Raw genomic sequence first — 144179 nt, forward strand, 5'->3', positions numbered from 1 at the left:
TCAATGGTCTCTGTTCATTGTTTTTTTTTTTTTACATGTGGGAGGGAAATCTGGAAAGATTCCTTGCTGTCCTTAGACAACAAATACAGCTCGTTTATAGCCGGGATTCAAACTAGAGCCCTTTGAGATGTCAAGTGGTAGAGGCCCTTCAAACACATATCCCACACATTACAATTTCTTGAACTTGATAGCAACACACCTTCTAGTACATCTCTTCACACACACACGCACACACACACAGGCGCGCGCGCACGAGTTGTAATTACAACCTTACTTTCAAAAGTTTATACACATTCAAACAAACTTTTGATTCTGAATTTTTCAAATGCCAAACTACTAATCAGTCTACGGTTTCAATAGTAGCATTTGGTTCAGGTCCTTTTCTGAAAAGTTAAATCTTTCACTCAAGTATTGATCCAAAGCCAGTGGGAAAACCAAATCTACAAACGACTATAATTATTGTGAACAACATTTTTGTTTCTTTTTAATTTAGAATTCATTTTACATTTCTCAAAGTCTCGAATTAAGAGCTAAATGTTTACCTTCGTGTCACGTGACTTGTGCCACATGACTTCTTATTGACAAGAAACAATAGGACCACAAGCAGTGGGACCGAGTAGTAGAGTCTTGGTCTCCGAACCGAGAGTCGGGCGCCCGCCCATTTCTAATGGGTACCTGACATTAGTTGTGGAAAGTAAAGCGCTTGGTCGTTGTGCTGGCCACATGACACCCTCATTAACTGTTGTCCAAAGAATCAGATGACATTATCATCTACCGGGTAGTCTAAAGAGTACCACAATATATATATATATATCGTTATAGAGGAACTCCGCTTATCAATATCATGTCACTGTGGAAGCATTTAGCGTAAATAGTGGTAGTGGCCTGCCCAAGTCTATCATCAGTCTAAAAATAATGAGCACAGGCATTGCTTGTCTAATGTTTATGTTGGTATTTTATTATAGTTTTATACTAAAAGTGGTAAATGTGTTTTAATTAATTTTTTAAACGAATAGGAAATAAGTACCAGGTGACCGAGCCTCGTTCGGTACAATAATTTGTTCAAGAAAGATATTCACCCGAACTCATTTGTGAAACATTTTTGTAAGGATGAAAAAGAGCAATCAGGTAAAGACTAAACCAATCGGAAGTGTTGCTTTTGTGTTCTGTTAGTTCTCAATGACTTTGTACATAGCGATAAGAATAGAGAGGCTCTTGAAGTCTAGGAAAAAGCAGCTGACGTCGTGTTAATTTACATTTCATCTTTTTCCATAAACATTTTGGCCTATCATTGGCTTGGAAGAAAGTCTTGGCATAGTAACTTCTCAAACGATTACGTTCGGACATTTCATATTGCAATCAGTATAGTCAATATGGCTTTAGTAAGAAACATCAATTGATGCAAAATCTCCACCTTATAGGGTAAAATAGGCACTTTGCAACAAAGTAAATTAACGTATTTTTCCGTTTTTTTTTCAGAGATTTACAGTAAAACCAGAAGAGAAGACTTTGTTTGAGGATTTTAAAGAAAAGCGTTGGAGCCGTTTTGGAAATATATATATATATATATATATATATACATTCAACAATTGCTCGCTTGAAAGTCTAGGATTATGTTTCTATTAATGTTCAATGTTTCTTATGTGTGTTTTTTATTTGTTTATGCTTATTGTAAAAATGAGTTAGTTCCCATTCTCACCATTGAAACTCTAGACGCAATTGTGTCTCATTCTGAACTAACACCTGGTCTGATCACCTTTTTGTTTTCTTTAACCCTCTCCCCCCAAACACAGCTCCCTAATTTTCCCTGGTCTCATGAGTAACTCGTCCAGGGATTAACCTCCAATGAATCCATCCAATCACCGCCATCAGTAGCGCTTGTACCTGATCCTATGTCCTATCGCATCGGTTATTTTGTTTCGTGGTCCGACTGTTTATCTAACCAATCGGCTACCAACTGAAATCGATATCCTCGTTCCAAAGAAGTGGTTTCAATTTAATTGGCTAGTTAGGGGACCTACATCATAACAAAATCATAATAATTCTAAGAGGAGGTACAATGGGAAATGGGGGGGGGGGGTTGTCAGGGGAGAGATGGGGCCCTGGGAGGGTGAAAGAATAGCACACACAAAAAAGATAAAGAAATCAGTAATGCAGAATTTCTATAATGACGGATGTAAGCAATTATTCTAGCAATCAATCGATTAAAAATCAATCGCGGCAAGCAGAAGTCCGTATAGAGGTGAAACCACTAGACGCGTTGGAAGTGAAGCCGATGGGCTGAGTGCCCTAATTACACAACAATAGGACCTGCGTCATTGGAGACTGTAATAGTTTAGCCTTCCCTGCAAGGGGGGGGGGGGGAACCGCTTATCGCATCCGTGAGAACAAGGGAAATCACTCTATGGGTTTACCAGCAGGGGATAGCCCTGAAAATTTTGACCTTGTACTTCGAACCAGAATGGCTGGCTTTTAACAGATGTGCGCCAAGTTTCTTCTGGAGAGTTATGAATATGGAAACTTTGATGTTTGAGCCATTAAAACAGTTTGTTCTCGTCCCCACTGAATCTCGACAATGTTCATACACTCGTAATGCATTGAATAGAAAACCTGCAATAACACGCCGGCAATAATGCACGCCATATACCGAAGAGCTGTTCTGAAACCGCTGCATTTTCGGCATATCAACGAACAGCAAGCTTGCTAATGTGTTTATACACTAGTTAGGATATCAATGTTGCCATAGCTTATCGCAGTGTTAGGATAATCTATTGATTAACAAGTGATTTAATTTGTCATGCAGTTGATGAATTGTATTTTCCACTTTAACATTATTGACAAGTTGTGTAGACAACTGGACATTTTAAAAGACTTTTTTTTTCTCTTCAGCCTTGTATGAAATCACAGAAAAAAAAATCGAAAACAATGAACAACAATAACACCAACACTAAAAGAAGTGAACAACAATAACACCAACACTAAAAGAAGTGAACAACAATAACACCAACACTAAAAGAAGTGAACAACAATAACACCAACACTAAAAGAAGTGAACAACAATAACACCAACACTAAAAGAAGTGAACAACAATAACACCAACACTAAAAGAAGTGAACAACAATAACACCAACACTAAAAGAAGTGAACAACAATAACACCAACACTAAAAGAAGTGAACAACAATAACACCAACACTAAAAGAAGTGAACAACAATAACACCAACACTAAAAGAAGTGAACAACAATAACACCAACACTAAAAGAAGTGAACAACAATAACACCAACACTAAAAGAACACTTTTCTCGTCTGCAGTATCATCGGACCCTTCTTCAAATTCTTGTCTAAAAACATCAGTAGATGTTGACAGGGCTGTCCAACCTTTTTAGGTCTCGGGGCCATTTAAATTTCTGACGTTCGTGGCACGGGCCGCATTACCAAAATGATAACAGTAAAAATAAAACCGTGGAAGTAAATGAAACCGAGCCTTTGCCTCTTTAATATTCACTGTGTGGCACAAGTTTCGAGGAGTTCTCGTTCCTTCTTCAATATTAGAGAAACTAGTTTTAGAGAGGGTGTAGATAGATAGATAGATAAGATTGATAGATAGATAGATAGATAGATAGATAGATAGATAGATAGATAGATAGATAGATAGATAGATACAAGGAATATACAAGGAAGACGTATCCAGATGCAGTCTTTTATGCATCATGCCACTAGACTATCTGATAAAGCTGGCCTCTCCACCAACCGACAAAACATTTAACGTTTTCATCCCCTTCCCCCTTGGTGTCGCCCAACGACCCCAGGCATACACTTGAAACTAGTAGACCCTAATGCCACTAAGCTAAGTCGTTCATCTAATGACCTTCAAATTCTAGCACTGGAGACCATTAACGCCTTCCAGCCCAGTGCCATTTTTGCATACACTGATGGGTCGGCATTGATAGATTCTGGAAGAGCAGGCTATGGGGCCTACATCGACTTTCTTGGCTCTTTCTCAGTAAAAATCTTTGGACCATGTGATAGTGTTTGAAGCTTTGATGCGGAGACCATGGCAGTCTGTGAAGCCTTAAAGGTCATTGACTCTCAACTCGGCCAGGGACATTTGAGGACAACACAGATTGTTGTGGTCACTGACTCAAAATCTGTGCTACAGACTTTGCAAAGCCCTGGACCATGGCACCCCAATATCGACACTGTCATCATGGCTTCACACAAAATAAAGCAGCGCTATGGCACCCCTGTAATAACGCAGTGGGTACCGAGACACATAGGTGTGACTGGCAACACTATTACAGACTCCTTGGCCCACCAGGGAGGGCGAATTCCACCAACTGAACAGGCTGTAAGTTTTCATCATGCTCTGGCTATAATTCAAAAAACAGAAATGGAAAAGTTGTTTGAGTGCTGGGACAAGTCCCAAAAAGCATGTGGAATCTGGGAGTGCATGAGGCGCCCTGGCCGCACTTCCCCGTGGTGGAGGCTGTCCAGGCCTGAGCAAGCTATTAGCCACTGTCCTGTTGGTTCATATTTCTCACGGCTATGGCCAAATTTCGATTCACGGTTCCCCCGCTGCGGTGAAGAAGAGGAAACCGTGCCTCATATTCTGTTTGACTGCCCCAGACTTGCTGATCTCCGCCTCGACAGGTCTGGGAAACCAAAAATTATCGACCTGTATGGCGACATTTATGCACTACGCAAGACAGCAGGGTTTCTGTCCAGGGCTTTTGCAAGAAAGGATTTAAGCCTCTCAAGCCCTCACTCAAATGGAGTTTGATGATGATGATCGAGAAATTGTATATAGATCATGATCAATTACACTGTTCATTGTAATGTACCTGCCGCAGCTCATCAATTATAATCGTTGCAAATACAGGAGCATAAGCGAGTAGTTAGAACGAGATCAGTTTTGAATGTTGATCACAAAGAATCAAAATGTCAGGTTTCTGAATGCACGTAAATCCGAAATTTTTCCTAGTGCATGATTCATAGGTGTACTTGAGGGGTAGTACAACAGCGGTGCGAATATGAAAGGAAAAAATGGAATGGCCTACAAGAATGGATTTAAATCAAAGGGCACTTATGGTACAGTGTCCAGCTCAGTCTTAATGGAATTTTCTTTCTAGAAAAAAAAAGGGATGGGTCGGCATTATTTAATTTCGCACGCAAGCGGCCACAACTCTCACGGCGGCCATGACCACACACATACATACATACATACAGGGGCGGTCCTACAGATTGCGGGGCCCTATGCGAAACGGATTACGCGGGGCCCATTATGGGTTGTGAAAAGGATAACTGAAAATTAAGATTTTGTATTAGAAAATAAATTCGTCTTTGCATTTTATTCATTCATTACTAAGAACAAAATCACTGTCCAATTAACTTTACGAGCCATCTTCAGTAGATGGTAGTTTTTCAACAAAAAGCCGATAAACATTTAGATCGGAAGTTTAGATTTACTATCGACTAGCAAAATATCGCTTTTGTCTTTTACAGAGGTCGAGATAGATTTCGATCTATCTTTATATGCCAGGAACAATAAAAGTAAATTAAGTATTTGAACTTCTTGTTTTGGTCAAAATTTGCCTTATTATTATATTTTTATTAAAGGAAAGCTGAAAATGCCGTTTTTTTTTATCGCGAGTAGGATTAGCGTTGTCTATATTTAATGACACCCTGCAATGACAATTTTGTCTGTTTTTAAGGAGATTTTCATCAGTTTTCAGAAGATTTTAATAATTTCATGACTTTTTTCGTATATTTTAGAATTTCAGGAGAATTCCAAGAACCCTTTAATAACAAGATAAAATAGTCTAATTTAATAATTTACACCTAGAATTCGCGCGGGGCCTATGAAAGTGCTGGTCTATGAAAGTGCGGGGCCCACTGCGGCCGCATAGGTTGCAGTGGCCTAAGACCGGCCCTGCATACATGGTGGGGGGAGAACGGAATTGAGTGACTGATTTTTGCTTTCATTTTGTTTATTTTAGGTGAGATTTTAATACTAAATCATCACTTCTCACAGCACAGCCGAGGGGGTTTTGAGTTAAAAACCCTCTACCCGAGGTTTTGAGTTTAAAACCCTATACCAGGGGCTTTGAGTTTAAACCCCCCTACAGGGGGTTTTGAGTTTTAAATCCCCTACCAGAGCTTTTTGCAGTTAAATCCCTCTCTTCTATAAAACAAAAAAAAATGCAAACAACAATCCCCAAATTCCAACAGCACAGTTAATGAAGATTTTGATTTTAAAACCTCCTCCAAAATTTCCGATAAACCCCCTCTTCAATATAAAAAAAGCAAATTACACACTCAAAATTCTATGAGCGTAGCCAAAGGGGTTTTGACTTTAACCCCCTCCCCCCTCCAGTTGGGGTTTGAAGCTAAAAAGTACCACTTCAATATAAAAAGAAAGCAAATTACACACTATAAAATCTATGAGCGTAGCCAAAGGAGTTTTGAGTTAAATCCCCCTCCTCCAGATGGCTTTTTCTTTAAAGTTTAAAACCCCTCCAGATGGTTTTGAGTTTAAAATTCCCCTACAGAGCGTTTAGAGTTGAAAACCTCTCTCTTCAATATTATTTTAAAGCAAACTGCAGTCACTAAATTCTATGAACGTAGCTAAATGGTGTCTGAATACCTCCTAGTGTATGTATTCTAAATATGAAACTCCACAACTCTCGAGGTCCTGGTTTCAAAAATAAACTGAATTACCGACCTTTTTCTCACTCTCTTTCTCTCTCTCTCTCTTTTTCTTTGGTGTCTTTCTAAGTATTTTATTTCGTTGTGTTTTTGTTGTAAGTTATATATGTTAGTGTATCATTGTTACTATACTCTTTAGTCTTATGTCCTAGAGTGTCATTACGGCCCATGTTATCACTATTTAGTGTTGACAATTCTAGTCCAAGAAGTGGAACAATTTTTTAGCTTTTACATGCCATAATATTATTTTAAATATCTTTCTTGTTAAAAATGCAGAAATTTAGTTTCGAATTATTAATATAGAAAATAAAACTAATGAGGTGTATTGAGAAAGTGTTTTGATAACAGCTTGACATTTCGCTGGTAGCTAGTGCCTCGGTACACTGCCTTGATTAAGGGAAGATTGATAGAAGTAAAATATCAAAAATACAAGTATTTTGAACACTGGTCCAAGCTCGTAGCTTAGTTCCTTGAGTAATTAATCTATCTGGAAATAACGTCAGGTCGTGAGGCTTTATTTGTATGTCAACTAACAGTTTTTGGTTTCCTTTTTCTTGTATATCTTTATTTCCTATGTTTTCCAAATGGTTTAAAATAGGAGCTGAAAATGCTGGGACAAACTATTTATTTATTCACTTTAATTTCATTATCACTTTGCGTTAAGTTATCGTTTCCGTATTATCCTGTTGAGCCAATTATCGCAGATTCAACATAAGACCATAGATTTTTACTAACTTTTATCAACTGTCAGCTAGCCCTAAGATAGATGCATATACATGCACGAACTGTGGCAAACTCTGCCTCTCCAGAATTGGCTTGATCAGTCACTCCGGATTCTGCCCCGTCTCAAGACGAAACCAAAGCCAGTGACTCACCTGGGCGCATCCATTGTCTTCCGAGACATATATCAACTCTGCCTGTTGAATCGAATTTCTATATATCAACTCTGCCTGTTGAATCGAATTTCTATATATCAACTCTGCCTGTTGAATCGAATTTCTATTTATCAACTCTGCCTGTTGAATCGAATTTCTAAGTCCTGCCGCTTGTACTACGAATTGATCAATGAGTGTGGTCCATTTAGCATTTGTTTATTTTGTCTATTTCAAAATCTCAAACTTTCTCTTTTCATTGTCTTACGTTTTTCTTTAAGTTCTTTTCTATAGCACCACATTTCTTCGTATCGCTTTCTTCTCCTTTTCTCTTCCTGTATTTTATTGATTTAAAAAAAACCTGATTAACTTTGACTGTGAACAATCTTTAAATATATTCTTATAGTGTTGTCATTCTTTAAGTGTCTCTAATGCTCTAGCAATCTACGGCCCGGCTTATATTTCACTACCCACGGATAGTCACAGCGACAGGGACGCGCGAGGTGGAGAAAGGGGTGAATACCGATGGCACCCAAACCTACGTTTGATACCTGCAGGTAGCCAGCTTATCGCTATGACTGCCAAGTACGCCCCCCCCCCCTCCTCAGAGCCGCCGTTCTAAACACTGCAATCACAGTTAAGCGAGCAGACGGTCGGAGAGAGGTGGAACTCCTACAAGGTCTGGGAGATTCAATGATGACCGGTGGGTTCAAGTCGGATTTCGTTTCACTAACACGGTGTACTGTTGCTCTGTTTTAAATTCCTAAAGAGTATTTACGTTTTAAACGTGAACTTCGAAAGGCCCTGAGTAATGGACACCCTGAGTAATGGACACCCTGAGTAATGGACACCCTGAGTAATGGACACCCTGAGTAATGGACACCCTGAGTAATGGACACCCTGAGTAATGGACACTATCTGTAAGTTTTAAGTCATGTTTTTTTCTAACATTTTGTGATAGTATTGTCAAGATATAGATATACTGTCTTATTTGTGTCGTTCAGTCCTCGATTTCTATATGATTTCATTCAACATCGATACATGGAATTATTTATAGTAAAATAACACAAAATCGATGTCTTACTAAATAAAAATTAATTAAATGCTTTGACGTACCCCCTCGCCCACACACATGCGCGCCCGCAGACACACATTCATACACAAACACAAAAACAGGCCAACAAATGATTTAGATTGTTAAACGCAGCACTATTTTTCTAACAAATTGAATCAGCGATTCACAGCGACTGACAATTTAATCTTTAATCGAAGTAATTTGACTCGGGATAGAGTGCTTTGATTGATAATTGATTCCTAACGCCTCGTATGTGCTCGTCTCGTTGTTGTTTTATTTACAATAAGCCACAAACTTAGTCTTGGAAACTTAGTCTAGTTTAGAATCTTCTGGGGATACACTGGGAGTGTTTGGGACGCTTATAAAGTCATGAGTCCTTTTGTTTACAAACGTGAGTGAATTGATTGGCGAGTGACTGAATCACGTGAGTAAATTGCGTTTCTTAAACGTTCGTATGTATTCGTATCTATCTATCTATCTATATATCTATCTATCTATCTATCTATCTATCTATCTATCTATCTATCTATCTATCTATCTATCTATCTATCTATCTTATCTATCTATCTATCTATCTATCTATCTATCTATCTATCTATCTATCTATCTATCTATCTATCTATCTGTATTACCTATCTATCTATCTATCTATCTATCTATCTATCTATCTATCTATCTATCTATCTATCTGTATGTATGTCTGTCTGTCTATCTATTTGTCTGTCTGTCTGTGACTGTCTTTCTATCTATTATCAACCCATCTCTGCCAGTCTTGGGCATATTCCACCATCCAGTTTCCTAGGTTGTGAGTCTCTCCAACTGTATCCATGACTTCCATCAGCTTGACATCCAAATCTCGGCGTCATGTATTTCTGGGCCAATACCTTTTTCTCTTTTCTTGGAGATTCCATTTTTTTTATGGTGGGTGCAGACTTGCGAAGAATGTGGCCTATCTATTGTCAACGTCTTTTAAGAATATCTACTTCAATAGTTTGCTGCTGTGCTCTTGGCGTCTGTTAAATCGCATGAAATAGCTATTGTAAAGAGTTACCATATAATTTTAAACTAGTTTGTATACGCATAACCTCTGACCTTTGCTATATCTAGGGCTTAATGTAACTGTCTATTTACACATATGTTTATAAATTTAGAAATATCACAGTCTGCAATTGCAAACATTTTAAAAGTCAAACATAGACAATAGGGCTGCAACAGTTTAATGGTGTATTTAAAAAGTCCTTTAAACCTGCTCACAGCTACACGGGGTAATGATATACACAGACCAGCAAACAAACAGAAATCAATAGATCGAACTAGTGTTAAAGCACACCACACGCACCCTAGCGAATCTTTACCGGTTAAATAGCTTTAGCCTTCATTCGACTCTTTTTGTCACCTATTGTTATATATTTTAAACTTGTTCTGTGTTTCATACCCTCACGATATAACTGTTCAATCGCGGCTGTCGACTTCGTCAGCGTACCATAAGGACCATTCAGCTCTTACACCAGGGTCATCACACCAAGTCACTGGGTGTAATTAGTCTAAAATAGTTGACTACATAATGGCATACTTGAGCCTTTCGCAACGAGTTGTTTGGTTTGGAGACAGCAGTCATTTATTACCTGCTCCGGTGAATGTAGATCCAAGCATATGTCACAGACAATATTAGTACCAGGTAATGCTAACAAAAGTACATACAGCGATATCGGGCTCCTGAATTGCCAATCTGGTTTTGTATCTGCGGAGTATGTTTGTAAACACATTTAGTCGTGTTTAGCGTGTTCGCCTTCTTTCTGTCTTTATTTCTCACAGGCCTGCAGGTCAATGGTTTTTCTAAGACGTGGCATGATATGGGCGCCACAGCGTCATACCTACTGACATTTAATTTGAACCTATAGATCTAGTTTCTCTAATGTCTAGATGGCCTCTTAAATTCTTATGTTCACTGTTTGCTATAAAGGCTGGGAATCTTGTGTGTCCTTCTATGTGGGATTGAAAGAAAAAAGAGGGTGAAAAAAGGAAAGAAAGGTTGAAAAAGAAACAAACAAAACAAAGAAGGAAAGAAAGAAAGAAAAAGAGAGAAAGAAAGAAACAAAACAAAGAAGGAAAGAAGGAAATAAAAAGAGAGAAACAAAAACAAAACAAAGAAGGAAAGAAAAGAGAGAAAGAGTTAGAAAGAAAGAGGAAGAAATAAAGTAAAAAGAATGAGAACGAAAACAAAGGGGGATAAAAGAATAAGTGAGAAAGAGGTAGATATAGAGACATCGAGAAACAGAGAGAGAGATAAAAAGAGGTAGATATAGAGACAGCGAGAAACAGAGAGAGAGATAAAAAAAAAAAGGAAGAAAGAAAAAAAAAGAGAACTTTGTGCGTGTGTGTGTGTTAGTGTGTGGTAAAAGCCTAAGACGACGTCTGTATGTGACGTGTGCTAGTGTGTTCCCTGTCACTGTACTCCGCTGTCATAACAAACTTTGAGAAGTTGTTCCCCTGGTCTACACACTAGCACGCCTAATAATCCGTTAATTAATGTGCACATCGCTTTACAGAGAAACAATTCCAAAGAAAGACTTATTGATTCCAATGTTTCTCAAACTTTCTTTTTCCAAGCACATTTTGAGTTGGCTTCTCAGTGGCAAGCACCAAATACATGTGAATCTAAATGAATACAAACACTCTCTCCTCCACCTTTAGAAGCTCTGACTGTCCAAACATCATTTAACTAACCCTATCCCTAAATCTAATCTATATGCACTCTTTGAAGTACACGACCTCTAGTTTGGCCTTTTTTTTTAGCGTACCCCAAAGGGGAAAAGCCGGCACTACTTTTGTGTGGTCTGCCGTCCGTACCGTTAAGATCTCCAAAAATTGAAAATATTTTGTAATTTGTAAAGTTTTGGTTACTTTTACAACGGCTATTTTTGTTTTCTGAAAGCAAATCGTCTCATTTTTTTAAAGTAAAATATAATACCGTTTTTTTAAATAAAATTACACCATTAAAAAAGATATTTCGGGAAAGGTATTACTTATAACTAGGTCACAGACTACTAACTATAACAATAACATGTTCATAGATAAAATCTCCGGGTCGCGCATTGGTGCAAGCAGAAAAAATGACATTTGTGTCCAAAAACGAAAATATAGTCCCGGTTCATTATTTTATTCCCCTCACTTAACCTAAATAATAAAATTAGGAGTTTTTAATGGTGATTTCTAGATATAGCACCTTTGAATTTGCATCTTTTACTCCTAAAGCAAGCAATGTATGGTATTAGATACCGCAAACATATTTTACACTATCAGTTTTTTAAGCCCAGAGGGGAAAAATGCCTTTTCCGAAGGCCCCAATTGAATACCCTCTTCCCGTTCCCCACACTATATTTATTTTTTGGCATTTGTCTTTTCAATGTAGAGACAAGACAGCGTTACAGAGTATAGTAGTCTTAATACGCACACACGAAAATTATAATAATTCTATTCCTTCTGTAATGATAAAATATAAATAGACTTTAGATTTATCTTTTTTGATTCTATTAGTCTAAGTTTTATTTTAAGAGGAGGCGGAAATAACGAAAGTAATTAAGGTGATTTAGGAAAAATAATAAAGAAAACTATGCTTTGAAAAAAAAAAAGAGTTCTAATTTTTTGGTGCTATTTCCATTTATGCTTTTTACATATAATAATATACAAAGGCTTTATAAAAGGATTGTGTTTTTTCGCGAATTGCCAAAATCGTGTCTTAGTGACAGGGCCGGTCTTGGATTATTGGAGGGCCTAGGTGAAGTGAATTGGTGGTCCTAATTTAAAAAAAAATAAAATAAAAAGGAACAGCGAAAAAATAAAATTACGCAATTTATTCAAAACCTGCCTATGTTTTATTTAAATCGATAAATAACAAATAAATATTGCGATTTCTGTAGTAGAGACAGCGACTAGTAAACAAATCACAGTGCTCTATTATGTTTGAGATCTTTTTTAGTCCGGTGCGAGGCCCTCTTGAACTGCAGGCCCTAGGCGGCTGCCTAGTTTGCGTATGCTCCAGGCCGGCCCTGATAGCGAGCATTTAATGATAGTGTGGCTGCACTAAAAAAAACAGAAACATATAAACGGCACTAAAATATTCGGCAATCTTGGTTTAGGCCGCAAATAAAAGATTGTCAAAATACGCCTATGGCCTTACCAAAAAGAGAGACAAGGAAAAGAGACGGTGGTAAAGCTAGCTCCAAAGTTGCTCCTATTTCAATAAGAGAAATGAAGTCATTTTCTCACAATAACAAAAAAGATTAACTTCAAATACCGCATTAATCAATGTATATATAAGTACTAGATCCACGGGTTTCTAATCAAATAGTTTCAGGCTAATTTCATTTTTGTTTTGCACCTTTTCGTTGTTATGGCCCGCGACACAAGTGCTGGAAATTGGGATGGCCAGCAGAAATGATGTTGGCTATCACTGGTTTAAGATATCTATAGACACATACTTTGGTACATAAGTGAGTGTTAATTTAGGAATGTATAAAAGATAGATCATCTAGTTATAGGTCTAGATTTAGAATAATTTCGTGACAATGTTGTTACGATATTTCTTTTTTCACTCCAAAGTTAGAACTTACTTTCAGAAAAGAAGATTATTGCGTCCTAGCCCAAACCTCATGCAGAACTGTAGAGCAGTGGTTCTCAAACTGTTGTCCGCGGACCCCAGGTGTCAGAGAGACGACCGAAAGGGGTCCATAGAAAGATAAAAATAGTGACAACAAAATCATTTCTTCGCTAAAAGCCAGTTTGTTCAATCGGAGAATTGTAAAAAAAAATCAACTCGCATCTCATTGAGTTTAATGTATCTGTGACGTCATATGGCCTCCTTCAGTCGCGACTATGGATGATCTCATTAGCTGTGGCAGGAACGATGTCGACCACGGCGCTGATGTATCCAAAGGAATGGCAAATGCGGATACAGTTTGGGGTTAGCGGCATTGCTGAGAGACCACAATATTCTAAATTTAGAGTTCTAGTTATTCTCTTCTTCTTCTTCTTCTTCTTAAACTGTCAGGTAGAGTTGAGCCTTATATAAATCTATTTATACAATATCGAAGCGATATTTCTGTCATTAATTGAAACGAGACCGTGGACTTGTATGATTTGCAGTTTCGGACCTTCCATCAGAAAAAAACAACTATAACTATACAATTTTCTCTAGCCATAAGTGTCTCATTAGCAGAGTCGGCCCGTTGAGGCGTGAGGCACAAGTTCAAATTCCGGTCGTTCCCCACCCCCCTTTTTTTTAAAATGCTTTTAAAAAAAACAATTACGGTAAAATCCACCTAGATATCACTTTCTTTCTCCCCCCCCCCCCCCCCCAATTTTTCAAACCTTTCCATATAGGTGATAGGATCCTAGGGTAATGAGAAAGCTAAAAGCATGAAATAGCATGACATGAACAGGACGAAGAACTGTAAAAACAACGAGAGAACTGTAAAAACAACGAGAGAACTGTAAAAACAATGAGAGAACTGTAAAAACAACGAGAGAACTGTAAAAACAATGAGAGAACTGTAAAAACAACGAGAGAACTGTAAAAACAACGAGAGAACTGTAAAAACAACGAGAGAACTCGAGAATCGCATTGGTGAAAACGTATAGAATATCTTTGTTTAAAAAAAAATCAATCTTCTTCTTCAGCTCGGGGGAAAGTCCTGCTTCGAGTAAGACACAACGGAAATAATGTTTTCACTTCATTAATTTACAAATATAGCATTACAACAGTTGAATTTATGTTTGTCCTTGAAAAAAAAATACAGATCATCTTAACGGTTCTCAGTACGGCTCCCCACAGTTTGAGAACCGTTGGTGTAACATATTTACAAAAACTTATTACCATGAGGTAAAGCAGAAGATTATTGTTTTTAATAGCTGAGTTCAATTGAGCAGGCTCTCCTTTCTTCTAGTCCCTTAACAACTAGACAAAAGTTACAGTCAATCGATCTTGTATGTCTGTTATCTGCTGGTGGCCGAGTAACCCAGCAGTCAAACAAAAGGTTGTACACTAGGGTAACACAGTTTTCATAGGTTAAATCTTTTTTTTTTTCTTTGCACCCACTCCAGCCCCACACATTCAAACAAACACACACACACACACAACTCATAGGGAACTATCACGTCTGGAGTTGAGGTCAATGGGAACTGAAAATGACGACTGGCACTAGGGCTAGAGGGTCGGTTTGCCACTTGCTTGTTATCTAAGGTAGTGTTTATTCTATTGCAATAACCACCCCCGCATTCTTAAAACATGTAACAAAGTTCTAGCCCCCCCTCCACATCCACCATTAAGACGCCCCCTACCCCCTGGCCTTTTATTTTTCCTCCTGATCCCCTCTCTTAGATTAGTGGAGACAGTAAGGTACTTGGGAATGTTGAGGAAGGTAAATGTTGGGCCCCTCAACATTTTGTGGTAGCACCAGATTAGATACACACTTGGGGGAGCTAGAGATTTGTCAAAGAGGCGTGGCCTAATCACTCGAGTGGAATTAAACAACTAGATCTAGTCTAGATTTTGGCGTTTCGTTGTTGTTGTTTTTTTTAAACCAAGACAATAGAATGTTTGGTCAAGTTCTTATTGTTGGTTCTCTTAGGAAAACATCATATGCAGTTATACAATTGTGCTTACACGTAAGCTAATAATGTAATAAGTGTGTGTGTGTGTGTGTGTAGGTGGAGAAGGGATGATAAATATCTGTTGGTCAGTTGTCTTAATTGAAGATTAGCTCAGTTATATCTCACATCCTAAAATGTTTTTACTCTTTGCATAGATTCTCTTAAATATTTTAACTATTATTGAAGACTGGTTTATTATTAATTATTATAGTACCAACATTAGATGGCATGAGACCGATCATTTCGGACAACCAAAGCAAAAGTCCAAACGTTATTACAAAATGTCCCAAGTGTATTAAAACTTAACACAGACCTCTCTGTGACTCACAAGTTTGTACAGACCCCTGTATGTGTCTCAAACGTTAGGCAGACAACTAACAGCTGACAGTGGCGTATCTATAGGCAAGCCAGTTCTTTTCTAGGCGTGTGTGTACCAAGATGAGTGTTGCACCAATGTGCAAATAAAATGAAATAGATTAAGAAAACACAATTTTTAGCAGTATCCAATCACACCATTTTATGATATGCACAAGATAAGAAATGGTTACTTACATTTCAAATACAAAATGTCTTTCAGACTACCGGTCACGTGACACGTACTTCAAAATTGTAAAGAGTGGGTTGGAGGGCACTCTTTGTTTGGCACTCTTTGTTTGGCACTTCTTTGCAGACTTCAATTTGGAAAAGAAAGCTGCTCCGTTGACGACACGCATTTTAAACTGAAAGATTTTAGTTAACATAAAAATGTATTTTAAAAAATGAGTTTGGATGTCATCATTTGGTTTGTGTTGGATGTCATCGTTTGGCTTGTGTTGGATGTCATCGTTTGGCTTGTGTTGGATGTCATCATTTGGTTTGTGTTGGATGTCATCGTTTGGCTTGTGTTGGATGTCATCGTTTGGCTTGTGTTGTTCTTAGTTTCTCTAGCAACATCTGTTACCGTCACTCCAGTTCCAACAACAGGACAAAATTGTTGTGCAACACTCGGCAGTATGGCTGAGACTGTCACGTAGAGGAATATTGGATCTATTGACTTAAAGCGTGTTTCTAGGCAGTTGCTTGTGCCAAGGAGTACCAGATCCAGTGCGTCTATGTCAGTGTGAACAGGATCTAGTTACCAGGCGAACAGACATTCATTTGGGTCACTGAAACGTGGGGAAACGTTGCTTTTTTTTTAATTTTTAAGCATTTATTTGTATTTGTTCGTGTAGAAATGAAACGAATCTGAATTATGTCATTAGCTAAGGACTTCATTACAGCTTTAAGGTCTTGCTATAATAATGAAAGTAATGCATCCACCGTCAGTACAATGAAAATAAAGATTTATCAGTTTACGAAGCAATGTCAGAACACATCGTCTGCTACGCTTTATTTTGTTCTCATTCAAACTAATCTGCATGGTCGTACTGTATGCGCTCTGGACTGTCGTTCGGTCGTCTCGATGGTCCCAGGTTCATACCCAGCCCGCTGCCATCCCCCGTCGTCCTGTGGGAGGTTTGTACTAGGAAGTAGAGTATCTTCAACTCTGAAGAAACAACCGAAACATGTCAAACAAACAAACATCTCGTATGGCGAAACATTCCAAAATGTTGTATTTTTAATTTGTTCATTACAAATTTCATAGAAAGATCTACATTTAAATATTACTTTCTTATGGGTGACCATATTTGATGGGTGGCTTGAAATAGTACTAGAATGGTTAATAAATAATGAATTCTTGGTTCAAAAAGACACTATTAGAGAGATACTCTACAGAACTTACGCATTTGTTCAAACCAGAATACAAGTTTCTATCTTATTCATGGTGCTCCAGTCTGGCCTGACTTGGACTACCTAGAAACAATATTACCTCATCGGTATCGTGTATCTCATGTATTATCAGATTCACATTTTGTTAAGCGATAATAGAACGAGGTGTAAATAACTGAATGGTTGTATGCTACATAACTTCATATGATTAATTACCACCCTCTACTTTTACCCACATACCATTCTGATATCTGAAGCCCAATAAAAGAAACAGCTGTCAGAGTTGTAGCCTTTTTTTTTCTTTAACCCTGACAGTATCAGGACCTTGCAAGTAATCACCTTTTTAAAAGTACTCCAGTATACGTTATTTCCCTGTTTCAGAATATGTAAAAACGCTCTCAACAGAAATCAATAAAAAAAAATGTTGTGTCTATATGTCATACATATTTCGGTATGTTCATTTCTTAAAAACAAAATATCTTTTGTCTAGACTTCAGTGTTGGTGACATGGCTCCCTTGTGTCAATATCTCACTTCGCACTGCGCTGAGTAGGACAGTAAATAAACAAAACTACTATTGAATTCATATCATACTCAAACATTGGAACTACCAAAGATATATAGGAAAATCTATTTTAAATTCTATATTACTTTTCTAGCTTGTTTGAACTAGACATTATGCACATACTTATAAACCATTTTTAAAACAAGATGAAATAGGCAATTGTGTTTGTCAGTCTTATCTTGAATATCAATAATGACAGAGGTACGAGTGGGTTTGAGACTACACAGGAATAGTTGGAATTTTAGTTTTCAAACAAATAATAAATAAACAGAATAAGTATTTTTTAATAGCAGCACTAGAGTGCATTAATAATGGATTTAAAAAATGAAATTAATTTAATGAAACATAGGCTCCGACAAGACTCCAACCACGTACTTACGACCTGGAAACATCGCCTTTAAGTGGCATAGATACAAAGCTAACATTTGACTTGACCATCCAGGCTGTCAGAAAACTTTATATTTGTGTCGCTACTAAAGCGCTGTTGCCAGTTTGGGGGTCCGTGCTCTAAAGAAAATCCAATTTTTTCTTCCATCTCCGCATTGTGAAATACGATCAAACAGAAGAGGGAACTTTGGTTGTTCTTAACTATACATAATTTAACTATAAATATGGATAAACATGAAAACCCTTTTAAAACAAAGACAGTGTGGGTTATTTTCAGGATCTGAACGGTACTGTAACATCGCAGCCACTCTTTAGTTCCTACAAGAAGTATCCATAGAGATTTTATTAAGTTACTATAGCTACATACAGCAGAGCCACACATTCTATAGACTTTTAGATATCAAATACACATATATACTTTTGTGAATACCATTTAGTTTGATTTAGTTTTGTTTCTTTAAAATGTAATGTGTATGAACAGTGAGCCATTTGGCGAGTTTACGTAACTGAAACTCCCTTTTTTTTTTGACATTTTGCTCATTTGTATGTAAACTATGGAATTCTAAGGTACTGGTAAATAATTGCTACTGAAACTATTAATAAATTTCGAACTTTTCTCCTATAGAATTTGTGAATGTTGACTAGAGTGAATTTCGTACAATAGTTTTAGCTTCCATTCCTGTAGTCCTGCAGGCTTCACTGCAACATTCTAGAATGTGTGCCAACACTATATTATCTCTTATCAGCACTAACCCTAACAACAACCAATGGTCGTGTGCAGCACTGGCAACGTGAGCAACTCGTTTGAAGACAAGAAAAGAAGAAAATGTAGCTTCTTTGTATTCTCATTTTCAACGCTGATAACAGTGATATTAAGTAGGTCATTAGCTCCCTTTATTACTTCTTTTTTTTTTACTTCCCCTTGTAAAGATTTCTCGTGAGTCATGACGACATTATGTCCTATATAATATATACACATTTTTGTGTATGTCTGCAGACCGCTTACATTGTATTTGTGTCATTAGAGTGTAGTGTCCTAGACCTGTCATTGTTTCCAAATGTATACTATTTGTGTACGTGACTTGCAGTTATTTGGTCTTTCATACAAAAGCCCAGACGTACAAACGAACACAAAGTTTGGCAGATAGAGACCGTTAGAATGTTACATCCTAAGCCTCATAGCCTTTTACAGATATAAATCAACCTTTTACCTTTATTTTTTTTTTTTTTTCAGAACTAATTCAGCTGTTTTTAATCTACATATACACATGGACGAAAGTACAGGTTAAATGTCACTGAGTTGCATAAAACAAATTTGAAACTATTCACTCTATAGCAATGTCATTATTTTCATCTTATCTTTCTAATCTGTAATCTATCAAAGTGTCAATGCGCCATCACGTTTTTGTTCTTACATCTGCATCAAAATGATCAGATCTACCAATCATCGGCTACGCACTTTCCTAGGAGTTCGCCTGACATAATGAAATCCCAGACTAACAATTCAGAAACTTCTAAAGCGTCATCGCTGACCCCAGCAAAGGCGAAGAAGTCCAGCAAGCCCAACTCGGCCACAAAGAGCAAGTCAAAGAGCCCAGGGAGTACAAAGGAGGATTCTATCCTGAACAACAAGTCTCCCGTCTCCTCGGCTGTGGAAAACAATGACACGAAGAGCTCTGAGAATGGAGATGACCAATGGCCGGACGACACGAGCAGCAGTACTGCGGATGTCCAACAGCAAGAGAAAGAGAAGCTCATGCAGGTGCTTAGTGGACGTTTGGACGGCCTGCCACCGCTCAGTTCTAGGATTGTCCGAATATTTACCAGTTCCACTTTCACAGGTTAGTAAACTTTTCTCGTTCAGAACTCCATAGTTGTTTTCTAGGATAGTTCGTGAAAAGACTGCGACTAGGCATGTCATTTTGAACTCTATAAGTTTAGTTAATAAGGAATGTGTGACAAAATGCATGTAGTAATAATGATGATGATTATATATTTATGCTAAGTGTAGAAACATAATCGATATGCTTTGAGTCCAACTAGCCCTTGCACTATGACTTGTCAGTCCTAGATACGTCAGAGTTATTTATCAGGTGAAATGGTGAGATCTAAATGTGACAGTTTTTGTCCTTTTCTTTCTACACTTTCCAACATTCTTTTTTTTCTCGGAATAATTATCCATGTTGAATTATTTCCCTTACATTTCGAAGTTTCTGTTGATCAGTGAATAGTAGATGTATCGACCTATAATCAAGGTTATTGTGATGACATAAATGTAATAGACCATAGATTTGTTTATTTACTGTCACCTGAGACTGTATAGAATTCGGGTGAAGTAATAGAGAGCTCTGGCACAACCCGCCTTTTGATACACACACGCTCTCGTATACATTGAAAGAACAAAAAAAAAAGGGGGGGGGGGCAGAAAGAATGAGAAGTCAGGAGTGCAACCTTAAGGGAGTCCTTAACTGTGCTCCTGGTCTGGTACTGAATGCCCACTTTTTGTCATGACTTTAATGTCTGCATAGTTGTTTCCCTTACCCTTTAGACGAGTCAGATGGTATTGATTCCTTAATGATTGAGTAGCTTTGATCGATTCATCGATTACTAATTGGAGTGTTTATGTTTTATATGCAAGATTTCAATAAATAAAAGAGCACCGAGGCCAAGTAACTGTACCACGAAGTTCTGCACGAGTTGTTTCATCTTGATATTAGACCTTCTTTTTTTATGTACTGTGTCTGTAATCTCTAATTTGTCACCCATTTAGGACAATAGAAAATAATCGTTTTAATAGCATTTTAGGCAAGGAAACAAAGAAACAGTAGAACAGAGCAATCATTGTATTAAGTCACTCATTGAGATAACATGGAAATATATTAGGTAGCTCTTTGGCTAGCACAGACCAAAAATAGCACTGGGAAATTTAAGTTAATTTTTCCAAGTAAACATTTGAGCCTATCAGACTTTAGAAATTTGAAACTATCAGACTTTAGGAGAAATTTGAAACTATCAGACTTTAGGAGAAATTTGAACATATCAGACTTTATGAGAAATTTGAACATATCAGACTTTAGGAGGATATTTTTTTTTTAAGTCCAAAGATTAAGGAAGAATGCAGACCTTTAGGTAGCACCGAAGAACCAGCTGTATTCATCATATTTTGCCTCATTCTGACACACGTCTGCTGTTGTCTTCGACGATTTCTTTGATTTCAAAGTATGGGTCAAGGTCTCAGTTGTTATTTTCGGCGGAATGCAGTCGCTGTACATTGTTCTACATGCCAGTGCGAAGCAGGACGTTTTGGCGCCGCCGTTTTGGCGCCGCCGTTTTGGCCCCGCCGTTTTGGCGCGAAGGTCGTTTTGGCGCGAGCCGTTTTGGCGACGGGACGTTTTGGCGCTAAATACATTATATACGTTTATTGTATTATTTCTTTTAAAAGAATTATTCATATCTATGTATTGCTTGAGTGTTTGTGTTAAGACATATTTTTCACGTACTAAATGTAAATGTGTGTTTGTTTTTCACATCATTTTCTTTAATAAACATTTTGGCTTGTGTATGTGTGTTTATTAAGAGACACACTTTTATTTTCAAAAAAGTTTTTTAAGATATTACTTTAAAATTAAAAACAAAATGAAACGATGATTGACTAAAAATTGATGAAATTATTTGTTTACATTAACATTGGTTTATTTAATGACTGTATGGTATCTCCAGCTATACATACCAAATACTTGCTAATAATAAGTAAAAATATAATACATGTACCATGTTTCTCAAAATACTTTAAGTGAAGTATACATAGACACCATGGTTATTTGCCTAAGTCGCTGGAATTCAAGGGTTCATTAAAAAGTTGTGTGCAAGTCCCTTGAGGTATTCAATGATGTTCCTCTGTTGATAAGTTTGTACAATTACATCAAAGTATCTTAGTGTCGTGAATTTGTTTCTATCTATTGTCGCCCAGAGTGTTTGTTTATATTTGTGGATTCACGTTAGAGTTTGTACTGACCACATTCCGTGTCTTGATCTTTACTATGTGTGGAGTTATTGTCGTCATTCAGCGTAATAGAGCTTTAGATGTTAACATGGTTTTTGTTATATTAAAGTGTGACACTTAGCTAGTTCGTATATTACACTAATGTCAAATAAAAAAAAAATCTTTTGGAAAGAAATCCAAAAATGTCATCCAGTGCGATTAGCAGAACTCATATATAGCATATCATTACCATTCAGGAATCTGACTTATTATAGGCCTATATTCATGAAATAAGCAAAACCTTTATAATTAAAAAAAAACAACAATTCTCTGAACGGTGTTAGAATTCATACTATACATACAATATTATGGTTGAGTGAAATAAACATTGTTATAAAAGCTACGTGCTTATTAAATAATCGTCAAATGATATCTCTCGCCAAAACGTCCCGTCGCCAAAACGGCGGGGCCAAAACGCGGCGCCAAAACGGCGGCGCCAAAACGTCACGCACCGATGCCACTGATTGTAAACTGACATTTGAGCTTTTCGCTGTTTTCAGTATTGCTCTATTCTGCTCTGAGCTCTTTTTAGCATGCAATCTTCCACAACATTCTGGAAAAGTGCATTGCCCACAGCAGACGTCGCGAAAAAAATTGTGTCCCCCGTATTGTATATGAAGCCAATGTGTGTGTATGGTGATAAAGAAGCAAGATGTCTGTTGTCCGCTACTTGTAACCGGACACAAAAGCATGTTTCTCATAAAGGAGTATTTTTACTATGTCTCCTTCAGAGGCCATCCACTCCCAGCTGCATTCCTCTAGGCTAGTGAGAGCAACATAGAGCTCTATTAAGTCTCGCGATACTCATTTGAGACAATGAAAGGCCCTTTCTGAAGACAGGCGCAGGCGACGAAAAGGCAACTTCAGTAGAACTCCCTCTGACAACGGCTTTGTCTGCATGAGATGTAGCGAAAAATGCAGGTCACAACTGGGTTTGCGTGGTCATGCAAAACCTCATCCTTAATCTTCGGACTCGAAGACAATGCCTATATGTCATGTAGAGGGTCACTACTAGATTCACATCACGGCTCAAGTTTAAAGCTATACAACAACGTCTAAATTAATCAGTTATCTGTCCTTGATAGAAAAATGTCTGGGTTTTTTTTCCTGCAAATTAAACATACAATTCAAACCCCAGATTTTACTTTTAACTTAGTAATTCTTGTAGCCTATCCGTTACTTTTTATTCGGTTACTTTTGTAGAAATAGAAGTATAGAAACATTTTTACAACATGAAAAACATTTAAAATGTTTTTTAAAGACAATTCGCCCCTTACAACTTACAGAGCGATTTGTTTGTCTCTTAATAACTAATTACTGTTAGTTTAAAAAACAATGGGAAATAGTTTACCCCGCCCCTTCCTTCCCCCTACCCTCCAAGAAAGAATCCTGGCCAAGCGAATGTATAGATCTATATTCCAATGATAGGCGTTTAGATCTACTTAGAAGACGATGCGCAACATTTTCCTGAACACTCATGTATTAAACGTTTCAATGAATGCGGAAAAACCCAAAGATGTATAGTCTGTTCAAGATAAATATTTCTCGTTCTTTAACCAAATTTAAATTTATTTCTTTGGCCAACGAACTAGTAATTCTTTTTCCTAAGCCAGCAGCTAGAAACAACCGTTTATGATAGGGCCACATTGAGAAACTTAATGTTGGCCGTTATTATTGTTCAAAGTAGAATCAAAATTCATTTCAATTTGACTTGAGGTCCAAACAATCTTTATCTTGAACAGACTACGTCAGCGGGTTTTCCCGCTTGTAAGGACCCAGTCAGTAAAGAATGTAAGAAAGAAACAGACGTCCAGGAACATTTAGCGCACCATCGACAAATTCTTAGGATAAGCCTATTATTAGAATTATATATACTCTGAGTCGATTTATACATTTGCTTAATAGGATTTGTTCGTGTGGAGAGGGCACTGGGGCTGAAAACAAAATGTTTCGTTTGTGTTTCCATCTATCATTCATTAGATATAAGAGTAAACTAATCGTTCTTATAAAGCAGTCACTAGATAAAGGAGGATGTTGTTTTGTTGTTGTAAAAAGTATTTTTAAATATTTCGCTTGTTTACTATGTAGCTAGTAGAAGTAACTATGGACACGTGTTGTCTTTTTGCCTGTATGAATAGAATGAACATAACTTGTAGATTTATATTTAGACGACATGTAAAATCCAGATAAATAATAAAGTCTATATAGACAGAAAATGTGGGTCTAAAACATTTCAGCAGCGTCTCGACGTTTTGTAAAGTCTCTGATAGATATAAGGCTAAAGATCTTTGGCAAGTCTGTAATGAGACAGCACATTTAAAGAAACGTTTTAATAGACTTCATCGGGGCGTTGTTCTCCCCACCACTAAATATGACTTTATCTGTTTTTTTTTTTTGTGTGTGTGCTTTAATAACTAACAAATATTTTAGTTCGACATCGTCACGTGACTTTTGTCTTAAGTTTTAATTCCATCATAATGTAGTCATCGTTTGGTGACTATGTCTGCATTGCAGGACCAATATGTTTACAAACACACATATACACCACCTCTCTCTCTCTCTGTCTCTCTCTCACACACACACACACATGAGAAATGAGGTAAAATGATGTTGGTGCAAGGGGATGTAACTAACAAACAATGAAACATTGTACATAATAAAACTTAAAACGAGGCTATAAACTGAAGGTCACGTTCGGGTCACTTCTGCTGATTGTTTTATTCGCCAAGTTTTCTACGTTTGGCTGGAGATACTTGGAAAGACAATGGCAGGCTTCAGTTCAGCCACCTAGACAATGCAGAGCCAACAACAGAACCAGAACAGCGTCCCGTCTCAATGAACTAGGAGGGGATGATGAATCGCTCGGGGAGGAGATGAAATATTTATTTCAGATGTAGAGATCGCATTCAGATCATGGCAACTGATCAAATATTACTTGACATTTATCAAATATTACTTGATATTTATCAAACAAAAGTTTGCTACGCCCAACCACGCTGGCTGAAGAGCAATTAAAATGTATAATGTATTACAGAAGGTGGCAGGAAAAGAACGAAATTATTCAAAAACATATTGCATGCTTAAGTGGCTATTACAGACTATTGATATGAACATTTCTGGAGAAATTTAATTGAACTTTGTTTAAGAGTAATACACTCAATATTCTGTTTGTTGAGACATATCCTGAAGTAGATTGAACTGCAGGTCAAAGTTCACTTTAGTGGCTATTAAAGACTATTGATATTAACATTTCTGGAGAAATTGAATTGAACGTTGCATAAGAGTAATACACTCAATATTCTGTTTGTTGAGACATATCCTGAAGTAGATTGAACTGCAGGTCAAAGTTCACTTTAGATCCTTCGTACAGCTCAGGTATTTAAAAAAAAAAAGCAAGAAAAAAAAAAACAGCCCAGTTTTAATGATTACTTGATATCGTTTGGTGGGAATAGAGTAACACCTTTAGTAAAATCACTAAATTTAGAAAGCCTTCAGGACAGAAGGCTCAAAAGTAAAGTAGCAATCATACATAAAACACTGAACCATAATCTTCAAATACAAAAACAAAATTTAATAAAATACTCTGAAAGACACAAAGATAAAGGCACATTCCTCGTCCCATATGCTAGGACAAATTTGTACAAATACTCCTTCTTCCCTAGTGCTATTAGAGCATGGAATGGATTGCCTGAGCTAGCCAGGAAAACCAGTGACTTGGCAGAATTTAAGTCATTGGTTAATATGCATGACTAAATGCATGACGCGTAGGACGTAATCATCTTCTTTTTTGAAGTAACGTCTGTATTATATAAGATAAGATAATGCAACGAATCCATATTAAATGTGTTCAATGTTGAGTTAATACTAAAATATATCTAATTAAAAGGAATGTATCTTCGCTGAGTTGACTACTTCATCTATAGAATGAGATAATTGATTAGAAAAGTCATGCCACAGAAACCTTGTAGAAAGAAAGCGGGATGGAGGGAGAAGGTGAAAGATTCTCTGATCCTTTAAAAAAAAGTATTTAATTGAACACGTTTCTTTCAGTACCAGACAGTTTCACCGCATTCAATCGACACCAATCGTTATAGAAAGCCTAAACACTGACCTGCCACGTCAAAGCCTATGGGCATTTTAGACCAATAGCTCGTTGCCACGTCAAAGGTCTGTACAATGTAGCAACACGCTATTGGTTTATATTGCCAAAAGGTTGTGACGTTGCAGGTCATTGATGAGGCCTTCCATAATGAATTGTAGTATCTAGTTTATACTAAGAATGGTATTCTATTGATATATCTAGTAGAACGAGATTCTGAAAGGGTTAGTGGTTATTTGAATTAATAAGTAAAAGAGGGAGTATAAAAATATATGATTTTTTATGAATATTTAAAATAATATAAAAAATTATTGTTATATTACTAAAATTGATTTTTACATTTTAACAATAATCATAGGACGATGATTAATATATTATAAATGTGTAGTGTTGGGAAAAAATGATTATAATCTCTATGTTTATCGTCATTTTGAAGGCCACAATTTTTGTTCCACATACTACATAATGAATGCGACTTTTTCCTTTACAGACACGACGCTAGAACGTAACAATCTAATGGAGAAAGTGTATCCAAGGTTAAAAGATTATTGTCGTGAAAAGCATGGATTAGAATTTCAGGTGAGTAGGTCTACAACTTAGGGTGGGACAAAATGAAACAATTCTTTAATAAAAAAAAAAAGAGGAGAGAAAGAGTATATTAGGGAAAGAACTGCACATTTACAGCCATATCTACCAACACTGTTATTTTTTTCCCTTTTTCTACAATAACAAAATTAATTAATTGCTACTAATTGATTAATTACTTGGTTAACTTTTGTGATCGATTCATGTGTTTTTAGGAGCGATGAGTGATTGAGCAAAGTTTCAACTTGATCCGAGAATGGGAAATGGGAGAAATAACGTGTACTAAATGTGTACCTGACAGAGCTGATAGAAGCTTGGTAAAAAGCAGTGACTAGAACAAGGACTAAAGGGGGCAGAAGTGACGAGACAGAACTGTCACATTGCGGTCTGTAGGGCAGATGATGTAAAGACCATGTTTTTTTAATGGCCGACAGTTGACAAGAGTCTCGTGTGGCAAACATAACGATCAACCGCCTTAACATTCCCCAAAAAATGTCAGGTACCCATACTATAGCTTCTCCATCGTGGTTGAAGATGTGCACAGTTTATTTTCCATGAACTCGAAGATGGCCATAGGGTCCTATCCAAGGCGTTTGTTGGACCTCTTCGCTGTTTTGTGTAGCGGGTTGAATCTTTTGAAGAGGAGGTAACGAATAATTCCAAACAACAAGCAGAACAGGTGAAGGCCAACAATGAAATGATGTCAAGAGTGTTTTTGATGCGGGCCATTTTAATCAGTAATGAAGGGAATCCGCCTATTGTTGTCGCTATCACTTTACTGTAAAATAACTTCTCAATGGACTAAACTTTTCTGTCTAGCAAGAAGCAAATCTATGAACTGCTTTTGTTTCATTTCTAACTCTAGTCTTGTTTTTACTATGACCTCAATATCGCTACGCTATAAAACCTAAACCCAAAATAAAACAAATAATTAACTTTACGAGTCAAATTCCTACTTGCAATCTAACACATTGGAAGATAGGACCTGTTCAGAGTTTAGTTTTAAACTATTGTCATATATCGAGTTTTGAATATAAAACTATACGAAAAATATAATTTAAAGAGTAACGTATTCGCACCTGTATCGCCTCCAACACAAATACATACATTACAGGACCTGGATACGAGACGCATTTCACTGTACACGGCATTGTGTAGCGCATTGTGACCTAGTCAACACTAAGATATTATCCTTTTCCAGGTACAATCAGGTTTTGTTCCACGTTCTCATTGGTCCAAGTCAAACTTTGTATGCAAACAAAATACCTAAAGGAAAAAAAACCACATCCTTGACATGTTACATTTAATGGTTGCTTTAATCCGCTGTGGTAAGCCTGAATGCAGAAATGGTCGCACGCTATTTAAAATGAGTACATTGTGCGTCTTCATACTTATTATAATTTAGAAAGTCGTCTCGGGTTCGAACCCTGCCCGCCTCCATCCGGCCCATCACTCGTCGTCCTTAGGTAGGTTTGTAATAAATTTTTTATTTCGAAGTAATACAACAAAATAAAAGTTGTCTGGCCAGAAGGGTTGTCTGGCAATTACCTAAGTCACTGTAGTGTGTATTCTATGACTTGTTCTAGCTAGGTCACTGTAGTGTGTATTCTATGACTTGTTCTAGCTAGGTCACTGTAGTGTGTATTCTATGACTTGTTCTAGCTAGGTCACTGTAGTGTGTATTCAATGACTTGTTCTAGCTAGGTCACTGTAGTGTGTATTCTATGACTTGTTCTAGCTAGGTCACTATAGTGTGTATTCTATGACTTGTTCTAGCTAGGTCACTGTAGTGTGTATTCAATGACTTGTTCTAGCTAGGTCACTGTAGTGTGTATTCTATGACTTGTTCTAGCTAGGTCACTGTAGTGTGTATTCAATGACTTGTTCTAGCTAGGTCACTGTAGTGTGTATTCTATGACTTGTTCTAGCTAGGTCACTGTAGTGTGTATTCTATGACTTGTTCTAGCTAGGTCACTGTAGTGTGTATTCAATGACTTGTTCTAGCTAGGTCACTGTAGTGTGTATTCTATGACTTGTTCTAGCTAGGTCACTGTGGTGTGTATTCAATGACTTGTTCTAGCTAGGTCACTGTGGTGTGTATTCAATGACTTGTTCTAGCTAGGTCACTGTGGTGTGTATTCAATGACTTGTTCTAGCTAGGTCACTGTGGTGTGTATTCTATGACTTGTTCTAGCTAGGTCACTGTAGTGTGTATTCTATGACTTGTTCTAGCTAGGTCACTGTAGTGTGTATTCTATGACTTGTTCTAGCTAGGTCACTGTGGTGTGTATTCTATGACTTGTTCTAGCTAGGTCACTGTGGTGTGTATTCAATGACTTGTTCTAGCTAGGTCACTGTAGTGTGTATTCTATGACTTGTTCTAGCTAGGTCACTATTGTGTATATTCTAGAACTTTTCTAGCTAGGTCACTGTAGTGTATTTTAGGACTGTTCCAGCAAAGTCACTATTGGAGATATTCTTTGAGATGTTCTAGATAGGTCATGTTGATGTTGTGTATGTATTTGTTAGGGCATGTTTTAGTTAGGTCAATATTGTGTACATGCTCGGGATTGTTGTCTATTAGAACATTCACAGTAAATATTGTATATCAAAAAGAAGTTTCTTTATTAAGATACATTGGCAGTTTTAACGATTAAAAATAAATTTCTAGTGAGACTGTCAGGTTTATGTTATCTTGGTTTCGCCTATCCTGACTGCACAATTTATCGCCAATTCGGTGAAGTCTTTGGGTCGTAAAGTGAGTCTTCTTATGAATACAATGCTATCTAATTAATTGGTGATATTCCGTTTCCGCGAGGCCCCGTTCTCTATCTCTTCTATACAAATTACGTAATCCATAAAGGCTGTCACGTGATACGTTCTTTTAATTGTTTTATCAATATTATCACGTGGCTAAATGTTGTTTGTTTACGATTGGTGAATGAGGTCCATTTTTTTTTCTTCGAGTGAGAGAGAGAGAGAGAGAGAGAGAGAAAGAGAGAGAGAGAGAGCAAGAAATGATATTTTGTAGCACTGTCGTTTCTCTCCATTCCAAAGGAGTCAAATAAACGATGTCATTGAATAAGACGAAATTGATATTTCCTTTTATTAAGCAGACACAATGTAAACATAAATGTAGTTTGGGAAATGAGAATGTTCATTCAATTGGGCTCTTTTTTTTTTTTTCTAGCCCTGAAACTGAAGGTCTAAAGACTATCTAGGCTATCTCTCTAATACCATACATACAACTTTTTTAGATTAGTTTTTTGATTTCTATTGTCGTATTTGTAATGTTATTACAGCGCCTTGAGCCTACATTTTGTTTGTTAACAGCGCTTTATAAATAAAATTATTATTATTATTATTTTTATTGCTTGCCTGTTGATTAAAGAATGCAACACAAGAATACAACTAAAACTAACCAAAGGTGCTGTACATAAAAACATAACTTGAAAAGTCTGTGGTGAAGGGTCATCCAATCGGAGGAGAGTAAAAAAAAAAAAAGGGTTGTCAGTGTAATTTTTTTAAAACTCGAAATTGTGAAAGCAGGGTTTGTTTGTGTGTGTGTGTGGGGGGGGGTTAAGGCCGAAAAGCAAAACAGATGGAAGAGTTAAGAGAAAGTTGTACTAGAATTCACGGATCAAAAACATGTGTGCAAGTGTGTGTATTTGTTAGAGATCATCCGCAGGGTAAATAAAACTAAAAGTAGGTTCCAGAGAGAGAGACAGAGAGAGAGATTGAGAGACAGAGATAGAGAGAGAATGAAAGCGAGACAAAACGGGCCGATACAATAATTGGCAGGCTGAAAAATAGGTAAGGGGGATCACTAAAATGAGGCTCTGTTTATTGACATTTCTTAAAAGGAGGGATGTTACTCACATAATAAACAATTCCAAGTCTGGGAACAAATCAAAGGACGTAGCCGGTGTTTACTGTTAGTAAGACATAAAACACTGAAGCATTATCTTCAAAAACAAAAACAAAACCTAATAAAATACTCTGAAAGACACAAAGATAAAGTCACATTTCTTATTCCATATGTTAGGAAGAGTTAATTCAAGTGCTCCTTCTTTCCAAGTGTCATTAGAGAATGAAGCGGGTTGCCCGAATCAGCCATAAAAACAATTACTTTGTTGTTTTTTAGAAGTATTTTTAAAATATATTTTTCTTGTTTTCCATTCTAGCTGTTCATTTTGTTTCAGGTAGTAGACATGAGATGGGGAGTACGAGACGAGGCTACTGATGATCACATGACCACCAAACTATGCATGCAAGAAATTGAAAACTGCCAACGTGTCTCCATGGGACCTAATTTCATAGTAAGTTGTTGCTTTTTTTATACTTTTGTGTGACCAGGTTGTACATATTTTGTTTTTCTGTGGTTGATAGTTATCAATACTGTTGGCATGACATTTGCTCAAAGTTGCCAGGGCATATATTAAACCTGACCCGCTAGCTCGTTGCTGAGATATGCCGTCTGTCCGTAGTGGTGAATGAACTGACTATCAGTAGTTGGGATTTATCGATAATGTGTCCAATCTTTCTATTTCACCTTCTGTCAACGTAACAAATCATTTGTCCAAGTCTAAGTGTGTTTGAGTGTTCTGGGTTTTATTATAATTAATTGATTTCGTATTGGTGTTTCTCTTGTTTTGTTTTTGTTGTTTTTTTTTTAAAGAACTTTCGTAAAAATTTAAGGTTGTAAAGAATTGGTTATATGTTTTTTAAAAAATGAAAGGGATCTTGGATCTAAAAAGTCTTAAAGTAATTGAAGTACAAAATCCATTACATCCGCAGAATCCACTTTCTTTAATTATTAGGAAAGCTAACAAAATTGTCAACTGTTCATACCATAATCTAACTAGTGCTTAAATTGACTTCTTTTTTTGTTGGTAATTGGATGGGCCGAGGTCAGCTCTTGAACAGACGTGAACATTAGATGACTTGACACAATTTCCATCCATAATAAGCCATATTACCTTGACATTTTGTCAGAAGGGGGTGTGTACTCTGGAAGCAGTACATTCTCTAAATCAGTAGCCCTTACCCCCAGATGCAGTACGTATACCTGCAATTTTAAAATCTTAAAAAATATAGATTCATTCCCATGAGTCTAATGGTACTGATTAGCCTACATTTTTTTTTATTCAAGTTGAGCTTACATTTATTTCTTTGAAGAAAAAGCTGGTCAAAGAGTTCGAGCATCTCAGTTCGTAAGAAGCGGGGTGGGTTCAATAATTATTCCTTACTGACACAACCATTATTCTGTTTTATTCCCTGTTCTGACCAACTACTGGACATTGTAACCCTACTTTTGAGTTTTCCTTAAGTGAAAAAGATTATTTATTTAAAATAAAACAACTAACTAACAGAATGACTCTTTAAAAAAAATATCCTGATTAAAATGACAAAACATCTCGAAAGTTAAACTCTTGTCAAACAATTTTTTAAAAAGTTTGTTAAATAATTGTCTGGTTCTTTTCTGTCAGTAAAACAGAATGTTCAAGATTTAATTTTTAAAAGCCAAACCAAAAAAAAAAAATGTTACCGATGACTAGTAGATTAAACAGTGCATTGATCACGGCTTTAATGGCGATGCCTTGTACCTCTACAGACCTTTTGATGTCATTATCATTATCGCCTCTAATTATTGGGACCATTTGGGACATGTACTCAGAATATGGGGGCTCAATCTTCTGTCACTTCATTTCCGGTGCCAGCATTCAAGATTTTTTTTCTCTTTCGCTTCGCGTCTATTGAATGTGAACAACAAGCTGGATAGTGAGGTCTCGGCTCACTGGTCCTGCTTGACACGAGACCGCTTGGATAGTGAATGGATGGGGGAGGGGGTGGCTCGTAAAATAGGAAATTGGGCTAGAACGGTAGAAATATGTTCCTCCGTTGGGCACCCTGTGTTGACCTGACCTGGAATCAAATCAGAATTTTTTTTTGTATCACGAAAGATGGGATTAGAATCATTGAATATAACCCCAACCAAAGTTGCAGACTATCGATTGTCACTTTAGTTACTGCTTTGTTTATCGTTGACTACCTTGAGCATGTCCGGGCTGGAAAGGTTTCTTTAGTAAGCCATTGAAGCTGAAGTAAGGGGACGTAGAGTTCAGTCCATTCTGGTGTCTAGATGTGGGACAAGAACATCTGTGTCGCCACCACAATGGCCACCACTTCTATTTTTTTCCCCACACTGTCACGTGTTCAAAGCGTTAATCTCAGAAAATTAGTACCGGGCTAAATGTTTTTGTGCCCTAACAGGAGGTGAATTATAAATCTCTTAATAGAACTTAAGACTTCTAGATTAATTCTAGATTAATAATAACCATCATGCTTTTCACTAAATAACTTTTCATACCAGAAAAAGTCTGAAATCTGAAATGTTTCTTAAAACTTGTTTTTATTGGCGAATGAAAGTCAATCTGCTCTGTGTGACGTGTCAGCATCTTGGCATCACTTTCTGCACGTTGGATAATTTTACGAAATAAAAACTTTGTTTTGTAATGAGTCGTGGGATTTTATGAGCTATTGGTTTAGTGAATACTGTTGTAACAGTCGATCTAATCACCGTTCGCTGTGATTAACACCCAACTGGGATTAATGTAAAATAATATAAACGTTTAATTTCAAATACAATTCTGGAACCCTTCAATGAGCGCTATACTTTAATACACTTGATGTTGCTGAATGTATGTTTTCATTTTTAGTTTTGAAGGGGAAAAAAATCTGTTTTTAAAAAAAGTTGGTAAAAAAGAATATTTCTAAAGAAAAAAAATCGATTTTAACGAAACCTGGCAAAATCTGTTGAAATAAATCAAAGTTCCAGTCTCGCAATTCTGTTCTGACATGGCAATGCTGTTCTGACATGGCAATGCTGTTCTGACATGGCAATGCTGTTCTGACATGGCAATGCTGTTCTGACATGGCAATGCTGTTCTGACATGGCAATGCTGTTCTGACATGGCAATGCTGTTCTGACATGGCAATGCTGTTCTGACATGGCAATGCTGTTCTGACATGGCAATGCATTGAACGTTCTTGAAATGTGACTGTCCTATCTCTACGGTTGCCAGTTAAAGATCCGGCACAGTTATCGAATCATATTCAGAACGTAATTGATTCGTGAGTTTTCACTAAGGACTGACTGCCTCCAGCCCTGCAAAGATTCATTTCACTGCTTTGTAAATGGACTGTGAGTGGTTCTAGCCAGTCATTACACAGAGAAACTTTTGTCAAACATTGATTTTATTGGCAGATTGGGTGGCATTGGGACAGACATCTCAATTTCAATAGATTAGTGGTATAGGGTATATATATATATACTATATTTTAGTCAGTCTATCGACTGGTATACGATAAATATACTATATTTTAGTCAGTCTATCGAGTGATATACGGTATATATAATTTTAGTCAGTCTATCGAGTGGTATACGGTATATATAATTTTAGTCAGTCTATCGTGTGGTATACGATAAATATACTATATTTTAGTTAGTCTATCTAGTGGTTTAGGGTATATATACTATAGTTTAGTCAGTTTATAGAGTGGTATACATACTTTATTTTAGTCAGTGTATCTTGTGGTATAATATAATTTTATCCGTCTATCTAGTGGTATACGGTATATATACTATACTTTTGTTAGTTTATCGTAACCAAATCCCTCCATTTTCTTGGTCAGCAGCTCTTCTTAGCAGGATATTAAGAGATAGTCCGGAGATCTTGTTTACGTTGTCCAGCCAGCTTTTCTTTGGACGTCCCTTTCTTCGTGCTTCCTCCAATGTACTTTAAAGAATGACTTTTGACAGCGAGTCATGTCTTACAATAGGACAGAACCAGCTCAGCTTTTGTCTGTTCACGGTATTGAGGAGTTCTTCCTTTTTGCCAGCCAGAGTGTTGACTTGTAAAAGTACTTACTGATTTGTCTTCTTTGCCTGGTACCCAACACCCAACATTTTTTGTCTGTAGCATTTACTCTCATGGGCTTGAATTATTCTATCAGCCTCAGCGTTCAGTGTCCAACTCTCACAACACTATAGGAGTACAGAGATCAGCCTCAGCGTTCAGTGTCCAACTCTCACAACACTATAGGAGTACAGAGATCAGCCTCAGCGTTCAGTGTCCAACTCTCACAACACTATAGGAGTACAAAGATCAGCCTCAGAGTTCAGTGTCCAACTCTCACAACACTATAGGAGTACAGAGATCAGCCTCAGCGTTCAGTGTCCAACTCTCACAACACTATAGGAGTACAGAGATCAGCCTCTGCGTTCAGTGTCCAACTCTCACAACACTATAGGAGTACAGAGATCAGCCTCAGCGTTCAGTGTCCAACTCTCACAACACTATAGGAGTACAGAGATCAGCCTCAGCGTTCAGTGTCCAACTCTCACAACACTATAGGAGTACAGAGATCAGCCTCAGCGTTCAGTGTCCAACTCTCACAACACTATAGGAGTACAGAGACCAGCCTCAGCGTTCAGTGTCCAACTCTCACAACACTATAGGAGTACAGAGACCAGCCTCAGCGTTCAGTGTCCAACTCTCACAACACTATAGGAGTACAGAGAACACTAGAGAAGAATAGAGGGGGGAAAAAGTCGTATTTTCTTTACACAGCAAGAGAGTGTATCACTTGACTGCATGACCTTGTGTTTCAACAAGTAAATTGCTTATTTAATTTATGAATAAATATAGTGTTTAGAGTAAATAATAAGTAGTGAGTAATGAGTGATGAATATATTGAATAGTGAGTTATTTAAACACCTTTCACAAAAATGAAAGAGTGTTTGTTTACTAGCCTTCTTACCAGAGATGCCAAGACTCACCTTTCACCCTGATAATACATTTCATATTAGACTCTGAATTTCTAATTTAAAAAATATATTTTGGTCTCTTAGGAAAACGATTCCTCACTAGACCTGCATACAGTAAACAACAAATAAGTCTAGGTGTATTTGTAATGTTTTTCCAAGACTAAATGTATTTTTTAAAACAATAGTAAATGTGTAGTGAGAAAAATGCTAGAGATATACATTTCTATGTTTCAATGTTTCCATAAATGAAATATATCTATTTTATATTTCAATAATTTATTTAAAAACACTTCACCCTAAAATGGCATGTAATATTTATGAACAAGTGTAAATGCTTTGAACGGATGAGTAGTGATAACCAGCGATTATACTTCTATATTCTTAAATCCTATTTGTGAATGGACTTGAGCTCTATTATTTCAAAACGTCCTAACTACATTAGATTCTTATTTACTTGACTATACTGTATCCCAGGTATTTCTTGGCCAGAAGTACGGGTATCGTCCGATTCCTGCGGAAATTTTAGCTTCAGAATTTGAACTTCTCAGAGAATGCACCAAACAAAACATTGAAGAGCTCCACCTGTTGGACGAATGGTATAAAAGGGACGACAACTATGTTCCAGCCGTCTACGTTCTACAACCCATTAGCTCCATATTTACCAACTTTAATAATAAGGTAAATATCTCCTAATTGTTTCACCGTAACACTTGTGGTTGGTCTTATTTGCCTAATTTTAATTTATAAACACAGTTATTTAGTTCTGAACCTTTATTTCAAGTGAAAAATGACACACCTGTTGAATAATACAAACCCTAATAATTTTATGAAAGCTGTTAGCATGATTATAATATACAGAAAGGAAATAGTTTTAAAACTAGGCTATATTGAAATCAAAATTATTCTCATAATTATTCATTTGCAACAAAAACAATCTTCTGAAGGCTTACTTTTACTTTAGGTATTTTATTCAGAGAAATATGTGAAGTCCAGGGGCGGACTGGCTATATGGGCATTTGGGCAAATGCCCGGTGGGCCGGTACCCAAATGGGCCGGTAGGGCCACCGAAATGCCTGATCGAAGTCACTATGGCACATATCAAGTTGTTAAAGGTTTTATAATATCCTTATTATGTTATTATTATTATTATAAAAGGCCCTCTGAGCGTCGTGTTTAAACAAAAAGTCTTTCCCAGACATTGCAGTGTAATACTATTTTAATCGAACACAATTTCCGAAAATAAAATGTAGAATGTAGACAGTGCTACTAGTAGGCTTCATCTTTTTAGGGCCTACATAATTGCTGATTTTAAAAGACGCTATATTGCTTATTAAGTTATAGAGTTCACTGTATGCATGCATATCCATACATTATCAAACTTAACAATGATTTTTAAGGACCGATACACCTAGACATGGATGCCCATCATATGATAGAGAATTTGTGGGCCGAATTTTATAGAAATGCCCGGGCCGATTTTGACACCCAGTCCGCCCCTGGTGAAGTCTATTATATATTTTTAAAAGGTAATAAAAGTTTTGATCAACTAAGCTAAAAAAAAAAAAATCGCATTCATTACTGATGTACTCTAATGACCCTAAGATTGGCTTCAACCAATCCGTAACGATCTCTTATATTTGTGTCTATCTCAAAAAAAAAAATCTTCTTTTTAACATTGTATTTTCAAACCCAATGTCTCGTGGTTCTAGACTCTAGAGTAAGTGCTTTGAGATCTCACGATATTTAATCTTCGCTTCACTATAACTGTTGTTTCATTGTAGCGTCACCAACGATTAATGGAGAACGACCAGGCCGCGTGGTGGGAGACTTTTGGCAACTTGACGAGAATAGTCAGGAAAGCAGCTCACGTGCTGTTCATCACCAAGAAGATTGACAGGGAACAAATGCACAACTTTTTTATGTCAGGTACAGAGTAGTATTCAGAAAGTTTTCATTGTCCTTAGGATTTGTTTGTTGGAAAAGTGATTATTATCTAGCTCAATTTTATTTAAAGCCTAATGAGTCACAAACATGGAAAGGTCTTTAGGGCTGTTCACGTATTTATGTTTCTGTAATCATCCGTTTTTGAGCCAAAACAACAACCAATGCCCAACAACAGCACACAATGGATACAGCCAAAAAAAACTAACAGCCAATTGATCGAACAAACAACTGAACTACCCACAAAAACAGCACAACAACCAATGACCAACAAAAACCAATGACCAACAAAAACCAATGACCAACAAAAACCAATGACCAACAAAAACCAATGACCAACAACAACCAATGACCAACAAAAACCAATGACCAACAAAAACCAATGACCAACAAAAACCAATGACCAACAACAACCAATGACCAACAACAACCAATGACGAAGAACAGCACGACAAATAATGCCCCCTAAGTTCTTTAACAAGAGTTTAATTAAAGATGTGGGTAAATTCTGAACTGTCATCACATCGCTAAAATTGTATTCTTAGCTTCGAGTTGGCAGTTAAATGTTCTAGACCACATTATCATGTAGGCTGAAGAATACTGGCAGGACATAACATTGTATACACCGTGCACAGTGTGTATCTATAAACTAGTTTTGTAAATGTCCCCTGCATTTTGACATTCCACATCTTGACATCTTGACATGAGATTATGTACTTAATAAATATATAAGTCTAATGTGTGGAATACATGCAACATTATCACTAATTTACAAGACAACATGAATAGCAAGATAACATGGCATTGGCTTAATATTTAATGTAGAAACAATTTTGGAGACTCATTTGGGGACCCTCAGATGGGGGCCCGGGAAGACTTTCAAATTTGGACTCCCTCACCTCACCCTAGCTACGCCAATGTGTTGCTCGTGTGTTTGGATCTGACTATCGACATCGGGGCACTTTGAGCTAAATTTAAAGATAAACTGTTGTTCTCTAATTAGCGGTTGACTAGAGCATAATTTTATAATGTCTACTTTTATAAGATACTTGTTTTTATGACAGGCTGATTTCCTCTCTATTATTAAGACTTGATGTCTTTAATTACTAATTGGTGTTTTAAAAAAAATAGTGTTACTATTAATACTGCGGAGTCACGTGTATGTCTGGGCAACCAATGAAAGGCCTCCACCGACTACATGTGCATTCGTCGCGCTATGACGTCACGCTAGACGATCATTAAAACGTCATAATTGTATCACCCCCCACAGGTTGTTGTGATATTAATGGAGTTATCGTTCATTGATTCAATGTGTTTCGGTCACCCAATATTACGTCTCACCCCAAGATAGTCTAGTTGTTGTTTTGTTTTGTTTTTGTTTTTCTTCCGTTTTGTTTTTGGTCCTCTATTGTGATACTGCAATTAATCTTAGTGCGAGGTTTGAACTTGAAACCCGAAACATAAATATCACGTCCTCTTCTATATTTGATCTACATCTAAAAATATAATTATGTAGGCTTATTGTGTGATTTGAATTAATCTAATCATATCGAATTTGAATATTAATCGATAAAGAGGCGAGGCTGATTTGTTTTAAAGGTTGTAGTAATGTATAAGTGATAAAATAACTAAAGCTGTTCTATTTAATTCCCACTTTAATTAAACCTTAGATCTCGTTCTCTTTCATATAATGTTTGGATGCCACAAAAACTGATGAACTTCTTTGACAAGCTTTGGATCTGCTATAGCAAGTGATTCCCAAAACTTGTTCTATTAAGTAACACTTCCCATTTTTTGGATAATTTAGTAGAAACCTTTGTTTTTGTCGGATTATTTTCCCATTTGTTTTAATTAAAATTAATCAAGAGTTAAACCGTTTCTAAAAATTAATAAATTAAAAAAATATATTTTCAAGTAGAAAACTATAATACAGAGATAAGCATCAGGGGAAGAAGAAGGTTTAATGACTTTGATGGGATTGTGTACTTAAAGAGCTTAACTTCTTGACATCAGAAAGGTTTTTGATCAGCTCAATTCTATTTGTACTATCTCAGTATCTGATGGGGCATCAAGCCGCCTGTTTATAGATTTATACTTGGACTTTGTTGAAAAAAACAATATTTAAAAAAACCTGCTTCTCTAATGATTTTCCTAGACATTAGACAGTCGATGTATATCGTTTGGAAAAGAATGACTAGCTCGTTGGCCACACTGGGAAAACTCGAGCTTGACCTTTATACATTTTCAAAGTATACCGGTAATAAGAAATTAATTGCCTAGAGAACTAGAAAATATTTATCATCGGGTATTTTCTCGTGTAGTCATAATATTATTCAAAACTTTAATAAATTAATGTTAAGGAAAATTTTGCGCACTGTATTTTATGTCAAGATCTAAAGGCCTATCATTAGAATATTATAAAGTGTAGTAGATTTATACATTTGCTTAACCGGGACTTTTTTTTTCTAAAGTGGTGGGGAGGAATGGTAAGCTTTTTATTTATGGATTCGCTCCCGTTTGATAAAAATCTTCAATAGGCTATGAACATTTACATTTTTGATGAGCCATATACTTGGAGCTTGTCAACTAACGATTTCAAAAAAGGAATAGATTTAGATTAGGGGAGAGCTATGCATGCAGAAACAAACAAAAAGTGGGTTTTTTTTTTTAAAACAAATTTGATGAATTCTGTTACCACGTGATAATTGTGAGATTGCTCTAAAAAAATGCATGGCTCAGTTCTGCTTACGACTTGCAGTTGACAGGTAAGTGACTCAGTTCTCTGTTGATATGAAACAATGTATTAAGTTTGATGATAGACCCACTGTCACTAACATTTTGATATAAACTGAATTTGTAGTAATAGATCTATTACAATGGCTAGTCCTACAGATTTTAACACGACTATAGTGTCAATCAACAATGGCAGTAGAACTCTGACCAACGGGTTGCTGGTGTTCACAACTAGCCGTCGTTTCGGCGGGACAATTTTGAAAAATAAAACACTCAGTGTCGAACTGTGCGTAACCAGGCAACCTGCTGTTTGGTCAACGCCCGGGCGAATAATATGACGTCAGACGTTAGGAGACTGCTGCTCCTACTGTGTCAAGTCGGCTAAATGGCTTTGATAACGTCTGCTGGCTTCAATGACGTCTGCTTGCTTCAATGATAACCGAAACAATTCCGCGCTTGCTGCCCTAATAAGTTTTAGTTGATAGCGAATCGATACGTTCGACTAATTGGCAAATCAATGGCACGGATATCTAGTTCTTTCGGCATCCCACCGTCGGTTTTTTTCTTTTTCTTATTTTTTATAGTTTTTTTTTATTTTAGTTTTTATCATGACGTGTACCTTTCCTCTTTTTATCCCCCCATTTTCCCACCTGTTGTAGTAACGGAGCGAGAGGTTGAAAGAGGAATACTGAAGGCTGCCAATGTTGAGGAGCATTGCTTAGCGTACATCAGAGACATCAGCAACATGAACATCACACTGCTCAGAATCGCCAGCAAGTTTGTCGACTTTGCAGCACGAAGGTATTTCGTTCTTTCAGATAGAGAAAAAAAAATGTTCATGGGATTGTCTCATTTAACTCTTTATCTCCGCAATTATTTTTCCATATTGACAGAATTGTTCATTGTTCACATTTGTACATTCTTCCCTGTTAGGATCAAACTTCAATAATATTTTTGCTTGTTATCACAAAACGTTACTTTTGGTGTAGAATTATAGGAGAATGCATGCTCTTTTTATTTAAAAGAAATACTGGTTTTTAAAACCAAAAATGAATTTAATTTATTGGGGTAAAATCAACGTTGTTATCGTTAATAGCAGAGAAAGAGTTAAAATCTTTAGTGACGTACAACGGTCAGCTGGCCAGTCTATAGGTTGTCTTCCTTGATGCACACAGACATATCTCCAAAGTACTTAATTTTGAATTCGTAGGCTTATTCTAGATGGGAACCCAAAACAAGCGTTTTTAACATGACCCAAATAAATGTCAAGATCGAAAATGAAAGCGGAAGTTGGTAACATCTAGGTGTCGTTTATTTCGACAAGTAGAGTATTCACTGTCGGGATTTATCTCGCATCTGAAGCTCATATTTAGAGGCGACCTTTGGGGGTGATAAGGTGTGAAGCCTCCACAGGCTCCGCACCAGACCTGAACCCTGCGATAGAAAAATCATTTGTCATCGCCGTCCCGTCAAATAAAAAATATACTGGGCCTCTAGCACACATTATAATCTACTGTGCCATGTGTTGTAGACCTAATTGCAGTGTGGTAGGTTTCTTTGTAAACAACTCTCATAAACCAGGTCTTGTTACTCAATACATAAAATTACGTATGTCTTACATCAGTAAGAAAGCCTCCAGGTAGGCAACTCTTCATCATTGTGTTACGAATATATTTAACCTACACCTTAGGATCTAATCGACCACGTAGCCAATAAAACACGTCGGGTTTAAAGTAAAAGTGCCCCGCCTACTGCCAAGATTGCATCCGAATGTTATTTGGTATTGAATTTAACCATCTTTTTTAATTCTGTCTCTACACAAATGGCCAAGCATTGCATCTAAAATAACAGATACAGATATTTGTAGGATATATTGCGGTGTTTGGTGTCACCCGGGTCCACCGCGCCCCCATCCAATTTCCTCCCGAAATTTCCCAACACAAATTATTGTTAGTATGTTCTTTTTGTTGAACGTAATAGAGAGAGTTCATTCACTACATTCATTGATTGTTACAAATGAGTGTAGATTATATTTTTAAATTTCCTTGTTTGTGGTATTTTATCTTAAGTTCTAACATATAAGAAGGGACATGACTGCTGAGTGATAAAGCGCTTGACTCCCGGTGTCCAGCATTTCTAGACCTCAGGGCTATTTTTCTGGCACACTGAACTAGTGCACATGTCTGGCTAACTAGCTAGAGTCACTTAGTTTTTGTGTTACTTTTGCCATTTTGTAATTTTTCTCCCACTTGGGTGTCACACGGTGCAACCCGCACCCACCTAGTGACGCCACTGAGATATATACCGTAAATACATTAGCCATATAAATTAAACTTTTTTAAAAAATTATTGTAACAGAATCTCGATTTTTTTTACATCACATTGCACTTGCGAAATAAACAGAAAAATTACGTCAGGGTCCCTAAGAGGCTGTATGTCTTAACCTACTCTCGTTATCACTGCTCTCTAACACCTGGTCTCACATGTTTCTGATGTTCTTGTAGTGTGGACAACGAAGCCCAGAAGTTGCTCAAGATCTTACGAGACGAACGCCTCCCTAAAAAAATTCCCTCCAGCAATGTGGCCAGGTTTACTGTGGAATGGAGTGGCAAGGAAGGCATTGACGAGGACACTCATAAAGTAATGTGTGTGTGTGTGTGTTACATAGTTTAAGTGTATACATGCTATCGCTATGATGAGTAGGACAAGAAGTTGTTCAGTCACCTTCTACTTAACCCAAATTTTTTTTATACTTTTTTTCTGCCACCAGTTGCCAACTGCATACTGTGAAACATTTACTAGATTTTTACCTACCAGCTGCACTCGGTATTTCGAATCCGATTTATTCAAATATAACTCATGTTTAAACGCACAACTGAAACCTTTACATGAAGTCTTTACATGGTCTTCAATTTTAGCACTCACGAAGCTTGCAAACACATTTTAGAAAAAGTAGCTCTAGAAATTCATCGAGTGAAGTTAATATAATCAAATCATGGATAGGCCTACATTGAGTCATACATCTAGACAGTCTTTGCTTGATAAAAATGTTCCTTCATGTGAAATGAGGTTAAAAAGCATTCCTCTTCTGTTTGTACTAAGAGTTGCTCTGGTAACATGTTCTATTGTATTCCAGGAATACTTTGAAAAGTTCTGTGACCATTTTTACACTAGTGTTATTCGCCTGGTGGACAATGCCATGGCCAAGCATGAGCGCCTCGCCAGCGACCCCATCTACCTGGAACCACTCCAACACCTGCATGCCTGCAAGAGGTACTGCCAAGCCTTCCAGGTCAGTCAGTACAGCAGTCAGCGCTTAGAAACGTTCATCGATTTCTGTGTCCTGGAATGCCAACCAAAAGTAGATGTGTTTAAACAGAGTTTTGGTGAAATACAATAATGAATATTAAATTTTAGATGACTAGTCGTTATGACATGACATTTAGCGTAAAAAAAAGGGGGGGGGAGCGGATTTTATAAAAGTAAATAAAGCTTGAAGAGCATTACCCTACAGGCTGCATTAGAAACTGAAGTAATGAGAGTTATTTTGATACGAAGGGTGAAAACTATGTCACGAGTACATATCATTTAAAAAATAAATAATAGGATGATAATAATTGTAAGGAGTATAGTTGGTTTAATTGAACGAAATATTAAGCAAACATATTAGATAATTAGATCAATCATCAAGATTCTTAAAAAGGTCCAGTTATTTCATCTGATCTCAGTTACCGAAATAAAAGTGATGCTTAAAAAGGTCTGTCAATCTAACGTTAAAATACTACCTGCTCAAGTACTTATATCTTGCTGGTCTGTCTTTCTGTCTGGGATAACTAACTCACAACTTGCTGGTCTGTCTTTCTGTCTGGGACAACTAACTCACATCTTGCTGGTCTGTCTTTCTGTCTGGGACAACTAACTCACATCTTGCTGGTCTGTCTTTCTGTCTGGGACAACTAACTCACATCTGTCTTTCTGTCTGGGACAACTAACTCACATCTTGCTGGTCTGTCTTTCTGTCTGGGACAACTAACTCACATCTTGCTGGTCTGTCTTTCTGTCTGGGACAACTAACTCACATCTTGCTGGTCTGTCTTTCTGTCTGGGACAACTAACTCACATCTTGCTGGTCTGTCAATCTAACGTTAAAATACTGCCTGCTCAAGTACTTATATCTTGCTGGTCTGTCTTTCTGTCTGGGACAACTAACTCACATCTTGCTGGTCTGTCTTTCTGTCTGGGACAACTAACTCACATCTTGCTGGTCTGTCTTTCTGTCTGGGACAACTAACTCACATCTTGCTGGTCTGTCTTTCTGTCTGGGACAACTAACTCACATCTTGCTGGTCTGTCTTTCTGTCTGGGACAACTAACTCACATCTTGCTGGTCTGTCTTTCTGTCTGGGACAACTAACTCACATCTTGCTGGTCTGTCAATCTAACGTTAAAATACTGCCTGCTCAAGTACTTATATCTTGCTGGTCTGTCTTTCTGTCTGGGACAACTAACTCACATCTTGCTGGTCTGTCAATCTAACGTTAAAATACTGCCTGCTCAAGTACTTATATCTTGCTGGTCTGTCTTTCTGTCTGGGACAACTAACTCACATCTTGCTGGTCTGTCTTTCTGTCTGGGACAACTTACTCACATCTTGCTGGTCTGTCTTTCTGTCTGGGACAACTAACTCACATCTTGCTGGTCTGTCAATCTAACGTTAAAATACTGCCTGCTCAAGTACTTATATCTTGCTGGTCTGTCTTTCTGTCTAGAACAACTAACTCACATCTTGCTGGTCTATCTTTCTGTCTGGGACAACTAACTCACATCTTGCTGGTCTATCTTTCTGTCTGGGACAACTAACTCACATCTTGCTGGTCTGTCTTTCTGTCTGGGACAACTAACTCACATCTTGCTGGTCTGTCAATCTAACGTTAAAATACTGCCTGCTCAAGTACTTATATCTTGCTGGTCTGTCTTTCTGTCTGGGACAACTAACTCACATCTTGCTGGTCTGTCTTTCTGTCTGGGACAACTAACTCACATCTTGCTGGTCTGTCTTTCTGTCTGGGACAACTAACTCACATCTTGCTGGTCTGTCTTTCTGTCTGGGACAACTAACTCACATCTTGCTGATCTGTCTTTCTGTCTGGGACAACTAACTCACATCTTGCTGGTCTGTCAATCTAACGTTAAAATACTGCCTGCTCAAGTACTTATATCTTGCTGGTCTGTCTTTCTGTCTGGGACAACTAACTCACATCTTGCTGGTCTGTCTTTCTGTCTGGGACAACTAACTCACATCTTGCTGGTCTGTCTTTCTGTCTGGGACAACTAACTCACATCTTGCTGGTCTGTCTTTCTGTCTGGGACAACTAACTCACATCTTGCTGGTCTGTCAATCTAACGTTAAAATACTGCCTGCTCGAGTACTTATATCTTGCTGGTCTGTCTTTCTGTCTGGGACAACTAACTCACATCTTGCTGATCTGTCTTTCTGTCTGGGACAACTAACTCACATCTTGCTGGTCTGTCAATCTAACGTTAAAATACTGCCTGATCAAGTACTTATATCTTGCTGGTCTGTCTTTCTGTCTGGGACAACTAACTCACATCTTGCTGGTCTGTCTTTCTGTCTGGGACAACTAACTCACATCTTGCTGGTCTGTCTTTCTGTCTGGGACAACTAACTCACATCTTGCTGGTCTGTCTTTCTGTCTGGGACAACTAACTCACATCTTGCTGGTCTGTCAATCTAACGTTAAAATACTTCCTGCTCGAGTACTTATATCTTGCTGGTCTGTCTTTCTGTCTGGGACAACTAACTCACATCTTGCTGATCTGTCTTTCTGTCTGGGACAACTAACTCACATCTTGCTGGTCTGTCAATCTAACGTTAAAATACTGCCTGCTCAAGTACTTATATCTTGCTGGTCTGTCTGTCTTTCTGTCTGGGACAACTAACTCACATCTTGCTGGTCTGTCTTTCTGTCTGGGACAACTAACTCACATCTTGCTGGTTTGTCAATCTGACGTTAAAATACTGCCTGCTCAAGTACTTATATCTTGCTGGTCTGTCAATCTAACGTTAAAATACTACCTGCTCAAGTACATATGTCTTGCTGGTCTGTCTTTCTGTCTGGGATAACTAACTCACATCTTGCTGGTCTGTCTTTCTGTCTGGGACAACTAACTCACATCTTGCTGGTCTGTCTTTCTGTCTGGGATAACTAATTCACATTTTGCTGGTCTATCTTTCTGTCTAGAACAACTAACTCACATCTTGCTGGTCTGTCTTTCTGTCTGGGACAACTAACTCACATCTTGCTGGTCTGTCTTTCTGTCTGGGATAACTAACTCACATCTTGCTGGTCTGTCAATCTAACGTTAAAATACTGCCTGCTCAAGTACTTATATCTTGCTGGTCTGTCTTTCTGTCTGGGATAACTAACTCACATCTTGCTGGTCTGTCTTTCTGTCTGGGACAACTAACTCACATCTTGCTGGTCTGTCTTTCTTTCTAGAACAACTAACTCACATCTTGCTGGTCTGTCTTTCTGTCTGGGACAACTAACTCACATCTTGCTGGTCTGTCTTTCTGTCTGGGACAACTAACTCACATCTTGCTGGTCTATCTTTCTGTCTAGAACAACTAACTCACATCTTGCTGGTCTATCTTTCTGTCTGGGACAACTAACTCACATCTTGCTGGTCTGTCTTTCTGTCTGGGACAACTAATTCACATCTTGCTGGTCTGTCTTTCTGTCTGGGACAACTAACTCACATCTTGCTGGTCTATCTTTCTGTCTGGGACAACTAACTCACATCTTGCTGGTCTATCTTTCTGTCTGGGACAACTAACTCACATCTTGCTGGTCTGTCTTTCTGTCTAGAACAACTAACTCACATCTTGCTGGTCTATCTTTCTGTCTGGGACAACTAACTCACATCTTGCTGGTCTATCTTTCTGTCTGGGATAACTAACTCACATCTTGCTGGTCTGTCTTTCTGTCTGGGACAACTAACTCACATCTTGCTGGTCTGTCTTTCTGTCTGGGACAACTAACTCACATCTTGCTGGTCTATCTTTCTGTCTGGGACAACTAACTCACATCTTGCTGGTCTGTCTTTCTGTCTAGAACAACTAACTCACATCTTGCTGGTCTATCTTTCTGTCTAGAATAACTACCTCACATCTTGCTGGTCTATCTTTCTGTCTAGAATAACTAACTCACATCTTGCTGGTCTGTCTTTCTGTCTGGGACAACTAACTCACATCTTGCTGGTCTATCTTTCTGTCTAGAACAACTAACTCACATCTTGCTGGTCTATCTTTCTGTCTGGGACAACTAACTCACATCTTGCTGGTCTGTCTTTCTGTCTGGAACAACTAATTCACATCTTGCTGGTCTGTCTTTCTGTCTGGGACAACTAACTCACATCTTGCTGGTCTATCTTTCTGTCTGGGACAACTAACTCACATCTTGCTGGTCTGTCTTTCTGTCTAGAACAACTAACTCACATCTTGCTGGTCTATCTTTCTGTCTGGGACAACTAACTCACATCTTGCTGGTCTATCTTTCTGTCTGGGATAACTAACTCACATCTTGCTGGTCTGTCTTTCTGTCTGGGACAACTAACTCACATCTTGCTGGTCTGTCTTTCTGTCTGGGACAACTAACTCACATCTTGCTGGTCTATCTTTCTGTCTGGGACAACTAACTCACATCTTGCTGGTCTGTCTTTCTGTCTAGAACAACTAACTCACATCTTGCTGGTCTGTCTTTCTGTCTGGGACAACTAACTCACATCCTGCTGGTCTGTCTTTCTGTCTGGGACAACTAACTCACATCTTGCTGGTCTATCTTTCTGTCTGGGACAACTAACTCACATCTTGCTTATCTGTTTATCTGTCTTATTTCGGTCTGGGTCAATTAATTTACATTTAGCTAACATGTCGATCTGTCTTATCTCTGTCACGCCCAATATTTACAACTTGTTGTTTGACTATGTTATTTCTGTAATGACTAAGTATTGACGTCTTGTTGGTATGACGATCTTATTTCTGTCATGGCCAAGTATTGACGTCTTGTTGGTATGACGATCTTATTTCTGTCATGGCCAAGTATTGACGTCTTGTTGGTCTGACGATCTTATTTCTGTCATGGCCAAGTATTGACGTCTTGTTGGTATGACGATCTTATTTCTGTCATGGCCAAGTATTGACGTCTTGTTGGTATGACGATCTTATTTCTGTCATGGCCAAGTATTGACGTCTTGCTTCATTGTGACAATGTTGATCACGCTATATTATGTCTCTACGTCCATTGGATTAAGTCGAGCATGTCTATAGAAATACATTTGGCTTTTAGACATACACACATGCTTTTGACCATAAATTATCTTGTATCTTTGTGTGCAATTTGTTTCTTTCGAAAGAAACAAATATTTAAATAAGTTGTTACTAGAATAAACTTGTTGATGGTCTCCGATAGAATATAAGGTTAACTTCTCTAGAAAATAACAATGTGCGATACATAATTTTAGACTTCACAAATATTCTTACATCGAAAAATATTGTTGTTGTTTTTTTTAAGGGCAAAAGAGAAACTTTTGAGTCCTGTGCTCATTGTGCTGTAATGGTATTGGAAGATTTTTTTTTAAATTTAATTATAATCCTTCGTTTTACCATTTCACTCTTTCTTTCATTCTTTTTACTCATCTATCCAGGGCCGAGAAGATGTCGTCGACAGAATTCGGGAGTATGTTACTGGGGACAGTAATCTCCCTTTAGTGTTGTTCGGCGAAAGTGGGTGTGGCAAAACGTCCTTGATGGCCAAAGCAGCTAGTCAGGTACATGTGATGGGGTCTTAAACGTATTTCCCTCTGAGATCTAATACACCTCATTTGTCATACACTGCAGAAATAGTAGAATACATTGATAATTTGATAATAAGATCTTAATGTGGATTGATTGATGTATAAATGCAGCTATAGATGTGTGTGTGTGAGAGCGAGAGAGAGAGAGAGAGGAAGTCTTGTATGACGTGTATGAACTAAAAAAAAATACCATGTCGATACCAAGTCGTTGAAGTTGGACATAACTGGACAATTTAAAGGCTATTTTGAGGAAACAAAACTTTCTTTTAGATCAATGATTCAGTGAGCTCTGAGGATCATACTGCGAGCATCATGTTTCTTCCTTTAAGACCCATACGGCATTTCGTTTATGGAATTGATGTAAAAGGCTGACTTCAATGGGACACTTGATACATTCTTCAAGTGTTTTAGTGACAAGCTAACAAGTTTTTTAGACATTTCATGAACATAGCGATACTTCCTCTGGTTGGTTTGTTATACATATAAAATATTTATTTATTTATGAATATTTATGTGAACTTAAGATAATAATTTGTTTTTTTTTTTTTTTATATTTGTTATAATTGATTAATGGTAAGACACGTAGACCTAACCATGATTAATTTCTTTTCTTAAGTAGTAGACTTTCAGAAACTCATTGATAACAAAATGGTAACAGCGTATTTTTTTTTATATTAGGTTGTGACGTCTTGGTTCAAGAAGCCAGTTGTTATGGTGCTAAGATTTTTGGGAACCACACCAGGAAGCTCCTCTATTATCCCACTGCTGACCTCCTACTGTCAACAGCTCAGTGTCATGTACAATCAACCCGTGGAAGACATCCCCAACGACCTGGCGCCCCTCCAGCAGTACTTCAAGAAGCTCACTACTCTAGCCTCAGAGGAGCATCCATTAGTGTTGTTCTTTGACTCCCTAGATCAAATCTCCGGGGCAGACGGAGCACACAACTTGACTTGGATGCCCGTGATCCTGCCTCCGTATGTGAAGGTGATCATTTCCGTTCTGCCCAATTATTTCGGTCTACTGGATTTACTTCGGACAATGATCGACAACGCTGACTCTTTCATCGAGGTGTTACCTTTAGGTGAAAATCTCAGCAGCACCATTATTCAAGCATGGCTGAAAAATGCCAACAAATCGGTGACCAAGGAACAATGGGTATTGGTCAATGAAGCAATCAACAAGTGCAATTTACCCCTTTTTGTAAAATTGACATTTGATGAGATTTGTAGATGGCGGTCTTATACAAAGCCCAATCTAACTACACTCGCTTTCAACATTCATGACTGCATTATGTTATTATTTGAAAGGATAGAGCTTCAGCATGGAAAAACACTTGTCTCACATGCGCTGGGATATATCTCAGCCTCAAAAAGTGGCATCTCTGAACCGGAACTAGAAGATCTTATCTCTCTTGACGACAAAGTCTTGAACGATATCTATCAATATCACCTTCCACCAGTCAGAAGGATCCCGCCTTTACTGTGGACGAGAATCAGGAATGATCTACCTGGATACCTGAGTGAGCGTGAGGCTGATGGCGTGAGTGTGATAGGCTGGTACCACAGACAGTTCATAGACGCTGCTAAAGAGAGGTACTTCAAAAACATTAACTTTGCCAGCATGATTCACTCCAATACTGCCGAGTACTTCCTTGGCACATACGGGGGTGGCATACCCAAACCTTTTGAGTATTCAGATTTACAAAGGCAGCGTTTTCACCTGGACGACAAACAGAGCGCGGCTGACAGAAAGGTTCCTCCTCAGCCTTTAGAGTTCCTAGACGAAAACGGCAAAGTCATTCGTTACAACCTTCGCAAGCTTAGTGAGCTGCCCTTTCACTTGATAAGATCACATCGCTACGAGGACCTGTACGAGAAAGTCATGTTTAATTACAACTGGCTTCACGCCAAATTAGCATCCATGCCACTTCAGTCAGTCATCGCTGACTTTGAGGATTTGCTATCTCATGCCTATGACAAGGACGTCCGACTTATAGCTGACGCTATTGGACTTTCTAGCTCTATTTTAAGCCACTACCCTGACATGCTAGGACCTCAGATAACCGGACGCCTGCTCCCTTACTATAGACACAATCCTCAGATTAGATCTCTCATCCAGCAGTGTGATACCCACGGCTTGCGCCACTGTGCTCTTGTTCCTGCTTACCATTGTCTTCACACACCGAGTGGCCCTCTGCAATATTCACTAGAAGGACATCAGTTTGCCCCGTTTGGAATCGGCGCGCCAACTGATGGGAAAAACTTGGTCTCCGTGTCCAACAGAATCATTATGTGGGACTTATCCACCGGAGAAATTTCCAGAAATATCTCTCCAGGAATCGAAGGCATTATGCAAAATTTAAATATTTCTCCAAACGGGAAATTCTCTGTGAGCTATACCAATAATAACCAGCTTGTTATGTGTTCTCTCAATACAGGAGAATTCAAAATCATCACGCCAAAACTGGGCAGCAAGAGCGATTCCATCATTGGAACCACTTTGTCCAATACACACATAGCTGCGTGGACAGATTCGTATTGGCAGCTCTACACGATTGATGGACTTTTCTTGGATGAATTTAAGTCAGAACTAAAAATGCCCATAATTAGCATTGAGCTGGATGAAAACCCTGAGGGAGTTCATCAAGTGATCGTCAAAAGTGGGACAGAAGCTGACACCGAGATGGCTCTTGAGTCACATGATCAGTCCATAGACGCCTTTGAGTTTCATAGTGCTTTCGCCCTGAACAAAACTAAAAGCATCTTGTACACTTGCATTGAGATCAGTGATAACGATGTTGTGACTTACAGGCGAGAAGGCTCTGTCTGGAAGTACGACAGAACTATAGGCTCAAACACTGACCCCATATTTGCATTTAACTTATCTGGGGATGAGAGCTATCTTATAGGCACCACTGCCCAAGGCTACAAACTTTATGATTTGCGCAATGACCAGATGAGAGAGCTCACCTTGCCGCACGGAACCAGAAACATTCCAACTAAAAACCAGCTCAATAGTTTGGTGGTGTTCACCAAAAATAACCAGTTTGTGGTTGCTGGTGTCAGGAAGAACCTGTATGTCTGGGATGTCAAACAGGGAAACATGGTCAAAGTCCTAGACGCACATTTCGGAAGAATATGTGCACTAACCTCGTCTTCTGTTGGGAGAAACGCTGTGATCTCATCCTCAATGGATAAAACTATCAAAGTCTGGAACTTTGATAAAATTCTTGAAGAAGTTCACCCTATAGATAGGCTAGAGAGACCAATTGAAACTATTCACTTAGCCCAGCAATCACAACTGTGTGCCACTACTACCAGAAACACGGTTGCAATATGGAATTTGGGAACAGGAAGGCTGGTAAAGACATTTGTTGGCAATGCCAGAAGTGCTATAGTTTCTCATGCTGTCATCACCTCCAAAGGGGAGTACGTTGTCAGCGCCGAATCCCCTAAAGTTCTGATATGGGACTTGACGAAAGATACGCCAATAACAGAGCTCTCTGTGGGCGAAGTCCAGCAAGTGATGCTAAGTGAAGAAGACACAAAAGCTATTGTTGTATGCAAAATTCCCGGTGCCAAAGTCCAGATTATATGCATGTCTGTCCCTGACGGACAGGAAGTGTTCAAATTTGATTACACTGTTAAAACATACAGACACCCTGTTATCACCAAGGAGGGATTATATCTAGCTGTCCCAGCTTCTGATAAAAGTGGAGATGTCATTGCTGTTCACCACGCTAAAACTGGGGCTCGACTCTACACCCTTCAGCTGAAATATCAAAACTATTTGGACTACAGCCATATTGTGGCGCTGCCAAATGATCCGAACCTTATAGCGGTCATCGACCCTGAGAAAGGAAATATATTGGATCTAAAGAAAAAGGCGTTGGTGCGCTCAGTTCCCCGCTGGAATGGGCACGCCATGGGCGACGGTAAAATAGGAATGTACGCCCCTGCACGAGGTGGTCTAGAACTTATTAATTTAAAAACCACAAAAACAACGAAAGTGTTGATTCCTAGAGTGGCGGAGGGTGTCTTTCAAGTCACCGTATTCTTCACTGCTAGCGACAAACATGTGGTCTACTATCACTCTAGACATCGGACTCTAAGGCTGTTCAGAACATCAGACGGCAAAATGATTGCCAACTATAAAACCAGCGCTGAAGTTAAAGCCATTGCCGGCAATGATCAAGGCAATTGCATAGTCATAGGCTGTCTAGACGGTAGCCTGACCACATTAGCTATCGCTGACCCAGAGGAACCATCGTGCCAGGAGATGCTGGAGTCTCTACCCAGCAGGAATATAAACAGAAGACTTTCCACGGAAATCCTCTCTGAAGCTGAGCTGACTAACTCTAAGAATCACGTGGGCACAGCATTACAAGTCGCCAGGTTTGTAGCTAAAGCTCAAGGTGTGGAGAAATCGAGGGCGTGTGTCATTTGTTGAGCACCGGTGTAATTATAATGGTGTGATATGGGCTCGATACCCACTCCCCCATCTTAAAGGTTTATGTATCTGCCCTTGTTGAGTAGGACTACACGGTCACCTCAGTTTCGATAACAAAGGTACCGCTTATGTTACACAGCCGTGCATATCTGATCGTGTTAAAACACACAGCTGGTAGGCATAAAGCCACGGTGAATTGGTCTAACCATGCAGCTTTTACATTTAAAGGGTCTTTATAACAACTTTCATGTTTCTATTGTTAAAGTATATACCAGTTACAATTTCAACATGCTTTTTGGGGGTCTCTTTTAACGGACTTTACTGTACGTCCCAACATTATTAAATTATAACATTAATGTTATAAAGGTAGTTAAGATGGTGTAAATTATTGAACATGTTATTCCTTCTAGTGACATCTAGTCTAAAAGTTATATCAAAAATGGTGCACAACTCGTGCTTTATGCGAAAATTTGTTACTACCGAATTATGTCACTTGGTTTCCTTGCATTGGCTACAAAGAAAAATAAACGAAAATTATCTCGTTACAAAAGTGAAGGGAAATAATACACAAGCCATATATTGTACATCATACACTCTACCGCAATCAAAATTTAAATTTAAAGCTTAATTCTGTAATAATTTAGAAACGTGACCTCGTATTAATAATTTAATTTGACCCAAGGGAAGTTGGTTAGTTTTATATGTGGCTGGGTAAAAAATGTTCCATGCTTTTTTTTTTAATCACTCATTATTCATTAGTGATTAATTAAGAGAAAAAAAAATTAAAAATCGTTCTGTAAGGGTTAGGTGTCTCTTTTTTTAAAAGTAATATAGTAAATTTGTATTACTAATACACATGAGTACAGTTTCCCAATGTAAATATTAGTTAAATTGTCTAGTATAATATTTATGTCAAATCATTTTCTTTTAATTTTAACACATACAAATCACACAAGTATCTTGGCTACATGCCAACTTTTACGATGGATCATAATTTGTGTGAAATTAAAACAGATTTAAATATCCTCCTTGATTGGAATCATTGTATAGGATGAGAGAGGTGGACATTGCTCCTCACCTTTACCACATTTGACAAGACTTACAAGTACTTGTCTGAAAAGTACTTTTATAATGTAGGTTACAATAATAACCTTTCTGTGAAAGATGGGGGTGAGACTGGGAATTGTATACCTACAAGAGCCTAACATATTATAAAGTACATAATATATTATGTAAACACATGTTTCTTCAAGTATCTAGTCATCATTTGTTATGAATAATTTCTTGCATATGAATGCTATACTGATTATAATGCTGATATGTGATGTGCTGGTCTCTGTACAGTAGAAACTTATTAGCATGACATTCTCTTATTTTTATACTGCTGCCATTTTGAAGGATGAGCAACTGACCCATAAACTAGTGCAGTGAAAACTTGCATTGATTAGACCACTCTCTAAAGAGTTATTTTTGGTCTATAATCTACTTCAAATAATTGTGTCCTCTCCAATGCTTTGTTATTTGCTTGTTCTTTACCTCAGTTCTGAGGACTGGGATTGGGCATCTCTGATTCTTGATGAAGTGAAAAAGTTCCATTCATAAGCATTGAATGAAGTTTTCATTGGACTAAGTCTTCTTTCATGGTGTTAAACACTCACCTGCTGCCTAGTGAGACTAATTCACAAGACATCCCTTTACTTAACCAGTTCAGTGGAATTTTTCTTACTAAATTGAGATTTATTTGTTTCATTTTGTAATTGCCAATCTGGCAATCTTACAGATTCATTTGCATTTTAACTCTTGTCATTTGAGATTATTTAATAATTGATTTTGGTCTTTCTGTTGTTTTTTTGTTTTTGTTTTTGTAACCATGTACAATGACAATAAACATGGCATTGAGAAAGTTCATGGATATTGTAATTTAATTATTTTTATTTGACAATCATTGCATTTTAAAGTAAATAATTTCTATCACTTTATATATAGGTACCGGTATAAAAAATCTTTTTTCTTTCCCTTGTAGAAAGCTGTGAAGAACAGCAGTTTTTATTTATTTCAGAGATTTCTCCCAACATCCATTCTCTGATCAAGTTGAAACTTAAAACAATTATTTATTGTACATAACAAAAGATGAATTGATTAGAAAATTAACCAATTAGTCAATTAATTATTTTGTTTGATATTTAATGAAGAAAACAACTTCTAAATTGTTGAGAGATATAAGTGTAGAGTTCTTCCCCTTAGATAAGCTTTTTTTTTTTCTAGTCTAAACATTACCAGCCAAATAAATAAATAGTCTTGATTGTGCTTCTTGAGCTGCCTGCACAAATTTGTTAACTTATTTACTAATCCTTTCTGGCCATTGGCTCAAAGAAATGAAAGTAAGATTACAGCACATGACAGTGCGAAAGAAAAAAACAAACATTTAGAAGCAGATAGACCTGTAGGAAAGAATAGATGTAAATTTATAATAGTAATATATCTTAAGTTAACGGTAGATATAGATTCTTATCTTGTATAGTACAGAAGTTCCTTCAGAAGAGAAGAAACAGCATGAATTAAGAAAGAGAAGGCGAGAGAGTATGAAAAAGAGAAAAAAAAGAAAACAAGAAAAAGAGAGAGAAGAAAAGAATTGAAAGAGATTAAAGGAAATGAGTGATAAAAGGAAAATTACAAAACATATTCAAGAACTTATTAAGTTAGAGATAAGAGTTAGTGAGAGAGAAAGAAGAGAAGATGTAGGCCTATAACTTGTGATGTTGAAATATAGAAATATTATTAAAAGCTATTAATGAACAGACAATTAGATAGCATTATTCCAGTAGCTTTAAAACTTGGAATACAATCTTTAAATTCTCTAGATATTAGGAATGACGTAAGCACCTTTCTATACTATGCTCAAGAAAGATGACAAAAGATTTAGGCAATGACAGCAAAAACACATCAAGGCCTTATAAGAAGAAATTAGGCAAATGTCATTGCCAATAGAAAAGTTTGCTTCAAGTTATGTACAGGGTATGTTAACATTTGGACACAGATCCAACTCATATTTTCAGAAAATTCAACAAAAATGATTGTTCAGTTTTGCTTAACAAATGATTTCTAATACCTAATACTTTTCAAAGTGTCCATATCATTTACTGCAGTTGGTATGATTTTTGTGTATGGCTTTCAGTCTTAATTTCACAAGTTTGTGAAGACCTAATAGCTGAAGTTTTTATCAGAACAAGCAGCCTCTAATGAAACAACCTGCATCATTTATAGTCCAATGATCTTGTACCTACAGGACTTGTATTACTTTGTTCCAATATTGGATTCTTTGCTAACATGTAGCTCAACGCAGAAATTGTCATAACCATTTGTTCCCCTTTCACAAGCCACAGACAGCTACTCTGTGCAAGAGATGGGTCTCTCAAAAAAAACAACAGCCCTGAAGTTAAGTATACAGATATATTTTTATTTTCCAAACATGTTAATTTGTCTATACATTTTGCATGAAAATCATTGGGATGGGATGTCTCCTGAGTGTAACAAATGTTGGTGTTCAGCTCAGAATGGTTTTACCATAGATTAAAGTTTTATGAAATACCCCTAAAAAAAGCCTCCCCCCCATCCCCCCAGCATTATACTGATGTGACTAAAGGATAGGGATCTACTAAGCAGTTATGTGTAATTGTCATGAGACTCGAAGCCATTCGTCTTTAAAAAATTATCACTATCTTTACATTTCCTAAAGCTACTTTCGTGTACCCGGTACATGTTAAGTAATTAATGATACAGTAACACATAATACATATTTCATGAGTGATACAAGTTAGCAAAGTTGTTTCTTTATGCTGAGTTATGTCATATTGGCTAGTGTCTCGGCTACTCTAACCCCATTCAATCAGTTGTATTCGAAATTTGTCTAATAATTGGTTTATTTTATTACTTCACCTCAGAACTTGAAAAAATCCATCAGATGTTTGCCTTCTAGCTTAGCTTGGGTTACTTGGAATACTGGTATGTTAAAATGAAATTGCATGCCAAGTTTTTGGATTAAATAAAAAATTGTGTTTAATAAGTAACTAATTTAAACTTAGCACATATTCAAACAATTGAAGATACAAATTTCATTTAAATTTTCTGTTGTCCTAAATATTAAAATTATTTTTTTTTTAAAAAAAGATGGATTCCTAGTTCATCTAAAAAGGAAGCCTTCAATTCAATTTTTACATCATTTCATCTAAATGGGGATGAGAAAGAAATTTGTAAGAAAACAATATTCTGCTTTATTTCAAATACCAGTAACTCCTATAGTATAGGATTATTGACTTATTGTTACAACTGATTATTTAAATTTGATATGACTGACCTAGATGTGCTCATTCTCTAACATCTATAATCTCGCTAACCATTATGACCCATTGCCGACAGGGCTCTAAAAGGGGCATCAGCATTGGAGGTGAAAAGCTGACAAGTGTCAGTAGTTTTATTAAATACCGGTACCTTGGAGTTGTCTCATGAGAAAACCAAACCTGAACTAAGGGCTCCTATCTTTAAGTCCACAGCAGCACTTGCAAAACTCAAAACAATATGCCTTATGGAAAGACAAAGGCATAGCTTTTGACACCAAAATCAGACTTGTCTCCATGGTCATGGCCACATTCTTATAGGTTTGTAAGTCTTGGATGCTGACAGAAGAGCTAGAGCAATGGAAAGGAGATGCTTCAGAAGGATTGTAGATATCACATTTAAAGACTACATGACAAACGAAGGACCTGTTTTGGTATACCAGTACTTTCATAAGCTTTGCTATGTGTTAGAATTAATAAAGCTCTTAGTCATCCTCAGCAGGTATGCATGACATATCTTTTTTTTTTTTAACAATATATTTTAAGCTCACTAAAATGCAAGTTTTAAAATTAACTAATGACAAAAAAGAAAGGCAATGTGCTGTGTGCCTTAGCTCTATTACAATACAGTACCGGTACATATACTTCTTACCATGTATCAAGCAATAAAGAAACCACTGGTAAACATTTCAAAAATATATTTTAATCATTTAACATATCAAAACTGGTGATATTCATTCAAGTTTACAATGAATTGCACAAGTAACAACACATACAACAGGTTGCTGGGTACAAGGAGGGAAGGGGCTTATGTCACATACAACTAAACATATTACACTCACTAATTACTCACATGTCACAGTACATTCACCACTGTCATTGTGTCTTAATATAAAATCAAATAAAAATTTCTAGTTTGGATGGATGAGTTCTAGTAGATGACTTACAATTACATCTAATTCTTAAAAAAAAACTTTATAAAAAAATGAGAACCCTACATCTTTTGTTTTTAAATCACATTTATTATGCAAAGGATTTTCTATTTTTCATCTAACAAAAGAAAAAAACTTTACATAAACTAATATATTAAGAGAGGCTTCCCTGAGAAATATATTCTATTGGCAGAAAAATCATAACATTTCCAAGTCAAAGAAATACATTTCATTATCTGTAGAAATTATTTAATTCAAAATATCTCAACTCATAGTGTGTGTCAGTGAAAAACAATTGAAATGGATAAATTATTTAAACAAATCTGTCACACAATCAAACTAATTTGTTCAAATTTCTACTTTGTTTAATGCTGTCTAGTTCAACTTCTAGCCTAGACTGCAATACCATAGTCATTCAAACCATTCCTTTAGCACACACTTTAAAATAGGGATGGGGAAAGACAATAGAGAGTGGCATGGTGAAAACAGGTAACAAAAATTGACCTACAAAATTAAAAACAAGATCACTTTATAAAGATGTACCTTTACAGCTCAACATATGTGTGGTCAGGTAGCATCCTTTTTGTTTTTCTTATAGAAATATCTTCAGTTTGAGAGCAGCTGTCATGAATTGTACAATCAATACTGGCATAACAGAATAATGTCAGTAATAGAAGACAAAATTGTATTTGTACCTAAAACTCATAGAAATGGGAAGTGTGGCTAACATGAAAGTGTATACAACAGGCACTAGAGCTAAGCACTAGAAATTATTTAGACAGTGATAAAGTGGTTACTGTAAAACTGTTTTGTCATTCAACAATATTCACTCTTTGGTCCAATAACAGAGTGATGGTTATCACATTTAGCTTAATAATCCAATATCTGTAATTATTACTAACAATACTGACAAAATGATGTGGTAGGTTTACAACTTAAGACTAGACACTTTCATACACATCAAAATCAGGCAGGAATGCAATAGACTGAACCATTAGCATGTGTCAGCTAATTGATTAAAAAATCAGATTTGCTGTGACTCGCAAACCTGTGTATCAACAAAACATCACTTCCCCAGTGACAAGACCGTTTCTTCTAGTATTCTCCTAATTAGAAACTGGTAATTTCCACATCTTAGAGTGGCAAGGAGTTTTAGATCCAGAATTGAGCAGCAATCCAGTACATGGAAAGACGGTGATGACAACATATCCTCTTTACCCCACTCCAGGCGCCTTAGAGAGGGGGAGGACTTCAAGCAATTCAGCAACTGGTCAACCAGCAGACTAATTTTCTAAATATGACCTAGGTTAATCCTTACTAGAAAACACATACAAATTGTTAGTGGCAGCTATTGCAACAATGTTCTCCAATGGATGCCATGCCGTATGAAGAATTTTTTTATTGAAGTCTAAACAGTCTACACTAATTTCATCCTTTTTACGTTTTCCACCAGTGGAAACTTTCCTAGGTTTAAGAACAGTTCTTGATTTGGTAATTTCTCTACAAGCTTCATATGTATTGTCTCTTTTATTGTCACGTTCAAACATTCTAAAGAAATTATTGTATGAACCAGTCATTATATGCCTGTGAATAGAAAAACAAAAACAATTGTAAAAAATGTTAACATAGACAAAGAATTTTATACAACCATAAATTAAAGCATTTTTATTTCAAAATGTTTTTAAAACATTAGATTAATTTTGAAAATACTGGTATTATTAATACTCATAAATTTTTGAAAAATTAAAAAACTCTTCATTTGTGTAGATTCTAAAAACAAATTAGGGTTCGTTACTAACATATATCTTTATGGTTGAAATTTTATCAGCTTTACTTAGGCACTTCAATGTTTACTGTTGCCAAAAACAAATCAACAATACCATCAACTATAATTAGGTAAATGTTTAATTCAGGAAATTTCACACAATGGAAATTTACTTCACACTGCAAAGCAATAGGTTTTACTTTATAAAACAAAATCTTTCCCTCTGTTTTACTTTCATTGTCCATTCAAAACGTATTGAACTGCCATGTTTAATTATGTGACCTTCAAAAAATATTGAACTGCCATGTTTAATTATGTAACCTTCAAAAAGTATTGAACAACTATGTTTAATTAAGTGACCTTAAAAAAAACAACAACATTTACTACACATTTTAATCAGCTTATTAAGACATTTCAAAAGATTATTTTTTCCATGTTTCCTAATTTTTTCTTCTTCCGCATTCTCAAAATAAAACAAGGTTACAAAGACTGTGTGGAAACACAAACTGAAAGTCGGCCCCTGAAGTGGTCCACCCAGGCAGGTAAAAAGGCAGGTTTCAATATTTCCATAAGGAAATTCTATCAAAGGCAAATGACAGAGAAGAATGGAAAAAGAAGGTTGACAGATCCTGTGAGGTGCCCCAATGGTCCAGCAGACCAAGGGATAGGTGAAAGTGAAGTTAGATGTGGACCTGGCCTAACTGATGTCATAAAATTATTTAATTGTTTTGTAAAGGTTCAATCTCTTATTCCAAGTCTCAAGAAAAAAAAATTCTTTGGTTTAGTTTCTTTGTAATTGATGGTGCTGCTGCAGTTTATGCCATTATATGAAAAAAAAAAAAAATTTAATTGTTTTAAATTAGGTTCCATTTATATGCATATTAAAGAGTTTTTTTTTCTTAAAAAATGTATAGTTAGTATGACAGAACGAACTTAACAATACATTTTGTAAAAAAAATTTTTTTTTTTTTTTTTACAGAAAATCTAAAACCCTTTGCATAAATGTTAAAAATATGGTAAACAGTCATCTCTCTTACTAAATAGCCTCCCGTGTTTGTTAATATTAATATTGAATAGTTCTAAAATTGGTGTATTTGTATGAAAAAACTGCGTGCATAGTTTATTTTAAAAAAAATTTTCGCTTTAAAAAAATTAAGTAGCAGTTGTATCAGAACTTTGAATGGTCTAAAATATGTCAGATTTTCAATCCTTTCTAGTTTACGAGATCTAAACGGGATGAAAGGACAGACCACACAAAACTAATAGCTTCTTTTCCCTTTCCAGGGCTGCTCTCCTTCCCCCTGGCCAGTCCTAAATTTATAATTGATTAATACAACTATCTAATTTAATTAATTTTATTTAACAAAGGTCAATATATAGACACTATAAATATAATGTGAATCGAATTTACAAATAAAGAATTAAATGAAAATTTATTTAATGTGGTATAAATTTATATTGATTTACCGTGTTTTATCAAAAATTTACTCAGGCATAAATCTTGTGGATGTTTTTTTTAATTAGCACAAAATGATAAAGAAATAAGAAACTAGCAAAACAAAACTATGAATGAATGAGTGCGACTAGAATGGTGTAAAAGTATTTTTTTTTTACAACTTACTTGTCATCACCACTCCAAGAACATTCAAATTTGTCAAAGATACAATCATTTTCATAAAGGGAACACAATTTGTTTCTGAGGTATTCATGAACTTGGTAAGTTTCAACAGGTTTGGATTCCATAGTCAGATCCCAAACTTTGACAGACAAATAGTCTCTAGTAATCATATATTTGCCACTGTGACTAAATTTTACATCTGATATACTAGAAATTATTTCAGAGAAGAAACTTCGATTTGTTGGATCTTCTGGCTCTTCAAACACTGAAACAAGTATGAATTAAATTAGAAAATAAAGTACTATACTTTCAATTTTATTAGCTAAAAGAATACAACAGAATAAACTGCAGATAACCCTTTAAATAAATAGATGCATTAGTTTTGGCAGTTATCTGAACAAATAGCTGAGTGCCAAGTTTTTGGGACTTGAAAATGCCAAGTATAAATGCAAATGATATGAGCTCAGTCTTAAAATGTTTTTTTTTTTTTTTATATTTTGTGTTTTTATTACAAATTTATTAGTTTTGATTCATACTCTGATAAAATCAAAAGACAATGTAAGTAAATATATTACTTACTACAAATTATGTAGAGCTAGTAATTATCTTGGTTTACAAGTAAAGTGACACCATTGAAATAATGCAATGTAAAACTAATTAAACTTTGTAAGTACTTATGAGCTGTAGGAATGCTTACATTTAGCATGTTTGTCACAGAGTGCCTGTTCTCTCATGTCACATAATCTAATGCTACCTTTGCTGCTGCTGTAAACAAACATGTTACATTCTTTAGGGTGAAATTCTGCAGCAGTTATTACTTCTGTAAGTTCCTCCATGTTAGCAGGTTTTATATCGACAATATCTAAAAAAATAAAGCTAAGGACTTTTCTTTCATTTAAACAGTTTTAAATTTATAATTTGTTGAACAATTAATGGTGGTGATCAATATAATAAGTGGCCTCAAGAAATAATAATTGTTCTAATGTCAGTTTATATTTGTATACATTTTCTTAAAGTTAGCTTAAAACTTACTTAGATAAAATTAAATATTAACTTTCAAAACATACAGGCTATCAATTCAAAATTAACAAAGGATACTAAAGCTTTGATCTGTGATTTCCAGATTCCATAAATTTATCCTAAGGTCATCTGCTGATAAATATGTTTCCAAATCACTATTAACCGATATGGAATTGATGTGGTATGTATGAGCATTTGCAAATACTCTCTTTGGGCTAGCTTCTACCATAAGTTCCATAGGTTGGAAGATAGGTACTCTCAAAGATTTAATAGCAGTTTTATTTCGAGTCTGGCCCAGTTCATCTTTCAAATTATAACCTTCAGGTCTTTTGTTCCGTTCGGCAACTTTCCACAATTTGATGGTTTTATCTATAAAGGAAAAAAATGAATTTCTTAATGCCTAGTTTAAAGAACAAATTAAAGTACTTATTAAACAATAATTAAAATAAGCAGAAATTTTTTTCACCATACCATTTGTTGAAAGTAGAAAATGATTTCTATTTGTTTGCTGCAACCATCTTATTTTGTTAATTTTTTCTTCTATTTCCAAACTTTTAAGGTAATCAAATTCTGGTTCATGAGACTGAAATGTGCTATAAACATTATATTCGCCACGACTAGGGACAGCATTTTTGCTCTGTAGAACATCAAAATTAATGATTAGATATTTTTGTTTTGTCAAGATTTCAAAATAGGTAACAAAATAGTTCTAAAATCATTAATGTATAATTTTATTTAGATATCACTAAAGTGTACAGTAGTATTACAAAATATGAATACAATCAAAAGTGCATATTTCATCAAATTAATGTTATTCACTTTTGCTAATTGTTTTACCCATGGAAATTGTAATAGCCATTGACTAGTAAATTTGAAACACTACTGCTTGGCTACTAGCAAGTTTGAAAAGTTGATCGAATAACTGCATTCTTAATAGGAATACTCAACAATAGAAACTAATTTTTCTGCAAATGGCATTGTTCTTTATAGATGTTATATAGAAAAAATTATAGAAACTATGTGGACGTGGCAAAATAATTCAGAATATAAACTGCCCCCTCCCTTTTTAAAATTTTTTTTTTATCACTTTTAATATTTCGCCAACAATACTGCCCTGTCATTTAAATGCCCTTCAACCCATCATCAAGCATTTCTCCACAAACAGTTGGCTTACCGCTTTATCCCTCTGAAAAATGACAACACGACCTCCTTTATCACCTGTTGCTAGGAGGTCTCCATCACTGTTAAATTCAACACATGAAATGATGTCGGCTGCATTTAAAATAAATTAGAACTAGTAACAGGTTAAAGCCTTAGAAAAGATAGCAATGCTGTACACGCCTACATTATGTTTGTTAACAGCACTTTATGAAGTAAATTATTATTATCATTATCAAATTGTAAAACTTTGAACTAAAACAGTCCTTTTAGAAAAATCTAGACGAGTCAGGTAGTTTCAGTCTTAAAAGTATTGCTTTATTAAAAGTTTAGTTTTATACCTAGGCCCTAGAGATCCTCAGGCTAAAAAAAAGTCAAGTAAAATGTAAAAGAAAAAGGTGATGCTGGGTTGTATTTTCATAACAATGTGTTGCAATTATCAGATGTGCATATTTTGATTAGGCTATCTTTCACTTAAAACTAATGATCTAAATCTAGACTATGTGATTAAATTTTGATAAATGGTGCTTAAACATAAATATGGTCTGTTAGTGATAAACTGGAGATACAAGATAAAGCCATAAAAGGATTTACAGCTTGATGTCCAAAATGAAAACGTAGATCTAGAATAGGAGATTTCTGTTTGTTCGCTAATGAATAAGGATATAATGGCTTTAAAGCTGAAAAAAATAATGATGTTGCGAAAATTACATCTTATCCTTAGTGCACGGTGAAGGCCTAATGATCTTATGTTGAGTGAGCTTGATCAGTTTATGTTATGATCATGTATGTAATCCACATGAGTAACAACAGTTTCAACTCTTGGCACATTTTTTCACCTGGGATATTTTGGACCTAAAATATAATTTTAACAAAATCCAAAATAGGTCATGAAATTGGTGAATTGAGAAATTGCTGGAACTACACTATAAGACTTTTAAAAAACAAAACCTAAGATGTTAATTACACAATTTTATGCATAGATTTAGATCTTTGTTTCAAAACTCTTAATTGATAAGTTAAGGATTTGAACAAAAATATATTTCTATTTGATCTTAACAACATTAATTTAAAACACAAGCCAACACTAGAGCTAATTTAAGGTATGACAAAGAAAAATTCTTTAACTGATTGATCACAAATATATTAAAAACATTAAAAAACTTTAATTTAATAGCAAACAGAAATGCAGCTAAATGCAAATTAAACAAGATTACAAAGAGAGTTTGTGTTATCACACAAACTCAAAGGCGGCTCCCGTCTGATTGATCTAGACATTTGGAAATCAAAATCTACACTTTAGGTCTAGAAATTGAAAATCTATATCTTGATCTAGTCTATACCAGCCTAGACTCTACAACAGCAGTTCTCGACCTTTTTAGTGCCGCGACCACCTAATACGAATCTCCATAAGAGCACAATGAATGTCATCTTCAGCATCAAGTCTACTTCTCTATTTAAACTTGATAACTAACATGCTGGAAAACCCTGCTTCACAAAGATATAAGCTTTCTGTTAGAAGTTGACAAAGAAGGAGCAACACAATCTCAAAATGAGATATGACTACAAATACGTGATCCAGAATTGTGTAACTGACATTGAAAAGCAATCATTATGAGCTGCATCGCTTTTGATGAGCGCAATAAGCTCTAATCCTTGCAGTGAAACATTTATTTATTCAAGGCGACATACACCAGGTCTGCTATTTTCAGTATTTTTGCTTTCTGATAAAAAAAAAAACAACTTCTCATGAAGCTTAAAATTAACATTTATGTACGGCCCGTTTAGATCTCATAAATAGAAAAAATAGTGAAAATCTGAAATCATTATATTTTAGTCCATTCACGTTAGAAGAGCAAACAAACATTCGTTGGCATTTTTTTATTTATCACAAAAACATCCGGAACAATGTATTATAGATATTTAAAACTATTGCAATGTTTTGGAAGGAACATTAAAGGTTAATTCAGATTTTCAATAGCGTTTAGTGTTGTTTTTTATATGACGGGACAGACTGACCAACAGACAAAGCGCACAAAAGTAAGTGGCTTTTATCCTGATGGGGGCACTAAACAAAAATAAAATCTGATTATTTAAAATTTTTTAAGGAATTAGTTTAGCACCATATCGTGACACAGCATTACGCTACTGCACGAAAGTCGCTGCATAAAAAGTCCATTTTAAAAAATGTGCATGATATTTACATACAAAGTCTTCTTCTTCTTCTTCATCGTTCTCATTGTTATGTTGGAGTGTTCATATGACTAGACCAATACATGAGATGAACTGCGCAGTGGTTTCCAAATCAGGGAGCTCTCCATATAGTTTTCTTTCTATTGGGGTGATTTGGGGCCAATGTCTTATACGGGCCTCTTGGTAGAGAGAGCAGTTTTGGAGGACGTGGTCGGCATTTTCTGGTGATACTCCACATGGGCAGATTTCACTGGTTCCAATTTTGAGCTTCCGGAACATGTGTTGTCGCATTCTGTTGTGTCCGGTCCTGAGTCGAAAGATTAGACGTTGGTCTTGTCGGGATAGCTTATAGTAAGCATCATCTTTCTTGTGATTTGGATGGGAGCTCGTCCATTTCTCATTTATTTTATCTACAATTAATTTCTTCATTTCTTCTGGATAGAGTGCAGAGTTTACTTGTGAGTTTGTTCTCCCACTCTTGGCAAGTGTGTCAGCCTTCTCATTTCCTGCTAGTTGTATGTGAGCTGGAATCCATTGAATAACAGTTTTTTTGCTGTTGTGGTTGAGCTTTGTGAGTGCTGTTCTGAGGTTTTTAATATAAGGGGAATCAGAGTTTTGCAGGCTTTGGAGGGTTGTTTTTGCGTCTGTTAGAAAGACAATCTGACTGTGAGGGGAACTTGGATGATTTGCTAGCATGGTAGCAGCTAGTGCTTCCCTTTCTGCTCTGTGACTGTCAGAGAGCTCTCCAGTTGCAAAGGATTTTTCTAGTTTTCCTCCATCTGGCCATTCGATATTTCTTATTTAATAAGTAGATTTATCCTCTACGAAATTCAATTCCAATTTTTTAACTTTTTGAGCGGGGGTTGTGTCTCGCTGGCTGAGCGAGCGAGATGCTCTCATCTTACATGCTCCATGTCAATATTGTCAACCAATGCTAGGTCAAAACGCCAGAAAAAAACAACAAATTTCTAACTGTTCAACTTAAAGTTGTAATTTATACACCATTGGAAAGTTCTTTGAAAGTATTTTAATGATGTACTAACGAAAAAATTGATTTTTCAAAGATAAATTTTTTATTTCACATCCCTAAATTAGATATCTAGAATCTAGAGTAAAGGATGGTTGTCGGACACGCTAAGCCATTCTCCCGACATTTTTAAGTTTCAAAATTCATAACTCCGTAATGGTCTAACCTATGAATAAACTGATGGTGTCAATGAATTCGTCATCCTTTTGTCTATAAAAAATAGCTATTTTGTAATGTATCACTACGCATAGTTAAAATTAGATCTGATGTGAAGAGGGGTAGGTTGGGTTTTCGGATGCGTAAAAGTTTTCGTCATGATTTTTGTCTCTGTAAAAGTTGTTGGTCGGTTTGGAGATTTATCGGACACTTCAAAGGAAATAGATGTCTTCTATATATTAAACATATTATTAAGACATTTCATCCTTAATTTTATTATTCTGTACATTAGCGCAACGACATAAGCCATATTATCACTTTTCCCACGCTCCACGCGTTCATTCTCGGCTTGTAACTGACGTCACACCACGGCCACTACTTTGGGCCTAGCCTAGCTGGTCGCGCTAGGGGAAAAAAATTACCTCTGTTTGGGGGGGGGGGGGGGGGGGGGAAGAGGAGGAGTATTCTCTCTAGTCTACTTACGGGGCTTTTTTTTTCCCACTAGCGCAGTGTGTGCCTGTCTCACCTTAGCCTTTTTGGTACCAGTCAGATAATTGCTAGTCTCCTGCTCTCTCTCTCACCTGCTTTTTTTTTTTTTAGAGCGTGTAATGGTATGCTTAAGAGACGTGGAAAAAAGGGAAAGGGGGGGGAGTCTTCATGTAGTATACTCTCTTGATTTTGACAATCTCTTAGAATGTTGATGTTTCACACAATGGCCATTTAGCGCACCTGGTCGATCAATAATTGTAGGCTCGAGGTCTACAATGATATTGCTATTGTGACTTTTTTTTTTCCAGCTGCCCATTGATGCCAATTTATTATTGTATACAGATGTGCACTTAAGTGCTATATCATTGTACATATTTGTTGCATATTAAATGGTTTAAAATAAATGGTTATACGTTTTGCATACACCACATTAACTTTTTTTTTTTATAAATATGTTACAATTTTTTTTTTGTGAAACATGTAACAAACACACACAAGAACACATACATAACTTAAATATACATTTTGTACTATATTATTTTAACAAACAACAAAATTATTCTTGTAAATGTTTAAAAAAAACAATAACAATTTGTTTATTTCCCCATATTTACTGTGTCAAGTTATTTCCCTTTGATGAACTAGCGTCATATGACGATATGTTTTCTTATTCAGAAAAGGTAAAACTTGTTGGCCACCCCCTATTTACATGTTTAAGTGGGAAAGGAGAGTCTAGGTTGTACAATTTATCTGTTTCTAGTGTCTATTTAGAAGCATTATATCTGGGTTTTAATTGGCTAATGCATCTAGGGGCTTAAAAGTCGTCTTAGCTCCAGACCCTATCTCGTTCTTCCCCTTGGGAGAAAAAAAGCTAAGTTTTACAGTAGTCTACTTTGACCCCAGATAAAATTACTTTCAATATAAAAGGGAGCTGTACGTGTCGGAAGTGTGACAAAATAGTCCATGCGCAATATTTATGCTGAAGTTGGGTAGTAAACATTCAAATAAAGAAGATTTAATAATAATACATCGAGGTGGCCGATATGCGAGACGAAACCCGGGTATCCGACAACCATCCTTTACTCTAGATACTATTACACCTAGCTTCTAGATATATATCTAATCTAGAGTCTAACTGTACAAACTAACAAACCAGACTCTAGACCTATAAATTCTTTCATTATGATTCAGGACAATCAGGAAGTCCATTTAACACCCACCCCACTTTAACTTTTTCTTTTAGTGATCTCATCTAAATCTAGATCTATTTCAATATTTGAAAGATGAATGATGGTAGGTTATGACTGTATGTAGATATAGATCTAAGTATTGTATGCAAGATCTGTATCAATACAAATACAGATCGAAGTATTATTAATTTTAAGTCTAGATCTAGATCTAATTAAATTTTAAAAAAAGACTACCGAGCTGACTAGTCTAGACTTTCTAAATGAAAGTCTGAATCTGCAAAGCTTTAATATTTACCTTCAGCTACTTCCTCTTCTATTGAACCTTTCACTTGAGAAAAACACCATGTAATCTCACCACCATTGCCTGTTTTTGTAAAAAAAAAAGTAACGGTTTTGAGAAACTAAAAAAATTGCATGCAAATCATAACAATCTCAATGTCAATGGATAACATCACACAAAAATTCAGCTAGATATTTCACTCACCCGCCATTTCAGTATTTAATACTAAAACATACGTCAAAAAGAATGTGTTAACTATTCACAGTATGGAAATATAAATCCCTAAAACAACTGCTATAGCAGATGTTAAAAGATTTATCTATTCACTCATATTTCCTGTACTAGTCTTTTTCAACATGGCGCACATCACTGTAAAAATTAGTGACGTCACGGTGAGAGGCATTGTGGGATTCGGTTTTCCGCCAGACACAGAAAATCGATTGACCACGAATCAAATATTGTAACAAAATCGTTCTCACTCACTGTAGCGTAATGAACGTTATGCGTCCAGGTCTAGATCTTATGACATTTTAAAATCATGTTCTTATATGCTATATTAAATCATATCAGTGCAATGTGTCTAGAGTTACTCAAGAATATCAAATGATCGAAATGAAATAGGCTAATATTTTTGTTTTAGAGGCCGTGGGAAGACTTTTTATCCTATCCTGGTTGGAAGACTCAATTCACTTTATATTAATAAATATTATAATATAATTGTTACCATAATGAAGTATACATTTTTATTTGAAATTAAGACTTAATATTTACTTTAACAAAATCTATGGAAAAAATAGGTAATTTAGCCTAATAATCAAGTAGGCCTATTGCCTTCTACTAGAAACCTATCAGTACCATGACACCCTTTAAGTGTTAACACGAGTTGACGTGTAAAAGTTGTACATCAAGACCATGTATTTTACAGGACGCCAAAGTCAGTGTAATCGTAAATGCTCATTAGTGTCTTAAAAAAAACTTTCTCAAAGGCTACGAGCTTTGACCACTAATTATATTAAAGTAGTGGTTCTCAGCTTCAATTCATGCTACCTACCTATGTGTCTACAGTAATTAGCTTTGGAAATATATACAGGTAAAAGAGGAATTAGAGTACGGGTAGATAATAAAAGAAAACAAGATTTAGAAAAACTGGGGGCAAAAGGTAGAGAAGACAAGATTCTGCAACTAGAATTGAAATCAACATGCATATCCATTCAAAAGTCTCATTGGGTAGCAACTTCCAAGTGTCGCTAAAACGAAACGCAGAAGAAATAAAGACATAGACTTAAAATATATAGACTGGAAGATGGAATTAATTTTGTGTAACTTGATAACAGGGTAATTCTGTTATCAAGTGCTTTTATGAATTCTGGAAAGTCGCATGATCTTCAGTTTTGAAAATAAAAAAACAAACTACAGTTAAAAACAAGAAATTTATGTTTTGAAACAAATAAAATCGAAATTTAAAAACATCCATATAAAAAAACAAACAAACACGATTCCCCAGCTTCTTTTAACTAAACCTACTCAATGTTGTTTGAGTTTTCGTTGTTAACATTTCTCTCTTCCCCTCCCACTTTCTTCTTCTTCCCATTGCGGTGAGCATCGATGAAGATCTTGGCCGTCTCATCAAAAATGTACATTTTTTTTAGAATCTAAATCAACGCCTTGTGATATTATTTGAAAGTCATCTCTGGTTTTGTCTATCGCCAGTGGCTGAACAAAAGGCTGAAAATCACGATGCCGAATCAATAAATCTTGTGAAAGTCTTGTTTCATACAGACATCCATGTCTGGAACTGTAATTATACATTGCATATGGCGATTAGGTGTTTCCTTTTCAAAGTCAGTCGCGAAACAAGCGGATTGCCCAGAGCACAAAACATTGCAAACTTAAATCATTTCTATCGATCAGTTATTTTTTTTTAAACATTAAACTATTAGTTGGGGGGGGGGCGATAGCACTTTCAGAAATACATGTTAAATCGTCATGTGAAAATGTCAATGTGTTTCAAACACTGCAGCTCAGTTTCTTTAAAAACAAACAAACACAAACAAAACTATTTCTCTGTGTGTGCTTCAAAAAGGCGGGGGGGGGGGGGGAAGGTCGGGGATAGGGTTGAAGTTGGTCTTGAGGTCAGGGGTCGAAACATATCTGTCTTTTATGTAAAAACATTTTAACCATCCCAGTCAGAAGGAGACAGACTCACACACACAGACATATATATATATAATATATATACATACATTTAAAAAAAAGATTAAGTTTGGTCGAGGGCAACAATTTAATTTATAAATATTGACGCTGAGAGTATTCTGTCTGGGACGGCAAAAGCTAAAAATCCCAGTGATAAAACTGAAATCACACCAAATTTAAAGTTTACAAATATAATTAGTTTTTCGATGAAATGTGTATATGACAAAGAGAATTCATGTACGCCTATGGCTATATATAACAGCTAAAAATAAAATGTATTGATTTTGAGTTGGGTGTTGTTTTTATTGCGTAGATAAAAATACATTGAAAGTTAAGCTAGCGCTAAAATTGTTCACATTCATTGCCAATTGCACTAAAATATCAAGAGTCGATGCATAAATGGATGTACTAAGCTAACTATGTAGGCCTACTACTCTTCGCTATACATTTATGTTGACTTACTTTCTTCAAACATTTATCACATATCAAGAAGGACAACTCTGCCTACAAAATCTCTTTTAAAAAGAAGGCAGTTGTTTCCCTTGTGTAAAGCTATACAAGGGTATTGTTGACAAGCCTGGGACAAAAGACCGCACAGAATGTTTGTAACTAATTATCTATTAGGCAATGTAAAAAAATAACTAAATCACAATTTAACATGTAGTCTGTTTTTTTTTTTAATTATACTAATATTTTTTAATAGCGTATCAAATATTTTGAATACGGATTGAATAGCAGAGAATAGTCGGATAAATGTAAATAAGACTCTTTATTAACGCTGAGAATTTGCCATTTATTAGTAAGACAAAAAAAAAAAAAAGAGGCCAATGGCAAAACAATATATAGCCTGGGAAAAAAACGGGCGCAGCGAGTAAGGAGAAAAAAATATCAAAACAAAAGAGAATGATTAACAGGAAATATATTTACATATACTTCTATAGGCTTACACCGTATCGAGATCTACTCTAGTCAGCTAGTCGCTGCAGTACCAAACCTGAACAACAGTTCCTTCTGCCCTCCATCCCATTTCTTTCCAATGTTATGTGGATATGTTGTTAAAATGGGACATCGCCAATCAGCAGTTTATTTCGCATCTATTTATTTCATCATGGTATATTTGTATATCGTCAATATCATCGACATGTCCCCTTAAGGAGTAGAACCTCCACCACACCCTCACCAGCGCTCGTACTAATATCAGATATTGGGAAGATCTAGGTTTCTCACTTCATACATGGCTAGGTTTAGATCTAGACACACACTGTACTCTTTATTCTTAATTTCAGCTTTTTGTGTCTCAATGTCGTCAACAGGTTTACAATCAACGTTAGTTATAAAAGGAATGTAAAAAAAACAACAAAAAACTATAGTAGCGTTGCTAGAAGGACTTAATAAAAGAATGTCAATAAAGTTCTAATTCTTTTCTATAATGTACGCATTTTAGTTCTGGCGCTTTTGTGCTGTGTTTCTGTTTGTCCGTCAAGTTATATGTAAAAGAAAAAAAAAACATCTAAAAGCGCTATGGAAAACTACATTTCACATTCGCCTGTGTTGTGATCAAAGTGTGTGTGTGGTTAACTTTTTGCCTTCTGAAAGAGGACACTTACGTTTTCAATTAAATATGCAAAATGTTCTTCACATGCACCATTGTCAAAGTCTTGTATAATCATGCTACTGTATAACGGTGGCCGAGTGGTATAAAGTGCTTGGCTTCCGAACCTGGGGGTCCCGGCTTCGAATCTAAGGAAGAGTGGGATTTTAAGGGCGCCCCCGAATCCAGCCAACTCTAATGAGTACCTTACTGTAGTTAAGAATGCAGAGCGGTTGGTCGTCATGCTGGCCACATCTGACAACCTAGTTCACGGTCGGCCATAAAAACAGATGACCTTTACATCATCTGCACAATAGATCGCAAGCTCTGAAAGTGGAACTTAACTTTGTAACAAAGAGTTTGAAGCATAAACTTTTTTTATAGTATTGTTATCATAATAATATTAGAAGTGAAGAGGATTAGAGGTATTTTGTATTTGATGGCAGAATAACAGTATCATCATGTTTGCATATATCTATACCAAACATATATCAATATATCAAACATCTATTAAAAAAAAAAAGTTAACAAGATCCTAGAAATAAAGAATCACCCTTTGTATCAGGATTTTGTGATTTTACCATCACAAAAGAGATACAAGACACTGATAGCAAAGACAGACACAAACACTCTTTTGTTCCCCTGGCAATCAAATTAAATAGGAACAATCTGATATAAACTTTGTCACATGTAAATTATGAGTGAGTCTGGTATGAATGTACATTTTGGTTTCTTATAGTTATAATGTTTTTTGTTTGGTGTAATGCACAAATTGTAAGACAAATTTCCATACAGACAATAAAGATAAAAATTATTATTATTATTATTATAAAGAAAATGTCCTTAATTGAATTAAAGTTACAATCGCTACTTGTACTCACGTAGAACTAAACCAAAAAAACAACATATTTTCTTGAGCAACCAATCACTCTGACCTATATATTGACCTAGATATCGTTTGTTTAATTTATCAAAAGTGTGTCCATAAAATTAAAGGTACTCACACACACACAAAAATCAATATGTTAATTTTTGTAATGAATTAACATCTAGCTGCATTTTCTAAAGATCCATGCAATACTTAGAATGTCTATAGCTCAAATACTAATTCTAAATTGATAAAGGTTAGAGGTTGGTTATTAAAACTCTCTCTCTGTAGATGACCCTATACACATTTTAAAAACATTAAGCCCACAAGCAAATACAGATCATAGTTCCCGTGGTTAAACAAAAAATAAACATAAATGACTCAGGCATATACTTTTACAATAAAAAAAACAAAACAAAGGACACATCAATTCACATGCTCGCTAAACAGGATGTTAGTGCATGGTTAGTGTAATATAGACAGCTAGATTACATTAGCATAGCCTGGTTATTTCAAGACATTTTAGTGGATAGGACTATCAAATAGGATTTTTAGTCTTCTCTAGAAAAATAGTTAATGTTAATAGCCTTCACAAAGAATGTATCAACACACAACTGTTCGAAATAAGAGCTTCTCTAATTAATTAGCGGCTCGAATGGGATTTTAACAAATTGAAGTGGCTTGTTTTTGATAGTATTGAAGCGAAACTTCTTTAAAATGAGTAAATTTAACTCTGAATAGTTTGAGCAAGTCTAGACTCACAGGAAACACTAACAATCTTTATGAAGTCTTTTCTGAATGGTTCACTCTATTTCATAGTTCCATTATTGTAGAAGGTGTATGGGAAGAACACATTTGAAGAGTTTTATGCCTGATAATAAAAATGTAAATGTATATATAAAAAAAAAGAATACTTTTAAAATCTCTGAGAAGCTCTGATGTCTTTAAAAATAGTTAAGAAATAAAAGTATTTAGTACTGTAGGTTAACTTGGGAATTAATTAAAACAAAAACTAATACAAAAGGTAAAATAATACACAAAAATAAAGAGGGGTTAGTTGCAAGTACAACAGGATGATATGGCGATGGGTTAGTTGTAAGTACACTAGGGTGATATGGCGATGGGTTAGATATAAGTACAACAGGATGATATTGCGATGGGTTAGTTGTAAGTACACTAGGGTGATATTGGGAGCTAATGTCAAAGCAAACCAGGAAACAGACATCTACCTTTATTGACTTTGTCTTTGTTGTGGTGAGTGGCATTGTGCAACATAACACTCAAGCGGTTCTTCAGCTTTGGGGACGATGCTGTGGGCGAGACCGCTTTGATGATCTCGGTCGTCGTTGTCGGGGACGTCGGTAGTGGAGGTGGTATGTTGCTCTTCGGCATCTTGAGGGCTGTCTGCGTGTTTTCTTAATTCTGTGTTCCCTGGCACTGGCGACACAATTCAATGAAGCTTAAAACTGAAGCTTTGTTTGAAGGGCGGGCCACGTCCATGTGTGATGCTAACAAATCTTTGTCTACACGCCGAAAAAGAATAAACATAAACACTGACACAGACGTTTTGATTTTGCACACGTCGAAGAAATGAAAGAAAACTGAACAAAATAAATGAATAAAGCATTTAAATGATTACTTTAAGAGCGTACACTGCTTCGTAGTAGCAGATTTAGAGGCAAGTAGAATCCAAGGAAATATATTTGGAAAGAACAATTTATTACACATTTCAAGATTAAATAACTTTGTAGTCAATATCTTTAAAAACACCACTCTTACACACAAAACTATGATGTTTTAGATAATAAAGTTTACTTTACGGGTCTAAGAAGCTAAACAGATATACATTTGTTACAAGTGTTCCTTCAAAATGTGAGAGCTAGCACGCGGGTTAGCAGGAAATCTAAAGAACGGTAAGATGTTAGTTTTTAAATGTTAAGTACACATTTCATTGAAATCAAGAGGTCATTGTAACAGTCGACCTGCCAAACCAGGTCATGGCGATAGCAAGTCAAAGTAAACTATCGGCCTCAGCACCGTTCACCACCCTTGAATGCTACCTCAGCAATTATGGACAGGGAGTCCTAATGTGTGTACCAAGTGTGTCACCAATAACTAGTCGTTGTGTGTACCAAGTGTGTCGCCAACAACTAGTCGTGTGTACAGAAGAATCTCTCGATAAGGAAATACTGGCCAAATGACCACCACCTGGTGACCGTGACCTTCAAGCCGGGGAAACGATAACGGTGTGGCTGAAATGACATCTGCTCCTTGGTGAATAGTGAAGGCGAAGGTCATTTAGTAACGTGTGTACATAGGGAGGGGAAGGATTCATTAAAATCGGCTTTCGAATTTCATTACTTAACTGAACATTAAGAAAACTGAATTACCTGAAAAGCTTGTACTTTAGTCTTATAAGTTAGACGTCTTATTGTCCCAAAACGTCAATAGCTGGATGGTAAAAGAAGTCTACTAGAGGGAATCAAACTCGGGAACATCCTTTTGAAACTTTTAAGTTTCAGGATTCAAGGCAGTTTGTTTTATCCACGCTCGACAAGGCCCATGACATATTCCTACCTGGATGGTCACTTGAATAACGTTATGATGTAAGCTTTAGTCATCGCACGTGAGACTTAGGTCTACTTTATCTCACGATATTAGTCATACCCTAGTTGCTGCTAATAGGGTCTGTATAGTTGGCTGTACAAAGTTGTTTGTTTGCTGCAGGGAAAGGTACCATGGGAAGAGGAGAGGCAGACACAAAAGATGCGGGTGGGAAAACAAGGAATAATAAACGAGTGTGAGTCAATAATAAAATAATAAAAGAAACTAGTCCTGGCAAAAAACAACAACATGGGAATGGAGAGAAATAGACGACAGATCATGTGTGGTGTACCAACAGTCTTACATATTAAGTGCCAGATGAAGATGTGAATGTACATGGTCATAGTCGTCACCTTGTTCTATGCGTGTGTAGATGGCATGCGTTTACAAAGCTTTAACCATATTAAGATTGATGTAAAATTTAAAGGCTTTCAGCCGACACGTACGTGTGAATGTTCTGTCATAATTGTGCATTTTTTAATTATTTTTTTTTTGTATATGAACTAGTTTTGTGTTTTGCGCGATTTGTTGTCATGAATTTGGAGTGTGTAAGACGCGTTGCCTTAGTTACTTGTACTTCCTCTTGTGAAGGTCTGGCTGTGGATTCTTTCTGTGCCACGGTGTCCACTAATTCCTCGTTGTAACGAATACGTAAGCATACGGATGTTTTAATATTCTGGTTTGCGCGTCGTGGTTGAGGTTTCTTGGTTTAGAGGTATCGCTAGATCTCTGTTTATTCTATGTTTCAGGGTGCTAGGTATGAGACATGTACTGAGCCAGACTTTGGGGCGTGATTGAGCCAAGTCTTAGGCAGCCTTGGTAAGTACAGAGTCACGTTTCCGCTTATGTATTTGTTGGAGGTCCAGGGCCGTGCAGCCGGAATTAAGTGTGTTCGCGAGGTGTGTTACCAATGCATAGTTTTTATTATATGCATTGACAGTCACATTAGTAAAGTAGCATATTGCCTTTCAATATTCATCATCCATTTATATTTCGTCATTAAATGTTCAATTGTTAAACGAGCGTTGACCGTTGTGTTTGTGCAGTCATGTATTAATGCTTAGCCTGCCGAGTTGGGTAACCCGGTCCATTGAAATCATCCTCTAGCTAAACCTGTGAAACCTTGACATCGGCCACTCCTCTGTTCGAACTAAGCTCTACAAAGAATGAACTCGTATATCCGTATATTGATGAAAATGTTGATATCTATTTACAAGCATGAAAGGTAAATATTGGATTGGGGATTTCATACCATGTCTCCCCCACCCTCACTATGACTAATTAATAATTAAATGATGAAATAAACATTAGTGACAACCATTACACACAGACACACACACACGCCTAGATAGCGACACGACTTATAGCCCTCCCCCGGACACAATCCAAGTTAAGCCGCCCCTTGTCTTGTTTTCCACATCACTTTTGACAACTGAATCTTCATCCCTAACATACGCACTATATGTTTTACCTTGTTGGGTGTATCTGATATGCCCCGTAGAATTAGTCTGTAGATGTAAGTGTTCAATGAATGAATCGGTGAGTGAGCTGGGGCTTTAATTTATTAAATTATTATTAAATAAGCAACAAAAATAGTGATACAATATTTTTTATTTATTTAAAAAAGTGTATAGAATGCACGGCCAGGTACCAGCAAGAGATGATTTAATTAAACAGAGTAATAGAGATATGAACACGTGTCTGCGCTTAAGTGGGACCCACTTCTGTGATTATCTTCCCATTAAGTTAGGCTTTTATAGTCACGTCCGTGACATCCTATGTATTGCCCAGTGACCTTAACCTTCAATAGTCCTTACGAGTTCTCTCCCCTGGATTTCAAAACTTGTTCAGAAATGACCGCATCAAACTTTATTCAGGCCTACTTTACTGGACAGCAAGGGTACACAAATTAGGACAAATAGGTCTATCAAGAACTTGAAAATGTTCTATACCATATAGTCTGGTGGGGGGCGCAAATAATCCTGAATCACTTAAAAAGTTTTTCAAATGCATTTTCTATAGTTATAGTCAGGTACGTAATTATAGGTTCCACAAACCAAAAGTTTCCTACTTATAGTGACACTAAGACGTTACACTTTTAGTGACCTTAATAGTAAATTCGATTCATTTTTTTAGTATAAATGTGTATGACTAAAATATTTTCAAAGAGTTCATAAAACAGAAGTTCTCCGAGAGTAAAAACAAAAGAAGCTGGTATCGATATTACGATAAATATCTGACGCATACAAAATAAAGAGAGCAATTAAAACTGTATTTAATTTTTTTTTCATTGTGGCTAGACTTAATGTTAAACTGAAAAGATATACACTATACCCACCGAAACCTAAGATCTATGGCATGTTGGAAAATAGTTACATTGGTTAAGCATATCTAAATACTAGTAAATCCACTATCAGCACATGAAATATTATTTTTTTAGGTTTCTATGGCCAATATTAGATCTAATAAATGCACATGCTATCCTTATACGAAACAGCACTATAAATCCAGAAGTCTATTATTAGAATATACAGTCTATTTGAAATGTTAAAATCACAATCTAACCTGCATCTTAGAAGTTTTCAAGTTTGAATGAATCCAGACATAAACAAACATTCATGTTTAAAAAAATATCACCAGTTTACAGAATGCCAAATAAATTATAGAACTAGATTTAGATCTGCATTTATAATCCGAGTAACATTGATATATCCTCCTTCTAATTCCCGCGAAAAGTGCCCGCCGATTGTCTAACCATCTTGAAGCAGGTGAACCCGTGCTACGTCTGTTGTCAAGGCAGGCGTGCAAATGTTAGCCTACCTTGCGTTGAGCCACAGGGCCTGAAATTTGAGAGTGACTAGACCACGTGACCAGGGTAATAGATTAAGTACTGTGTCACCACAACTTTATAGACCACGCGATGTGTGACACAATTTGATTTCTGCTCTCTTTCTCTCCCTTTAATTTGTGTGAAGTGCTGTAGCTTGAGACAGACGTAACAAGAAACATGTGTTGTGGCCCCTGCCTGATAAGATAACAAAGTTCGGTAAGCGCAACAGATGTCAACCGAATAACAACAAAGGTGGATCATTGCATTGTAATATAAGGGTATTAATAATACAATTAAACATGTTTAAGCTAAGAAGTTTATGGGCATTGGTTGTGATAGGATAAAGCCTACCTGGCATTTTACCCTACCTGGCAGAGTCATTTGACATGATTTTCTTTCCATTCAAATGGACATTGAAGTTGATCAGATATTACTCCAGAACTAAAAAGTATTAAGTCATAGTCCAAACCAAACCATATTCAGGATGGCAGCGGGCAAGGTTTGAACTCGTGACTGCTATTATGTAGCGAAGGCTAGATACAGTGCTTATATTGAATCTGTAAGGTGAATGGGAAAGTGATCATTGATTCCCCCCTCCCCCCCCCCCTCAAGATCTTCTGCGAAGTGTTTCAAAACAGGGGAGGGGGGTGCTACCAAAATTTGAATGTAAAAAATAAGTGCTTAATCAAAACACACAAAGAGAGAGAGAGAAGCAACACACCACTGAAAAAAAAAAGAAGTTTCTCAAAGCAGTGTGCTAAGGACAGACACCTGACACCAGTAGATGTGCATTGAGAGATCAAATACACTCCGTCATCACCACCGTTGTTGCCTTTGGCAGGAGACAAAAGCTTAGGTTAGGGAAAATCTGAGGCCAGACCGAGGTACGGGTTTGGAAAGGGCGTCCTTGTTAATCAGAGTATAGGTCCTTGGCCCGTGCAAGTTACAGTCTCACCTGTATACTATATTCTAGATTCAAAATCTTGTTTGCAAGCTTGCTGCTTTGGCGTGTGTGTGAGAGTCTATGTTATATTGATGTTTTTGAAAAGTGTTTAAATAGTATTCTACACGTTTGGTCAAGTATGAACTATAGTAGGAGAATGCATACATATGTGCATTGTGATAGGCTTTGGTCTTGTATGTGTGTGATGGCTGTCTGGCTTCAACAGAATACTCAGAAGATGTTTGAGTTTCTTGTACGGGTGTATTCATTGATCTCAATAACTAACAATGATCAAATCCTACCATAATAACAAGATGTAAGAACTAAGTCCAGACCGTTAGATAAATGAATGAAGTTGAATACGTGTCGAAATCTGTCGAGGTAATGATGTTGTCACCCTGAAGTCCTAACACCAACTGCGTAATCTATACTATAAAGTAGAATGTAAGGAGTATGTATGTTCCGAATAGAAAATAAAATCGTTTGACCAATCTTGATGAAACTTTGCGCAAATGTTCATTGGGTGCTAACTGGAACCGTGACGTATGTATAGAAGCCCTAAAACAAACTTAAGACACTCAAAAAAAAAGTTGCCCAACTCTATGAAAGTATTAGTATTTGACGAATCAAGGCCATGTTTACCATGTTTAGATCGAGAGGATATAGATCTAGATGTAATTTTTAAAACTACAGCTTGCACAGATAGTTTTTTACTGTGACACATGAAAATACAAAATATAGTCCATTTATTTCATTACTTAATACAATTAACCTTCAAATTTGTGTTTCAAAAGCATTTTTACATAAATTTAGAAGTCCCGGCGTACATTCTTTCATTAGACAAGACCGAAATGCTACACATCTCTCTATTCCTAGGTCTAAAACTCTAATTCAACTCTAAGATGATAGAACTTCTTATCGCAAAAACAGTTTTATACTTTAATACATAAACATACTAATTATAGTCCATTCATTTAATATTTTAATCAAATTAACATTCAATTTTTTCCTAAAGCATTTTTCATACATTCGTTCGCTATAGCTGCTAAATTGTATTGACATACATTTTAGTAGTTCCATTCATGATTCCGTACATCTAACAAAAAAGGTCACGCATGCCTCCACGCACCCGCAGAAAGAGTTGGGGGGGGGGATTTTTTCTCCCCCCCCCCCCGCGAAATTTTTAAAAAATATGTATTTATGTGTGTGTGCCTACATAATCTTTATTACATTCTGACCCTTCATTCTTTCGGAAGACGATTAATGTGCCCTAGAATAGGTTCTTCCATGAGTTAGTGGAAAAATTTTAGATTTCCCGCCATCACTAGCAATGGGGTCTGGGCGAGCGCTAGGAGCTCCCCCAGCGCGGGGCGAAGCCCCGCCTCCAAGCACTATTTCTGATATTGAAAGCCAACAAAATGCATATTCTGAGGTGTCTACCGTGCATTTTCATGCTATTAAAATTTTCTATTTTAAAATCCTAATGTGCTATTCTTACTGACTTAGATCCTCCCGCGCCGTTCGGCGCATTTGCCGTCAAGCTGTTTCCATAAAATTGTAGACTCCCCGACATTACTAGCAAGGGGGTCTGGGGGAGCGCTAGGAGCTCCCTAGCGCGGGGCAAAGCCCCGCCGCCAAGCACTATTTCTGGTATTGAAAGCCAACAAAATGCATATTTTGAGGTATCTTCACTGCATTTTCCTGCTATTAAAACGTTTTATTTTAAAAACCTAATGTGCTATTCTTACTGACTTAGACCCTCCCGCGCCGTTCGGCGCATTTGCCGTCAAGCTGTTTCCATAAAAATCTGTCACTGGTAATGTCTGAAGCCTCTTCCCACCTGCCATGAGGACCTCCATGAATGAGTGGCGTCAAGTTGTACTAGGATATCATTGCAACTCTTCTTATGCGTAATTCATTTTGTCAGAGAACATGTCCCGCAAACCTCATGCGTCGCTCTCTCACAATCTTACTAAGGGGTCGACTACCAGTTCGGCATAGGATTTCCTTGATTTAGACCCGATCTCTATAACTGACTCCTAAAATCTGTCTTAGCCATCTTTGTTGAGCCACATTTAGTGTTTTTCAATTTCGGCAGATGAGTATTCACTACAGTTTATTAAAGGAGCCCCTGGTAAAATGTGTAACCACTCTTGAATACGCTCTTGGAATTAAGTGACTGTAGTTTGCTTTAGATTTTATATTGAAAAGAGAAGTTTTATCGTCAAAATCTTCTGTTGGGGGTTTTCCACCTCAAAATGCTCTGTAGGGGGATCTTAGACTCAAAACCATCTGGAGGGGTTTTAAACTTTAAAAAAAAGCCATCTGTAGAAGAGAGGTTTAAACTCAAAACCCCCGATTGGATTGGCTACGCTCAAATAATTTTAGCGTGTAATTTGCTTTTTTTTTTATTGAAGAGGTATTTTTAACATCAAACCCCTCTGAATGGGGGTTTAAACTCAAAACCCCTTTTGGCAACGCTCATAGCATTTTGAGTGCGTAATTTGCTTTTTTTCTTACACTGATGTATTTTTTAGCCTCAAACCCCCCTGGCGGGGGGTTTAAACTCAAAACCCCTTTGGCTAAGCTCATAGATTTAAGAGTGAGTAATTCGCTTTTATTTATATTGAAGAGGTACTTTTTAGCTTCAAACTCCACTGGAGGGGAGTTTAAACTCAAAACCCCTTTGACTACACTCATAACATTTTGAGTGTATAATTTGCTTTGTTTTTAATATTAAAGAGATTTTTTTTTACCTTCAAACCCCGCTGAAGTGGGATTTAAACTCAAAACTGAGTCAAAACCCATTTAGCTACGCTCATAACATTTTGAGTGCGTATTTTTTTTTGTTTTGTTTTATAGAAGAGGGGGATTTAACTGCAAAAACCCTAGGTAGGGGGTTTAAAACTCAAAACCCCTGGTAGGGGTTTTTAAACTCGAACCCCTCTGGTAGGGGTTTTAAACTTGAACCCCCCCCCCCGGAATTTGTTTTTTTAACTCGAACCCCCCTGGTAGGGGGTTTTAAACTCAAAACCCCCTGGTAGGGGTTTTAAAACTCAAAATCCCTTTGGTTGAGCTGGGGCAAGTGATGGTTTAGTATTAAAATCTCACCTAAAATAAACAAAATCAAAGCAAAAAATCAATCACTAAATTCCGATTCCCCCCCCCCCAGGGGGGATTTCATTTCGGGGGGGGGGGGGGTTTTGAACCCCAACCCCCCCCCTGACTACGCCCATGGCTAGTACGGTACTAGATTGAACAAGCTAAACCCCACTATCCGTGACTTTACTTATTGTCGCGTTCAATGTCTGTTAACTATGGTGGGTCTTTATAATAACTAAGTGCCTTACAGCATTTAATCAAGCGGGACATGAAAGCAGTGGAAGTTGATGTTGACTACTGGAAAGCATATCCCCAGAGAATGCACTACGTGGAGAGAGATGGTGACCAAGAAAGCAATGGGCAGAGAAAAGGCATTGGCCCCAGCTCTGGAAGAAAGTCGAGCGAAACGAAACATGGCTGGCTTCGTTCAAAGCGAAAGCACCTTAACCCGTGTTGTAGGTGGACGGGAATGAAATAGGGCTCCACAGTCTCATGAAGAAGTGTTAAACAAGACCAATGAGGCCAACAAACAGTATGCATTTAAAAAAAAAAAATGTTTCACCAGAATAACCCTAAATTGTTAACAACCCCCCCCCCGACACACACACACACATTTTGTCCTACTGTAAAGTCAAGTTCAGAGGGTATCTGTTTTTAAGAAATGTCCAGTTGTCTTTTCTTTCCCTAGCCTGTTGGCAAGTGTAGAACGAGTCAATAAAGACTATAAATAAGTTTTCGTTAGTCTCTCTCTTTCTCTCTCCCTTTCTCTCTCTCTCTCTGCAACGCATGTTCTTTGCAGAAGTTGAAGAAAATGAAGAAACATCTACAAATCTCCCAAAGAGCGGAGTGCAATGTCCACCTCAAAACACACACTCCTCACCTTACCTCCAGTAGAGCAGCAAGATGAAGAGAAAAGGCTTAAGGAAGATTCAGGCCAATCCTCCTTGCTTAAGACAATACAAAGGACTAAAGCAAGATTCACTTTTTTTTTTGTATGAGGGTTAGTGGGCTTAAAATAAAAAAAAGAAATGTCGTAATCTCTCCTTCAAATAAAAAACAACGAATGATACAAACTCGTCACAAGAGGCATTTTTAGTTTTAGACGATTTTGAATGAGTTTGGATCAGTCATGTGATTACATTCTTGATAGATCTAGAATAAGAATGAAAAACTGTCATGGAATCCACATATTGATGAAACTACAAAAAAATCAAACAAAGCATTAGGATTTATTAAAAGAAATTTCTATAAATCAAATAAGAACATAAAACTAAAATGTTATTTAACCTTGGTTAGGCCAATAATAGAATATGCATCCTCTGTTTGGGACCCCTCAACTCAAGAAAACATTAAGAAACTAGAACAGACACAAAATAGAGCAGTGCGATTCATAACAAACGAATATTCACATTTGACTAGAGTAACACCTTTAGTAAAATCACTAAATTTAGAAAGCCTTCAGGACAGAAGGCTCAAAAGTAAAGTAGCAATAATACATAAAACACTGAACCATAATCTTCAAATACAAAAACAAAATTTAATAAAATACTCTGAAAGACACAAAGATAAAGGCACATTCCTCGTCCCATATGCTAGGACAAATTTGTACAAGTGCTCCATCTTCCCTAGTGCTATTAGAGCATGGAATGGGTTGCCTGAGCTAGCCAGGAAAACCAGTGACTTGGCAGAATTTAAGTCATTGGTTAATATGCATGACTAAATGCATGACGCGTAGGACGTAATCATCTTCTTTTTTGAAGTAACGTCTGTATTATATAAGATAAGATAAGAATAATAAATCTGTACGAATAGAAATACTTTTACCAATTGTTTTTGTTTAGCCCTATTTCATGCTTTTAGCTTTATCAATGCGCAATAATCCTATCATTTGTTTGGACCAGTTGGGAAGAAGGAAAAAAAAAAGGGGGGGGGGAGAGAATGGTGAATCTGTGAAAAAGGTTACCGTGATCGCTTTATAAATGCATTTTATAAGTGAAAAAAAAAGTGTTACGACTTCAATTCCAACTCAAAGTATAAAGGGGACGAATTCAACTTATGCCACAGCATCTATCAAGTACAGGCTCTTTCCCTTGCTTGATACTAAACAAAATAATTAATTACCAATAGTTAATTTACTAATTGGTGTTTTTTTTCAATTGATTCTTGTTTGGTCAGGTACAAGAAGTACCTATGCGAAATTTCACATTGATCCGAGATTGGGTGTGGGAGAAATAACGAGTACAAACTTTTTACCAGACAGACAGAGTGAGTTGATATGTAAAACTACAAGTAAACTATTTGGACTCTTACATGATCATTAGCATCTAACTAGAGCCTGTGACTTATATTCGATAACAGACACTGCACCGGCCCACCCTTTCGAAACTGTCAATCATACCCTTTTTGAACGCCCCAATTTTATATACCTTAGCAAGACCTGTTTACCCCAACAGACCAGGCTCAACAGCAAAAAGCTATCTAGAAGAAGAAATGTAGCCTTTTGGCCCAACCCACAATATGGTCTTGTCATTTCATATAATACGTATATCAGCGTGTGCCTCGGTCTAGCTGCAAGGAGAGCTCTAGAGCACCATGCTTCTAACAAAGACAACTTTGCCTAGTCTTCCACGGGACACCGAGGCCGCTAGTTTGTTTGACTGATATCGTGACATCTAGTTCAAGGACAAACCATTGACGTCAATGCTGAACTTTCTAAAAAACATCGACACACTTCTATCAAAAGAAAGTCACTCGAGGGGAACACAAATATACCCGCCATCTACCCCTCCCCGCCTCCTAAGATGCTGAGCATTTACATGGTACTTTTCGTTGACCTATCTCAGTGGTTGTAATAGTACGGAGACATTCAAAAAGAAAATAAAAAAATATTTAATTTTACCGCAAGCTATCACCATTAGAGTGTGCACATTTGTCCCACGGGTTTCCTCATTTAAATACACACCCACAGGCAGATAGTCAGACAGACGGACAGATAAACAGACAGACAGATAGATATTGTTAATGGTTACATTTCGTCATAGCATTATTCTTTTATCTAAGAAATTATAATTCTTATTAATTTAAGGGTTGTTTCCATTGCTAGGATAGAACCTATTTGTTAGACCGACTATGAAATGGTCAGCGTAGTCCTTCCCCCCCCTCTCCCTTCTCTCCCAGTAAATCAAGTCTCAATAAAAATTAGTACCAGTAAGTCTAATCTCAGTAAGTATTAGTCTCAGTAAATCTAGTCCTAGTAAGTATTAGTACCAAAAAGTCTAATCTCAGTAAGTATTAGTCTCAGTAAATCAAGTCTCTATAAAAATTAGTACCAGTAAGTCTAATCTCAGTAAGTATTAGTCTCAGTAAATCTTGTCCTAGTAAGTATTAGTACCAGTAAGTCTAATCTCAGTAAGTATTAGTCTCAGTAAATCTTGTCCTAGTAAGTATTAGTACCAGTAAGTCTAATCTCAGTAAGTATTAGTCTCAGTAAATCAAGTCTCTATAAAAATTAGTACCAGTAAGTCTAATCTCAGTAAGTATTAGTCTCAGTAAATCTTGTCCTAGTAAGTATTAGTACCAAGAAGTCTAATCTCAGTAAGTATTAGTCTCAGTAAATCAAGTCTCTATAAAAATTAGTACCAGTAAGTCTAATCTCAGTAAGTATTAGTCTAAGTAAATCTTGTCCTAGTAAGTATTAGTACCAGTAAGTCTAATCTCAGTAAGTATTAACCTCAGTTTTAAGTAGGTAAGTTTTAATGTATCATCCCCCTCTGCTTTTCAACACACCCTCTCGGTCGGATACTCTCTCCCATGTGTGTAACTCGAGTTTAAAAGGCAAACGAGAAAGGCTGTCGGGCCCAACCACTGAAGCATTGTATGTCTGCCTTGTTGGGACACACAACGGATTCTGAAAAGGTAGCCACATCAAGGCAAGTGGGGTTTACCTGGAAGGGCCAAGAAGGGGGTGGTACAATAACCCTATCAATGAAAAAAAAAAGTCAGAGCCAGAGTGTCGGCTTGTGAGAGTTACCGATCTAGTAATAAACCTTGAACCTTTTACATTGGGAACACGAAATGTCTAGCTAGACCAAGCGCATAATTTGCTGTGAATTGTGTGTGACCTCCTAGTGGCTTCAGGTGGAAATGGATCGAAAAAAGGGCTGGAAAGGTTACTTTCAAATATGACCTAAACCTGATTCCAATTGCCTATCCTATATTATAACAGATATTTTTTTTTTAAGTCATCACGCCGTCACATAATCATCCATTATATGTGCACAATAAACTGAGATTAAAACAAAAAGGAACAATACAGTTGGCTGAATTAGACTAAGCATAGCTAGAGGTAAGTTACATCACACTGAGTACATTTTTCTGATGAACTTTTGTGAGAAAACAAAGTGTATCAACATCAACACTTCGTTTCTTGTACACATCGGATACATTAAAAGCTACAAATTCATAGTTTTATCTGCCATGCATGGGCGTAGCCAGGGGGGGGGGTTAAACTTTAGTGACTGATTTTGATGATAAAACTTCTCTTTTCGTTATAAACTAAAGCACCTAATTCAAGAGTGTAGTCAAGAGAGGTTAAAAATTTCTACCAGTGGCTGGGCTCTATCAACAAAGTGCAGTGAATAGTCATCTGCCGAAATTGAAAAAAAAAGACTAAATGTGGTTCAACAAAGATGGCTAAGACGGATTTAAGGAGTCAGTTATAGAAATCGGGTCTCAATCAAGGCAGTCGACCCCTTAGTGAGGTTGTGACAGAGCGTCGCGTGAGGTTTGCGGGACATGTTCTCCGACAAAATGAATTACGCATAATAAGAGTTGCGATGACATGGAGGCCATTACGAGGCGCAAACAGGGACACCATAATACAACATGGCGCCATACTTTCATGGAGGTCCTCAGAGCAGGTGGGAAGAGGCTTCAGATATTGCCGGTGACAGATTTTTGTGGTAGCAGCTTGCTACGGCGCGGAGGATCTAAGTCAGTAAGAATAGCACAGTAGGTTTCTGAAATACAACTTTTTAATAGTAGGATAATGCACTGTAGATACCTCAGAATAAGCATTTTATCGGATTTCAATATCGGAAATAGTGCTTGGCGGCGGAGCTCTTAGCACTCCCCCAGACCCCCTGGCAAGGGCGGGCAGTCTGCAATTTTTTCCACTAACTCCAGGAAAATCTCATTCTAGGGTAAACGTCTTCCGAAAAAAAATGAAGGGTCAGAATGTAATAAAGATTAATTATGTACACACACACATTTTTTTTTTGCCCCGGGGGTGGGAGAAAAATCCGCCATGTATAAAAAACTCAAATATATACTTTGTCCTCTAATTCAAAATTGTGTAAGAAAACAATATAGTAGGTTTACATTTTATTTTATGACCTAATTTTCTTTGGTATTCCGTGGGTCTAGTTATGTTGCACTGAAGACGTTTACTGTCGCGTAGTTTATCTCTAGAGCTCTTCAAGTTACACAATTACTTGGAGAGAACCCTTCTAAACAAAGTCGTAGTCCCGATCGGCTCTGTATGGCTGGCAAGAACAAACAAAAGATTTGTTTTTATGACTTATCTTTTTCTTTATCAACCATTAACTATATTGAAAGAATCGATGTGTGTAGCGTTAAACGTGTGTGTGTGTGAGCATATCTTTTATGTGTAGCGTTGAACGTGTGTGTGTGTGAGCATATCTTTTATGTGTAGCGTTGAACGTGTGTGTGTGTGAGCATATCTTTTATGTGTAGCGTTGAACGTGTGTGCGTGAGAGCATCTCTTTGCGTGTTAAGATATAATAAACGGAAAATTCATGTTCGTAGCCTATACGAGGGGTCGGCAACCTGCGACTCGCGAGCCACATGCGGCTCTTTGGATGTTAAGCTGCGGCTCTTTAGTTCTATGGGCAAATATAATTTTTTTTTATAAAAAAAAAACCATTTAAAAATCGTTCTGATTCGATTCTATCTCTTAGCCACTTGTACTCGCTTTTCAGCGCACCTTGCCCCCATGTCATTTGAATGTAACATATTTGCAGGTGGAAGATCTTCAACTTTCTTCTGCCTTATCACTTGATATATATGTGTCTTGCACTTAAAAGACACGGCACAAGTTGACCTTTGTTGTCAGATATATGTCTTCCCAAGGTCCAAAAGAAGAACTTCTAGGATTGCTACCGCTCTCGTGACAAACTAGAGGAGAAGATACAGCTAATGTCGTGCAAAAATACCTTGAAGACAATAGAATCAATATAAATAACAAGTCAGAAGTAGGGCAGGTACAAAACATAAAGGGGCACAACTACGGATTCTTTGCGCAAAATAAACCACAAAATGTTCACGTTTCACTGAATAATATACCAAGATGCGCTTTGTGTCCAAACATTTCCGGCCGAAATAGATGAGGTCATAAATTTGGTAATCAAGATTTTTAACATCATCTTGTCAAAAACACTCTACCATCGTCAGTTTATAGAATTCTTAACGAAATGGAGACTTGGTATTCCGACCTCCTTCTTTAAAATAAAGTGCTTGATGTTAAAACGTTTTTGCTTTGTGATTGAATGGATTGAATAGATTCCTAAATGTAAAAGGCATTAATCATGTTGAATTAGAAAATTAGACAAATGGTTGCAAGCATTTTACTTTATGGTGTTTATAACAGAAAAGAAAAAAATTAAATGAGCTAAATCTAAAACTGCAAGGGAAACCCAGTCTAGGTTTTGGTAAAAGAATTTGTTTGTTTTGAAGACAAAATTTATTCTTTTTGCAGAAGATATTCAGAGCGGTCAGTTACTTCATTTTCAATTTGTAAATCAATATCGCGATAAAAGCAGTGCAACGGTTGACACGAGTTACTTCAGGAACGTTTTAAAGAAAAATTAAAGATGAATTTGCTAACTGATTTGAGCAATTCAAAACAAACAAAACGATAGTAGCGTTTATAAAAAAAAATCATCTTAACACTAATAGTACCGAAATCCACATTGAGCCATTCGGAATCGATACTGGATCTCTAGACATGCAATTGATCGATTTAAAAAGTAAAGCTATTGTGTAGTGATCAATGTACTGACTTGAAACTCATGTTGGAAGGTCCAGAAGTGTATGTAACACAACACAAGTGGACAGCTTTCAAAGAAATGCTGCGAGTTGCGGGACTTATATTCCACGTATGGAATAGTCTTCCAGACTGCTACAGTCAGGTGAAAAAGTTGGCATTTGAAAGGCTTACTATATTCGGATTGGCATATTCATACAAGCAAGTGTTCTCTTGCATGGATATAATTAAAAATAAAGTAAGAAGCCAAATAACAAATGAAAATTTAGAGTCGTGTTTGAAACTAAAAAAAATCTATGAGCCAAATTTATCCAAGCTTTCTAAATGCCATAATTACCACTGAATTTGTTTGCCCATATGTTTGTTATTGAAGTACAAGTTAGTGTTGTATGTAAATGTTTAATTGTTTAAATTTTATACTTAAATAATAAATAATTATCATATATATAATATATAATAAAATAAATATAATAAGATATAATTTGTTGTGTAAAACACTATTGATATAATGATAAATTGATGTTTTTCTTATGAATAATAGATTCGTTTTTTTAAATAAAAAAAAACTTTATTTATGCGAGTACTATTTATTATTGGTAAGAAAAAAAAATCTTGTGGCTTTTTAAAAACGTTGAAATTTTGTACTTTGTAATTTTTGGATCTTCCGACTCAAAAGGTTGCCGACCCCTGGTCTATACTAATACCATTCATTGATCTGACATTTGGTTGTTTTCAAGATGGATGAAAAGATGAATTGACTATAAAGCTTGGCCTAAAAATCGTGTCATTGAAGTTGCTGGTTACACAATAAGGTTTCAGACAGGTCCATGCGTTTATTTGGACTCGTGAGTGCAAAGGAAATGTAGTGGTAGTGGTCGGACGACATTTTGGCAGAAACGACTTTCAGACTGAAAGCTTTAATTCTCTCTGTGTGTCTCTCTCTCTCTCTCTCTCTTCTCTCTCTCTCTCTTCTTTCTCTCTCGCGATGCGATAAAAATTGAAGACTACTGTTTTGGCTGAGAATAACAACAAAAAGTTCCTCACGAAACTGACCAGCTAACTTTGTTACAATAAATTCTATAATTGAAACAAACACTTTCACAATGTAAACACGTAAACAAGGTTCTTGATTTAGCCATCTTGGCTCCAACTGTGTACAGTATGTACATGTATCACTTTTTATATCATACATTTAAAAGAGGGATAACGCATAATACTGTGTGACTGAATGAAGGAGACCTAGGCCCTAACAGTCCATCAACAAACTTGACAAGAGAAAGTTTTAGAAATTAGATTGATTTGTAATAAAAAGTTTATTTAAATGTCTAATGCATCAGTTAGATGGGGGATTATTTCGGATTGTATAAGGTCGCGGGGCAATAATTAGAAACCCAAATAAAAGACCTTGTTAAGGACAAACGCAGACGACGAACAGAAAACTTAAATAAAACCCCGTACAGACAACGGCTTGGTCGGCATAAGGTTAAACAAAATAAATAGGCCATAAGTTGTAAAGAAGACATTCTCAACATCAGTAGAAACGATCCTCCAAAATGCTTGGTAGCTAAATGTTTTAAGGTCTTAATTGTAAAGGATTTCAACACTTTTCATTACATGGACACTAGGACACTACATGGACACTAGGACACTACATGGACACAAGGGAGACGGATGGACATCTATGTGCTCCACATTTAGAGACGTCATTTCAAAGACAACTTGAGATTCACCTGCACGAGACTTTCTTGACCTGAAATCAATACAGGGGGTATGGGGTGGCGCCCTGACTTATGGACAGAGGCGTACCGCTCATGTCTCCTTCCACAACACTGAGATCCCTCCGCCCGTCGAATAAAACCGTCCATAGACACCCTAGAGCTATTTACAATAAAACTTTTTTTTTAAAGACAGGAGACACATGCACTTTTAGCGAGATTCTTTGTCCTTAAACTTGTCACGAGATTCCCGCTCCTGAAGCACTTTTTTTCTGTTATAAAGTGATTCCGGTAGCATTGTTTCTCTATGTTTTACTAGTTTCTCTAAAAAAAAATGTTTTCATCGGTACCTAAAGAACATGGCAAAGAAATGTGTTGTACAATGCTGAAGAAGCTTTAGCCAAAGAGATTCATAATAATGAAGCCTGGAATTTCAAAGATCTAATAAATGGACACATATTGAAATTCTGAATAAGAAAATGTTTTTCGTATTTTCAAAAATATTACACGCTATTTTGTTATTTTACATTATGTCTAGTTTTTCTATTTGCCTGCTTCAAATTTGTCCTTCATAAATTCTGGTCAATTAGACATAAGGCCCACAACTCCTTGGAATTCAATTTGCCAAATCAGTTACCTCCCTGTACATATTGAAATATCTGAAGCTAAAAATGTCCGGCCTTAAGTTCACTAGATAGTCGTCTATATTTTATTTTTTTAAACAATGTCGTAAAAAAAACAACAACACTGCTCTGACTCAGTGCCAGTATACGACTTGACTCGATGTCAATAGATTTATGGCATGACATGAACGACATATAAGTTGGTCGAAAACAAAAGAAAGAATTTGACTGTCCATAAATGTCTTCAACTTGGGACCACAAAAGAAAAAAAAACAACGTGTCCCTCTTTGTTTTGTTTTTCCATTTAGTTTCAAAGAATCTATTTATGTCTAAGTACCTGCAGTACTGGTGTGTTAAGTTTTAGAACAAAACAAAAAAATTGAGAAAAGATCCACACCACAGTGGACTGGGACTGGTAAGAGGCGGGGGGGGGTATGGCAGCTCGAACGAATAGCTGTACAATTTAACAATGTAGCAATTTTATTTCTTTTGCCACAAAACGCAAGTGATCCAAAGGCATTTAAACTACAAATGCCAACAATGTACAAACAAAACTAACTATGAAGTGGAGTTGAGTGGACGCAACTTATGTACCACGTAGGCTAAGCGTTACCAAATATCAAGGCACCTCGTTAGTAAGTCTCATAAAAGATCTAAGACTTCAGACTCAACTTATTTAAGGACAGACCAATATCTTTTATTACACGCTAAAAGCTAAAACAATGGTCTCCCATCGTTTTGTTTCTTTTAAAGCAGGAATGGATACTAATGCAGGTATGGACATTCACTGCAGGTATGGTCACTAACAGAATAACATGTCTGAAGAAGCTACATTGATATAGATCAGTGCTGTTGTAACCAGTCTGAAATAGCTACATAGATCAGTGCTGTTGTAACCAGTCTGAAAAAGCTACATAAATCAGTGCTGTTGTAACCAGTCTGAAATAGCTACATAGATCAGTGCTGTTGTAACCTGTCTGAAATAGCTACATAGATCAGTGCTGTTGTAAATGAATAACATAGATACATAGATCAGTGCTGTTGTAACCAGTCTGAAATAGCTACATAGATCAGTGCTGTTGTAACCATTCTGAAATAGCTACATAGATCAGTGCTGTTGTAACCTGTCTGAAATAGCTATATAGATCAGTGCTGTTGTAACCATCTGAAATAGCTACATAGATCAGTGCTGTTGTAACCAGTCTGAAATAGCTACATAGATCAGTGCTGTTGTAACCAGTCTGAAATAGCAACATAGATCAGTGCTGTTGTAACCTGTCTGAAATAGCTACATAGATCAGTGCTGTTGTAACTGTCTGAAATAGCTACATAGATCAGTGCTGTTGTAACCAGTCTGAAATAGCTACATAGATCAGTGCTGTTGTAACCAGTCTGAAATAGCTACGTAGATCAGTGCTGTTGTAACCAGTCTGAAATAGCTACATAGATCAGTGCTGTTGTAACCAGTCTGAAATAGCAACATAGATCAGTGCTGTTGTAACCTGTCTGAAATAGCTACATAGATCACTGCTGTTGTAACTGTCTGAAATAGCTACATAGATCAGTGCTGTTGTAACCAGTCTGAAATAGCTACATAGATCAGTGCTGTTGTAACCAGTCTGAAATAGCTACATAGATCAGTGCTGTTGTAACCAGTCTGAAATAGCTACATAGATCAGTGCTGTTATAACATGAAGACAACGTGGCTTGTTACTAACACTCGCTACACTCTTGAAAAGGCGGTAGGATCAAAATCCTAAATATTCTATTTATTGGAAAGCTTTTTTTCCCTATTTTTCAAAGAAATAAAACTTTATTCATCATCAAAGATAAAACTACTTTCTGTCCAGTGACGCTCATACTCACAGGTTTTGTGACAAGACACATTACTTGCAAGATTCATGTACACACATTAACACTCAAACATTTGGTTTCATAAGTTCTCAGCTTTCTGCCATTCTAGGCTTCGTAACTCGTCATGACATGTCACAATTGACACACACAACAACAATAGCAACAATAAGAAAACGAGCGTAGGTTAATCCTAAAGTTTATATAGAGGCTGAGATCCAGACGCACGAATACTAAGAGCGAACCAGCAGCGACAAAAGACTGATATGAATATACAAGTTCCTCAACTTTAATTAGAACAATGCTAGGAGTCTATGACATTTTTGTATTTTTTTTTTTTTTAAATCTTGTTAGAAAGTGAACAAACCCTACTATAATATAAAGTAAAAGTTGGTAAAGTTCCCCTTTCAGACCATGCAGTCTATAGGGCAGATGATGTTAAGGCCATCTATTTCTTTGGCCAACGATTAACAAGCAAGGTGTTATGTGGCCAGCACAAAGACCAACAGCCTTTACTTTCCCCATCTAAAGTCAGGTACCCATTAGAGTTGTGAGGACTCATGGGCGCCCTATAAATCCCGAAAATTCGAAATCCCAGTTTTCACCGAAATTCAAACCCAGGACTAAGGGCTTAACCACTCAGCCACCGCCCCCCCCCCCAATATGCCTTTGCTATATACTTCTTGTTAGAAACTTAACAAACCCTACTGTAAGATGCATGCTTAACAATGCTTCGTCTTCCTGTTACTTGTTGAACACTGATATAACTGATACATGTGTAACAATGTGTTGTGTTGCTGTCAACATCACCAACACCGTGCACCTGTTCTTGTACCTCGCAGCTCATTGAGTAGATGAGAAGGTGCAACACATTTTCCTGCACTCACCTAATGATCCTCTCAGTACAACTAGTCAAAGATAATTGGAGGAGCTCAAGTTATTATTTGTATTATTTATTTTTATTTTTCCGCTCCGGGCATAAAGCCTCATCAGATAGAACTGCATAATCGAACATAGAAACTTGTATCTGTCGTTCAATATATCATCAGCACAATCTGGGTATAGCGTGCAACATGGATATGAAGGAGATTTACTCTAACACAGCATCTACAGATGCACCAGATTTTTTATTTGCTCCTCAAAACCTGATCAAATTAGAGCATACAAAATACAACTGAACATCAAAATGAAAATAAATTAAAACTTAGAAATGTAACAAAAGTTGCAACGCAAATATAGTCTACCATCTGATGACAAACTGTAACAATAATAAAAACACAATTGTAAAATGATGGTAATGAAAACAACCACTGACACGAGCAAATAGATTTAGTGGAAGACATGGCGGCATGGTGGAAGACATGGCGGCATGGTGGAAGACATGGCGGCACTGTTTTCTCACAATGGAATCATTAAATGCAACACATTTCAAGATGATGACAGTTTCTACTCAATTTAAAAAAATAAATTATAGCTTTTATATAGCGCTACTTTCATGTTTATAGCATGCTCAGAGCTCTATGGTCCAATCTCGTTTGTGGACTAGTGGGGGAGAAGGTTTTCTGTGCTGCCTTTAGGCGCTCAGTAAATACAACTCTGCTCGAGTCGGGTGTCGAACCTTGAGCCCCCTTCTTAGGTAGCCAAGCCAAGTTCAAGCGTACTTAGTCTCTCAATTAGATTAGAACCCCCCTTTTAAAATAAACTGAAATGAAACAACAAACTTTCATAAATTAAAATGTAAACAATATTCTTTATTCAGCCATCTTGGCTTCCACACTGTGTCCCATATGTATGGGCATAACTCTTCAAACAATGTATCTAAAAGGGGGATAACACAAAATATTAGCCAAATTAATGTAGGGGAGATAATTTTTCACCCCCCCCCCCCCAATACTTTTCACTTCCTTAAAGTGATTTGTGGATGCGTTAATGCGAAATTCCAGATAAGGCTTAGAGGCAACTTACAATATGAAAGTAAATTACAAGTTCTGCTCAGTATTTTGTTTTGCTAAGCTCCAAAGTCAAAATTTAAAAAGTCATTGCTCTGATTTGAAATATATCCTAAGCTCTTATTCCGTTAGTCTCTATTTCCCTTGTAGGCTCACTACAGAAAGAGTGACTACAACACATCGTCTCCATTATTTAGAAAATATTAAATACTATCTTGCCCTAGAGACGATGTTTTAAAATTCAAACAGGAACAAAAAACGCACTATAATCTAGTCTCTAGGACGAAGAGAAATAATAGACTCCAATAGATTTACAACGTAATAGAGAGAGGATGGGATTGTTTCACACATTTACGATCATCAATCTTCTTGCTTAATGTGAACATAAAGAACTCGAAATAAGGGAGACAGAAGAATCAGAGGTTTGCCTGACCAATAAGGCTTTGTCACTGTACAACTCGTAGAATTTAATGGTGGATATTTAGAATATTCTGCATTCACTTCTGCGAAACGCCAAACAATTAACATGGTTTAAATTAATCTATCTGTATGCGTCTTCCCGATTCCCGCGCTTTTCTACCAGCGCAGCTCATTTCTTCTCAGCTTGACAGCTAGTAGCAACATAGGGCAATTTAGTTGATTTTGTGTTTACTTTGATAGTATCTAAAGAAGGCCTCGTAGTCCAAATGTCTTGTGTTTTTAGTTTAGTCCAACAGTTTTACTATATGTATGTCTGCTGTATTTTTCTATACAGTTGTTCACCTCTGCAGCAGTAAATCTATTTTTAAGTCTGCAAGACGTCAGTATTCATTTACTTCACCTCTGAGCGAAAGAGAAAAGTTTGATAATTTTAAAAAAGTAAAATTCCACTTTCAGATCTTACGATCAAAAGATGTAATGGTTATCTGTTTCTGTGGTTAACGAGGGTGTCATGTGGCCTGCACAACGACCAACCACATTACTTTTCCCAAACTAATGTCAGGTATCCATTAGAGCTGGGTGTTCTCAGAAGCGCCCAAAGATCCCGAAATCCAAGTCTTCGAACTCGCAACCCCCGCTTTACCACTCAGCCACCACTAAAGAGAGAGAAATTTGCTGTTCACATTTTCTGTCTTACCGGTAGGTAGCGAACTACTTTTAGTTCAAAGATTATTTAGACTTACAACAATTTAAAGATTATTTAGACTTACAACAATTAAAAGGTTATTTAGACTTACAACAATTATCCTACATAGAATTATAAGTTTAATTTAGATGTGCCTGGTACGCAAAGATGTGGATTTAGTTTTCTATTTCAGGAAATCCACTCAAAGACAAGATGACGCTTGGTTAATTTAATATCCGAGCAGATCTGTTTTTGATAATCAATAAGTTATCCATCGAATCCAGGCATAACAATTATTTTTTCTTTAGAGAAAAAAAATTATATATATATATGTATAAACTGGTTTTGGCACGAATGTAATACAAAAGATTTATTGCTAAGTAATGAGACGAAATTGTCACGAAGTGATCTATACAAGTGCGATGTTTACATTTACAATACATTTATTTTGGTATTGACATTTTAGCATTTGTTCGTACGACACTAAGCATTGGGAACATTTTGATTATGATATTGCTAGAAATAAACCGGTGATTTTGAATTACGAGGGAAATCTCGAGTTGTATATCTTCTATTGAGGTATGTGAATAATCTTTTAAGTTTTGTTAATGTTTCTACGTTCAGGGTTAAGCCTATGTCCTGAGATATGTGCCTGGATGTTAATGAGAAAAGGTCAGAAGGTTCCAATGCCATTAAATCATCTTTACCCTTTGATTGCGAAATATTTGGGTTATAGGGGAAGTAATACTCTCTAGAATAGCAGTCACGTCTGCTGCATGGAAGACATTTTGATTCCTTCAAGAAATTTACATTATATTAACTCAAATAGTTGAGAAAATCATCGATCAGTACCATTGTTGTGTTGTTTTTTTTATTTATAAGTGTCTGAGAATAAAAAATTGCATGTTTGTGAAGAGTCCTATTGTTGTTTTTTTATCATCCCTAATTAAGAAGGAATAAAGTGTCAGCTAGCTGTATTAATAATTGTATTCATAATTAATGGTTTCAGTTCACTTCCATCCTAGTCCAAACTTCCCGCAGGACGAAGGGGATGGCAGCGGGCAGGGTATGAACCCGGGACAATCGAGGCAAAAGGACAATAGCCTAGCGCGCGCACCGTATACTACTGGTGTCCTTTCGTTATGTGTCCTCAAACCCCTCAGGAGAGAGGAGCGCGAGGTGATGGTACGAAGAGCGCCATCTTGTCTCCACCTATTACGTCATCAGTATCACTAAGAAAACAAGATTAACTACAGACTTCAAGACCGAGAAATCTGAGTGTTTTTTGTTTGGGTACGACACAGTTTGTTCCCATTGAATCTAGGGAAATAGGTTCTATTGGTTTCCTGTTGACAAATTGATAGAGTTTAGTTGCTCTAGTTCTAGCTTTGTTGTTTGCATCCTTTGTCCAGAGGACGATCCAATTTTCGTGATGGAATCTTAGCAATTACCAAGTAACCTTAAATGGAATATTCTTAGTATCAATCAATCAGTCAATCAATCAATCATTCAAAGCCTGGGTGACTGCCTGGTCGTGTGGTATGCACTCTGGACTGTCGTCTCGATGGTACCGAGTCCAGCCGCCTCTCCCCTACGTCAAGCTGGAGGTTTGGATGTTATCATCCTAGCAATTCAAAAGGAACATCCGAATCATGTAAAACAAAATAAACAAAGCATCAATGAAATAATTAATGCCAATCAATCAATTAATAACTGTACCAATGATGTATCTATACATGTGTCTATTGATTTAGAGTGTCAGTACCCTATTGATTGGACGTGTACTGAACAAGTAGCCTCTTACTGCCTGCTAGACAAACCTAAATGTAGACGGACACAACCTTATTTGTCTATCGGAAATTTTAGTCACTCCCCAATGGCGACTTTTCTTTCAAGAACACCAAAAGTGGACGCCAAACTCCCAAGGGGAGCTCCATAATGAGAAACAGTTATAATTTTCCCATGATGAGTTCTCATTTTTCCATGATAAGAAACACAGTTCTAATTTCCTGAAAAACTCCACAAGCAGAGAAAAAGAAAATTATTGAATAAGCTCTCTTATTGTGGAATCCAAGAAATATATATATATATATATATATATATATATATATATATATATATATATATATATATATATATATATATATATATATATATATAATGTAGCAATGGAGACCCGGCCCAGTTGTTGACCAGAGAGACTTATAATTCAGATATTTTTCTCCCGATTTTTACTGTATTACATTGTTTTGTTAAGAGAAAAGAGACGGAAATATGAGGAAGCTAAAAAAAAAAAAGACGAAGAGAGAGAGAGAGAAAGAGAGAGAGAGAGAGAGAGAGAGAGAGAGAGGCCGTCAGGGAGTGATATTTTCCGACGGACTACGCATGAGCACATGCTGATAGCGCAATCCTCCCAAAACAAAATCAATTAATTACGTCTGGAAAACTGATATCGGGCTACTTGAGGCAGCTCCGCCAGGAGACACAAGAGAACAAGGGAGAAAACCCTCGCTTAAGATGTTTGTCTAGTTATTAACATTGATGCATTGTTCTCTCCCCTCTCTATGGCCGGCACTGTGTCACTCACTAAAGGACAGCATCGTCAGCATGGGTCCGGCATGGGACGAGCATAAATAATATTCAAGCCAAATAGATGAGTTTGTTTATAATTTGGAAATAGGTCCACCATTCGCATCTTTCGGAATGTTTTACTTTCAGGAGAATGATTTGCGGATAGATCAGATCAATTGCACAGAAATATTTCTATTCAGGAAATGTTATTCAACTCCGGTGAACTTTGTAACTTTCAGTGTTGTGAAGAACTGTTATCGCGAGAATCAAAATTCAAGACTTCATCTTCGCTGTTATGTCGTGTTTCTGTTGGAGAGCTCTGCTGCACTAGAGCACAGTTAATGAAGAATGCAGTTCATTGAAAGTGGGGTCAGAAAATATATTGTCATCATTGGTTCATTGAAATATGGAATCTAAAACTTCTCTGCATTAGTATTCAACAATTTCATCCTAGGGAAAGTCCTTTATATGAACCAAATCATTTTTTCTTGACTAGATTCAAATTGTAAAGCGATCTTTTTCTGTAACGGGTTAATAAAAGCGCTAGCACGAAAGAATGAGCTTAAACCTGAAAATAATTGTAGAGCCCACAGTTTTATACAATTTGTGGGCTGCCAATTCCTTAGGGTTAAGTAGGTTGCTTTCTTTTATTAATCCAAGCATGCACTTTAGGTTTATTATCACCTTGTTTTCAATCATAGGCTTTTAGCGAACACTTTGTCTCAATTACAGATTCTTAGCTTACACTTTATCTTAATTACAGATTCTTAGCTTACTGTCACGCTTAGTAATGGTTTGATAGAGTTATAAGTTTTGTGATATTAGCGGGTCCATTGATTAAAGTTTTATTAGTTGAAGTAATATTATTAGTTCAAGTTGAAGTTATACTAAGTGAAGTTTCATGTATCTTTAAGTTTTATTTAAGAAGTATCAAGTCAAGTTGTTATTGAATTGAGAAGTCATTTTATGTGAAAGTTGAAGAAGTATTATTAAAGAAGTTTTAAGAGAGATGTTTCTTTCTTCACTTCATTGAATTGTCAAGTTTGATAATATAATCCCCGGCAAATGTGATCGTCACACTTACACTTTTTCTCAATTACAGATTCTTAGCTTACACTTTGTCTTAATCATAGATTTTAAGCATGCACTTTGCCTCAATCATAGCTTACTGTCCTTATGTCTCAAGTCCTTACACAATCAATGTTAGACAATATATATTGAAATACACAGAGAGACTTATGTTATAATAAGTGTTTCATCATATACACAAGTATTAGCATTACACGAGACACACATGTGCACGAGTATTAACATTACACGAGACACACATATACACAAGTATTAACATTACACGAGACACACATATACACAAGTATTAACATTACACGAGACACACATATACACAAGTATTAACATTACACGAGACACACATATACACAAGTATTAACATTACACGAGACACACATATACACAAGTATTAACATTACACGAGACACACATATACACAAGTATTAACATTACACGAGACACACATATACACAAGTATTAACATTACACGAGACACACATATACACAAGTATTAACATTACACGAGACACACATATACACAAGTATTAACATTACACGAGACACACATATACACAAGTATTAACATTACACGAGACACACATATACACAAGTATTAACATTACACGACGGGCTAGTTGAATTTAAGAGGACACGTCTACGAGACAAAAACCTTATGTTTATTTTCGCAGAAACCTGGCAACTCGTATAGAGAGCAGAAGTGTTGGGTTAATTTGCTAGTCACTTTGTCGTTAACTGAAGACCAGATAAATCTATGGACACAGTTTAAAAAAAAACTCTGATTGAATAAATAATCAACATCAATTGGTGCTGAGACATCCTTGACCTTGACAAGTGGCAGAATCTCAGGAAAAAATAACAATGTCAAGGACGCTAAATTGAACTTCAGTTGCCAACTAAGAAAAAAAAAAGTATTGATCTCAATGCTTAACAGTTGACTTTCTTTAGTATCGCTAGTTCATTGACTATTTGTTTTTAAATAAGTCATAGAATGAAAGTCTAATGCTTCATCCAAAGTAAAATTGTTTTGTGCGACAAACTGAAGAGCTTAGAACATTTAATTTAGCAATAACAAAAAATGTACACCAAAATATTCATATAGATCTATACCTTTTAAAAAATTGGAATGTTTCACCGCTATTACATATTTCAAATGTTTTATGCCATATATAACATCTTCATCTCATAAATAGATATAATTTAGTTTCAATATTTTTTTTATTTTCTGTTATTAAAAAACAGTTTCAATATTTCCCCTCTATACACTAAGTTCGAATGTTGGACCGCTATGTAACACACACACACACACACACAGAGAGCTTATCAACACTTTGTACACCGGAGACACCAAAAAGCTGGCTATTTATAGTTTTTTATTTCGCCATATATGAAAATCTCCAATAGTTAAGAGTGTTAGATTTGATATTAGTGCTATATTACTTCCTGAGTACAAGAGGTCATGCATTTAAAAAGAGATATTTTGTTACTTTAAAAAAAAAAAGTTTCTAAGCAAATATCACACCGAGACATAGTTATTATTTGTTGAAATTAACTTTTTTTTTTTTTGTTAGTTAGGGCAGGTTATTGCGAATATAGAACTTTACCAAACATCGGCAGATCATAGATTGGCCTTACATAGCCCATATAATGATCGCACCTAGTCCTTATAGTGGTGGTCTATAACCCATATTGTAACCAGATATAGACTATATGCTCATATTACATAGCCTATATCCTGACTATACAATGTTCATACAGAGTCCATTCATACATAGCCCAAATAATGGTCCTAAATAGCCCTTACATTGCCTTAAACACGAAACATCTTCAACGTGGCCCCAATACTACATTCACCATCTCTCCTTGGTCTCTCTCTCTCCATCTCTCCCTCTCTCTTACACACGGTCTCTCTCTCTCTCACATTGATCGTTTCCGACCTTATCTCAACTTCCCTCCCCCCCCTTCCATTCCCTTCTTGCCCCTCCCTGAAGCAATGAGGTCACCTTATCCGAGTATTTAGCGTACTTACTAGTGTTCTGCCTGGAAATTCTACCCCAGGCTGGTCTCATGGTGTGGACACTAGAGAGCTGGGAGCAAGGGGGATGCCGTGGCTTACTCAGGCCGTGGATGGAGTGTCCATGTCATCTCCTGCCACAGGATATGTTCCTTATCAGTGTCCGCGTTACACCCAACAGGCACTTCCAGTGTCTTGCAGTCTGGTTTAGGCCGAGTTTGTTGCTGGGGCTTTTCTTCTGGCTGTTGTTTTGTTTTTCGCTTCTACAATCCAAGTCTGTGGATTTGAAGGGGAAAAAAAAGTTACATTTTAGGGATGACATAAGACTAGACAGAAAAAAAGTTTCGAAATACTTACATTATTCGAAACTATGACACTCAATATATACACGAGACGATTTGATTGAATGTTCAGTTTTCCAGTTGTAGAATTTTGATTGAAAATCTCTTGCAAAATATATTTTTGTTTAAAGTATAATGAATATTATTGTGGAATCATTGATTCATTTAGATTGGCGAAAAACTTTGTAACAATTTTTTCTTCTTTCTTTTTAATTTGTCCGTATTTTTTTTGTTTTGTTTTGCTTTTTTTTTTAACAAGAAAACTAAAGTGTGGGAGAAGAGAAAGGCCATTTTTTTAAATCCCTAAGATAGGCGAAGAAAAACAAAAGAGAAAAGTATTCGTTTATTTTGTTAAGTTTATATATTAGATCATTGTTGTTTATGTTGTCTAGCTGGTTTACGTGTGAAAATAAACGTAATTGAAGAGATTGGTCTCAATAAAACATGACAATAGACAGCGGGGCCCTATGCGAAACTGATTGCGCGGGGCCTAGTCTATGTGGGAATAAGGATAATAAGTGAAAATTAAGAATTTGTATAAGAAAAAAAAATCGAATTTATTAAGTTAAAAATTGCGATCTGTACTTTACGAACCATGTAACCAATAGCATATTTATATGCTAGTGACTATAAAAGTAATAAAGTATTGGAACTTCCGATTAAGGTATTAATTTGCCCGATTATTACATGAAAGGTGACAATGTCTTTTTTCCTTTTATCACGCGTAGGATTGGCGTTTTCCGCAATGAATGACACCCACAAATGACGATTTTGTCTATTTTTCTGGAGATTTTAGAGAGTTTTCAGGAGATTTTAATAAATTCAGGAGATTTCCAGGAGTTTTTCGTATATATTTTGCAATTTAATAATTACACCCTGAATTAGCGCGGCCTATGAAAGCGCGGGGCCCACTGCGACCGCACAGGTTGCAGTGGCCTAAGACCGGCCCTGACCATAGACATTACTAAGGAATGACTTTTGTTTAAGTGCTTTTTTTTTTGTACGAGAGAATGAAAAGCACTTTTATTATGTCTTCTTCCAAATGTCAGGGTTCAATTCTTGCTTGCTTGTTCTTTGCTTTGGCTTGGCTCGTTTGGTGGGGTACTTGCAATTATTACTATTAAGAACAATTACTATCAAGAACAATTACTACTAGACACACTTCAACTCCAATGGAAATATAGATAATCCATTAATATCCGATAGAGCACAAAAAAATGAAAGTCACTCTCAAGAATTATAAGTACATCAAACATCCATCCAGGAACAAAACAACCGACTACCAATTTCACTCGATCATACAAGGAAAACTCACAAACAAGACCATCATGTGTAGACATTTGTACCTAGGGAATATAAACAAAGGGATATAACTCTTTCATACTTATATAGTAACAACGAAATAGCACATTCACTCTCACCATACCTGCCCCTGACACCAAATGTACCACAACTCTCTATTTCAGGCACCCGTGGCTACTTCACGGCACTGTGCTATAAAAATGGCACGGAATGATGTCCATCTAGCAACACTAATCTGGCCTAAGTCTACTGCTATTGGAACAAATGGAAGACGGAGGGAACTATTGATTCGTTGCGTGGGACCGACTTAACGGCCTAAAATCAAGTCCAGAGTTAAATTAGACCTTGCAATAAAATCCTGTGATTTGTGCGCGTCTACAAGAGTTATGGGTCTTGTGTCTCCAGTTCATGTGACCATCTAGCTCTCTATGTGGTGTCCTCTATTCACAGCGCTGGCTACCACTTTCACGTGCTTACGTAAAATTATATGTTAATAATTAAGATATTACCTTTTTAATATATCACATTGCACATATATATCTAGCTATAGTATGCTATATAGTACTTTAATTATTTAATATGCAGCATATAGTATTCCATTTCATAATAATTTCATTGTTTTAGATATATGTTACTGATAGGTCCCGTCATAGTAGGTTGGATCATCATGGATGTTACAATTAGGGTTGAGTTGAACCATTCCATTAATGTAGCCTAATACAACTTTTTCTTATGAAAATAAGAGACGTTCATAAGATAACTTTTCCCCTCTAAAGAAAAAAAATATCTCTGATTAATCAATCATCTGAAACCCGACCACACTCATATCATGTTTTATCAACAAAACAATTCTAATTAGATTTTAGTTTCTTCCCTGCATCTGTTTTATCATCTCAATGAACAAACAATATTCTCATGCTCCTTTCCGAGTTCCCTTAAAGCACGTGCTGCCATCACGTCTGCATACCACAGTTTGTTTACAAATACTACAAATATGGATTCGATTATAGCACAATTTTCTCTCTAAAAACTGTAAATATCACCACTAAGACACAACATAAACACATGTATCACATTGAAGATACATCACTAATAGAGGAAAAAAAATACGTTTCAAAAACAAAGCGCATCTTAGGGGAAGAACCGTTAATTACTGTCATTTTCTGAAAAGGGCAGGGTTTAGCTCCCTTTCACATAATACATAAAATCAATGAATTAGTAATAAATGGCTAGATACATGATTTATATTTGGATTGAATCGTGTTTTGTCAACTTTGAATAATTAAGCAAAATTTCAATTTGATCCGAGGATGGGACGTGGGAGAAACAAGCGTCAAAACGTAAGATGGGGATTAAATCCATATATAGGCCTACGTCCATATCTCTCATTAAGTAGCATTTATTCCACTTATTTCAATATCCAACAAAATAATTAATCACTAACAACTAATACACTACTTGGTTAATATTTGTAATTGATTCTTGATAATTGTGCAAATTTTAACTTGATCCGAGAATGGTAAATGGGAGAAAAACCATTTTACCAGACAGACAGACAAATAGACTTACAGACAGACAAACATGCAGAGTGAGTTGATATAAGCTTTGTAAAAAAAAAAAAAAGAAACAAGATCATTAAAAAAGTTTATGATTAAGGTGGGCTTTTTGATATATTTCTGAGATAAGGACGAACTCGATGACTGCCCTTTGCACAATGTTTAAAAATGGTTTATATGCATGTGCATACAGATATATATTGTTAATTTTGAAAACATAATGATACGTTTTGGAATATCTAAACTTATCATTGCACATGTATCAAGCACAACGAAGTTAATGATAAAATTGGGATTTTTAAGCAGCGCTTTAAGTTGTTCGAGATCTAAACGTACAAGACAGACATGCGGACAGACAACACAAACAAAAGCGAAGGGGTGGGTGCGTCAAAAGTAAGTTAATAATGACGTCAAAATACGGTTGTGTTTATCATTGTCAAATGCGTCAATCAGATTAAGAAAGAAAAAAAAAAAAAGGAAAAATATTTCCCCCATGTAAGTCCTACAAAACATGTTTCCAACACCGCTAAGTAGGTCACTGCTGCCTGAGAAGGACACAGGAAAACCGACCGTAGCGTTCAGTAGTTGACGACCAAAATGGCTAGATTTATACCACAACAATGAACACAAACACACGCGAAAACACACACACACAAATACATTGACACAGTCACCTGATCTGCACATGAGCCCAATGTGGACATGTGAAAGATAGCCAGAAGATGGCGGAATGAAAAATGCTCTAGTTCTAAAAACACTATTTATTTGTAACTTTCCAGATCGAACATGAACATTACTTGCTGGCACAGAGGAATTCATAACTTATCGTGACTTAGTTTCTTGAGTTGGAATATAGACATACAATTAAATTATGTAAAAACGAACATTTTGAAAGCAAACATTCTTTACACATTTTGAAACCTAGTTACAAAGAAAATCGGCCTCCGAAGCATTACACATTAGGCAGGTAAAAAGGTTAGGTTTCAATACTTTCAGAATGAAAGTCTATCAAAGACAAATGACAGAGAAGAATGGAGAAAGAAGGTTGACGGATCTTGGGTGGTGCTCCAGCGGTCCACAGACCAAAGGATAGCTGAATATGAGTATGAAGTTTGATGTGAACCTGGCCTAACTGATGTCTTATAATGAATATAGAATTGCTCTAAATGTTTTGTAAAGGGACAATCTCTTATTCCTCAAGAAAAAAACATTTCCGTAAAAAAAAAAATGTCCTTTAGTTCAGTGTTCTATTACCATGTGTTATTAATGCGGTTCACGCGATAATATGAAAAACTACTTATTAATTGTTGTTTTAAATTATGTCCAACTTTTATGCATACTGAATAGATTTTTTCTCTTAAAAAAAGTAAAAAAAAATTGTGTAGATGTAGTAGTTAATATAACAGAAATTACTTAACTTAGCAACACAAATGTTTAAAAAAATATTTTTTTGACAAAAAGTCTAAAACTGCTTGCATAAATGTGTTAGAGAAATGGTAAATGTACATCTCCCCCACAAAAGAGCCTCCGTGTTTGTTACTATTAATAGTGAATAGTTGTAAAAGTGGTGTATTTTTATGAAAAAACTGCTTGCATAAGTGATTTTAAAAAATCAGATTTTTCGCTTTCAGAAAAGAAAAAAAGTAGCCGTTGTATCAGAACTTTGAATGATCTAAAATATTATGATGTCGGATTTTCACTATCTTTTCTAGTTTTCGAAACCTAAACGGGACGGACGGACAGACATTCCACACAAAACTAATAGCGTCTTTTCCACTTTTTGAGGAGAGTAGCGACATAATGTTACGTACAATTTCATATCAGTAATTTTATTATTTTATAATTCTTCCATGATCAAAACTGTCCAGTCTAAGAACCATTTAAACTCTTCCATGACCAGAACTGTCCAGTCTGGGAACCATTTACAATTTTGAATGACCAGAACTGTCCAGTCTGGGAACCATTTACAATTTTGAATGACCAGAACTGTCCAGTCTGGGAACCATTTACAATTTTGAATGACCAGAACTGTCCAGTCTGGGAACCATTTAAAATTTTGAATGACCAGAACTCTCCAGTATGGGAACCATTTAAATTTTCCGACACGTTTGTCAATGATCGCATTATCCATTAAAGCGTCAAGGTCATTGGAATCGAGGCTCTGCGACTAATTAAGCACTGTAGGTAGAAGATTTTAGGAACAGACAGCACCACTTAGAAGACCGTGCGGTAGTTTGGGGATCACTTGGGATTGTATATTACGCAGAAGACAGTGCTGCAAGCTTGCGGAGGCCGACATTGTTACATGGACTTGCGTTTCAGCCCTCGGTGACAAGAAATCTCTGAAAGTTGACAGCAAAGAAATTGTGTAGCATTGAGTCGTAGTAGGCTTAGAAGTAGGGTAGCGTGAAGGTGAACTTCATGCTTTGGTGGTTTATGGAAGGAACAAAAAAATCAGTTCGTCAGCGACTCGTTCATTCCACGTGAAAGTGTTTAGACACCAATAACAAAACAATATATTAATGTATGTAGGGAGGAAAGGTGAACCAAAAAAAAAAAAAGGGATTTATTTTCCACCTTCCTACCCATCATAATGTTTACGAGAATGTAAAATTGTCAATAATTAATGAAAAGGATTTTTTATTAATAAAAATAAAATTACAAAATCAATTTAACTTTTTATTTAAATAAAGCGAAAAAAAAAAAGGGGGGGGGTTGAGGCGGGTAGATTCTTCGGAAATGTGTTGCAGACAAAAAAAATGCAAGACAAATACGCAACTAAGTCATTAGAATTATTTTATTAACCTGAAGTTACTCTAAAAATCACCTTGCTGTAACACAAACCGAAAAAGTTTAACACAGACTTGAGCAAGATTATGTACTCAAGTAAGGGAAATAGCACAAAGAAAGTTGGCCTATATGATAGATAGATAGATAGATAGATAGATAGATAGATAGATAGATAGATAGATAGATAGATAGATAGATAGAGAGAGAGAGATATATAGATATAGATATAGATAGATAGATAGATAGATAGATAGATAGATAGATAGATAGACAGACAGACAGACAGACAGACAGACAGACAGATAGATAGACAGACAGACAGACAGACAGACAGACAGACAGACAGATAGATAGACAGACAGACAGACAGACAGATAGACAGACAGACAGATAGATAGATAGATAGATAGATAGATAGATAGATAGATAGATAGATAGATAAATAGATAGGCATAGAGAGAGAGAAAGAGAGAAAGAAGGCATACTTGACTTTCAATTGACGATAGCTGGGTAAAAAAAATTTTTAAAAAAATCAATAAAATATCTAGTTTCTATCTAAATTATCTTATATCAGATTTGTCGTTTAATTGGCTTGTGGTAGCTAAGTATCAGAAATGTACTAAGAATCTATGTTGCCACAAAAAAACAACAACTATCCTACAAATAAAACTATTGTCGGTCGATGGACCAAGGAAACATAATTGATTTAACATTTCATGAGTTGTTTTTTTCCCGAATTTTTTTTTTCTTTCCTCGATCCCAATGTCACGTGACAATTATAATTTGTATCTCTTTTTTTTTAATCCATAGCAGCCCCTAATGTTTTACCACCACAGGTGACTCCCTAATCTTTTATGATAGAAACGAGTCTCCTATTTTTTTATAGAGGGAAATAGCTTTCAGAAAAACAAAAAAAAAACAAAAAACCCAACTGTTTAGCTTGATTGTCCTTCCCCATTACTGATGTGTACACAAAGAGTTTACTGGTCTAGTTTTAGAACCCCTCTCAAAGAGCAGTTAACTCCATATAGTCATGTCAACAAAAACACAAGCACATGATTTATTATTTCAAAAACGAATCTCTCATTCTAACTAAGTATTGGCGTTGTTTTGGCCAAGATTTCCTGTCAACAGCACGTCATCAGACGCCATTTATCTTCCACTTCAGAGGATAAGCTGTCCAGGTCGGCCATCAGGAAATCCCAGAAAAATATTAAAAAAACAAACACAGTACAATAAATAATTGGGTTGCCTATTTCCAGTTCACCAGGTACACAAACACAGAGTAACAGTTTAGTACAGATAGCTAGCTTAATATGAATGGTACACATTAGATTGTACACAGTAAATGTCTAAATGTCTGCACTGTGGTCAGGGATGTTGTTAATAGGAGAGGAGGTCCCTCATGTCGCTCAAATCTGTTTAGACTATGACCCAAACCAAGCCCACCTGGAGGTTGATGCGTTGTGGAATTGTTTGTTAATAATGGGAATATTAACTCTTTCCCCCCTAAGTATAAGATTTATTTCTTTTCTTTTGTTATTCTCAAGTGACATGTTTGTATAGCAAGCCACGTATTAATTGGGTTGCTATAAAATAAAAAGAAATAGTGTAATGTATTCCTGTAGTTAGTCTTTTTTTAAATACATTATCTGTATGTATGAGCCAAGCAAATATTTGATTGAAGTATCATCATTACGTTAACGATTTCAGACATTTAAAAAAAAAAAAGCTCTTTAGAATGTCATCAAGAGCTACATAATCCTAAACAACATGACAGTTCTTGGGGATGTTTGTGCAATATGTTTTTCTACTAATGTGGACAAACTGCTCAGTGAAATCGACTCAGTGTTTGATGTCAACTAAACTTAAAAAAACTTTGACTCCATTTATAGTGAACTAATAGCAATGCCAGAGTTAAATGTCTAAAAACACGAGATACATTGATCTTTCAGCGGTTCTCAATCCTTGAAAATCCCGATGACTACATAATAAAATACTAACATTTGAAACGAATGTGGTGTTTCACTGGTGTACTGGGTTCGGGCCACAGTCCACGCAATTTTGGCAATCAACGTTATTGATGCTGAGAACCAATGTTATAAAAAGTAACCTTTTCAAACTTTGTACTCTAGGGCAGATGATGTAAAGTAACCTTTTCAAACTTTGTACTCTAGGGCATATGATGTAAAGTAACCTTTTCAAACTTTGTACACTAGGGCATATGATGTAAAGTAACCTTTTCAAACTTTGTACTCTAGGGCAGATGATGTAAAGTAACCTTTTCAAACTTTGTACTCTAGGGCAGATGATGTAAAGTAACCTTTTCAAACTTTGTACTCTAGGGCATATGACGTAAAGTAACCTTTTCAAACTTTGTACTCTAGGGCAGATGATGTAAAGTAACCTTTTCAAACTTTGTACTCTAGGGCAGATGATGTAAAGTAACCTTTTCAAACTTTGTACTCTAGGGCAGATGATGTAAAGTAACCTTTTCAAACTTTGTACTCTAGGGCAGATGATGTAAAGTTCATCTGTTTCTATGGCCAACGGTTAACGAAAGTATCATGTGACAAGCACAACGACCAACCGCCTTTATTTACCCCAACTAATGCCACGTACCCATTACTGTTGGGGGGACTCAGGGGCATCCTAAAAATCCCGAAATTCAAATTTCAGATTCGAGACCGGTATCCCTCAGTCTGGAAACCATTGGAAGTCAGCCACCAGGCACCTCATAGTACAGAAGAGAACCCGAATCCTAGAAACATACAGACTTAGGTTTTCATTTTTTTTAACATCACGTCATGACCTTGGCCTAAATTAGTTGTCTTATTTGTTTAAGGCAGTGACAAATATTTTCTCATTTTTAAAATAGAAGTTTCTTTCTCCACTCAATGCTTTCTTGTCTCTTTTTGTTAATTTCAGACCGCTGAGCCCAGGAAGATCAAACTAAATTTGAAATATGTAATTGACTTAATTTTTGACCGAAAAAAAATCCTATTATACTAAACATAATCTTTTACTTATTAAAATCATTATTGGTATATCTGGCAGTCTTTTAACAAAGTAATGTAAAATTTGAAACGAAAGTCCAATTTAATAATAGCGTGTATTTTATCGTATACAAAAACACTCCTGGCCAATCAAAAGATCGAGCCGTAGCATTGAACAAAATCACATTGATCTAGGCTCCAGAGCAAAAACAACAACAAAAAATCACATTGATCTAGGCTCCAGAGCAAAAACAACAACAAAAAATCACATTGATCTAGGCTCCAGAGCAAAAACAACAACAAAAAATCACATTGATCTAGGCTCCAGAGCAAAAACAACAACAAAAAATCACATTGATCTAGGCTCCAGAGCAAAAACAACAACAAAAAATCACATTGATCTAGGTTCCAGAGCAAAAACAACAACAAAAAATCACATTGATCTAGGTTCCAGAGCAAAAACAACAACAAAAAATCACATTAATCTAGGTTCCAGAGCAAAAACAACAAAAAATCACATTGATCTAGGTTCCAGAGCAAAAACAACAACAAAAAATCACATTGATCTAGGTTCCAGAGCAAAAACAACAACAAAAAATCTCGATGGAAATATTCAATAAAAAATCAAGTAGAATACAAAAACATCTTTTTATTTGTATGTGTTCGTTTTTCAAATGTTTTTGTTTCGTCTAGTTGATGAGATATAGACCAGACAGAAAACAACTTTATAAGTTAAAGCATATATATATATAATCTTACAACTTTTAATAACATTATACTACTCCATCCAAATGAGTTCTGTCATTTAATCTTCCAGTTTGAAATCAAGAAATATTACATCCGGTAAAACCCTGCTAAATGGATTTTTAATACATATTTATTACTTTCTTGCTTCTACTTTGTACCTGTTAAGATCTACATTTCCAGAAATGTTCTCGATAAATTTTTGAGTTGACCAGACTACATTTAAAAACTTACTGGCATCACATGTCATAAGAAATCCAGTGACTCGAGTCTTACTTTAGCTTGAAATGTTGACTAAAAGTAAAATCCAGAGCAACTGTTTTGTATGACCTCATTAAAAAATCTGGCTAATGAATCCTGTTTTCTGCACGAGCTTGACACGCTATAGACATCAACGTTCTTTAGACGTATCCCGACAGCCACCTTTTCTATTCAACAGTGGTTCTCATACTTGGGGAATAGGCTACATCCCCACAACGTACTTTGTAGAACTTAAAAGACACAAGAAAACTAAAATGTTATTAAATAACACAGTTTGCAATAACAGAACACAACTAGAACATAACATTATTAGGACACAACTAATGGACTAAACATTAATGGGACACAACTAATGGACTAAACATTAATGGTACACAACTTATGCACCCAATTAGTTCTAAAAACTGAAATGTATTAAGAAACCTTATGTTTTTACGTCTTTGTTTGCATGAACTGTTCAGCTCACGAGACTTGTCTACCAACACTAGCTGCTCACATTCAGTCCATCAAAACTTGGCCTCAGGAAATCCCCACTTGCTTTATTCAACTACTTAACAAACGTGTAACGACCTACCCGAGCCTAGGACACGAATTGACCTTCGATTTAAGCGGTCGTAGTCCAGGGGCAGAGAACAAGAGTTTGAATAACCAAGATCGTAGTCCAGGGGCAGAGAACAAGGGTTTGAATAACCAAGATCGTAGTCCAGGGGCAGAGAACAAGGGTTTGAATAACCAAGATCGTAGTCCAGGGGCAGAGAACAAGGGTTTGAATAACCAAGATCGTAGTCCAGGGGCAGAGAACAAGGGTTTGAATAACCAAGATCGTAGTCCAGGGGCAGAGAACAAGGGTTTGAATAACCAAGATCGTAGTCCAGGGGCAGAGAACAAGAGTTTAAATTTTTCTATTATCTGTATGGTAATCCTTATAAATGTATCTATTAGGTCAACATTCAAAATGTATCTAGATAAGCTGAGAAAAGATTATTTTATTGATCAAAGAAATGGAAATTCAGTTTGACTCACTGGCGGATCCGGAAAAGAGGGGGGCGGTAGGGCGATATTAATTTCTCCTCACGGATATATTTTTTTTTGTTCAGAGCTTTGAATTATAGTTCCGTAACAAAACGAAACATTGAACAAAATTAATCACTTATAAACGAACTTCTTTTTTAATGTTATTTTTCGTAGAAATTTTTTTTCGGCGGCGACCTTCAAATCTAAATAATTTTTAAATATGTGGAGTATCCTTTCTTGTCAAGGACCAAATCAGTTTTGTCACAATGTACTTAGGGCCTATAAATTCCTATTAGACTATTTTCCAGAAAAAAAAACATTATTCAAAAGGTTCTTTAAAAAAAAAGACATTTTGCGCTCGTCACAGCGGTCGAATATCCAATAGCGTTTGACCATGGTTCTGTTGACGTCTGCTGATCAAAACAGGTCAATTACAAGAGGTCTAGTTTAACATGAAGATGATATTACGATAAATACGCTTGGGGCTGCGGAGCCACGAGAAATACTGCATTCCTCGTTAATCTTCGGACTCGAAGACAAGCTTTATTATTATCATCATTTACAAATGGTAAAGAGGTTGTTTGCTTAAAGAAATGGGGGATTTCCCAAACCATATTTGTACTTTAAACAAACAAAAAATAATTTAAATTTTTAATTTACTCTAGCCCGAAGGCTTTTAATCACAACAAGGAATCCTTTGGATGAATCTAGAGGTGTACAAGACAGAAAACGAAAAGAAATAACAATATTCGTAACAAGAAAAGAAAGTTAAAAACCAGGTCTAGGAAACTTCACTGAGTCAATGTTCGCCATGATCGCCCTACTTTACTTGTAATAATGCTCAACTTTCCCCTTCCTGCGGCTCGCCCCGCAGTATCACATTACCCCCCCCCCAACCAAGGTGAACGAATGTTCGACGGCTAATGAGAGACAAGCTCTCCAAGCTTTCCAAATGATCTACGCTACTGACCTTCTTAAAGTGTCAGGTAACGAAGTTTCCAGGCTCACGCCATTAGTGACCACGTCCAGACAGAGAGCCGCTAAGGACAGGTCAAGACAAATGTCTTTGAAATAACGCTAATTTTGATTCCCAGCGAGTGCCGACCCTAGGTTTGTCATGTTGCTAGTTTGTTGCTGTAAGACATATATATGTATATGTGTGTGTGTGTGTGTGTGTGTAAACCAAGCCTACAACATTGTTACAACGATAGATGTCTGTGTGTTTATCAGGCCTACAACATTGTTACAACGATAGATGTCTGTGTGTTTATCAGGCCTACAACATTGTTACAACGATAGATGTCTGTGTGTTTATCAGGCCAACAACATTGTTACAACGATACAACTTCTACAATGCTTGCACGTCGTTACTGTTGTATAAATGTCACTTCCTCTGTTTGTGTTTCGAGAAGTCAAACCTTACAGTCATTAGTTAGGTGTGAGCAAGTTCGGACATTGGTTTGATTTTTGACCTCTGCACATTGCTTCACATTCTATGTATCGCTTCGCTCATTGGTGGAATGAAAAAGAAAAAGTAGTTTTAGACGTTTCTCTGTGTCACGTGTTTATTACGTTTATCTAACTGGCAGATCTTGATGCTATAAACTTGTGACATATGTGGGTTCGGAGGTGCCTTGATTAAGTTCAAACACTTTAGTACTCAATGAAGTAACAAAGTGCTAATATGTTTTCTTGAGTTTTAATTACTTAAAACTTGAACTTGAAACAATAAATGTATGTACAAAGATATATAAAACAGATACAGAATTCAGTGAAATGTTCAATAAAATGAGTAAATATTTACTTTAAAAACTAGCGACTTTTAAGTCTAACTTTCTAGCTCTCCCTCTCGTCTCAAGCTAACAGTCCGCCTTTTATATCTTTCTTTAGGATAAAGAACAGTGACAATTCAATACCCATCCTTGACTCCTTGACCCGTTTACATTTAATTTTCCTTTTAATTGTTTTTTGTAGTTTAACCTACGTTAATTATGTTTCCCTGCTGTAGCCTTGAACTAAGCTTTAATCGGCATCTTTCTGGCATTTAAGCGTGGGTACGCTGACCTGATTTGAGATAGGTACAATGTCCTCATTTGTAAACAATGATTTGGCTGACCAGCTCGCGAAAACCGCGGTCGCAACGGCGCTCGAAAATGATGAACCGTACTCATATGAAAGTGTACGATCCCTAGTCAACCAGCGCATGTTGACACTTTGGCACGACGGCTGGGATTCTTCGGACAAGGGGCGTGAGCTTTATCGGGCAATGAGGAGACCAGACAGAAGGGATGCATGGTGGCAACTTAATCGTGCGGAACAGGCAGTCCTAGCCCAGTTCCGGGTCGGCCATTGTCCAATTGGTGCTTACCTCGGACGATGGAAGGAGAACTACGACACACGGTGTCGCCATTGCATGGAGGACGATGAAACAATAGACTACATTCTTTACGAATGCAGAGTTCTGCACGAAGGACGTTTGGGACAAGCTATAGATAGAGAAAATACTGGTTCATGTACGACACAGAGGTTGTCCTTGTACGGGGACAAGGCAACCTTAAGACTCACTGCTCGCTTCCTCTCACGTGCTCTAAGGGAGTAATTCTCAGCATGTTTTTCGTTGTCAATGGGGTTTCTGACTCGGTAACTTGAGAATGGACTCGTGTGAAAAGGTGTCCTTGATTCTCGTTACAGTGTCTTCCAGTTCTTGTGAATGAAGTACTTTGTTTGGTTGACCTTTCTTGGTAAGGTTTGTCAAGGGCGATGTGAGAGTCGTGTAATTAGGTATGAAACATCGGTAGAAATTGCATAGTCCTAGTATACTCCTGATTTGTTTCTTTGTCTTAGGCACTTGAATGTCTAATATTCTCTTGATGATTTCATCTTGAGGTTTTAAAGAGTTGTAGCTTACTTTGTAACCTAAAAATGTTACTTCATTCATGGCTAGTTCCATTTTGCTGGGTTTGATAGTGAAGCCATGCTGTCTTAGTTCATGAAAGATTTCTTTTAGTCCTTGCAAATGTTCTTCCCAACATTTGTGAAAGATACATATGTCGTCTATATATGAAACAGTATCTTTTCTTTGTCAGAATAGTCGGTGTATTGCTCTGTTGAATGTACTACTTGCATTGACTAAACCAAATGGCATGTAGTTAAATTGGAATAGTCCAAATGCAGTAGTGAAAGCTGTGTATGGTTTACATTGTTCTTTCATTGGAATTTGGTAATATCCCCTTGAAAGATCTATTTTTGTAAAAAATTTTGCTTCAGCAAACTGTGTCATGAGATCTTCTGGATTTGGCATAGGGTAAGAGTCTAGGCAAGTAATTTTGTTGAGTTGCCTAAAGTCTACACACATTCTAGGTGTTGTAGCATTGTGTCGTTTCACAAGTACGATAGGTGCTGCGTAGGGCGAATTAGAATGTTCAATTATGCCTTGTTGTAGTAATTGGTTTATTTCTTTTTGTAGAAAGTCTCTATAATGTATTGGAACTGGATATGGTCTTTGTTTTGTTGGTTTGTCGCTTGTTAAATTGATCTCATGTTCAATAACTGATGTTTTGCCTGGAACGTCGGTAAAAATTGCTGAGTAATTCTTTAGTATCTCTGATACTTCTTGCTTTCTTTGACATGATAAATTGTTCAATTTTATGTCTTTCCATGATTCTGTTTGTGTTGGTATTGGATTTGGGAGTATGAGGTCTTGCGTATCATTTGAATCACTTTCTTGAAGGATAGTCAAACATGTAATTGTGTCTTGCACTGTTCCATTTTCTTGCATTTCTTCATTATATTTATGAAGCATATTGATGTGATAGACTTTCTTTTTGTTGTTTATTTCAATTTCATAGTCTACGTCTGTGACTTTCTTGGTAACTAAAAATGGTCCTTGCCACTGGATAAAAAACTTGTTCTTTTTATCTGGCAATAATAATCTCACTTTATCTCCTGGTTCTAATTTTCTCAAAGTTCTGCTTTCGTTTACTCGTCTTTGGGTAGCTATGTTGGCTTTTGCTGTTTCTTGTTTAGCTTTCTGACATGCTTGTATGACCATATTTCGAGTGTCTATGACATGTTGAAATGCTGTTTTTGTTGCTGTTGCATTCTGCCTTGGTGCCATTAATGATTCTTTTAGTGCTGCCATAGGTCCTCTCGGATTTGCGCCGTAGAGCATTTCAAATGGAGAAAAACCTGTAGTTTCTTGTTGACTTTCTCGGTAAGCAAAAAGTGCTGCTGGTATTAAAAGATCCCAATTTTGTGGGTTGTCATTTGCTATTTTTGATATGATTTGCTTCAAACTAGAATTCATACGTTCGCAGAGCCCGTTACTCTGTGGGTGGTAGGCCGTTGTAAATTTCATCCTTATTTTGTACATGTCCATGAATGCTTTCGTAATTTCCGCTGTAAATTGTCCCCCTCGGTCGCTTAGTATCACCTCTGGTAGTCCGGTTCTGGAGAAAATTTCTGACAAAGCTCTGGTAATGTCAATAGCTGTTATGTTGACTAATGGTATTGCTTCTGGCCATCTTGTACAGGTATCAACTAAAGTAAGTATGTATTTATGCTTTCTTGCTGATTCAATTGGTATGGGTCCAATAATGTCAATGGCCACTTTCTGGAATGGTTTGTCTGTGAGTTCTACAGTTTGAAGGGGTGCTTGAGTGTGTCTACCTTTAGGTCCTTTCATTTGACAAATATGACATGTACTGACGTACTTCTTCACATCTTTCGTTATGCTTGGCCAATAGAAATGTTGTAGAATTCTTTTCTTTGTTCTGGATACTGCCATATGTCCAGAAAAAGGTTTGCTGTGTCCCGATTCAATTATTGTCTTTCTGTATGTTTGTGGTACGACTATTTGTTCAATGATTTCATGTTTGTTTTTGCTTCGTTTCATTAGCATTCCGTTGTCAAGATATGGTTCGTTGTTTGATTCTGGATTTATTTTGGTCAGTGCTTTCTTGTATAGTCTTGATAAAGTAGGATCTTTCTTTTGTTCTTTAAATTCTTCATTGTTGAATTCAGGCGGGATGTTTGAATTGCTAGTCATTTCATTTTGATTAGTGGTTTCTTGGTCTGTAGTTTCTTTGGTTGCGTTGTCATTTTGTTGATTTGAGTTTGATTCATTCTGTAGATTATATGATTCTACTTGTTCTTTTGTCATTGACCTTGTAATGACTGCATTACATTCTTGGCTTACTTTTATGGCTTTCGACCAGTCTTGTAGGTCTCGTTGAGTGCAATCACGAACTCCTTTAATGTTGCCAATCAACAGATTTACAGGTAAATTGTCTGTTACTAGTGCTTCTACATCACCACTGTAGAAAGGTGTTGTAATGTTAATTTCTGCTATAGGTAGATTGCTGACTGTACCGTTGAAAGCTGTAGCCGCAACATATTTGCCTGTGTATTGATGAGTTTTAACAAATTTTGAATGTACGACCACGGATGTCGAACCTGTGTCTCTGATCACTTCCACTTTCTGGTTTCCAACTAAACCTGGATAGTATTCTAGACCTTTAGACTTTGTAACAATAGTCATTGTTGTGTGGTCAGATCTAGGTTTTCTGTTGTAGAATTTGTTTTGATTACCATAGTTTTGATTTCTTGTAGATTGTGGTTGGTATCTGGATGCTTGTTTTTCTTTTGATCTGTCACTTGAGTTGTTTTGTTTCTTTCTACATTCGTTTGCGTAGTGACCCTTAAGATGACAGTAACTGCATTCTATGTCTCTGGTTTTACATTGTGAAGCATAATGTCCTTTGAAATTACAGTTTGTACATATTGGCGTTTTTTCTGGTCTCGAGAATCGTGGTGTTCTGGTTTCTTTGGTATAACAGATGAAATTTTCTTCTGCAGACTGTTGAATAGGTTTGTTTGGATATGCTGCCCTGTATTGTCGTACTATTGGAGTCAAAGTTTGAATGTCTTTTGGTTGTCTTTCAATGATAAAGGATTGAATATCTTCTGAGTGTGCATGTGTGATGGCATCTATGATGACATGCTCTTTGAGATTTTCGTATGAATTTTCTATTTTTGACAAGGAGATCCTCCTATCAAACCACATGGTCATGTTTGATACAAATATTAATGGATCGTCTTCTTGTCGAGGCCTTTCTGTATAGAACTTCTTTCTGTATGCATCTTGTGTAGCGCCATACTGTCTCAGGAGTGCTTCTTTGACATTGTTGTAGTTGTCTAGTTCGTGCGCTGGCAGTTGAATGCAAATGTCTATGGCTTTACCCGTAAGAAGGCTCATGAGAGTTCTAGAGTATTGTTCTTCAGGTAGACCTGATGCTTTTGCTAGTTCTTCGAAACGCATCAGATAAGAATCAATATTGTCTTTAGATTCTTGGAAATTGGCCATTTTTGACATTTGTTTATATTTGTCAAAACCTGCAGACTTTTGTTGGGCATTCGCTGCTTCTTTTTGTGCCTGAGCTAATTGGATGTCTTTTTCTTTTATAAGGCGTTCTTCTTCTTTGATACGGCGTTCTTCCTCTTTCATTAGGCGTTCATGGTCCATCTCTTCTTTTCGCTGTGCTAGAACTTTCTTTTCATGTTCTTCAAGCTCTTGCTTTGCCCATTGTAATCTTTCTGGTTTAGGCATGGCTAATTCTTTGGCCATCTCAAGAAAATCTTGTAGTGTTAACATTTTGGCTGCCATGTTAATTCAGTAGCAAGTAGCCTTGTACTTGTTAAATATTGATAGTTGAGTATAAATGATTGTCGTTACTCAAAAGTAGACTTGATTCTTGAATATACTTCAATTAAAATAATTCTTGGGTTATTTTTATTTAGAATATACACAATAGTTCAATGTTTCACCTTATAAATCGTTGTTATAAGATGATTATTGTAGATGATTATTGATAAGATGATTATCACTTGTAGGTGATAGTAAATAGTAGTTGCCGCTTGATTAGGCAATTTGAGAACAATTACTTGTCGCTAGTAAGTAGATATACAAGGCGATCTAAGTTGATAGATCAAGCCTGTAAAATGACGTAATGTTGTACTGACCTTGTCATAAAGACGTGTAGTAGACTTGAATGTGAAGTTTTCTTCGTAGTGAGAGGCTGAGTAGTGACGTAGAACTATCGTCTGTAGTTCTAGTTTGTTGCAACACAACTGTCAAAGAGTTGTTTCGATGCAGGTTGGTTATCGTGGCAGACGTCAAAGGTTGCCAGATGAAAGTATTGATCCTGTAGTAGTTATCACGTTGATGAATAAATTCGTTGTACATACAGCCGTCGGAGGTGTCAATTTATGTCACGTGTTTATTACGTTTATCTAACTGGCAGATCTTGATGCTATAAACTTGTGACATATGTGGGTTCGGAGGTGCCTTGATTAAGTTCAAACACTTTAGTACTCAATGAAGTAACAAAGTGCTAATATGTTTTCTTGAGTTTTAATTACTTAAAACTTGAACTTGAAACAATAAATGTATGTACAAAGATATATAAAACAGATACAGAATTCAGTGAAATGTTCAATAAAATGAGTAAATATTTACTTTAAAAACTAGCGACTTTTAAGTCTAACTTTCTAGCTCTCCCTCTCGTCTCAAGCTAACAGTCCGCCTTTTATATCTTTCTTTAGGATAAAGAACAGTGACAATTCAATACCCATCCTTGACTCCTTGACCCGTTTACATTTAATTTTCCTTTTAATTGTTTTTTGTAGTTTAACCTACGTTAATTATGTTTCCCTGCTGTAGCCTTGAACTAAGCTTTAATCGGCATCTTTCTGGCATTTAAGCGTGGGTACGCTGACCTGATTTGAGATAGGTACAATGTCCTCATTTGTAAACAATGAGGTGTCACTAGGGACGTGACACTCTGTACGAGGAAAGGTGCAATACAAAATGACCTGATCCTAATGGAAGGACAGTTTGTTGCCATAACGCCTAAATCTACAGGCGACTTGCCAATTAAAGTTAAAACACTTGTTTCCTCTTAGGCTTCTTTCCTTTTGTTTTTGGAAGTTACTACAAAACTAAAGATTCTGAAATCCTTGTCCAACCCTCCCACAGAGCAGCAAAGTGTTTGAACCCATGACCACCAAGACCGCACCATCAGCCAGCTACTTTGCGTCCCTTTAAGATCTAAGGGTTCAAACGGAAGATAAATGCTTCCAGGACATGCTAGTGGTTTGGGTTAAGAAATGGCTCCTTTAAAGCCAGATCTCAGAATGTAAAATAATGAATCTGTTCGTCCAAACGTAAACTCAGGACAAGTAATACAAACATATGTTCTTGTGTTTGTAGAGAGTTCAAGTCGAACACGAGGTAAATGAACAAGAAACATTTAAATTTTCTTTGTCACCATCTTATGAACCTCAACTTTTTTTTTGTAAACAAAAAACTTAAAAATTAAAAAAACAAAACAAAGGGGAAGAAATAACTGCCATATATCTCAATTATGCAGAATTAGCTTCTTTTTTCTACATAAAACAAAATTAATTAATTATCACTAATTGATTAAATAATTTGTTAATTTTTCGATTGATTCATATGTTGACTTAGAGAAAAATTGTATAAACGTTTAACTTGATCAGAGACAGGAAGTGGGAGAAAAAAACATTATAACGTAGTAAGGGAAATAATTCCGCATAACTCCCAATAAGTAGCATTTATATCCCTTCCTCGATACCAAACACATAATTAATTAACAATAATTAATTAACTAACTAGTTACTTTTTTTTTGGACGGATTCATGTTTTGTTAGGTACAACCAGTAAATGTGTCTGGTTTCAACATGATCCGAGAATGGGCGCGGGAGAAATAACGTGTACAAAAATTGTACCAGACAGATCGACAGAATGAGTTTATATAAGCTTTGTAAATATATACGAGCAATGTAGATCTCTCTAGCATTTATTATACTCTCTTGTGTTATCTATCCCGACATAAAGGGAGAGAATTATTGTAAAATGAAATGCAAAGATTTTTAAAAATCTGAGTTAGCAGAGCGCCAATAAAACACCACACCACCTTCACGCTAATAAAATGGCTATCAAAGCGTCATTCGATATCTTCACTGTACTAAATGTAGCCATCTAAAACATTTTCCCAAGTAGATCTACTTCGCTGCTCGCCCCTCCCTCCAATCTAGCACTACAGCTCCTCAGGCGAAACAATTTTCTTCCTTAAAGTTTCAAGTCACGTGAGATCCGCAGGAGATCTCCACAGCTCTGCCCGATCACTTGTTTGTGTCAATTTTACTCACTTCGTGACGGTTGGTCCGTTCTAATCACGTGACGCTAGTTTAAAAATGAGTTACTTATTTAATGTCGGTTAACTGGGAGTGGGTGATTATGGGAGGATCTTGAAGCCAGGTCTTGTTGACTAAATGTATTTAGTCGTTAGTCACAGTAGTTTTATTAGATTACACTTGATTTTGTGTGTGTGTGTGTTTACAAGGTCGCAAAGGCGAACACAAAAATCTCAATAAGCCTTAGACTACTCACATAAACATACATCCTCACGGACGTGCTCAAAATGTCCTATTTGATCTGTAGAGATTCTAGCTGCCCAAGCAGACGTAGACTTTAACAAAAACTCCCAGGATAAAAGATTACATTATGACAATCTTTTTTGAGTGAAACATTTGTGTATGCCTGAATGTCTTGGCGTCTTGGAAAGAAATGATCATTATGAAGTTATTTGGTATCACAAGTCTCAGATGAGGAAGTTTACACTGGATGAGATGCATTGGATCCTGGAAACATATGGGAAAAAAAGGGGAAACAGGATGCCGGATCACTTGTGGTATCCCAACTAACTGTTTATCATGTCAATGTGTCCCCAGTAGATATCAAAACAGATATTTTTATTGAAGAGGTGTACACATTTTGAAACTGTAGTGTACACAAATATTTGTCAGTAAATTAGTAGATGAAATAAAGCATTCTATTTGGAAATTGAAGTCATGAACTGTTTTGATGATTGGGAAATCGATGAATTCCCAGAGACGTTTCCATTGACTGAACATTTTTTAATGTGCACTTTTTGGAGTGTACGAAATCTTAAATCAATCACCGCCCATTAGTCCACATATTGAGACATAGGCGGCTACACACTGCGAATCACTCACAATCTCACATGGAAACCATTACGAAATTCGAATTAGTTCCAAAAGCTATTCTAAGTACATTATAAAACAAATCACTCATGAGGAAGTCTGTCTGTGACACCAATATCACAGGCTAGCGAAACTCGGCTTGCAGACGAAGGTAAACTCTTCGAAAGAGGATCTGGCTATACTTTTTTCTGGAGCGGCAGAAGCACGACGTGAATCTGGAGTCGGCTTTGCCATAAAAGCTTAATTAGTATCTAAACTAGTCGGGCCTCCTAAAGGAATTAGTGTCAGGCTCATGACCCTAAAGCTGCCTTTACAAAACGGAAAGAAACACATTCCCACTGTTAGCTGTTACCCACCCACCATGACCAACCCAGATGATGTCATAGCAAAGTTCTACGAAGAACTAAACTCCACCATACTTGATATACCAAAAAAGGATAAGCTACTCATTCTCGGTGACTTCAACTCAAGAGTCGGCTCTGACCATCATATCTGGAAAGGAGTCTTAGGCAAATCGGGATAGGTCAGTGCAACAGCAACGGACTACTACTACTCCAGACCTGTTCTGAAAACAAACTGCTAATATCAAACACAATATTCAATCTCCCAACGAGAAAGCAAACTTTCCTCAATGTATTGTTTCGCATAAAGAGACAATTTTGTAGAAAAATTTCATTCAATTTGTTAGCGTTGTGCGTATGGTTTTTGACACTTTAAAAAAAAAAGGCTGTCCAATGGTCGCAACTGTTTGGTCGACACTTGACCTTGCCAACAAGTTATTGCATATGTCTGCAGATTTAGTTTTGTCACACAGACATTTGTCATGCCAGACATTTTTCATGTACATCGAACCGAACAAAAAAGAAAGCTCCCTAAAAATGTCTAAGCAAACTATTAACGACAAGCTGTGACTGAATTTAACATTTGGGCATATCATAATATTTTAGTGTCCGCAGGCAACTCCAATTTGTTTTATCCATAACTTGGACTAATTACTCAATCTAATTACACTTGGTCATTCGTTACCAAAAATCTTAGTTACGTTAATTACAGACAGGGAGATTGCTAATCAGTTCCTTGTTAATTAGTCGCTAGAGATCGCTATTATTATTGAATGATTTGTTAATTCTCAGCAGACAGTCATGTTGACAAAGTCGATTAGTTTTCAACTTGAGTTGAACGTGTAATGCCGTGCGGTGGTAAGCTGAAAAAATGTTTAAACACGCTTACACACCAACTGTAATTAAATGCAGAAAGACAAGCAGTAATTCCAGACTTTTATGATAGAGAAGATACCTGTGCAAAACAGACAGACAGACAGAAAGAAAGATAAGGAAAAAAAAAAGAACAGATAATACGTAACTCTTCATTACTACTGACGTGATCTTCTGAGGAATGTTACAAATGTATCTGCTAGTATGCAGTCAATGTAAGGAATAGCTTTGATACATTTAGAAAGTCGGTGTGCTAGGGCCAACCAAGAATTGACTAGTTCAAGAGGATAACGTTTTTTGTTGAAACAAAAGATAATTCGTCAAGTGTCTTTATAACCTCTTCATGTTAGGCCTGCGCAACTTGTGGCAAAATATGTTGGTCACAGCTGGTGCTGCATATCCACGAGAAATACTGCATTCTTCATTGATCTTCGGACTCGAAGACAAACCTTATTATATTTCAAAACATGTTGGCGATTTTATCCCTGGTCACTTCTTTCCGGTCACTTCAACACCGTCATTTCATCCCCAATTAAATACATTTGTATAAATCAGTGTTTCCCAAACTGTGTATTGAGGAACCCAAGTGTTCCGCTAGGCCTGAATTGGTGTGTCCACGAGGCCTGAATTGGTGTGTCCACGAACTACTAGAACAATTAACTAGTATGCCACGAAGTGAATTAATCTATTAAAACAACAAGCAAAGTGTGCTGCCTTATACTCCGAATGTGCGAAGTGTTTAGTTAAGGAAAAAGTGTTGTTATAGCCATTGTGTAATGGTGCCAGTTAAGGCTTCGACTTGAAGAACCCAAATCTAAAATATCTAAAAATCTACAAACCTAAAATATATATGTATACACAAAAATTGGTATGTAGAACAACTGGATAAATAAAACAACTGAATACATAGAACAACTGGATTCACGCATCTTTTAAAAGGCGTTACATTATTTTACTATTATTATTTTTTAAAACGGAGGATTGCAGGATGAACACACTACTAAACCTAGCCTAATTAGACTGTAATAATTCTAGCCTAGCCGGACAGAGCACTTTTACGCTTTAAAAAAGAACTTTCAAGAGCAGTGATTTAATATTTTTTTTTGAAACTAAACCAATTTGTTTAGACATTATTCTTGGATGTTAAAAACTTCCAAACAAGCTTTTACATTATACAGGAGTTTTCTACTCTGAACATATCACTGTGAAATAAAGACATGGTGAGGGGTGAGAGTGCAAACATCCCTTTGGCTGGAAATACTTTCATCTGGCACCCATGTCAAAGCGCAGAAATAGGATCACACACACACCTAAAGAAACAACCACGTGACATCTTAAAGAGTAATGTTAAAGAGATTAAAGTGTAAAAAAAGAAAGTCTTTACTCACCAATCAATATTCAGTTTTTCCAACGAACACATCCCTCAATATTTGTAATTGGTTACAGATAATACACTTCAGCTCAATATCTTTACCATTCAAAGCATAGAGGAAAAGAACTCATGATGCTACTAATAGGACAAGAGTTATTCCCCGCTTTGCCAACTAAATGACACATTAAAACGGATGTCAGGAACACAAAGTTTAGAAAGAAATATATCTTTAATTAAACCTGGACAAGGAGCAATGACACTGAGGGAAGTGGCAGATACCCAAGGGAGTTGATTACCAGCAGACCAGCATCCACCCTCCATCTCATCTGAACACTAACTGGACATTTCGGTGAAAGCTCTGACCATTGTGATGAATCAATAGATGGCGGACATTAGAAGGGCCAGTCTGTAGAATTTCGCAGCAAGCGCCCCGCGGGCAACACCTGAGCCGCGGGGTAATTACGAATAGCTTGCAGGCGCCATTATAAGACAGAGAGAGAATGAGAGAAAGAGAGAGAGAGAGAGAGAGAGAGATGAAATTTTGCCGTGAAAGGGAAGGGGGGGAGGCCGAGAGACAGAGTATGAAACAGATCTGATGGAATTCTTGCTAGGGAGTACATTTATTGTACAAAGTACACGAGACTTGGGCCAAAAGTGTGTTGATGGTCGTCTGTCGCTGGTGCTCTTGTGCAATAAACGGACAGTCACGCAAGGCATTCTATTTCAGATTGTGTAGTTAGCTGGCAGGTGCAGTGAGAGTAGTGGTGGGAACTGTAGTCTGAGGTATAGTGTAAACTGTAGAGTAAGCTGTAATGTCAGCTGTAGTGTAAGCTTTAATGTCAGCTGTAGTGTAAACTGTAGTGTAAGCTGTAGTGTAAACTGTAGTGTCAGCCTTAGTGTGAGGTATAGTGTAAACTGTAGAGTATGCTGTAATGTCAGCTGTTGTGTAAGCTTTACTGTCAGCTGTAGTGTAAACTGTAGTGTCAGCTGTAGTGTTAGGCACGTGTAAGCTGTAGAGTAAGCTGTAATGTCAGCTGTAGTGTCAGCTGTAGTGTAAGTTTTAGTGTCAGCTGTAGTATAAACTGTAGTGTCAGCTGTAGTGTGAGGTATAGTGTAAACTGTGGAGTAAGCTGTAATGTCAGCTGTAATGCAAGCTTTAGTGTCAGGTGTAGTGTAAACTGTAATGTCAGCTGTAGTGTAACCTGTAATGTAAGCTGTAGTGTAAACGGTAATGTAATATGTAGTGTAAACTGTAGTGTCTGCTGTAATGCCAACTGTATAGTGAGCTGTAATGTCAGCTGTAGTGTGACGTATAGTGTAAGCTGTTGTGTAAACTGTAGTGCGATGTATAGTGTCATGGTTTACACATGGCATTAAAGTGACCCTGTGCCCAACAGTGTCTAAGCCTGCCCCTCTTCTATCAAAATTTGGAAAAAAAATTACAGATCAAACCAAGCAGCTAGAACGATGGACAGAACACTACCTCGATGTCCATGCCACACAGAATACAGTAGCTGATGTCGCCCTGGCTTCTCTACCAGATCTTCCAGTACTGGAATGCCTAGATGAGTTTCTGAGCCTTGGTGATCTCAAAAAAGCAATAAACTGCATGAAAAATATAAAATCAGGGAGTGATGTCATCCCAGCGGAAGTAGTTAAAGTCAACGAATCCCTCCTGCTCCCTGAACTCTATAATCTCCTCTGCCGCTGTTGGGTAACAGGTCATGTCCCACAGGACAAGCGTGACGCAAATATAGTCACAATATATAAGAACAAAGGGCATCAGAGTGACTGCAACAATTATATGGGTATCTCTCTCCTCAGCATAGTTGGCAAAATCTTTGCTAGAGTGGCACTATCCAGGCTGCAAGTGATAGCTTCTAGAGTCTACCCAGAGTCTCAGTGTAGATTCTGGAGTGGTAGATCCACTATAGACATGCTATCTTCTCTACGACTACTACAGGATAAATTCAGAGAGAGAGACAGACCCCTTTACATCGTTTTTGTTGATCTCACTAAAGACTTTGTCATGGTCAGCAGAAGTGGCCTTTTCAAACTCCTAAGAAAAATAGGTTGCCCTCCCAAACTACTGAAGTTCATTGAGTGCTTTCACGAGGAAACTAAATGTACTGTCAAATTCATTCAATGGAGCCCAATCAGCACCTTTTGAGGTTAGCAGTGGTGTCTGTTTGGCATATTCTTCTTCTCCCTTCTGCATTATGCTTACAACGACATCAACGAAGGTGTATTTCTCCATACAAGATACTCTGGAAAACTATTTAACGTATCAAGGCTGCGGGCAAAAAAACAAGGTTAGGAAGATACTTATAAGGGAACTTCTGTATGCTGATGATGCAGCGATTGTGGCTGATTCTGATATTCAGCTTTAGTCCCTGATTGACAAACTATCTGCTGCTTGCCAGAAGTTCGGCTTAAATGTTAGTCAAAGCAAGACTAAGATACTAGATCATAACAGAAATACTGCACCTCAAGTAAGCATTAATGGACAACCACTAGAAATTTTTGATCACTTTTGCTATCTTGGCTCCATCATATCCAACAGTGCTCTACTGGATAAAGATATTAACAACAGGATAGCCAAAAGCAATGGGCACCATGTCACGGTTACAGAAAAGAGTGTGGGACAACATATTGCTGACAAAAAATACTAAAGCTTTATCCTACCGGACCTGTGTGATGAGCAACTTGCTATACGGAAGTGAAACCTAGTCATGGCAGGAAAAGAAGAGGAAAGTCTTCCACATCCGATGCCTAAGGCGGATCTTTAAAATAAGGTGGCAAGATAAAATAACCAATGAGGAAGTGCTACGAAGAGCAGGGTGCCCGGACATCCGCTTTGTTATCAGCAGCAGACCCCTTGGTTGGCTTGGCCACTTTCGTAGAATGCCAGTAGGTCGACTTCCACAAGGCATTACGTATGGCGATCTAATAGATGGCAGGAGAGCCGCTGGTCGCCCACTTTTACGGTATACGGATGCATACAAACGCGACATGAAGCTCTTCTTCTTCTTCTTCTTCATCGTTCTCATTGTTATGTTGGAGTGTTCATATGACTAGACCAATACATGAGATGAACTGCGCAGTGGTTTCCAAATCAGGGAGCTCTCCATATAGTTTTCTTTCTATTGGGATGATTTGGGGCCAATGCCTTATACGGGCCTCTTGGTAGAGAGAGCAGTTTTGGAGGACGTGGTCTGCATTTTCTGGTGATACTCCACATGGGCAGATTTCACTGGTTCCAATTTTGAGCTTCCGGAACATGTGTTGTCGCATTCTGTTGTGTCCGGTCCTGAGTCGAAAGATTATACGTTGGTCTTGTCGGGATAGCTTATAGTAAGCGTCATCTTTCTTGTGATTTGGATGAGAGCTCGTCCATTTCTCATTTATTTTATCTACAATTAATTTCTTCATTTCTTCTGGATAGAGTGCAGAGTTTACTTGTGAGTTTGTTCTCCCACTCTTGGCGAGTGTGTCAGCCTTCTCATTTCCTGCTAGTTGTATGTGAGCTGGTATCCAATGGATATATGAAGCTCTTCAAAATCGACTCTAGCAGCTGGGAAAAAGTGCCACTGGATAGATCTACATGGAGACAGAGCATAAAGGAAGGGTCTCGATTGCAGATACCATACATAACAGAAGCAGAAAGAAGGGTGAAATTGCAACGGCGCCTGGTGATTACATATACCCAACCTGTGACCGCAGCTGTTCATCAAGGACTGGCCTCTTTAGTCATACAAAAGGTTCCAAAGGGAAAAGATCGTCTCTCGAGACGTAAAATGCCTCAGATGTATAGTGTAAGCTGTTGTGTAAGCTACAGTGTAAGCTGTAGTGTAAGCTGTAATGTCAGCTGTAGTGTGAGATAAAGTGTAGGCTGTTTTGTAAGCTGTAATGTCAGCTGTAGTATGAGATAAAGTGTAGGCTGTTTTGTAAGCTGTAATGTCAGCTGTAGTGTGAGCTGCGTAACAGACATAGTCTCAAAAGATGCACCCAAACCTTTATCTTAGCATCTGACAGTACAACATAGCAAGGCTGGCCGTAGGACTGTCGTCAAAATGATCCCCGGGTCTTATCCTGCACACACCCCACTGCCGTCCTGTGAGAGGAGGTTTTTTTTTTTTGAAAATATCAAGTCACACCAAGTAAAAAAACAACAACAAACTATGAAAGAATGGATTTTAAGTTGTCCTGACCCAAGTGTTTCCCACATAAGATAGTTGTATACTCTCTAATTTATTGTTGACATGAGACAATGTTTACTCGTTGAATGACTACGTAACTCTAAGGCATTAACTCTATTACTATACACTCTTTCCCGTGCAGTCCTTCCTAGTGTAATCATGGCGCAGACTGAAACTCATTCATATGTTTCCACCACCTGATTCAGCAATACTCCACCTTCCGTTTCCTCATAGTACACACATGAAGCGGGGGAAAAAAGGTGAACCACTGGAGAAAATCCAATGAAATTATCATAATTTATGCCCCAGAAAGTCAGCCATGTTTTCTCGGCTCTAACATGATTTCCTAAAATAAATGCTTTTTTTTTCCCTATGACAATCAAGTTTGTTGAATGACGCGCGGACGAACACAAACTTGGCACGTTTTTGACCTTTAGCCAGCATCGATCTCGGAATGGAAGATTCTCAATCGTTTCTTCCCAGAACTAACTAGCGCATACCCCCACCCCATCTAACAAATCGATTCTCCCCCTCTTCTTCTATCCAGCGTTAGGTCTTTACTCTCAATCTGTGGTTCACTAATCGTCATGGGCAATGATTATCTGATTTTTTTTAATTTATTTTTTGTTGCTAGTTTGTTTGTTTGGTTTTAAAGTAAAATTTTATTTCCCCATAAGACTACAGTAAAATTACATTACTCTTGTTAGGTCAGCAAGAACAGCTGTATGCATTTTTCAAGTAACAAACATGGTACAGCAGCTGTTTTAGTCAGGAGAGCCTAATAAATGTTTCAAGTAACAAACACGGTACAGCAGCCGTTTTAGTCAGGAGAGCCTTATAAATGTTTCAAGTAACAAACACGGTACAGCAGCCGTTTTAGTCAGGAGAGCCTTATAAATGTTTTCCATTTCAAACACAGTAAGATGAGGCAGCCTTACTAGTCAGGAGAGCCTTATAAATGTTTCCCATTTCAAACACAGTAAGATGAGGCAGCCTTACTAGTCAGGAGAGCCTTATAAATGTTTTCCATTTCAAACACAGTAAGATGAGGCAGCCTTACTAGTCAGGAGAGCCTTATAAATGTTTCCCATTTCAAACACAGTAAGATGAGGCACAGCCTCACTAGTCAGGAGAGCCTTATAAATGTTTCCCATTTCAAACACAGTAAGATGAGGCACAGCCTCACTAGTCAGGAGAGCCTTATAAATGTTTCCCATTTCAAACACAGTAAGATGAGGCACAGCCTCACTAGTCAGGAGAGCCTTCATGTTTCAAGTTAATGACATGGTAAGGTAAGGCAGCTTCACATGATAACACTGGATGTATAACACTGGATGTATAACACTGGATGTATAACACTGGATGTATAACACTGGATGTATAACACTGGATGTATAACACTGGATGTATAACACTGGATGTTTTCTTTCTTTATGTCAAAAATTGTTTTAAATTTAAAAAAAAAGGAAAACTGACATAATCGTGTCCAATGTTGGGACCATTATGAGATGATAGGGAAGCATTCAATTAAAACAAAAGATTATCTGTATATAGACAGGCACATCTACTTGTCAGGCAGCGTCATTGTATACCGTGACAGCAAATGTGATCAGTCAGTTGCTGCCGTGATTAGTCAAATGTTACTGTGATCAGGCTTCTGTACATTTTGTTTTGTCTGCTACGAAAGAAACAAACTGTTCAGCCCTGTCTCTTAAATTTAATCTTTTAGGTTGAAATAGATTTTCCTTTAAAAAAAAAGACATCAACAAGAATTTTTTAAAATCGAAAGTCTTCTAATGATGTCACGCAATCTGTCATTTTCTGAAACTTTGACCATTCTTGACCAAGTAGGTGTCACCAATCTTGACCAGATTAGTGAAAACTGTTAGGGTTCTTTCGCTTTGTATTAGATCTACGTTTGAATGCGGTCTTCACAGTTTCTTGTACTAACTTGACATTTTCAGTCATGTATAAACTTCATGTAGACTTTCGATCCAAACATAGAGGAGAGAGGAGAGGAGATGTCTTCTGTTTCTTGCTTCCACTACCCAGCCCTCTCTACTAATGCTTAGCAACATCGAGTGAGCAACGCTTTGACTAAGTCCCCCCACGTGAGTACAATCGATGGCCTAACACTTTCTTCAACACTCTAGGTCACCGACTTAAGAATTCTCTATCTATCTATCTATCTATCTATCTATCTATCTATCTATCTATCTATCTATCTATCTATCTATCTATCTATCTATCTATCTATCTATCTAAAGAAAGAAAGAAAGAGAGAAAGAAAGAAAGGGAGAAAGAAAGAATTAGGTAATTAAATAAATGAATAATTGATTGAAGGGAATGAATGTACCCATGGATACAGCTAGCTGTACAGTTCAGTGTAATGATAATATAAAATACCAAGGAACAAAGTTTTAAAGCTATATTATTTATTTTGTTCGTAGAGTTTTGGAAATTTTAGATAGTTATAAATTACAAACTACATCTCCCTGTCATAGAAAGAGAGAGAGAGAGAGAGAGACAGAGAGAGACAAAGAGAGAGAGAGAGAGAGATAGAGACGATCTATCGTAGCAGTTTTATTTTAAACTTTTAAACTTGTGTTGATAAAGCAACAGTCTTATTTCATGACATTACAAGTGTAACTCCCAAACCATTTCCTCGGTCTGCTTGTAGTCAAAGTATCTAGAGTCACAAAATGAACTGCTTGGGATTAGGTCATTGACAAGGAATAACATTAGTTGAGTATCTACTTGATATAAACGCTGCCTGTAGCAGAGGTATCTAAGAATTTCTTTATGAACTGTTAGGACAATGAAAACAAATCGACGCTTTGGAGAAAAAAAAATCCGGTTACAAATGTTGACCAATGGTAAATAAAAGTTGGCATCATCTTTACACGGACTGTCAACTCACTCACAATATTTATTTTCTTGCTAGAAACAATTTAGGAAGGGCAAATGAGATGTTCTGGTCTCTATCAGGATGATGATCTTTATGCGTCAAGGAAATATGGTCAAATCAATCAACATAGGCCGTCATGTGCAATTGTCTTTAAGGACAATGTACAGATTTTAGGGAGAAGGAATTCCAATTTGAATCACTTGAAGTCTCTGCAGCAAATAATCAAACGCTAAATTTAAAACTATTGTGAAAGTATCATAAATACATTTGAACAAGTTTGTCCAAAAAAAATTAATAAAATCTTATTTTGAACAAAGGGAGGTAATAATGAATATGTGCTTCTAAAAAGCAGTTGACGCTAGGCATGTACCAGGACTTAACATCACAGAATAAATGATAGACTAAACATACTAACAAGATTAACAGACTCTCAAAATAGACAACTTTATTGACCAAACTCCATCAGTGGCTATAGATGTCTCAGAAGTTGACAAACCACCTTAAAATCTACACATATACATTAGTTTCACTGGTTAGAAGGAACACAAATAAGAATACAAAACGCTTGATTCAAAAGTAATTGATACCATATGTATTAATTAGACAAAAGACTTCACTACTGCCTAGATTGTAACTAAACCAGACATTGCACACTTGGCCTACAAACAATGGTTCATTGTGCTATGTGACACTACTGCCTAGATTGTAACTAAACCAGACACTTGGCCTACAAACAATGGTTCATTGTGCTATGTGACACTACTGCCTAGATTGTAACTAAACCAGACACTTGGCCTACAAACAATGGTTCATTGTGCTATGTGACACTACTGCCTAGATTGTAACTAAACCAGACACTTGGCCTACAAACAATGGTTCATTGTGCTATGTGACACTACTGCCTAGATTGTAACTAAACCAGACACTTGGCCTACAAACAATGGTTCATTGTGCTATGTGACACTACTGCCTAGATTGTAACTAAACCAGACACTTGGCCTACAAACAATGGTTCATTGTGCTATGTGACACTACTGCCTAGATTGTAACTAAACCAGACACTTGGCCTACAAACAATGGTTCATTGTGCTATGTGACACTGAAATGCTTGAACCTGAGCTTGTCGAGGGGGGGGGGGAGGGGAGTCATGGAACGCTGTCGAGGGGGGGGGGAAGTCATGGAACGCTGTCGAGGGGGGGGGGGAGTCATGGAACGCTGTCGAGGATCTGTCCACGTGCAAGCAACTAAAAATAGCCTAATCAAAAATGTAAAGAGAAACTAGGAGACTTGAGTGTGTGAATCGTGCTGTCAAGATCGTCTGCCCCAGAGCCAGTTCTTACTGGCAATATAGATAGACAAAGTGAGCACATCTCTGGAGCTCATCTCCTGTGGGTGGGTGGGTGGGTGCACGGAGTAGATGGGGAGGAAAAGATAAAGGCTGACTGTAGGAGACGTCATTGCTGGCTGTAGGAGACGTCATTGCTGGCTGTAAGAGACGTCATTGCTGGCTGTAGGAGACGTCATTGCTGGCGGTAGGAGACTCATTGCTGGCTGTAGGAGAGGTCATTGCTGGCTGTAGGAGACGTCATTGCTGGCTGTAGGAGACGTCATTGCTGGCTGTAGGAGACGTCATTGCTGGCTGTAGGAGACGTCATTGCTGGCTGAAGAAGACGTCATTGCTGGCGGTAGGAGACGTCATTGCTGGCTGAAGAAGACGTCATTGCTGGCGGTAGGAGACGTCATTGCTGGCTGAAGAAGACGTCATTGCTGGCTGTAGGACACGTCATTGCTGGCTGTAGGAGACGTCATTGCTGGCTGTAGGACACGTCATTGCTGGCTGTAGGAGACGTTATTGCTGGCTGTAGGAGACGTCATTGCTGGCTGTAGGACACGTCATTGCTGGCTGTAGGAGACGTTATTGCTGGCTGAAGAAGACGTCATTGCTGGCTGTAGGAGACGTCATTGCTGGCTGTAGGAGACGTTATTGCTGGCTGAAGAAGACGTCATTGCTGGCTGTAGGAGACGTCATTGCTGGCTGTAGGAGACGTCATTGCTGGCTGAAGAAGACGTCATTGCTGGCTGTAGGGGACGTCATTGCTGGCTGTAGGAGACGTTATTGCTGGCTGAAGAAGACGTCATTGCTGGCTGTAGGAGACGTCATTGCTGGCTGTAGGAGACGTCATTGCTGGCTGAAGAAGACGTCATTGAAGATTTGAACTGAACTCCTTCATTGGAGAATGCATCCTTCATCAAAATATTTTTAACGTATTTTCAAGTTTTTTGTTTTAAAGTTTTACATGCATATAAGAAATGACTGGAAGGTTAAATGACGAGTGTACAAGCTAAAGACCTTTTGGTCACTATACAACCATAGATGCTATTGGCAAGCATACAATAATAAATGCTTTTAATCCGTGTACAGTCATAATAGTGCAAGATAAACATTATTTGTACTAAAGGGGTCTATCGAGTGTAAAATGCTAAATGCTAAATAACACCTATTTGGCAGTGTTTAATGATAGAGGGCTTTTGACCTGTCCTTGTGTTCATTATGAGTTTTTTTGTTGTTTTTTTTTAATGTCAACAAAAACTTTCTTAACCTTTTAACGTGAGTCTAGAGACGTTTTTCCTGTGATGGTAAAAAAAACAAAAACGACCCATACTACTATAATAGTATCACTATAAAGCAAATGTCAGTTTTCTCTGTGTTAGATCTAGTCAGGTCTTTACTTCTTCACCCAGTGACGTCTATAAACAGAAGGATTTCAAAGGATGCCATCTAGTGACTGATTCAACTGACATAGCACCTACTGACACTTATCAACTGACAGAGCGCCTACTGACACCTATCAACTGACATAGCGCCTACTGACACCTATCAACTGACATAGCGCCTACTGACACCTACCAACTGCACTTTGCTCCAGTCCGTTAAGACTCTTTACAAACAATGTCACATTCTTTTGCCAGTGCTTAGAGGTCCCCACACGTAACCGAGATGTGTTAGTTTTGTCCAATTGTGCGTACTTCCTATTAATAGAGAGTGTCATCAGAGGCAAGGAAAGTATTAAGTTCAAACTATTACTCTAGGGTCTGTTAGTCAAGTGGAAGACGTCGTGTAATGTACTTCAGATTGTAAATGAATTGGTACGTAGCTCCATTACTCTCACCGTTTGGGCTATGGCGTTTAGAAGTAACGTCTCTCTTTCAGTTACCGAGGTCTGGCTAACATTTGATGACTGAAACGTTTGCTGCTAAGATTCCTGCTGTAATACTTAACAAATCTTTAGTAAAATTGTCTTACTGGCAGATGCCAAAACAGTCCTTCAAAGCCTGAAAGACTCGGATACTTCCTATATAAAGCAACTCTTAGCTCTTGTAAACCTTCACATCAACAGCAAGGAAACTGTTCTTCAGTGGGTTCCAGCACACATTGAATTAGAAGGCAATGAAATAGCAGACATGCTATCCAAAGATGGAAGAATGAACAAACAAATGAAAATTCCTTTCTACCCAGAAGAAATGATAAAAATAATAGAGAGTAGAATAAATGAGAATTGGACTAGCTCACACCCCAATTACAAGAAAAAGGATACCTATTATAAGCTATGCCTATTATAAGCTATGCCTATTATAAGCTATCTCCACATGACCAACACACAATTTTTCGACTCGGAACCGGACACAACAGAATGAGACAACCTATGTTCCGGAAGCTAAAAGTCGGGACTAGCGAAACCTGTCCTTGTGGAGCATCACCAGAGAATGCTGACCATGTCCTTTTAAGCTGCATACTTTATCAAGAGGCCCGAACAAGACTCTGGCCCCAAAACCCTCCTGTAGAAGAAAAACTAAACGGAGAACTGCCTGATCTGGAAACCACTGCGCGGTTCTTCTCAGAAATAGGATTACTGATCGGAACCCTCCGACATGTCAAACTGAGAAAGAAGAAGAAGCATTTAGTAAAATACAAGCTACAGCATTCATGATTCAAAACACTTTTCCGCTTTAACCTGCACACCCTTTTAAAACAACAACAACAAATAACAACAAAAACAAGAGAGACATTTCAAAATATCTCAAGACCGATCAATTATTAAAATGCAATTATAACAAATGTGTTCCCTACCCCCCCCCCCCCCCATCCTCCTGCTCTTACTCTTATGTAAAGCAATTAATCTTAATTGACGATGATCATATGATATATATGTTGATGCCTCGGTCTTTGTGGACCGGGTGTGTGTGACCCTGGTGTGTGTGACCCCCGATGAGTGTTGTCCCCGATGAGTGTTGTCCCCGGTGTGTGTGACCCTGGTGTGCGTGGCCCCGGTGTTTAGCTTATGCATGCAGCACTGTCTGCGACTCACCTCCTGCTCACTTTAGATCTCACCTTTTGGTCCAACAATGTCTCCGACTTGCCTCTAATATTGATTCTAACACTGATTGGCAGTATGGACATGTGCTCTATATATTGATCTGTCAAGGTCATTGATTAAAGGTTAAACTTTTGCCGTAACTCGAATAGAGTAAATGAATGGCCATTGTTTAACTCAACAACCAATGGATAACAATACAATCCTGTGTAATCAGATACATGTAGACTCCAAATTATTCCTGATTACTTTATTATGGTCACACTATACAAATGTTAACAGTATTTTTTTCATATACTAGATGTTGCAATACTGTCATACGGTGAGATATATACACTTTATGTTTGAGTTAAAAGAACTAGCATCTCGATGTTTAGTTAGATAAAATAAATGTATACCAATGTTTTTATCACTTTAGAAATATATAATGTATTTATGTGTCCAATAAATACAAGTGGGTGTATAGAGATACATCTTATGAATATCAGAGGCAGTTATATCATTTAGAGAGATTTCTGATTAATTACTTAGGTACTGTCATGACAGAGAGATGTGATAAGCTGCAGAAGTATCGACATCACAGTGTGATAAGCTTCAGGGGTACTCTCATCAGAGAAAGAGAGAGAGAGAGAGAAGTGTGATAATCTCCAGGAGTATTTACATCAGAGAGAGAGAGAGAGACAAGTATGATAAGCTCCAGGAGTATTAACATCAGAGAAAGAGAGAGAGAGAGAGAGAGAAGTATGATAAGCTCCAGGAGTATTTACATCAGAGAGAGAGAGAGAGAGAGACAAGTATGATAAGCTCCAGGAGTATTTACATCAGAGAGAGAGAGAGAGAGACAAGTATGATAAGCTCCAGGAGTATTTACATCAGAGAGAGAGAGAGAGAGACAAGTATGATAAGCTCCAGGAGTATTTACATCAGAGAGAGAGAGAGAGAGAGACAAGTATGATAAGCTCCAGGAGTATTTACATCAGAGAGAGAGAGAGAGAGAAAGAGAGAGACAGAGAAATGTGATGCGCATGAAAGTTAACAGAAACACCATGCTAAATACACCAAACGGCTACTTTCAGTTCTTGAACTTCTCAGTGACTAATCTTTTCGGGGCTAATCTTGACTAGATATGCTCACTCGTCATTGATTCACAAAGTGTACTCACCCCCAACTCACGTAATCATGCATAAAGACTCTTCTCCAGACTTTCACTTCATTCACACTATCAAATCACAGTCAGCCCCTCCACGCTCAGACTCCAGTCACAATCATTAGTGATTGATGAGACGTGGTGGCCTAGTACCAGAACTACGGAGGGCACAGTTTGAAGGCAAAGGTTTTAATCTATCAATCGATTCTCAGGCGTATCCTAGTTCATCCAGCACTTGTTATCCTGTAGCCGTGCGACTTTTCAATGTCCCAACTGTACATCAGAATGACTTCCTTCTAACGTTGTACGAGACGATAACTTTAGAACCAACACAACAATTGAAATCTTCATGGGACGACAAAACATACACACACACTCAAATCATTGATCATACTTTCATTTTTAAAAAAGTCATAATAACGTGTTAAAAAAAATTTTCTTCTCTTTTTCTTGTAATAACTAGATCTAGATTGAATTTAAAGATAGATCTTGACCTAAACTAATTAATTAAAAAAAAAATAATTTCAATATAAACAAAATTGTACAGCGTCATTTTTCTAATTTCTGAAAACATTTCTTTATACATTGAGCTAGATGTTAGATCTTGAACAGAATCAAAAACTTACCGTAAATCTTGTGTTATCTACACTGCATTCAAGTGATGAATACTTTGATGATATGCGCAATCAATCATTGTGTACACGACTTTAATAATATATGATCCTAACCCGGAAACCAGTTTGAAAAACACTTTTACTTATAAATTTAAAGACTAACACAGAAATAGAGTAATAAAGAAATATAGTAATCCTGAGCCCGGAATATTGTTGTATAATCGCATTAGTTGATATGTCAGGACAAGGAAAACACACTACAATAAGGGCAAAAAATGAATCCACTTTGGCTGTCAGGAACGGGGAGTTAAGAATTTTGTCAATACTAAGAGACAACTCCTGTACAAGGGAGAGAAAGCAGAGAGGAGTTAACTCCTCCACTTGGTGTGGACTAGCTTGTGTGGTGCCAGCCTCTCGCTTGTAACAAACGACTCTACCGTCCCCGTTTCCCCTAGACTGATGCCGAATGTGGCTTGGCATCGGGTTCTCCCACTGCGACATCCAGTAATGTTTACTGTTAACAATATGGATGTCACACAAGACATTATCTCTCTTACGAATTTTGACAATGATATCTCAGGTCAATGGAATCAGGAATAAGCTCAATTGACTTTAAACAAGAATTGATGGACTGAAACGCGATCTTAATGAAGCATTGTAAAACTGTGTCTACTGTCTAGTTATAGGAACATATAGATCTAGACTCTGTGTTCTCATAATGATTCTAATTCTTTACTATTAACACCGTGAGAAAGTCATTGGAGCACCAATATTGACTTAATACTCCAGCAATCTCTCCAGCTAGACTTACATTCTCAAGCAATCTCTACATTCTCAAGCAATCTCTCCAGCTAGACATACATTCTCAAGCAATCTCTCCAGCTAGACATACATTCTCAAGCAATCTCTCCAGCTAGACTTACATTCTCAAGCAATCTCTACATTCTCAAGCAATCTCTCCAGCTAGACATACATTCTCAAGCAATCTCTCCAGCTAGACATACATTCTCAAGCAATCTCTCCAGCTAGACATACATTCTCAAGCAATCTCTCCAGCTAGACTTACATTCTCAAGCAATCTCTCCAGCTAGACATACATTCTCAAGCAATCTCTCCAGCTATAGTGACCCAGTTCTTACAAAGTTTTTTGGAGTTCTATCTTCTATTTAGTTCATAAGCATGGATGAAACTTCTACATTTTTCTACGACAACGCCTTCGTTTGTTCTTTCTGGTGACAAGTCTTGGCTTTGTTTTGCTGAGTCTGTCACTGGTAATATTTTATGAAGTGATCAATAAATTGTTTCACCTTTAGTGTCAATATTTTGTGCACCAAAACAAAGCCATTACAGATTCATGTTGCATAATTTAACCCACATAAAGTTAAAAAAATATATTTGTACATTCTCTCAGTAAAAGTTATTTTACAGTCTTCGAGAAGAAGTTAGGGGGAACAAAAGTGAAATGGGAGATGATTGATGAAATCATCAATTATTTGATTGTTATTTTATAAAATCACAAACTGATACCAAGCTGACGAGCTAATATCACTTGATATCAGAGTTGCCTCAAACACTGTATTTGTGTCAATATTGAGCCACATCATTGGATGATGGCGTGTCCTTGAGTTTATTTATCTTCGACTCTATTTCGTTTCTTTTCAAGTCTTCACTTTTGATTTGTTCCAGCTTTTAATCGCAAATCCATTTCTATTAACTATACACTCAGTGAAGTTTCCAGTTATTACTATAAATTAATTCTATTTGTGACATTGATTTTGTGTATATTTGCCTCTGGATGAATATAGCGAGTCTCAAGTCTCTAATTGGCAATCGTGTTTAATGCCACAGAAGGTGGATCTTGTAATAGTAAATTTTTGTGTGTGCTTTGATGACCCTAAAACATGTTTGTTATAAGCACTGTTTGATGAAATATTATCATTGTACAGCTTATATAAACTCACTCTACCTTGTAAATAGTTTGTAAACATTATTTCTTCGACACCCCCCCCCCTTTCTTTTTCACGCTGCCCCTTTCTAAGTGGTCCAGACAAGTGATAGGATCATAGCGTAGTGAGAAAGCTAAAAGCATGAAATTGCGTTAAACAAAAATAACAGGTACAAATATCTGTAATCGAGCAGATTTATTATTGTTAGTCTAGACTCTAGAGTCTAGATCTATTACAATTTTGAATGTATGACATCCAAACTAGTTGATACAACTATGTGATATATTTCTTTTTAAATTATTTTTGTATGTTTTCTTGTTTGTATTGTGAGATGTCCCAAGGATGGGGAAAGAAGAAACCAGAACAAAGGAAACATGTTTTTAAACTGTTTCTTTCATTCACTCGTCACTCAGCAACTCGGAGAAGAAACTCTCAAACTCATTGTTGAGCAACTCATGTTAATAATAAACTTCAAGCCTTTATGTAGATCTTTGGTCTACATGTTCCATCACATGACTCATTCACTTCCATCACGTGACTCATTCACTTCCGTCACATGACTCATTCACTTCCATCACATGACTCATTCACTTCCGTCACATGACTGATTCACTTCCATCACATGACTCATTCACTTCCATCACATGACTCATTCACTTCCATCACATGACTCATTCACTTCGAAACAACGAGACGCTTTAACTAACCAGGTTATCAACTACTCTCTATTAGTCCAGTCCAGTCCAGTTCTGTCCGTCCTGCAGGTCATTAAGGTCAGAAGCATATGCATACCTCATGATACATGTATGTCTGCTATCAAGACCGTTTCATTCAAACATTACACACTGCGGTACTGTTAAAAGCCATCGACTTTTTCATGCCATGCAGTAGAAGAGATCTGTATTTCACAATAAGTCTATATTTTGTCTAAGAAGCTCGTAGGTATTTAAATATAGTAATAGTCCAACTTTAGGGACATGGTTTGGTCTAACAACATTTTGAGTTTCGCAACAGTAAAGTGATTTAAGAACAGGCTGGAAGAAGATAGGTAATTATCGTTTTTCTTAGACTTAGAGGCTAATTACTTTTTCTCTGTAATCGAATTGCTCAGTGTGAGTACAGTCGTGTTGGTCAGTGTGAGTACAAGGCGCGTTGGTTAGTGTCATCACAGGCGTGTTTTCAAATTGTTGGTCTTCAAGATTTGTATCACGTTTTCCACTGGGATGAATTATTTCAACCACTTAGTGAAGACACTTATCTGGGCAATTGTATCTGGACAAACTTTTGTTCCAGATCATTCCATCCATCGCTTTTTTCTTTTTACTAGTCTTGACATGCGCTGTTGCTGTAAGTTGTAAATTTTGTTTGCAATCTGTGCTACTAATTTTAAACTAGAAATTTGTAATAACTTTACTGAAGCTCAGCTACTTGAATACTTCCAAATAAAAAAAGAACATAAAACAAAAATGCTATTTCATCAT

General features: G+C 36.9%; 3 protein-coding genes across 9 annotated transcripts; 1 reads left to right on the plus strand and 2 right to left on the minus strand.

Moving 5' to 3' along the window:
• Positions 1–8194: 8194 nt before the first annotated feature.
• On the plus strand, positions 8195–54360 carry LOC106073338 (NACHT and WD repeat domain-containing protein 2-like). The gene is made up of 11 exons (XM_056028691.1): positions 8195–8500; positions 19241–19847; positions 26638–26726; positions 30935–31051; positions 36037–36240; positions 37344–37488; positions 40896–41037; positions 42741–42876; positions 43373–43528; positions 48964–49086; positions 49792–54360. Exons 2-11 carry the CDS (start codon positions 19490–19492, stop codon positions 53563–53565), a joined length of 5244 nt encoding a protein of 1747 aa, XP_055884666.1. The 5' UTR covers positions 8195–8500; positions 19241–19489; the 3' UTR covers positions 53566–54360.
• A 4222-nt stretch (positions 54361–58582) lies between these two features.
• LOC106073396 (serine/threonine-protein phosphatase 2A 55 kDa regulatory subunit B delta isoform-like) lies at positions 58583–113915 on the minus strand. Of its 7 annotated transcripts, XM_056028702.1 has the most exons (10): positions 113799–113915; positions 103851–104111; positions 75609–75902; positions 69743–69811; positions 64409–64509; positions 63706–63871; positions 63313–63603; positions 62912–63076; positions 62218–62479; positions 58583–60415 (listed from the first exon to the last, which is right to left on the minus strand). In XM_056028702.1, the coding sequence occupies exons 3-10, from the start codon at positions 75769–75771 to the stop codon at positions 60139–60141; spliced, it is 1494 nt and encodes a 497-aa protein (XP_055884677.1). In that variant the 5' UTR covers positions 75772–75902; positions 103851–104111; positions 113799–113915; the 3' UTR covers positions 58583–60138. The 7 variants fall into 7 exon arrangements, with proteins under 7 accessions (XP_055884677.1, XP_055884690.1, XP_055884698.1 ...); XM_056028715.1 differs by lacking the exon at positions 75609–75902 and having other exon boundaries at positions 113799–113913; XM_056028723.1 differs by lacking the exon at positions 75609–75902 and having other exon boundaries at positions 64409–64506; positions 113799–113912.
• Positions 113916–117921: 4006 nt separating this feature from the next.
• On the minus strand, positions 117922–121503 carry LOC129924313 (uncharacterized). Its single transcript, XM_056018574.1, has one exon. It carries the CDS (start codon positions 121501–121503, stop codon positions 117922–117924), a length of 3582 nt encoding a protein of 1193 aa, XP_055874549.1.
• Between the last annotated feature and the right edge of the window lie 22676 nt (positions 121504–144179).

This window comes from Biomphalaria glabrata, chromosome 1, assembly GCF_947242115.1.
Source record: "Biomphalaria glabrata chromosome 1, xgBioGlab47.1, whole genome shotgun sequence".
In the NCBI taxonomy this organism is placed as follows: domain Eukaryota; kingdom Metazoa; phylum Mollusca; class Gastropoda; family Planorbidae; genus Biomphalaria; species Biomphalaria glabrata.

Excerpts from the sequence above, each read along its gene's own strand:
- LOC106073396 (XM_056028702.1), bottom strand. The coding sequence starts at position 75,771 with ATGCCGAAGAGCAACATACCACCTCCACTACCGACGTCCCCGACAACG. Across the intron at positions 64,510-69,742 it reads AGAAGAGGAAGTAGCTGAAG|CAGCCGACATCATTTCATGT; the intron begins GTAAATATTAAA and ends TTATTTTAAATG. Across the intron at positions 63,604-63,705 it reads TTTTCTACTTTCAACAAATG|ATAAAACCATCAAATTGTGG; the intron begins GTATGGTGAAAA and ends TTTCCTTTATAG.
- LOC106073338 (XM_056028691.1), top strand. The coding sequence starts at position 19,490 with ATGAAATCCCAGACTAACAATTCAGAAACTTCTAAAGCGTCATCGCTG. Across the intron at positions 19,848-26,637 it reads TACCAGTTCCACTTTCACAG|ACACGACGCTAGAACGTAAC; the intron begins GTTAGTAAACTT and ends TTTCCTTTACAG. Across the intron at positions 26,727-30,934 it reads AGCATGGATTAGAATTTCAG|GTAGTAGACATGAGATGGGG; the intron begins GTGAGTAGGTCT and ends ATTTTGTTTCAG.
- LOC129924313 (XM_056018574.1), bottom strand. The coding sequence starts at position 121,503 with ATGGCAGCCAAAATGTTAACACTACAAGATTTTCTTGAGATGGCCAAA.